The following is a 144,179-nucleotide window of genomic DNA, read 5'->3' on the forward strand; positions in this document are numbered from 1 at the left end:
AAGGGAGATTGACTTGGAGCACCGCGGGAAGAGGAAGACAGATCATGTTCGTCTAGATAGCTGGGGGTCCTATGAAGAGGCCCCATACTCAGGATCCACACAGCGCTGGTCCAAAGATATAGTGGGCCCAGAGTGAAAAGAAAAAATGGGCCCTTAAAGTCGAAAATAAACAAACCATTATAAAATTCACCATTAATATTAAAAAGCAAAAATATGGTCACAACATTAGAAAAACAACTAATTTAAACAAAAGTATTTTTCCTAGCATTTTTAGATAAGTTGATTTTTCTCTTTCTCTGTCTCTTAGAGACATGGGCCATGGGCGACCGCCCGGGTTTCCTACCGTCTGGACCGGGCCTGGGTCCGTGAGTAGGAGCCCATCAGGACCGGGGCCGTTGTTCCAAGTGTGGGAGGATATATGAGGGGAGCTATCGGGAGAAAGGAAAGGGATGTTTCATTTATGGTCAGATTGGTCATTTTAGCAGGGATAGTCCTTGAGGCTCGGTTCCGATGTGTTTTTACTTGAATCAGGTGGGCCACAAGAAGGCCGACCGACCGAGATTGATGAGTGGAGCAGTTAAAGCACTTCATCCAGTTACATTGAGGATTACTGATGGCCGCAAGGGTAGGGCAGAGGCTCCAACAGTGAGGGGCCGAGCATTGCAGTCGCAGGCGTGGGAGACTAAAGTTTCATCAGATGCTATTACGGGTATGTCTCATTTTTGTTTTCTTTACGCCATATCACATATATATATATATATATACATATATATATATATATATATATATATATATATATATATATATATATATATATATATATGCTTTTGGATCATGCATTTGTATTTGTAAGAAATTATTTCTGGTTTAGTTTCTCTATGATTGCCTGGTTATTACTATCAAGGGTCGTCATATGCCATTTTACACACCAGGAGTCGTGAGTGGAGCACATCTTGTTGTGCTAGATTTAGGTTGTCAACCATTTTTTGTATGAGCCCTTGGTAGGAGCGAGATTGGGGTCCTTCTTGGAGGATTAGCAGTCGAATCAGTGAGTTGGTTCAGCATAATGGGTTAGAGAGAGTTGCAGTACAAGTTCGTTTGGTCATTGGGATTCACCATAGTTGTGGGTTTTAAAGGGACTGGTCGAATTGCGAGTTCAAGGGAGTTGCTGCCAGTTTCATGTTTTCGGGATTGTGAGTGTGGTCCTCGTATTAAAAGCTTTTAGAAAAAGATCTCGTGGAAGCTGGTTGTCCTCTTCTGGGACAACGAAGTTAGAGTTAAGGTGCTTGTGTTTCTTAGGATGGACGTCAGTCAACTGTTGAAAGGCTCTTTGATCTGTAACATCCGGATTTCCAGGTATACTATTTTAATTATTTATTTTTGAGGATCATTGATCTACTCGACGAGTTGGCGCTATGACTCGCCGAGTAGAAGCGGGTTTGACACGTGAGTTTAATGATCTACTCGACGAGTCCGAGAGTAGACTCGCCGAGTAGGCACTGGAATGAGAAAACCCTAAATCCCCGGGTTTGGGACCTATTTAAAGGCACTTATAGCCTCCTTGGGCGGCCACACTTCACAGAGAGAAACCCTAACCTGCCCCTTTTGTTGTGTAGAGAGAGATAGTCCATTTTGAGCATTCTTGTGCATTTTTGGAGGAGAGATTGGAAGAGCTTGGTGGATCTAATCAAGAGAAAGCTGTGGATCTTGCATTCTTCTATCATTAGCTTCTCTTCTGAGGTAAAAAGCTCTTACCTTGGCCATATACTCGTTAGATCTTATTTTTGGGGGTTTCTAGGGTTTTCTCCCAAATCATCTTGTGTCCTTGAGTCATTTGAACATGGTTGAGGTTAGAACCTCAGATCTGGACTAGAGAAGGTCTTGAGAGCCCAAAGATTCGAGCTTTACTAAGCTGGAGGCAAGCTCATGTACATATAACCTTTCTTGGGGCTTGTAATGGCATTATGGAGCATATATGCCATGCATGGACGTAAAGATCGAAGCTTTACGTGACATTCAAGACTAGGGAGCCTAGATCTAGTGTTTGGAGTGTTAGATCTGCCCCAAAACGTCTGAATGGGAGTGTGGACTGAATGGACTTGCCGAGTTTGTGTACAGACTCGACGAGTCGATTAGGGTATACTCGATAAAGTCTGAATACGCTGTAACTCGACGAGTAGACGGGTCTAATCGGCAAGTAGAGTTGGTCTTCATAAGGTCTCTGAGGGAACGAGGGGACTCGACGAGTCCTCCCGGTGCACTCGACGAGTTGAGTCAACATGGACTGTTGACTCAAGTTGACTTCCGTTGACTTTTGGAGTTTAGACCAACTATGAGTAATGGAGACCATGGAGGGGTAGAATAGTCTTTTACCCTTACCAAGAGTTAGAGAGGGGTTAGTAGGAGCTTATTAGAATAATTGGTCTAATTAGAGATAATCAACATATATATTGGGCGGAGGCTGTTCCAGTGATTCGAGAACGAGGTGTATTAGTTTGCTTACTTCGAGGTGAGTCTTCTCACTATACTTTACCTTGAGTGGTATTTATGTGTGACCAGAGGGTCTTATGTGCTTACTTGAGTTGTGCTTTATTTGATATGTATTATGATATATTATGAGAGGCTGAGACCGGACCGGAGGGTCCAACGAGCCATGGGACCGGAGGGTCCCAACCAGACCGGACCGGAGGGTCCAACAAACCGTGGGACTGGAGGGTCCCACTAAGACACATAGACTGGAGGGTCTTACAGTGTTATAGCCTCGAGTGACTAATATGTTGGATGTGGTATTTTGGGGAACTCACTAAGCTTTGTGCTTACCGTGTTATGTGTTATGTGTTTCAGGTAGTTCCGAGGATCGCGTGAAGGCACCGACATGATTGTACACACTAGCGAGAGATTGTTATATGATTCTGGGATTTGATTTTTATATGTATGGAATTGATGACATTTGAGATACCTATGCTTTTGAGAATATTAAACTGATTGTTATTGTGTTTGAAAATGAAAAATTTGTTTGAAAAACCACGTCGTTACATGATCTGACGTTGCCGCTAGGAGGGTAATAGCAGTACTAAGTGGGTAATGATTTGGCCGCATGGGTTTGTTCAGATGCTGGGATTGTCAAAGAATATAAATTGTATCCGTTAGAAAATTTGTAAGTGCGTTAACCTTTCGACAAGTGGGTTGTTGGATTGGTGATTCATCCGTTCCGGTAAAGGGTTTAACATTCGTTGTCTTTAGAAAGGTTGGCAGAGCGTAGTTGAATAAAAGTGGGGGAGAACTGTTTGGATTATGGGGAGTAATTCCAATTGCAGAACAAGGAGGAGTGTCATACCTTAGACAAGTGGAGAGCCAGTTCTAGTTGGGGTATGGATTGAGGTTTGCACAATAAATGGGAATTCAGGACATTTCGACCGAATGTGTATCACATCGGTAGTGGAGCATGGAGGATATGTGATTAGATTCAGGTTGGCGGTTGTATTAGAGCCTCTCTGCCTGTTCTTGTCTGATGAAGGATTTAGGATTCAAAGCATGACCCGAACACTTGATTGGGGTAGTCGGATGTGATTTCGAATCGTTATTGATCATGGGTTCGTATAGTACATGGAGGGAAAGACCATGGGCTGAACCCATCACTGTTATGGGAGTGTTATAAGACTACGGGGTAGTCGTAGCTTTCACAAGGTTGATAGGCTATTGTAGAAGTGTTCTAAGTCTATAATGGAGTCGTAGCCATCACCAGGATGAGATAGAGCATTGCAGGAGTGGTCGTTGATTGTAGGAGGATCACAATGCATGTGTGGGACAAGTCAGGCAATAATGTTGGTTGACCACTCCTTGTTAGGAATGAGTATAGTTGGATTGGTGGCGATGTTTCAGGCTTGTATAGCCTTCACATGGGTAACAACCCATGGGCGAGGCCCGTTCTATGATGATAGTGTGAGTGAGACCCGATAGAAATTGGTCTGGTTAAGCTGTTGGATCATGTTTAGAGTGGGATGGCTTTGTGATCAACGAATGGAATCCATGTGGTAGTTAGGCTAGGGTAGCCTTCATCAGCTAAACTCTTGGATGGAGTCACGTGTTATGATCAGACGTGAAGTTGTCAGTCTTAGCGGGCAGTTGGGGATTCTGCATCCCAACTTAGTAAAAGGTCAACAGGGGATCAGAAGATCTTGGATAGAATGAATATGTGAATCTTTGGATAGTGGGATGTGAGGTATGTATTATGTTGGCACATAGGGATGGGACTCACGATGGGAGTCACCATTGTTTTCAAATGAAAGGTCTTTTCGGTAGCAATGAGTGGTCAGGGATTCTGTTTTCCAGTGGTATCAGCAAGATAATTTAGGATCGGAAGGGTTTCGTTCGGTTTGGGTTGCAAAGTGGAGTCGTATTGATTGTGTTTCATAATGGTTTTGTACATCGGTAAGTCAGACAAGGTATTGGATTATTGGATTTAGGGCAGAGTAGCAATGGTTATTCTTCATTGGTTAAAGTAAGTGGGAAAATGATTTGTTCTTCATCATGACATGTAAGTCTTGCTAAGTTTGAGTTTCGATTGTAGCATTGGAAGGTCGTCGTATGTGTGAGTCGACTCTTTGTCTGAAGCGGCGTTCGGGGAGAATTGACCGGATCGTCTGGATGCCTGGAAGGTAGTAAGGAGTGATTTCAAGCACGAAATATGGTTTAAGTGTGGGAGAGTTGTAACATCCTGTTTCGAGAAGTTTCCTATTTTGGGAATTATGGGCATTAACTATATCAAGTAAGGGCCTTGGATTTCAAAGGGCTATGGTTTTAGACTCAATTGGATGTGGATTATATAGTTTATGTGATCCAAGCTCTCAGTTTGTTTTTTAGAGTCAAAGGGTATAACAGTAAAAGTGATGCTTCAGACTTCTTTCATGAATTAAGGTTTCTGGTTCGGTAAGCTTTAAGTCAAAGGAGATTATGAAGGATTGTAGGGATTTTCAATACCTTTACGAGAATATAAAGAACACCGAAAACGGAGTTGAAATGAAGACGTTATAGCTATTAGAAGTTAAAGTGGAATTTATGGATTTTTGAATTGCGTTGGGCGTAAACAAGGATTACGATGGGCGTAATTCGTTAAGAGGATCGCGGGCATCTTCAAGTATGTTGGGCGTACGTATGAAGTACGTTGGGTGTACTCATCCAGACTCCAAACCCTAAAAATTAGGGTTGAGCCCCTATTTAAGCACCTTAAGTCCCTTGAGGCATCCCCATTTCCAGACTCCATCCTCCCCAACCTTAGTTTCGAAACACTAATCTTTGAGAGCTTTTTTTGGACCTTTAGAGTGTTCTTGGTGATTCGTGGAAGAGGGAGAAGTTCATCATTGAGGACTAGTGGGCTTGGAGTTTGTAGATCCAGACTTGGTTTTTCATCTTGCATCTTTTGGAGGTGTAAAGCTTCAAACTTTATGGCTCTTTAGTGTAGAACTAATTTTGGGTTATGTTTTGGGCATGTTTTGGTCTCATGGCTTGGATCTTGTGAGTAGAAGTTACTCCAGAACCTTTGAAAATCATATCTAACCATTTATGAGGTCACGAAGTCATAAAAATTGGATCTTGTTGGTTATATGTCACTCATGCATGAATTGTTGGCCATTTTCTGAAGTTATTACTCTAGGGCTTTGGTTTGGAATCCATTAAGCCATGCAAAGTCATAAAGTCATGAAATTTATGAATTAAGTCGCCCCTTTAAGTCAGATATGAGAGTTAGATAGGTGGTCTTAAGGTATTAAGAGCTTAATGCAAGGTTGGCATGCTGATCGAGTACGTTGGGTGTAAACTCTGGTACGCAATGCGTAACGGGACTCGACCCATTTCCTTTTCGGCGATCATTTAGTATGCGGGACATAAGTGTGGAGTACACTGGTCATACTCCGATATGTGTGATTGGGCCACTTTTGGGCCTTGGGTCATTAAGAGTTTTGGGCCATGATTTGTTGGGTCAAGTATAGGAAAGGTAGAATAGTATTTTACCCTTAGTAAGATAGAATATGAATTAGACCTTTGGCAATGGGTTATTAGCCTAATTATTGATTAGGGATGATTTTTGGATATATTCAGTGTGAGGAGCCATGTAGCACCAACGCGTGTGTGTAAAAGTTATCTTAAGATTGAGGTAAGTCTCCTCACCGTACCTGTGGGTTGAAGGCACCAATGTCGGCCCACTGAAATGTGTTATGTAGGATGCTGGCTGTCTTTGTGACTCTCGTATTGTATGTTTCGCTGGGCCTGTTGACATTCATGTAGGGTTAGGCGCATTTTCATGAGTGAGATAGGCCCTCTGTATGTTGGGCTAGGCCCATTGTATGCCGGGCTAGACCCATTGGTATGTTAGGCTGGGCCCATTGATTAGGTAGGGCTAGGACCAGTATTATGGATTGGGACCAATGTGCGGGCTAGGCCTAATGATATGTTTGATATGTGGTATTTTGGAGAAATCACTAAGCTATGTGGTTAAGGTTATGTGTTTATGGTTTATGGTATTTTCGGTTGCAAAGGGAAGAGCTCGGCGTGACTATACATCATCCGCTAGTGTTTTTCGCATTGGCTATTTATGATTTTTACTCAGATGTTAAAATGATTTAATCACTGTAACTGGTTTTGAAACAACTCAGTTGTATGATTTAAGTGTTTTTAAAATGAAAATTTTCCTCTGAATTTTTGGACGTTACACTGTTGCGCTGAAACTTCTGAAAATCATAACTTCCTCTTATGAAGTCAGATGTTGACGTTCTCTCTACGCATGCTCTCATTTTTATGATTACTACGACTTTCATCAATACTATTTATCCTAAATAGTCTTCTATCAAAGATGTCTATTTACGTGATTAGTCGTTTATACTATAAAGCAAAAATGGGGTGTTACAAATGACAACCACATGGAGTAATTTTCGAATTTTTTTCTTACAAATATTACGAGACAAGTAAAGATTATGTTAAATATTAATCTTGAATGATAATACTCGATAGATCATTTATTGAAATGCCAAAGGGCTTGTAGCCTAGTTGTATCAAGTGTTTTTGGAAATGTACCCCTTAGGTTGAGGGTTTAAGTCCCGTTGGAGACAAAAGAAGTATTTTAGGAGTAGTGTAGGGAGTGTGTTGTGTTTTGTTGGATATAGTGTTCAAGATCATTAACTATTTTAACAGGGTCCTTTTAGTTTGACCTCATTAACCAAATAGCATAAGGAAATATAGATGAAATAAGTTGTTAATTTACTAAGGAATTAATAAATTAATTAGAAATTATTTTGGTTATTCATTAAAAATGTTTTAATTAATTAAAGAGATTGAATATTAATTAGTCCAAGTGATTAATCGGAACATTCCAGAAGCTCCTAGAGAGCTTCATATGGACGGTTTTGGTTGCTCCCTAGATAAGACATGTTTGAATCAGATAAGGATTAACAATAAAGTTGGAATCCTTTTAGGATTCTATCTGCTGCATATAAATAGATTACTAGGGAACAAATCCTAGAGTTGGTGATTCACCTATAAGAAATCGTCTCTCTCTCTCTCTCTCTCTCTCTCTCTCTATATATATATATATATATATATATATATATATATATATATATATATATATATATATATATCTCCTAGTATATTAAATTCATAACCTCTTTCATAGGGTTAGTGAATTTTGCATAAACCCTAAACTATGGTTTCTTCCTTTTCCTTTTGGTGTTGTAGGTCTGACTTCATTAGAGGGAAGCTACTTTGGATCCTTCATCCACTGTGACGAACTGACAGTCACAATATTACAATCAAGGAATCAAAAGGTTAATATATTTTTATTTCTTTTGTTGATTTTTAAAGTACGTTGCTACAGCTAGTAAAACCTAGATTCTAGGATGCATATACACTTAGGTAAATCTTTTATTGTTTCCGCTACCTTAGATAGTGTATTTGATGCTAAAGAAAGAAAACATGTTTGCCGTTTAAAAAAAGATTATTTATTGAAATATTTCATGATAAATTCATAAAAGTGAGACCTTTTGTAAAAACTTATTGAACTACTTGGTAGCAAAATTGATGTATTAACCAAATGTAGTGTGTTTGAATCGAGTATTAAGAACAGAATCAAGAACTGAATGCGATAAGAACAATGATGTAAATAGAATCTGTTTGGCTCTGTGATTTCCTTTGATTTCCTCTGAATGAGTACAGGAGCACAGAAAGAGTAAAGTGCTCATGCTCTCAAAAGTATTCTCGACTCCTATACTTACCCCTATTTATAGGGAGTAACAGACACATACAAAAAATGCAGAAGGACCAGACATGAGAGCTTCGACCTCTAACAATGCCTTATGTAATACATACTTTTGAAATAAAATACAACATCTTAGAAACTAACCAGGCCTAACTGTACTTCGATACCTCAATACATACTTTGAACTCTACAATCTCCCCCTTAGTGAGAATTGTCGAATCTATATCATCATCATCTTCAATCCCCGATGAAGTACTCTGCGAATCACGGTATACCAGATGATCGTCTTTCGGGTTTCAGCTTTATCCTTTGCATAATTCTTCTTACAATTTCCAAGATGAACCATAAGACTTGTATACCGAGAGTTCGTGTAGCTCTCCACATCAGAAACTTGAAACATAAACTTTGTCATCTTGTTTTTCTTGTTCTTCCCAAGAAAGACAACTCCCAAAGGTTTGTGAGCTATCTCCCCATCATCATAGTCTTTAAGACTACCTTGACCTTTGAGCATCGACTGAGGCACCTTCGAAGTTCTGTTCACTACTATAGCAAGCTCGATATCCATCACATCCAAGCAATCATAGTAATTATCTATGAAAACTTTGATATGAGCAAAACCAATCAAGAAATCATCTTTGCTGTTAACTTGAAGCTTTGACACATTGACAATGCTTAATATATTCGCCACATTAATGAGATCATTTAGATTCATAAGAGGGAAATCAGCCACAGAGAAGTCACAAGCCACATTGTTTGCCCTGACCATATAGTATCAAAAATTCTGCAATAGACCCTCGAGCAAACTTTCTATGGAAATGTTCAACACCTTGACAATTTTAACAGGAGACCAAACTTCTTCCTTCTTCTTTCCTGGAACAACATGAAACCTTAACTTCAATCTCTTATACTCATCTTTATCTTCAAACTTATCAATCAACTGATACCGAGCAGAGATGAACATCATATGATTAATCGGAAAATCCAGATGATTAAAATCAGTATTTTCGATATCATAGTTTTTCTTCAGAAACTTTCCAAACTCGTTTCGGTTTTTGTCTTTGAAAAGTCGATGAGTTTTTGTTTAGGGTATTTTCAACGGTGCTTTGGTTTGAGAAAAACCCTTCTTTTGTTGCTGCTTTGTTGTCTTCCTCAAAAAGTTTTTTGATTTCTAGATTAACTTTGTCACCATTTCCAGTGGTAACAAACACTTGATTAGGAAACACAACTTTGTTACCATAGATTTGGTGATTCACCTATAAGAAATCATCTCTCTCTCTCTCTCTCTCTGTCTCTCTTTCTCTCTCTCTCCCCTAGTATATTAAATTCATAGCCTCTTTCACAGGGTTAGTGAATTTTTCATAAACCCTAAACTATGGTTTCTTCCTTTTCCTTTTGGTGTTGTATGTCTGACTTCATTAGAGGGAAGCTACTTTGGATCCTTCATCCACCGTGATTAACTGGCAGTCACAAGATCACAATCAACAAATCAAGAAGTTAATATATTTTTATTTATTTTGTTGATTTTTAAAGTACGTTGATACAACTAGTAAAACCTAGATTCTAGGATCCATATACACTTAGGTAAATCTTTGATTGTTTCCGCTACCTTAGATAGTGTATTTGATGATAAAGAAACCCAACATGTTTGCCGTTCAAAAAAAGATTATTTATTGAAATATTTCATGGTAACTTTATAAAATTGAGATTTTTTTTTGTAAAAACTTACTCAACTACTTGGTAGCAAAATTGATGTATTAACCAAATGTAGTGTGTTTGAATCGAGTATTAAGAACGAAATCAAGAACTGAATGCGATAAGAACAAAGATGTAAATAGAATCTTTTTGGCTATTTGATTACGTCTGAAAGAATACAGGAGTACATAAAGACTAAAGTGCTCACGCTCTCAAAAGTATTCTCGACTCCTATACTTACCCCTATTTATAGGGAGTAACAGACGCATACAAATAATACATAAGGACTAGACATGAGAGCTTCGACCTCTCACAATGCCTTATGTAATACATACTTTCGAAATACAATACAACAACTTCGAAACTGACCAGGCCTAACTGTACTTCGACACCTCACTTCTTACTTCGAACTTTACAATCTCCCCCTTACTAAGAAGTGTCGAATCTATGGCATCATCATCTTCATGGACTGATGAAGTACTCGGAGAATCTTGGTACCAGATGATCGTCTTTTGGATTTTAGCTTTAGCCTTTGCAGAATTCTTCTTACAATTTCCAAGATGAACCATAATACTTGTATACTGAGAGTTCGTGTAGATCTCCACATCACAAACTTGAAACAGAAACTTTGTCATCTTGTTTTGCTTGTTCTTCCCAAGAAAGAAAACTCCCAAAGGTTTGTGAACTATCTCCTCATCATCATAGTTTGTAAGACTACCCTGACCTTTGAGCATCGACTAAGGCACCTTCGAAGTTCTGTTCACTACCATAGCAAGCGCGATATCCATCACAACCAATAAATCATAATAGTTATCTACGAAAACTTTGATATGAGCAAAACCAATCAAGAAATCATCTTTCCTGTTAATTTGAAGCTTTGACACATTGACAGTTCTTAATATCTTCGCCACATTGATGATGAGATCATTTAGATTCATAAGAGGGAAATCAGCCACAGAGAAGTCACAAGCCACATTGTTTTCCTGACCACATAGTATCGAAAATTCTGCAATAGACCCTCGAACAGACTTTCTCTAGAAATGTTCAACACCTTGACAATTTTGACAGAAGACCAAACTTCTTCCTCCTTCTCTCCCAGAACAGCATGAAACCTTAACTTCAATCTCTTATACATATATTTATCTTCGAGCTTATCAATCAACTAATACTGAGAAGAGATGAACATCATATGATTAATTGGAAAATCCAGATGATTAAAATTAGTATTTTCGATCTCATAGCTTTTCCTTGAAGGTGGTTGGGCATTAACCAACACAACAGTGAAACCCGGTCTTTGAGTTACCATTTATCTAGTATCAACAGCTTGATACTAAAAAAAAGAAAAAGATCTTTCGCAGGCTAGAGATTTCTTGTAAAAAATATGCGGACTTTCTTACTTTTCATGGAGGATTAGACCCAGTAACTGCAGGATGCCATGGGAAGGTTACAATTTTGAAGATGCAGTACTCATTAGTGAGCTCTTAGTAAACTTTCCAAACTCGTTTCGGTTTTTGTCTTTGAAAAGTCGATGAGTTTTTGTTTAGGGTATTTTCAACTGTGCTTTGGTTTTAGAAAAACCCGTCTTTCGTTGCTGCTTTGTTGTCTTCCTCAAAAAGTTTCTTGATTTCTGGATTAACTTTGTCACCATTTCCAGTGTTAATGAACACTTGATTAGGAAGCATAACTTCATCGGTGCACTTGAAATTCGGATAGACAATAGAGTTGAATTAAAGATAATGAGGACCCTTTTATTTCATCACTTTTTCGAACTGTTTTGTTTCCTCATAAACCTGCTCAACAACAACTCGAGGAATAGTTGTTTCAATCGAAACGTCGTCATCATCACTATCAGTCTCACAATCTGCGACAACCACATGGTCATATTCATGAACCTTTGATGTAGAGGGTTGGTCAGTGTTAACCTTCTCCATTGAATCATGATAAATTTCTTTGCCCTTGGCCATCAAAGTGACATTAATGACAAACAATTGAGAACATTCAATAGTCTCCTCTTCCTCAATTTCACTGATATTGTCAGAGTCATCTTCGATATCAGAAAAAATTTGTTGAGAGTCTAATGTCGAAGTCTCACTCATGTTCAAAATTTTGATTTGTCCAGTCTTATTCAGAGTCTCATTCACAATATGCACTAATTCATTAACATTCAAACATTCATCAATTCTAACAATCCCATAAGCATAAGAATCATTAGGGACTTTATCGAATTCTGAGATTTTCTTCTCACAATCATAAGAAGTTGTATCGATTTTCTCTCTTTCATATACTGGGAAAGGCAATAACTTCCTATGTTGTTCTTTGTTTATGTCAGATGAATGATGAAGATCAGTTAGTTTTTCATAAAGTCTTTTTTCACTATTACAATAAAATTTATTTGTTTCATCAACATAATATTGTCTGATCTAACAACATCCCTATCTAGAGTAATGTTATTCAGTTGTAGCTCTAGACTATCTTTTCGACTTATCTTAGATTCCAAATGGTTCTGAGTTTCTAGCAACAAAGATTTTGACCTTTCAGCTTCGCTACTAATAGAAATTAACAAGTCATTAACATAAGAGAAAGTATCCTCAAAATCAGATAAAATATCAAGATAAGAACTTGAAGGAATGTCAAAAGATTCAAGAAGAGAACATACCTTCAATGTCGTAGGAGATTTGTCTGCTCTTGTCGACACGAAGCATTTCCCAGTAATCTTCTCCTCATCAGAATTGCCCTCTTCGAAACGTGCATACATTGCGCCATGGGTTACGTTTCACATTTCTTCATCGTCGGAACCAGACGACCAAACCTAGTAGGTTCCATCCCTTTCAGCTCCTCCCTTCGCAACTACAGACAACCCTTTTGTCTTAGCTCTCACTTCCTCCAACCTCTCCACATAATATTCCTCATCTTTCACTCTTTCTTTCTTCTCCTCTCTCTTCCTCAGCATGCAATCAACTGCCAGATCGTTCACACCATTGTTGTAATTGCAATCGAAACCAGAATCTCCCTTCAACTTCTTTTCAGCCTTCTCAGCAATAGTATTGCTCTCCTTCTTCTCTACCTTTGACTCCTCTCTCATTCCTTTCCCAGATGACGAATTTCCCTTGAATTCGTTGTTGCTTTTGTACTTAGGATTAAAAGGCTTCTTGAAGAACTTCTTCACTTTGTTGTTGGAATAATACGCCACAACCTCATCCTCCGAATTCACAAGAAAACCTTCGTCTTCAGAATCAACCTTCTTAGCTACTTCAACATCAGATTCTTTTGTAGACACCTTCGACATCAAGGGAAGAGGGCCTCCCAGATTCATCTTCCATTCTTCAACTATCTCATTGATTTCGTTCTCATGAGTTTTGAGAACATTGTAAAGATCTCCCACTGAGTATCGATCGAAGCTTTGCTGTGTTTTGATCATTAAGCTAATGTTTCTCGATTTCTTTCGAAGTCCCATCAAGAATGTTAGATTATATTCAAGTGTGGAACGTGTGACTCCATAACGGTTGCATTTGAAGATCAACTCATTGAGACGATCATAGTAGAGTTCGATAGTTTCACCTTCCTTTTGCTTGAATTCTCCAAGTTTTAACAAACACTGCTTCACTGAGCTCTTCTTCGTCTTCTCACTCCCTTGATACTTTTCCTTCAAGTTATCTCAGATCTCTTTAGCCGTCTTGCAACCCCGGACAAAATTATAAACAACAGGTGGAAGAGCACCATGAAGTTCTCGTAAACACTTTTTATCATTCGCTTTTTGTTTATCCGCTTGCATTGCAACATCACCCGAAGAACCAACTATTCCAATTTGTTCAAACCTTCCTGGACAGTAATTACCACTCGTAACACATCTCCATAAATCCTCGTCAATACCATTGAGGTAGTCCTCCATGCGATATGCCCATTGCTTTAGTACTCTGGGATAAGCATTGGAATCTTAGTGGAAGATCCAAGCAGATGAGAATAGCTAGACATTGTGTTCATGTTGAAAGTCGTCATTGTTGTACAGACTGAAATGATGAAATGATTCAGAAAAGGAAATCTAACGAATGATTCTTTCAGAAAAAGACCAGAGTACACTCGATTTGTCAAACTAAACGTAGAATCGAAACAAATAAGTTGATTAGATCATGTTTTCTTAATCAAAAGTGCGGAAATCTTTTGAATCGGAAATAAACATTCAAAACTTTTGAAAAAAACAAGAAAACCAGAAACAACTAATTGTATCCTCTTCTGATACCAATTGTAGTGATCCTGATTATGATGACATGTGCGGAATTGAAAAGATCTAGTGAATCATGGAAACATCAAGAACCCCAAGAGTAAATAATCACGTTAAACTCTATTAGAATAGTCAGAGTACAAGTGGGTTATGTTTTTCTCTCACTAAACTAACTCTCCAAAATGGGTCTCTTATATAATGGGAGTCATTCACTTCCTAATTATAGGAAAGGCTCAACTCATTTACACATACAAGAGGGTAAGCCTACACTCCACATCAAGGAGAACTTTGCACCCTAACATTCTCGAAGTTAGGATTGGATGTCCCGGCTTCAGTTTCCAAACGAGCTCGAGCGATCAAGATCAACTCCCCCTCAAATTAACACCGGTCTTCAAATCCGCAAATAAATACCCGAGAAGCTTTGAATACCATTTCTTCAAAAATAACCAAAAAACTATGATATGAAAACGAGTTTTCACTGAGATGATGTATTTTAGAGGTTGGTTAAAAAGCTTTAAAGAAAAATACTTTTATTTTAATGGACCATTGGAGTTGGTCTTAAACTAAAAATCGGGTAGAAAAATACCGTAAGATGGTTATAGATAACACATACAGACATACAGATGGCTATTTCTAAAAGAGCAAAATAGAACTGGAAAGTAGTTAAACAAACGAAAAAGAAGTTTGGTAGCCTTCCCCACAAGTAACATGCTCTATGTGCAAATTCACAAGTTAAACACTACACAACACAAGACCTTACACTTGTCCAGATTACAAACTGACCATCCACGTGTCTAGAACGACTCAAAATTATCATCCTTTAATTTGATGATTTAAATTTAAGCATTCCAGAAAAGAACCTTGAGTGGTTGGAGTATTTGGGACCTCATATTTTTTTTTCTGGTCATCGCTCCCACTTCCCACAAATTCTCTTCAAATCCTACTTCTTTTCCTCAACACTTATTCAAACCTTTCACTTTGTACCCACCCATTTATTCCTCCAAGTTCATAAAACTTCATTTTTAGTCTTCAATCTCCATTTTTATAGGACACCCAACAAATCTTTCTTTCTATTTTCATCAGGTTATCTCTTATTTTTCATTGAAGATTCCTGTTTCATTCTGATTTGGGTAAAAAAGCTGCATTTTTTTTCACATAAAGAAGCTTATTTTTGAAGGATGGTAGGGGGTATATCTGTAGTGGGTAGGTCGGTTGTGGATTCACATACTTCGCCATGTTTGTGTTTGGATTCTTTCACATCAAAAACTCATATGAATCAAACAAAAAGTGAGCATAAATTTCGTCCTGGTTCATTGGAATTAAGAAGTTCTTTTATTCACTCTAAGTATTTAGCCAAAACACCTTCGTGCATGAAGCAAAGAAAAGCTAAAGGTCTTGTGATTGTTAATGAACTTGGTGGACAATATGAAGATAGTTTTCGTGATGTTCAAGCAGTAAGAACATGCTAAATCTTTCCCTCTTTTTTATTACTATTGAATTAGTTTTAATAATTTTTGGTAGTATCTTTATGTTATAGTCACTTAAACCCATTAAGTTCAACTTGAACTAAAGTTATGCTAGACTTCCTGTTGATCGAATTCATTGATTCCAACACGGAATTCGAATCCAAGATTCTATTATGTGGCTTGTGTGGTTGCAAAATTTACCGAACTAAGTTCTGTATATTCTTTCAATTTCATTTTTATTATTAAAAGACCAAATTACCCTTATATATAGAAAATAGAAAATTTTAAAACTGAAAATTAAAAAATATTCAAGTTTTAGTATTAAATTTCAAGTGTGTCATTAAAATTCTTTCAAAATCCAATTCTTCCACGTCCGGATTCTTTGGACAGATTCCATTCTCTACCAAAAACATTCTATCAATAAAGACGTTTGCTAAGTTATTAAACAAAAAAAAAAAATGCTCAAATCTTCTAGTCTTTGGGGTTATTTGATCTTAATCGATAATCTAATACAGAGACCACCAATCGATTTAACTAATTGCATTCATGTGTCATTGGTGTTTTGCTACGAGTTATATGACAAAAAGGCTTTTGCTTTGTTGTTTCAGCAATTGTTTAATCTATTCACTTACAAAGCAGTGAGGACTGTTATGAACCAACTTTATGAGATGAACCCAACGGAATATCGTTGGTTTTACGAGTAAGATGTCTACTTCCATGTTTCTTATGTTTCTCAACTTTTTCAATGTTATGGTCCCATATCTGCAGACACGATCTTATCTGATATATAATTGTAGTCTCACTACAATATAAAGGCCTCTTTTATAGATTTCACATATCTAACAAGGTATCTGAGCATCGAGTCTAGCACTAGAAACTGATTTTCTACTTTCACTTATCATTTTAACAGTTTTGTGGTGTTGAACAAACCGAGTGATGGAAAGCGGTTTCTTCGCGTCCTCCAAAAGGTAAATGCTAGAAATGAAACCTATTTCAAAATGCGGAAAGTTACATTGAAGTTTCATGGTTTATGGAACAAAAATTCAAGATTGAAGGTATCTAATTTCGGATAAATTGGTAGAAACATGTTTTTATGGGTGTAATTTATTTTGATAGGAGAAACATGAACTTGCCGAAAGAGTAATGGTGACTCGGCTTCACCTCTACGGAAAATGGATAAAGGTATGGCATGAGTAATGTTTTTGTGTGATGTTTTTAAATTGTAAATTTGACTTGTTTTTGTTATTGTGTATTGTTAGAAAGTGGATCATGGGGAAATGTACAAAAATTTATCAGACCAGAATTTGGAGTTGATGCGTGAACGACTCATGGAGACAGTAATATGGCCGTCCGATGATGCAAATTGGGACCAATATTGATGAAGAGATTGATCTATTATCATTGTTGTTGACTAGGTAGAAGAATTATAAGAAAATCTCATGATATGTATATGACATTGTACATATAGTATGCTTTCAAGATTGATTAATAATTATATAAATGCTATTTGCTCATTTGAGAGCTTGACCGCGTCTAAGGGTTTCAGGCTTAAAATAAAGCTAGTGGAGTAATATAGACGACCCTAGTTTAATTCCTTCTGTTATGATCCCACATCGGCCGAAAGTACTATAAGTTGGTAGCTTATAAGTCTAGGTGTCCCCTCCTCCTACAAGCTGACTTTTGGGAGTGAGTTCTACACTTGGGCTTATGGTTTGATGCGGGCCTAGTATGGGATGGGTCCGTATCACCTTCATTTACCTTTTGTGCTATCCATATCCCCTCATCTTCCTTATATTGTTAATTTTGGGCTAACGTATCATATGGCACAGGTTATATATGGAAGTACAATTGCGTCGAGAGGTACAGTTGTCTACATCTTACCTCATATTACTCCATTCGTATGTGTTGAAAATGTTGTGAAGCACTTTTAATGCATGTTTATTTTCATATTTAGGTTTCGAAAATAACACATATTAAAAAAGTTATTATTTGATTAAGACACCTCCAATTTATTTAAGAATGTTTCCTATTTATTCAGATTTTGGAGTATCATTAGGAGAACTTGTAAGGCTATTATATAAAGTCATTTTGATGTCAAGTCTCTCTCTCTCTCTCTCTCTCTCTCTCTCTCTCTCTCTCTCTCTCTCTCTCTCTCTCTCTCTCCTTGGAGTTTTAAGACTCATGTAACTTTTTGATAAGAGTGTCATTTCATAGTGGTTTTTGTTTCCACTTTATATCATGGTGTTCAATTGTTTTTTATTGTTGATTCTTGCGTTCCAAAGATCGTCATATTTATTGTTGGTATTCTTTGTGATTATTTGCGTTTGTTTATTTTATAAAAAATGGTATCAGAGTTCAACATCAAAACAAAATATCCATTTTTCCTTGTTGGTTCGACATTTACAAAACTCTTCAAGAGTTTTTCCCTAGTTGATTTAATCCACTTTTACAACACCAATTTAATCTTTGGAAGTTTTCTAGATCAATAGCTATTATTATTGAATCAACATCGATTTTTCTTGAACCATTAAACTGTAACACCTGTTTTCTAAAATGGTTGAAGATTTAGTGGGATGAAAGATGGGGTTTTTGGAGAAAACCCCTATGCCACAACGTGGTGCGTGGATGACCACGTCCTGACATGGATTTTATGAATCTCGTATATCTGATGAGCACCGCGACGTGGTGGTTGCTTGTAACACCCGTTTTTCAGAATGGTTTAACTAAAGACTTAACGGGATCAAAGGTGTAGTTTTTGGAAAAACTCAATGGCACGACATGGCACAAGGATGCCCACGATGTGGCATGGATTAAATGAGTGTGTCCTCCTGATGAGCCCCACGACGTGGCAAGAGAAGGGTCATGGCGTGGCGACTGTTTCAACCCAAGCCCATAATTTTAGGGTTTCTCCCATATTTAAGCACCATCTCCCAAGGATTAGGGCATCCTCTTCAGCCTCCAACCCTCTAAACTTGAAACCCTAGCCTTCCTTGGAAGTTTTGGATCATTTTGGTGTTATTGGTGGACTTGGAGAGAAAGACAAGAAGTTTGGGTGCAAGAATCAAGCAAGCAACTCCTCCCCATCTTTGAAGTCATATTCTGGACCATTTATAAGGCTTCAAGATCCAACCTTTTTGGTTCCTTCTTTGTAGATCTAGGGTTATTTTGCTTATTTGGGTCCTTTGATGCGTTTTCAATGGTCCAATGAGATAAAGTTTGCAACTTCATGACCCATCTAGGTCCCTTGAGCCTTATATCTTGCAGATCTAGGTTTTGGTTGAGTATTTTTTTTGGATCTTTCTTGGAATTTTAGGTCATTTCTCTTCATTATGAACTAGGTGAGTGAAGGACATGCATGGGTCATGCATGTCCATAAAGTTGACATTTTTATGAACCACTAGGGTCCCTAGAAGCCTCCTGGAAAGTTTAAGTTAAGGGCTTAACAAATTAAGAGCTTACGCAAATGAGCTGTCTTCATCAAGTACCCACGACGTTGCCATTTGGGTGCCAAGACGTGGTGGATCAAGATTCCGTAACCGTTTTGTCTGGAGTTAGCCACGACATGGTGGCATGTCTGCTATGACATGGGGATTGGATTATTCATGATTGATTTGTTCGTAACTGGAGTTTTGGATCGGGACTGAGTTCGTTAGCCACGAAGTGGCCATGGACTGGCCACAACGTGGAAGTTAGCTGACGATGATTTTGACAGTTGACTTTGACCTTGAGCGTTGAATTTTTGTCCTGGAATGACTGTTGGTCAAATTTCTAGTTTTAGAATGAAGACTAAGGGTTTACCTTGTATGGTTTATTAGGAGGTTTGTAGCACCCATATTTCTTTGGTTTGTGCTGATAGTTGTGGATTACGTCTGTGAGGTGAGTGTTGTCATTATATTATGTAGGATGCTAGTTGTCTTTGTGATACTTGCATGATAGACTAGGATGTGGTCCCTAGTATATGTATGAAAGACCAGGATTTGGCCCCTGACGATTGTATGGAAGACCGAGATCTGTCCCCTAGAATTTGTATGTAGGATGCTAGTTGTTTTCATGATACTTGCATGGAAGACCATGGTGTGGTCGCTGATACTTATATGTAGGACCATGATTTGGCCCTCGACATTGTAAGGAAAGACCATGATTTTGCCAATGATAGGAATTGATTGTAAGACTATGATTTGGCATGCTATGTGATACTTTGGGGAACCCATAAGCTTTGTGCTTACGGTTTATGTTTCAAATGTTTTTAGGGACTTCTAGTTCAAAAGGGAAAGGACCAACTATGATTTAGCATGCTATTTTTGATTTTATGATGATGTTTTGAGAATACTATTAACATGAACAAATGAATGAATGGTTTTTATTTATTTAAAATGAATTTTTTACTCATTATTTTTGGGACGTTACAAGTAGTTATGAGATCCTTGGTTTGATGGATTTGGGCATACACTCGGGTGTGTCTAAACTCAAGTTGGAGAGTTAATACGATATTTTAAAAGAAATTGAATATTCCAAAAAAGTTTTTAAGAAAAGGGGTGTGATGCGTGCAATCAGCTGAGCTAAAGTAAGTGACTCCCAAACTATTGAATGAATACATTTAGTTACATGAGGCAAAGGTTAAATAGCTTTTGAATGACTGATTTGGCTCTATTACGTAACTATTTTTTTTATCCAACCATTGTAGTATAAGATCTTTTAGTAAAAAAATTAATTAAGTTTTGTTGCATGTGATTGTATTCATGAGGTAGTTAGCTGACATTTGTAGGAGTCCTTCAACAACTGATGCCAGGGTGAGGTGGAAACCCTAAGAGAGCCTAGGAAGTGCATTAGTGCGAAGGGTGTAACAACCCAAAATAGGATAAAGTTCTTGATTTTTAAAACAAGTACTACACGTATAAAAATTGTTCCAAAACCGTCACAATTTATAAATGTCACATAATCAAAGTACAGTATCAAAAATCGGAAATAATGGGAGAGAATGTTGTGCCATCAAGCCGGGCCCTTCCCCTTAGTACCAGAATTACCTGAAACCATATTGTGACAACCGTCAAATTTTGAGACAGTTCTAGATTTAAATAAACTTAGTTGCACGTATAGGCACGACACATACTAGACTTGGTAACTAGAAGTTAAGTTATAACCTACTCGAAACTCGAAAACAAGTAGAATCGAAGAATAGTGTACTTAGATTTCACATTGGTATGTGAATTTTACAACTACTTAACTTTAATGACTATCCATATTCGGGTCATTCCTTGAATTGAACATCTTTGCATGAATCATGTAGATACATCATGCACTTGACCTAGAAGTAGAAATTAGGTCAAACTCTCATAGAAACTTAAGTCAAAGTTGAAAACTAGGACTAGTATCCTTGATTCCTCAATTTCGCTTGAATCTCGGAATCACTACATAGAATGCCAATAATCTGATTTCAATCAAACTATGTAACTTTCTACCAAATATAATTATTTATTTTGAAAAATTTGATTTTTTCAAATATTAAACTCAATTCATTATGGTGTTAACAAATTTTATGTTGTTCAAAAAAATCCAAGATATTCTACATCCATTGTGATATTCCAAAATGCCCAAATTTTATAACAAGTGTCAAAATTTTATAAAATAAATGCAAGTTTTATAAATTTTAAACTTCCCCCAAAATTTTATATTATATATAACATCTTTAATTATTTACATATATCATGAGATCTAAATTATATTATGGACAATAATTTATAAACATTAGCTTATTTATGAGCATAGGAGCCAAAATGTCATAAAATTCAATACAAGATTTTATATTTTATAAACATAACCCCCAAACCTTATAAATTATATAAATAAAAAAATGAATGCTAGAAAATACTCCTTCTCTCCTCAAAATCACGTTCACATCTCTTCCCCCAAGTCACTTTTTCCTTAACCCTGATCAATTTGCTCATTCTTTCACTCCACCTATCTCTTTCTCTCTTTAAAAACTTCACTCTTCATTTCCTCTGCAAATGACGAACCTAGAAACAATATCACTAGGAGAGATTTTTACATTCAATTCTTCATGATTTCATAAGCATCTCTGTAGTTTGGTGGAGTAAAACCCCAAAGAGACGACGAGAGAGATGAGCTATCCAGAGAGATAGAATCTCTCTTTTCTCTCTTTTCTTCTCTCTAAAACCCCCACTCTTTACCTCTATGAATTAGCTCCATAATACACTAAATTTCCAGCAGATATCCCTCATTTTACACAAGAATATTCATAATTTGAACTTGATCTTCAAGGTAAAATCAATTTCCTTACATTTTGTTCACATTTCTTTCAAAAATATCAAAATTTCTTGCATTTTTCTTCTCCATAAACACTTTTCTTTGAGATTATTGACATGCATGTTCATGCATGTCGAATTTGATGATTATGGTGGTATGATTTCACCCAAAAACAACATGCATGTTGTTAGAAGGTGAAATCCAATGATCAAAACCTAAACCAAATCCATCAACTTGAGTTTTACAAGTTTTAATGATCCAAAACCACATGCATTCAAGTTTTTCATTTTGAAACATCATTTTGAACAAAATAAGTTCGTACATGGTCTTCAAATCATAATACATGTGATGAACATCAAGCTTAAAGACTTAATTATCAAAATACATTGTTAATAATGCTTATAAATTATTTATTTATAAATAAATATCTAAAACTTCTTTTTTGTTCAAATAAGATTTTTTCCAGAATCCAAAAAATAAAATAAGACGGTCTGGAAAATTTCAGAAAATAAAACGTTTTTCTCGATTTATTGTAATTTTTGTAAGAAAATAGAGCAATAATTCATATAAAATACTTTTTTGCTCAATAAATTATGGTAAATTTCTAATATGACTTATGCATTGATTAAAGACGTTTCATGAAGGTGCATGGATTTCTATGATTGTTTTCAGTTGATTTCAAATTTATTTTTGTTGAAGAGAAATAAATTGTAAAATACGGTTATCAATGTCCAAAGCCATACTTCATAATTTTCGAATCTTTTAGACATAATAAAGACTACACGTAAAATTTTCCATATTTTCCAAGACAATTTCTTATTTTTCCCGATTTAATGAATATTTAAGGGATTAAATTGTTGAAAAATAGCTACACTTATCTAAAAATTATGAAACTTAGTCAGAATATCTTATACTACAAATAAATCATAAATAAAAAGTTTAGTGAATTTTACCTACTGTTTAATATTTTTTACGAATTAATGCTTATTTAAGTGAATAAAACAAAGAAAATATCTAAACTGTTTGAAAACCAACTTTTATATTTTTCCCAGCTTTCATTTGTGTAATAACAGTAGAAAAAAAAATTATGTAATTTTTGAAACTGTTTTCTATTTATCTCTATTTTGATAGAATAAATACACTAAAATTAGAAAAATTGTGTTAAACTGTTTGAAAATATATTTTCTTCTTTTCCCAGATTGTACATGTTTCATATCAGTGGTGCACAAAGTTTGGATAAGTTTCTTAACTGACTGATATTTTTCATGAACTTATATCTATCTAGGGAATTAAATATTGGAAAAATGGTTATACATATCTAAAATCCATGAAAACTTATCTCGAAACCCTTTAATACCGTTAGAACCAAAATCCGAAGTTTGGTGATTTTTATTAATTATTTAGTATTTTTCATTATTTTATAATTATTCAAGAAATTAAAATTGTATAAAAATAGTTAGATAAATCGAAAATTCAAGAAAATTTATATTGGGATCTTTGACTTCAGTTAGAATTTAAATACAAATTTTGGAAAAATTTTGGAACTAAATTGATTTAGTTTTTGAGTAATTAATCATTGAAACACCACCTAAAATGTTAAAATTTAACATTTCAATAATGGGGATTTCCACTTGAATTTCTTAAACAACAAATTGATTCATAGAAATCTAAATTTCACAGAAAAATGTTTGTAATTTATCAATATCAAAAGTTTGATACGACTGGAACTTAGATCAAGGCATCATTTGCATCATCTCATTATTGAAAGAATCACTATTGTAAAAGTTAAGTATAGTAGTGTTAGATTTCGATTAGAGAATCACTAGTGTATATCATTATTGAAAGAATCGGTAGTGGTACAACTGGAACTGAGATCAAGGCATCATTTGCATCATCTCAATGAAAATGAAAGAATCGGTAGTGAGTATTCACGCATCCCCCTATTTTCGGTTTTTATGTTTTGGGGTGGAAAAGCATGTCGAAAAAACTATTTATTGTTCGTTGTATTTAAATTGATTTGTATCAAACTTGGTTGCTGTATTTTGCTATGTATGTTTACGCAACTTGAAACATGAGGCCTTATCATCTTAAGTCCCTTCCACTTTACTCCAACCATTACCTCTTTGAGCCAATGGTTATTATGGATAGCGCTATTAGGAATTCACAACTCCTCACTCGCCCGATGGCTTGAGTACATGATACCATATTAATCTATGGAACGATAAGCATAGATCTTGATAGGGCATCAATCATAGGCTTGGTTGTGAGCTCATTGTTTGCTCATATACATACAAACTTGTTACTTATTATAGCAATCAACTTTGTTTCTCATTATAACAACGAACTTTTATTACTAGAAACTTATTTACTTGTCTTAGCAACAAACTTGTTTGCTCCTTGTAGCAACGAACTTGTTTGCTCCTTATAGCACCGAACTTGATTGCTCATTATAGCAATGAAACTTGTTTACTTGTTTTAGTAACGAGCTTTATTTCCTATGAGAATATGAACGTTGCATGTCATTTGGGCAACATACTTTATCTCTCATGATGACAACGAACTTTGTTTATGAAAACTTATTTACTCATTTTTGGAATATATGGAAACTTTTATCAAAACTTTGATTTTGATTCATGAAACCAATATTATTTTTAATCTGTGAACTCACCAACTATTTCGGTAGTTGACTGCTCATTTTACATGCTTTTTCAGGAACTCGTCTATAAGATGGCACTTAGGGACACATCACTTTTAGGTGAATTGTCATGTGTTGTATTTCAATTACATTGTAATTTCTTTTAAAAGTTGTTCAAACCCATTGTAAATTTGTAATGCTTTTTAATACTATGGTTGGTGTTGTCTTTATCTTTTGCTATGAAACTCTTTGTACTGTCACGCCCCATATTTCAGCTTTAGCGGGGTGTGACAGAAATGGTATCAGAGCCGAAGGTTATAGAGAATACCGGTTTTCCTTTAGAGAACCACAACTATAGCCACAAATTTTCAAAACATTTTTAAGATACTGAACATACTACTGGTATAACTAATTCGAATATGCATTATTGGACTTTAATTAAGTATAGCCTAGCCAACTATGCTTAATTAAGGAAAATTAATGCGAGGCTGGAAACGGTTATAGTAGAATTATTTTCAAAACAATTTTCAACTTGAACTTTTGAAAAACAAAATTTTCCGGTGTGCGTATGGACATTGCATATTATAGGCATTCATCTAGGTACACTTAGAAAGTAAGTGCACTTTTATCACAATGCCTTATTTAAAAATGTTATTATCCCTTATCAAGTGTTAGGTTAACCAGTTAGGTTATATCACTAGCCACTCTAGGAACAATCCGCTTAGTACTAAGAATGAGTATTCCTCGGTAGCTATTGACTCTATTCGTAAGGTTAGTAGCTAGATAGACACTAGTAATAATCTTAAGTCGAAACCTATACCAATTATACCTCAATACCTCTTCATCGTCTTCGTACTAGAGTTACGAATATGGAAAGCGTTCCGATACCGACACGGGTGATAATTGGAGCATCGTGTTGGAAGGTAGATGAGTCGCCACAAGTAGTCACTTGGATGCCATTGGCGAGAATCCCTAATATGACTCACGAGGAGGCACGAAAGCTCAACCTATTGCTACTGATACGTGAAACTTCTCTTCTACGCTACGAATTTAGCTCTAGGTTGTTTCCACCTTGAGCTTAAAAGTCAACATGGATATCTCCTTGACCCAAAACCTTTTCAACAGGTAGTTCTTACCCTACCAACTTTACTTCGAATATCCTAAGTCAAGCACAAACCATTCCCCTTATGGCAAAATTTCAAGGTCAAGTCCAAGACCCCTAGATACAGTAGTGATTATCTCGAGTATACAACCATCTTACACTTTCCAATTTACTAGCATGTTTCATGCCCAACGTTTAACCTTAAATTTTCATGCCCGATCAAAAATCGCACTACTTCGTTGTACGAATCCTTCCTACAAATTTTGAATCCTACTTCGAAACTTATTATTTTCATAATTCATTTGAGCCTTAGCGACATTACTAACATTTCTATCGTTATAAAGGATTACATCCTCTTACGCCGTGAGTCAGACGCCAAACCTATAACTTAACCTTTGACCTCTATAAAAGGCCGCAAAACTGCATTGACATCATAAAACGTTTTACAAACAAATTTTCTTGTCCTTTATTTTGGGGAAAAGACATCGGTACTTGCCTTATACTCGCCTCAGTATTTAGGTACGATTAGTTACACTAATCTAACTATTCCGTACTTCTTAATCTTCTATCGAAAAGTTATTTCAATTCATCGGTTTTATTTATCATCGATAAAATACTTTATAACCACTTCATACAACTTACTAGACCTTTCCTAACAATGTAAGTTATATTTCTCGTTAAAAACAACCAACTTTACTTTTGAAAACTTACTTTAACTTAAAACTTTCCTTCAAAACTGAATTTAACCAATATTGATTTTAACCTTGCTATTTCAATTTCATTTCAAATCCACTTCAATGTATAAATGTGCTTTTAAGGGCATATAAACCATTTTAAACCTTGCATACCATTTTGGCACGTTTTCGAAAAACTTAGAAACATTTTCTTTTATAAAAGTGTTTAAACTCTATGCTATAAAACTTAAACATATGACATTGAAGTTCATATTACGTGTAAAAGCTTCACCGGATCTTTCAAACCACTTTTGTTTTGGCTCTTTTGACCACTTTCTCATCTAGGCATTGTACTTTACTTAAATGTGTTTTCTTGAAATCCAATATGATATTTCTGCAACTTTCTACTTCACACATGTTTCTAAGATATCTCTAATTCCTAAATTTCCAACACACCTCATTTGTTAATTTTATTTCAAATTAGTTTTATAATCTATGTTTCTAAAACTTACAACATTGCAAAACTTAGTGTTCACTTTTAAACTTCCAATGACGCACTTTCGACAATGCGCAGTTATTCATCTAAATATGTTGAGTCTTTACCTTATCCGTTATAACCATACTTGGACTCTAGTCTAAAAAGTCAAAGCTGTCATATTTTCAATTACTAGTGGTAATGTTTCTTCTTTTTCACAAATGGAGTTTAACATAATAGATAGCTCATGAATATTTAGCAAACGCTTTAAAACCTCCACATGTCTATTTAATCACCAACATACATCAAGGATTGAAGTTCGAAATATATCTCAACCTAAGTTTTAAATCTACTTATGGATATTGTATTTAAAATTTTAACAATAGCAATCATTGATGGTGCCACTTTCCATTTCTTTCCCCCACACTTTATTTATTGCTCTCTATCTAATTTGAGATCTTGCACACTCCTAATAATAACACAATACATGGACTAAATTTGTTTTTGTCTATTTTGCTTCCCTTAGTACCATATTCATACGGATACAGACTAGAATTCTACCTTTTTGTTATGAGTGATTAATACGTGTATAGTCATGAGGCATAATTTTGACTTGGTTAACTTTGATATATTCCATTATGTCTTTTATCATATACATTTTTTTCTTTCTTATGAAATCTATTGTAATGAGTAATCGTTATTTACATTTGTTATTTTGTTCTGAATTTAGAAATATGATTTAAAATATAATTTTCATTGTATTTTCCTTACAATTAATACACAAGATTAATACCCTTGTGCTTACCATTTTTCTAAAACTGGAAAGTATATGTAAAGGATATATTTTCTTTTGTTTCTTCTTCTTAAAAACATAAAACGTTTTAAATATTACAATTATCTATCCTTAAAATGATTGTTTTTGGTAGAATCGTTGAATTAAGAATACACTATTTTCAATGATCGATATTTTTACTCATTTCTTAAAATAGCATTGTGCTTTGCAATCTCCAGTGAATTCCTAAACTCTCAAACTTGTTTTCATAAATACCCTGACTCCTCTTAAATTTGTATTTGTCTTGACTTACACAATTAGACAATTTTTTTTCAAAAGATTAATCAAAATATTTATGTATAAATTCCATTATTAATGACTTAAACCTTTAACCTTATTTAATATCTTTATTATCTTACTACTTCGTTTGATCGACACACATGTATCTTCATTCTCTTGGAATTATCACACATTTTAATAACAGTGAGATTACTTATCATTTCTAAATGCTCGAGATGCTACCTATATAATGTGATTTAAAATATCATAAACTTTCACCGCCTTCATTAGAAACAATGACCCTCTAAATAAATATATATATATATATATATATATATATATATATATATATATATATGGTTTTATTGTAGCAAGAGTAACAGTAGTAGTAAATATAGCTTCGGAAATCCTTTGCCATTTCGTAATTTATTTTACAAAAGACACTTAAATAGTCTTTACACTTGAGATGTACCAAAACATCGTTGCCTTCCCTTAGTACGTATCCTTAAGAACTTACCCTCGATTGTTTCTCTTTCATTCGTGCTACCTCTTCCCGTTTCAGAATATATCTTTTCCAGATTTAGTAGCCAACCCGGAAGCGAGAAAATAGTCCCTAATCTCTTCTTTATTAGGTGGCTAATTTACAGTTAGTGTTGATTTAGAATGTGACTCAAGTATCAATGTGTACTTAGCACTCAATGCAGTTGAAGCTTTAGAAAAACTTATAATGCACTTTTAAGTTAGATAATATCTAACTAGATAATCTTTTCAACTAGGTTGCCAAGGTTGGATCATGATTTCCATGATCCTAATTTCTCACAATCTAGACTGTAGAACTCAAATTAGGGAAACCCTAACCAGATTATAGATAAAGCATTTGAATCTCCCTTGAGAAGTTAATCGAAGGTTCTTCAAGTCACCAACTCTCCTGCTATACAATTGTATTCGACAAAGTTCTAATAGAATACGTCACGAATTGAATTTCAGGACGAAATTCTTTCAATCGGGGGAGACTGTGACAACCGTCAAAATTTGAGACAGTTCTAGATTTGAATAAACTTAGTTGCACGTATTGGCACGACACATACTAGACTTGGTAACTAGAAGCTAAGTTATAACCTACTAGAAACTCGGAAACAAGTAGAATCGAAGAATAGTGTACTTAGATTTCACATTGGTATGTGAATTTTACAACTACTTAAATGTAATGACTATCCATATTCGGGTCATTCCTTGAATTGAACATCTTTGCATGAATCATGTAGATACATCATGCACTTGACCTAGAAGTAGAAATTAGGTCAAAGTCTCATAGAAACTTAAGTCAAAGTTGAAAACTAGGACTAGTATACTTGATTCCTCAATTTCGCTTGAATCTCAGAATCACTACATAGAATGCTAATAATCTGATTTCAATCAAACTATGTAAATTTCTACCAAATATAATTATTTATTTTGAAAATTTTGATTTTTTCAAATATTAAACTCAATTCATTATGGTGTTAACAAATTTTATTTGGTTCAAAAAAATCCAAGATATTCTATATCCATTGTGATATTCCAAAATGCCCAAACTTTATAACAAGTGTCAAAATTTTATAAAATAAATGAAAGTTTTATAAATTTTAAACATCCCCCAAAATTTTATATTATATATAACATCTTTAATTATTTACATATATCATGAGATCTAGATTGTATTATGGACAATAATTTATAAACGTTAGCTTATTTATGAGCAAAGGAGCCAAAGGGTCATAAAATTCAATACAAGATTTTATATTTTATAAACATAACCCCCAAACCATATGAATTATATAAATAAAAAAATGAATGTTGGAAAATACTCCTTCTCTCCTCAAAATAACGTTCACATCTCTTCCCACAAGCCACCTCTTCCCTAACCTTAATCATTTTACTCATTCCTTCACTCCACTTATCTCTTTCTCTCTCTAAAAACTTCCCTCTTCATTTCCTCTGCAAATGACGAACCAAGAAACAATATCACTGGGAGAGATTTTTACATTCAATTCTTCATGAGTTCATAAGCATCTCTATATTTTGGTGGACGATTTTGGTGGAGTATAACCCCAAAGAGATGACGACAGAGATGACCAATCCAGAGAGATATAATCTCTCTTTTCTCTTTTTTCTTCTCTCTAAAACCCCCACTCTTTACCTCTATGAATTAGCTCCAAAATACACGAAATTTCCCGGAAATATCCCTCATTTTACTCAAGAATACTCATCATTTTAACTTGATCTTCAAGGTAAAATCAATTTCCTTACATTTTGTTCACTTTTCTTTCAAAATATCAAGTTTTCTTGCATTTTTCTTCTCCATAAACACTTTTCTTTGAGATTATTCTGATGCATGTTCAAGCATGTCAAATTTGATGATTATGGTAGTAGGATTTCACCCAAAAACAATATGCATGTTGTTAAAAGGTGAAATCCAATGATCAAAACCTAAACCAAATCCATCAACTTGAGTTTTACAAATTTTAATGATCCAAAACCACATGCATTCAAGTTTTTCATTTAGAAACATCATTTTGAACAAAGTAAGTTCATACATGGTCTTGAAATCATAATGCATGTGATGAACATCAAGCTTAAAGGATTGATTATCAAAGTACATTGGTAATAGTGCTTATAAATTATTTATTCATAAATAAATATCTAAAACTTCTTTTCTGTTCAAATAAGATTTTTTCCAGAATCCAAACAACAAAATAAGATGATCTGGAAATTTTCAGAAAATAAAACATATTTCTCGATTTATTGTAATTTTTGTAAGAAAATAGAGCAATAATTCACATAAAATACTTTTTATTCTCCATAAATTATGGTAAATTTCTGATATGACCTATGCACTGATTAAAGACGTTTCATCAAGGTGCATGTATTTCTATGAATGTTTTCTATTGATTTCAAATCTATTTTTGTTGAAGAGAGATAAATTGTAAAATACAGTAATGAATTTCCAAAGCCATAGTTCATAATATTCGCATGTTCTAGACGTCATAGAGACCCCTCGACAAATTTTCCATATTTTTCCAATACAATTTCTTATTTCTCCTGATTTAATGAATGTTTAAGGTATTAAATTGATGAAAAATAGCTACACTTATCCAAAATTTATGAAACTTCGCTAGAATATCTTATGCTACATATAAATCATAAATAAAAGGTTTGGTGAATTTAACCTACTGTTTAATAAATTTTCACGAATTAATGCTTATTTAAGTTGTGACAACGTAAATTTTCAAAACAATTTTTCATTTTTAAAACATACTTTCAATCACACGATAATCACAAAACATAATGTATCCACTGTGTCATAACAAAACATGTCCCAGAATCTCAATAACATAAACTCCATAAGTGTGTACGGATCATGTCGGCGCCTTCCCGCGATCATCACTAGTACCTGAAACACATAACATAACAACTGTAAGCATAAATGCTTAGTGAGTTCCCCAAGATACCACATACAACACATAAGCCTTTCCAGGCCATAACTCTGTAGGATCTTCCGATCCATGTGTCTCAGGGGACTTTCGTCCCGAATCCCGGTAGACGTTCCGGTCCTACCCGCATCGACCTTCCGATCCGTAACCTCTTGACCTTCCGGTCGATGTCATCTTGACCTTCTGGTCCATATCATCTTGACCTTCCGGTCCATACCATACATAGCATACATAGCACATACATATCACATGACCGCACATAGCACATACATCTCATAGCATACAAGACCTTCCGGTCACACATAGGTACCCTTCCAGGTACAGTATAGTGAGAAGACTCACCTCAATGAAGTCGGATAAACTCTCGTGCTCAACGTCCCGACCTAGCCTCCTCCTATTATTCAAATAACATTCCCGATCAATATTCTCTCATAATCTCATCTCTACAGATTGGGTAGAAGGCCATTCTACCCCTCTCTGAACTGTCTTGAATCAGTCTTGACCAGAACCCTAAAGTCAACGAAAGTCAACGGTCAAACTTTGACCCGACTCGTCGAGTGCACAAAGGCGACTCGGCGAGTCCATGCGGGTTCTATGAATCCTTCTAGCCTCTCTTGACTCGTCGAGTCATCGTCCCACTCGACGGGTTACACCTGTCACGAATCGCGGGGCAACCCCGACTCGACTCGTCGAGTCCCATTATGGACTCGGGGAGTTGCTTCCATGTTCTTACTCAAATGACCTTCTAAGATCAGATCTGCTTCCCTAACTATCAGATCTACCCTTCAAGTGTTCAAATGTCATGTAAAGGTGCAACCTTTACGTGCATGCAACCCATAACAAGTCACAAATGGAGAAATAACTCTAAAAATGGCAACCTAGTCCCCAATCTCTCATTGGCCTGCATAAAGCTGAGGAATAGTGACTCTATGGACCTCTAATGGTCCAGATCTGATGCTATTAACACAAAGGGGACCTCATACTCACTAGATCTTACATAAAATGGAGGTAAAAACCCTAAAATCATGAAATCTATCATATCAACATGAAATAGAAAGGATTATACCTCCAGAGATGAATTCTCAAGATGATTAGCCCATATCCAAGCCCCCTTTACGCTCTAGATGGGTGTTTCCTTCTTCCTTCTAGCAGAACTACACCAAAAGTGATGTATTAGCCTCCTCTTGCTCTCAACTCTCCCACTACTCTCTCTAGGGTTTCTCTGGGATGAAGTGGCCGCAAATGGAGGCTATAAAGGCCTTTAAATAGGGCACCGACCCCGAGAGTTAGGGTTTTGAATTACAGCGCGGACTCGCCGAGTCCACGCATCGACTCGTCGAGTCCTTCATTAAATCTGACAAGAAATGCGCGCTCCTACTCGGCGAGTCTGAGCACCTACTCGCCGAGTCCCTCCATAAAACTCAAAATAAATGAACTTTATAGCATACCTAGAAATCCAGATGTTACAATTCTCCCCCACTAGAATTAGACTTCGCCCTCGAAGTCTTGCTCGTCAAACAACTCTGGATGCTGCTCCCGCATCTCCAGCTCCGACTCACAAGTCAGCACGGACCCTTTCCGATGTTGCCACTGGACCTGCACCAGGGACACTTCCTTGTTCCTCAGAACCTTGATCTTCCAATCCCAGATCGCGATTGGCCTCTCAGCATAATTCAGGCTCGCATTAATCTGAATATCCTCCAGTGGTACCGCTGTCGACTCGTCGGCTATACACTTCCTCAACTGAGACACGTGGAAGGTGTCATGAATCTGGCTCAGCTCCGCAGGTTGCTCCAACCGATATGCTACCCTGCCCACCCTCGCGGTCACCCTGAACGGACCGATGTATCGGGGCCCCAGCTTGCCCCTCTTCCTGAATCGGATCACTCCTTTCCAAGGAGACACTTTCAGGAGTACGAAGTCTCCCACCTGGAACTCAAGCTCGGATCGTCGCCTATCCGCATAACTCTTCTGACGACTCTGAGCCGTCAGTAACCTCTGTCTAACCTGCTGTATCTGCTCTGTCGTCTGAAGTACTATCTCAGTGCTACCCATCACACGCTGCCCTACCTCTCCCCAGTAAATGGGAGTCTGACACCTCCTCCCATACAACAAGTCGAAGGGAGGCATACCAATACTCGAATGGTGGTTGTTGTTATAAGAAAACTCAGCCAATGGCAGATACGTGTCCCAACTTCCCCCGAAGTCCAACACACATGCTCGGAGCATGTCCTCGAGTGTCTGAATCTTCCGCTCACTCTGCCCGTCCGTCTGTGGGTGGTATGTGGTACTGAAATGCAACCTCGTACCTAACTCCTCATGGAACTTCTTCCAGAATCTGGAAGTGAAACGTACATCTCGATCTGACAGAATCGAGATCTGTACTCCATGACGCGATACCACCTCTCTCACGTACAACTCTACCAATCTCTCTGCAGAAGAGCTCTCACTGATAGCAAGGAAGTGAGCGCTCTTCGTCAGCCGGTCGACAATCACCCAAATCGCATCGACACCCCTCGCGGTCCTTGGCAATTTGGTGATAAAATCCATGGAAATCTGTTCCCACTTCCACTGGGGAACCTCAAGTGGCTGCAATTTGCCATGCGGACGCTGGTGCTCGGCCTTAACCCTGCGACAGGTCAAGCACCTCTCAACAATCCATACAACATCCCTCTTCATACAGGGCCACCAATAGTCTTTCTTCAAATCCAAATACATCTTAGTGGCTCGGGGATGGATCGAGAACCTCGATCTATGCGCCTCCTCCATCAGAATGGTACGTGCCCCGCCTGCATACGGCACCCAAATCCGACCTCGAAAGGTCATTAGCCCTCGGCTATCGGTAACGAACTCAGATACCTGCCAAATCACCCGCTCTCTCTTGCGGTTCTCCGGTTTCACGGCCTCTGCCTGGGCCTCCCGAATGGTGTCCAACACCGGAGTCATCACTGTCAATCTCAAGCAAACATCTCGTATCGGGGCACTCTCCGCCCTACGGCTCAGGGCATCAGCTACAACATTAGCTTTTCCCGGGTGGTACAGGATCTCACAATCGTAATCCTTTACCACGTCCAACCATCTCCTCTGGCGCATATTCAGATTAGGCTGATCCATCAAATACTTCAAGCTCTTATGGTCCGTGTATATGGTACACCGAACCCCATATAAATAGTGACGCCATAACTTGAGGGCGAACACCACTGCCCCCAACTCCAGATCGTGGGTGGGATACCTCGTCTCATGAGGCTTCAGTTGCCTCGATGCATACGCTATCACATGCCCCCTCTTCATAAGTACTGCACCCAACCCTGATATCGATGCATCACAATACACCACAATATCCTCTATCCCTTCCGGGAGGGCTAACACAGGGGCTTCGCATAACTTCTGGCGAAGTGTCTCAAACGAGGTCTGCTGCTCCGGACCCCATGAAAAAGCAACACCCTTCCAGGTCAACCTGGTGAGAGGCACGACGATCTTGGAGAAATCTCTGATAAATCTCCGATAGTAGCCGGCCAATCCTAGAAAACTCCTGATCTCGGTGGGTGATCTCGGCACCTCCCACCTCATAACCGCCTCAATCTTGGCCGGATCGACCAAAATCCCATTCTGGTTGACGAGATGCCCCAAGAACTGGACCTCCCGTAACCAGAACTCGCACTTGGAGAATTTGGCATAAAGCCTCTCCGTCCTCAATACCTCGAGGATCTCTCTCAGATGCTCCTCGTGCTGCTCTCTAGATCTCGAATACACTAAAATATCATCAATGAACACGATCACCGATCGGTCCAATATCAGTCTGCACACCCTGTTCATGAGATCCATGAACGCTGCCGGTGCATTGGTGAGCCCGAAAGGCATCACCACGAACTCGTAATGCCCATAACGAGTCCTGAACGCCGTCTTCTGGATATCCTCGTCACGCACTCTCATCTAGATGATATCCAGACCTCAGATCAATCTTGGAGAACCAAGACATTCCCTGCAACTGATCGAACAAATCGTCGATCCTGGGTAATGGGTAACGGTTCTTGACCGTCAACTTGTTCAACTCCCGGTAATCAATGCACATATGGTGTGAACCATCCTTTTTCTTGACAAAATGGATCGGTGCTCCCCAAGGGGAACTACTCGGTCTAATAAACCCCTTCCCCAGCAGCTCCTGAAGCTGTGAGGATAACTCCTGCATCTATGGCGGCGCAAGGCGATAAGGAGCCTTGGCGATAGGCGCTGCCCCCGGAACCAAGTCGATACGGAACTCTACCTGCCTCTCGGGAGGCACACCCGGCAATTCCTCAGGAAAAACATCTGGGAACTCACGCACTATCGGAACGTCATCCATCGAACTCGGCCTCCCAGCGGTCTCTCGTGTGTCCATCACATAGGCTACAAACCCGCTGCAGCCCTGCTGTAAACTCTGTCTCGCTCTGGCAGCCGAACAAAACGCTGACCCACATCGGGTACCCTCGCCGTACACCGTAAGTACTCCCCTACTAGGGTCTCGTATCATCACCAACTGTCGCTCGCAGTCTATAACAGCCCCAAATCGGCTCAACCAATCCATGCCCACTATGACACATACGTCCCCCATTGCAATCAGGACTAGATCTATCGGGAACTCAACACTGAAGATCTCGAGTATACATCCTCGAATCACATCCGTAGCATACACCGCTCGCTCGTCAGCTATGGAAACTCGTAGAGGTCGACTCAACGCCTCTCGTCGGCTACTGATGTGTCGACTAAACGCTATCAACACAAATGATCGACTCGCACCTGAGTCAAATAACACTAAGGCAGGTACATAACTCACAAGAAAAGTACCTACGCATATCATAATATAAGCACAATATCTCAACTCAGCATAAATAAATAAAGAATACATACCAGCCACAACATCGGGCGCTGCGCGGACCTCCTCCGCTGTCAACTGGAAAGCTCTCCCGCGAACCTTCGGTGCCTCGGCCTTTGCTGGCAGAACCTCGGTAACCCTAGCAGCAGGTGTAGATCCTTGTGCTGATCCCTGATGTAACTGCGGGCACTCGGCCTTCCGATGGCCAGTCTGGTTGCAATGAAAGCAAACCATAAACCCCTTGGGGCAATCCTTGGCGATATGCCCCTTCTTGCCACATTTGTAGCAAGCACTTGATCGACAGACTCCATCATGTCCCTTTCTGCACTTCCCACAAGTGCAGCCCTTCTGGCCTCCAGATCTCCTACCAGCGGACTTTGCCCGCTTGGCTGCCGGCTGAGACTATGCCGGCCGCCGATCCATCCTCTGAGACTCGGCCTCCTCCCTGGCCTGAGTCTCCAACTCAATCTCCCTCTTCCGGGCATTTGCCTGAAGCTCAGAAAATGTCCGGTAAGTCGAGTTCGACACGAACTCCCGTATATCCCTCCTCAAAACGCCCAAATATCGGCTCATGCGTGCCTGCTCAGTAGACACCTGCTCAGGGAAGAACATCGCCCTCTCATGAAACTTCCTGGTAACCACAGTAACATAATCAGTACCCTGCTTGAGGGTCAAGAACTCCTGAACCAACCGTTCCCTCTCCACCGGGGGAACATACTCGTCTCTGAACATAGCGGTGAACCTCTCCCAGGTCACCTCTGAAATCTCTGCAAGAGTGAAGCTCGCCGTCATGAACTTCCACCAGTCCTTCGCTCCCAAGCGAAACTGGTTCAGCGCGAACCGTACCCTCATATGCTCCGGACATGAACACGTGTAGATGCATCCCTCGATATCAGAAATCCATCTCATCGCAGCGATCGGATCCTGCGTCCCATCAAACTCTGGTGGCTTCGTGTTGCTGAACTCCCGAAACAACAACGAGTCACCTCCCTGAGGCCTGGCAGCAGCCACAGATGCAGTAGCTGCAGCAGCCGCAGCCTCAGTCACCGCTGTGTACCGCTCATCAAAAGTCTCAATCAATGTGGTCTTGATAGACCCAAACATCTCCGGGATCTCGGCTCGAATCGCCGCTGCTACCTCATCGTGGATCATCTGACGAAGCTCCTCATCACTCACGCCGCTCGTCTCAGGTCTGTGGTGTGTCCCAACCATGATGTCTCTGAAATACAACATAATAATATCAGAAATTCGCTCGAGCATACTTGCACTCGATAACTCAACCTTACTTGTTCCCCAGTACCCTAAGGATTCTTACTTGGACTGTGCACTGATCCGGTGTCTTCAGTAGTACGGGCCCTATACTACCGTCCATACCGCATCAATGTTCACCCCAAGTCCTCCTACAAGGATCCCAGATCACAAGTACTCTATATCTCACTGGCATAGGCTACCCTTCGGTAGACCTCTCATCAGCTCCTCACTGCTACCTACTCGCTCTCAAGCATCACATAGCAGCAAAATCCTTCATAGGCTAAGGCATCACAAAATCAGGCCACTCTAGTCCTAATATGAATACTTAGCCAACTCTAGCATGCATATCATATCATAACATATCTCATAACACATAATGTAAGGGTATTTTGGGAAATCACCGTTCAGGCGCTGGCTGATCGTACACACTGCTTCCTTCTGCCTTTCTCAAAATCTTTTACTCTTTTAGAAAAATTGTTTATCTTATGAAAAACTTTCTCAAATCCTCAGTTTGAGTTCAGATTCATCCGAAGATGCACCCGAATCCCTCAAACCAAGGCTCTGATACCAACTTGTGACAACGTAAATTTTCAAAACAATTTTTCATTTTTAAAACATACTTTCAATCACACGATAATCACAAAACATAATGTATCCACTGTGTCATAACAAAACATGTCCCATACTCTCAATAACATAAACTCCATAAGTGTGTACGGATCATGTCGGCGCCTTCCCACGATCATCACTAGTACCTGAAACACATAACATAACAAGTGTAAGCATAAATGCTTAGTGAGTTCCCCAAGATACCACATACAACACATACGCCTTTCCAGGCCATAACTCTGTAGGATCTTCCGATCCATGTGTCTCAGGGGACTTCCGTCCCGAATCCCGGTACACCTTCCGGTCCTACCCGCATCGACCTTCTGGTCCGTAACCTCTTGACCTTCCGGTCCATGTCATCTTGACCTTCCGGTCCATATCATCTTGACCTTCCGGTCCATACCATACATAGCATACATAGCACATACATATCACATAACCGCACATATCACATACATCTCATAGCATACAAGACCTTCCGGTCACACATAGGTACCCTTCCAGGTACAGTATAGTGAGAAGACTCACCTCAATGAAGTCGGATAAACTCTCGTGCTCAACGTCCCGACCTAGCCTCCTCCTATTATTCAAATAAGATTCCCGATCAATATTCTCTCATAATCTCATCTCTACAGATTGGGTAGAAGGCCATTCTACCCCTCTCTAAACTCTCTTGAATCAGTCTTGACCAAAACCCTAAAGTCAACGAAAGTCAACGGTCAAACTTTGACCCGACTCGTCGAGTGCATAAAGGCGACTCGGCGAGTCCATGCGGGTTCTCTGAATCCTTCTAGCCTCTCTTGACTCGTCGAGTCATCGTCCCACTCGACGGGTTACACCTGTCACGAATAGCGGGGCAACCCCGACTCGACTCGTCGAGTTGCTTCCATGTTCTTACTTATATGACCTTCTAAGGTCAGATCTGCTTCCCTAACTATCAGATCTACCCTTCAAGTGTTCAAATGTCATGTAAAGGTGCAACCTTTACGTGCATGCAACCCACAACAAGTCACAAATGGAGAAATAACTCTAAAAATGGCAACCTAGTCCCCAATCTCTCATTGGCCTGCATAAAGCTGAGCGATAGTGACTCTATGGACCTCTAATGGTCCAGATCTGATCCTATTAACACAAAGGGGACCTCATACTCACTAGATCTTAGATAAAATGGAGGTAAAAACCCTAAAATCTATCATATCAACATGAAATAGAAAGGATTATACCTCCAGAGATGAATTCTCAAGATGATTAGCCCAGATCCAAGCCCCCTTCACGCTCTAGATGGGTGTTTCCTTCTTCCTTCTAGCAAAACTACACCAAAAGTGATGTATTAGCCTCCTCTTGCTCTCAACTCTCCCACTGCTCTCTCTAGGGTTTCTCTGGGATGAAGTGGCCGCAAATGGAGGCTATAAAGGCCTTTAAATAGGGCACAGACCCCGAGAGTTAGGGTTTCGAATTACAGCGCGGACTCGTCGAGTCCACGCATCGACTCATCGAGTCCTTCATTAAATCAGACAAGAAATGCACTCTCCTACTCGGCGAGTCTGAGCGCCTACTCGCCGAGTCCCTCCATAAAACTCAAAATAAATGAACTTTATAGCATACCTGGAAATTCGGATGTTACATAAGTAAATAAAACAAATAAATATCTAAAATATTTGGAAACCAACTTTTATATTTTCACAGCTTCCATATGTGTAATAACATTAGAACAGAAAGTTTTGAGAATTTTTGAAACTGTTTTCTATTTATCTCTATATTGATAGAATAATTACACAAAAATCAGAAAAATCACGTTAAAATGTTTGAAAATATATTTTATTATTTTTCCCAGATTATATATGTTTCATATCAATGGTGCACAAAGTTTGGGGATTTTTCTTAACTGATTGATATTTTTCATGAATTTATATCTATCTAGAGAATTAAATATTGGAAAAATGGTTATACATATCTAAAATCCATGAAAACTTATCTGGAAACCCTTTAATACAGTTAGAACCAAAATCCGAAGTTTGGTAATTTTTATTAATTGTTTAGTATTTTTCATGATTTTATGATTATTCAAGAAATTAAAATGGTGAAAAATAGTTAGACAAATCGAAAATTCAAGAAAATTTATATTGCGATCTTTCACTTCTGTTACAACTTAAAATACAAAGTTTGGAAAATTTTAGAACTAAATTGATTTAGTTTTTGAATAATTAATCATTGAAACACCACCTAAAATATTAATCTATGGAACGATAAACATAGATATTGATAGGGCATCAGTTATAGGCTTGGTTGTGAACTCATTGTTTGCTCATATACATACAAACTTGTTACTTATTATAGCAATAAACTTTGTTTCTCATTATAACAACGAACTTTTATTACTGGAAACTTATTTACTTGTCTTAGCAACGAACTTGTTTGCTCCTTGTAGCAACGAACTTGTTTGCTCCTTGTAGCAACGAACTTGATTGCTCATTATAGCAATGAAAATTGTTTACTCGTTTTAGTAACGAACTTTATTTCCCATGAGAATATGAATGTTGCTTCTCATTTGGGCAACATACTTTTTCTCTCATGATGACAACAAAATTTGTTTATGCAAACTTATTTACTCATTTTTGCAATATATGGAAAATTTTATATAAACTTTGATTTCGATTCATGAAAGCAATATTATTTTTAATATGTAAACTCACCAACTATTTCGGTAGTTGACCGCTCATTTTACATGCTTTTTCAGGAACTCGTCTATAAGATGGCACTTAGGGACACATCACTTTTACGAGCATTCACATGTGTTGTATTTTAATTAAATTCTAATTTCTTTTAAAAGTTGTTCAAATCCATTGTAAATTTTTAATGCTTTTTATACTACGGTTGGTGTTGTCTTTATGTTTTTCTATGAAACCCTTTGTACTGCCATGCCCCGTATTTCCGTTTTAGCGGGGTGTGACACATAAACACAATTTGTAAGCAAACGCTTGGTAAGTTTTCCGCAAAGTACCACATACCAACATACAAATGAATGTTATTGGAAAAATCATAGTCTTACATATAATTCTTGCCAAGGGCCAATTTCCGGTCTTCCATACAATTGCCAAGGGCCAAATCCTGGACTTTCATGGAATTGCCGAGGGCCAGATCGTGGTCTTTCATACAGGTGTCAAGAGCCAATCCCTGGTATTTCATACACATATCACATAAGTAATCTATATCCTGTAATACAAATAATGGGTCGGCCTTGGTGCCTTCGACCCATTGATACAATGTGAAAATCACCTTAGTCTGCTGGAAACACAAGACGCTCGGTTGCTGAACAGAAAAGTCCAACAGTATCACAAAAAAATTTCCTTAATCAGAATTAGGTCATAATCCAAAATCATGGGCCTAAACCCTAACACCAAACTCCGAAGATAAGGACCCAATTGCCTTTCCTATAATAGGCCTAACCATTCTTGGCTTAAACGAAATAACGGGCTCCAAGGCCCACAAAGGCCCAACTACACCACTTAAGGCCCATTAGCAGAAGTCAAAGGCCCAACTACTCTAAACATGTCAAGCTAGGGTTTAATGGATGTTAATAGTAGTGGAGGATGATAAGGGTGAAGGTACAAAGGTCATAAGTGTGTTTAAATAGGGCTCATGCCCTAAAATTAGGGTTTTAACTTTTGGCTATATACGCCGCGCGTACGCTTTGTACGCTCCGCGTATGTGGCTCATATTCCTGATTCAGCATTCCCATGTACGCTAAGCGTAGATAGACATACTCCCAACCTACGAGGGGGCCTCTTTCGCAATTATATTTTTCTTTCAAGGACTAAAACGAAAATACCTGGATTCGTGTGTTAAAAATCTCCCCAACTTGAATTAGACTTCGTCCTCGAAGTCTGTTGTCGTAAACAAATCCGGGTAGTGCTCCCTCATCTATTCCTCCAAATCCCACGTCCACTCAGAGCCCTTTCGGTGCTACCATTGCACCTTCACCAGATTATGTTAGGGGTGCAAAGTCACTATTGGATGTCATGTGTGCTTACACCTTTGTATGTGTGTAATGAGTTGTCTTTACTTTATAAGGAAGTGAGTGACACTCATTTTATGTAAGGAACATTTATGAGAGATTAGTTTAGAGAGAGAATTATTGCAAACCCATTTGTACTCTTTCTAAAAACTAATGAGATTTTAAACGAGATTTATTTACTCTTGTATTCTTCATGTTCATGATTCTTGTATGAACCACTAAATCACTTCATATTCATCATTCATCATCGTAATCAACACCACTACATTTGGTACCAGAGAGGGTGTTCTTGATTTGATCAAGAATTGATCCATGATAACAATTTTGATTTGGTGATTATTGATTGTTATTTGATCTTCGTGTTTTAGAGAGTTTTTGGATTCTAGAAATCGAATTGTTCCTTAATTCAATTCATAATTCGATTTTTTTCACTAGAATTCAAGTGATTTTTGCTTTCTCTCTCTAGAAAACCCATTCAAAATCACTTTCTGTCTCTAGAAAAACCCAAGATCTTTTCGATTGATCAAAGATGGTGGACTTTCAATATGATTCTTGAATTGTGATTATTAAAGATGTCAAATACAAAGTCAATGAAAATCAATTCTATGGATTGTTGTTGAAAGGCGGGTTGATATCATGGAATACTTTGGTTTCTTATGGTGGTTTGGAAGATGATCATGGAAGATTAATATTTCAACGACTTTGGGAGATTGAATGTTTAATCAAAATCACCTTGTATAAGTTAATTGGTACTGGAAATAAGAATAAAGGAGAAGAAAGAGATTTGTATAATAAGAAATACATTTCTCTTATTGAAGACCCAAATGATCTTCATGCTCTTAAGTTTGTTGAAGTTCAAGACTATGGAGTTCAATGTGATGTTCTTGATGTTCTTGAAGTTCATGACAAGAAGATTCAAGTTGATTCTCATGAAGATGAAAAAGTTTTTTGCTCGATTGGAGTTCAAACCGATGATATTTTGCGTTCTTGTGATTCGTTTGAAGGAATGATTCCTTATCGAAAGCCATCAATCCAAGAAATTCACAAGTATCAAACTCCAAAAGATTTGATTCAAACTTGCAAAGTTGAAGCTGTCAAGAATGAAGTTGTTCTGGAAATCAAATCTTCAAGATGCAAAAAGATGAGAATGAAAAAGAAGAAGAAGATCAAACGTAAGAACGAGTGGGTTTATTCACAAAAATCGTCAAATGTTGTTGTGAAGCCGAAATCCATGAAGCAAATTTGGGTTCCAAAACAACAATCATCAAGCGTTGCAATGAATTTGAAGTCAAAACCCAAAAGTGTTGATGGTTCTTATGAAGATGGTGTTAGATCGTTGAAGAAAACGAAGAACGAGTTGTACAACACGCATCGTTGGTGGTACAATGTTCAAATTGGAGATTTTCTTGTTTCAAGAAAAGCACCAAGATCTTCAAAATTTGATTTGTTCGTTGCAAATGGAACTTGGATCGTCAAAAAGGTAACTCAAATTATCAAATGGATTCCAAAACGTTCTTGATTACGATTCGTGCTTTGCGTTTTTCATTTTTGATCGCTTTGTCTCATTGGATCAAATCCGTTTCTACCCCATTGTTGATCCAATTATTTCTCTGTTTAGATCAATCCAAAAGATTTAATCCATTACTGTTCACTAAATCCAACTTTGAGCCCAAATAATCGAGATTCACTATTCATTGAGCCCTAAATTCGATATTTTAATATTCCTTCTATCCGATCTCAATTGATATTGCTAATTCGATTGAAAGCCCAATCCAAATCATGATCCTGCTATTGTTTAGTGACCCACACGCTTGGAGCCTAAAATTCGATCAATACACAAATTGGTTTGCTGATTATTTTAATATGATACGTATTCACTTCGTTCTTCATCATGCGCTGTATGTTCTTGATGTTTTGTACCTCGTAATTTCTTCCGAGTTGATTGGTCACGTTTTAATCCAAAATTTTTTGTTTGTTGATCTTTGACTTCAAAAAGTCAAACCCATAAAAAGTCAAATTTGATTTCTATGTGTTGATTCATTGAATTGGATGTTGAAATTGAAAGATATAAGTCATATTTGGGCTATAGATGTCGAAATCAAGGTTGATTTGAGGTCTAATTTCGAATTTTCTTGAGTTGAGGTTCATGATGTCGAAGACAGTTGATTTGGATATCGAAATTTATCCTCGAATCGATTTGGGATCAAGGTTGAGTGGTTAATTGTTGAGTCGATTTGGAAGGTTTATGTTGTATAATCAAGGTCGAGATCCTTCACATATCAATGAGGTCGAATCAAGTGTTGCCAATATGGAAGCGAAGGACTTCAATTTTGGATCGATGGTCACCTGTTGGATTTTGGGAAGGATGTCGATGATTATTAACTAATAGTGAAATCTAGAGGTCTCGGTTTTGACTAGTGTGGTTGTTGAATCGAACAAGTCAGTTTTATAAGTCGATTTGGGTTGAAAACTAAAAGCAAAGGTTGTGTGTTTGGGAATTTGATTTGGGAAGGGAAGACCTATAGAACGAAGGTTTAATATTGAGAGCGTATGAGAAGATTAAAAAGCGAAGTCTATACTTTGAGTATCGATGTCGATGTTCCAAAACTGATATCGAAGTTGAGTGATTGAAATCGGAGGCTGAGTCTTGGAGGTAGACTTGATAACGAAGGTTATGTATTCGATGGTCGAATACCTTGGTAACGAAAACAAACTGGGAATAAAACTCGTTTGGAGTCGAGCTTAGGAGTCGATAATCGAAGACGACGAGTTGGAGTTAATAGTTGAAATTGTGTGATCAAAAGCGAAGGTCATAGTTGAACTCATCAGGAAAGCGAAGTGGCAGTCACATTGACTTCGCTATGTGAAGTTCTTCCGTTCGTCTCTAGGTAGCGAAGTGGGGAAGAAAACAAACATTTTCTATTTGAGTCCCTAAGCTTTTAACGAAATGCTAGGAAAGGTCCAAATTCGAAATGATGTAAAATGTTTGTGAAGAATAAAGAAGTTTCGCATTCACTAAATCAATTCATATTCCTCATTCGTCATCATAATCAACACCGCTACAGATTTACCACCTTGTTACACATAGTTTTAGTTTTCCGGTTGTGAATTGTAATGGGTCTCTCCACATAAATCAGGCGCTCATCCACTTGTATATCATCCAACAATATCACGGCTGACTCATCGGCTACAAACTTCCGTAACTAAGACACGTAGAAGGTGTTATGGATCTGACTGAGCTCATCAGGAAGATCCAGTCGGTATGCTACCCTGCCTACCCGGGAAATAATCCTGAAGGGTCCGATAAACCGGGGGCCCAACTTGCCCCGCTTCCAAAGCCGGATGACACCCTTCCAAGGTGACACCTTCAGTAGTACCAAATCTCTCTCCTCAAACTCAAGGTCTGAACAGCGTGGGTCAGCATAAATTTTATGACGATTCTGTTCAACCCAAAACCTACTACACACCTAGTGAATCAACTCAGTAGTCTTAAGAACCACCTCGGTGCTTCCCATGACCCGATGACCAACCTCCCCCCAACAAATCGGGTCCAACTGTTGGGGTTATTTTGTGTTGTGTCCATAATTGTATTGTATTGTATTAATTGATCTTTTGTAACGAGCTGGGCCTGTCCACTCGATATTAATGTGCTAGGGTTAGAGTATAAATAGTGCATGCATGCACCGTGTTTTTTTAATGATCTTGTAACCCTACTCTGCCTTTACACTAGCAATTCTTAGTCGAGATCTTCTAAGGCAGTACTTTTCAATCATTCAGTACAACTTTGATCTCCATTCTTTATGTTTGATTCTTTTACCTATTTTGAATCTATCGATCTTATAGTTTTAATCTTATCAATTGGTATCAGAGCAGGAGATTGTGTAAATCATACGCAACTCTTCTGTTGAAGTGTTATTAGGGTTTTTCTGCTTTTACAGGATCTGTTCTAGCCGTCTTCATCGTTTTTGATCGATTGTTGATGTTGGATCTTGATCACTATTATGCCCTAAACTTGTTTCTAGTTTACACATCTGATTCTTTACAGGTTTAAGTGAATCGACAACATGCAGCCTGAAGATCCACACACGCTCTCCTTTATTCTTTCAAGTAGCATCGGATCCTCAACCAGGATCCCCATTCTCTAACCTCAAGACTATGAAGTCTGGGCTTTGCAATTTGAAGATTACGTTCAAGGACTTGAAGATCATGGTTCCTTGATATGGGAAGCCATGACGGTGCAGACGTTTGAACATTTTGGTACAAGAAGAGTTATTAAAACTCAAACCGATTACAACAATCTTCTTCTTCAAGTAAAAGACGTTCCACAGGACGAAAGAGATAAGTTAATCAGCAATATCAAAGCAATGAGGATTATTAGTTTTGCTTTGCCTCCAGACACGTTTCGTCTGGTGAGTTCCAATGATACAACGAAAGAAATATAGGACAGGCTGAAAGAACTCTACTCGAGTGATGTTGATCTTAAGCATTCTATTCAGAGTCTACTTCTGTCAGAATTTGGAGCCTTTGTCTATAAGCCTGATGAAAAACTAGATCATCTTTTAAGTAGAGGAGAGCGTGTGTGGATCTTCAGGAAGATAGAGGAAATTAAGAAAAAGAAGAATGTTGAGCATTCTATTCAGAGTCTACTTCTGTCATAATTTTGAGCCTTTGTCCATAAGCCTGAGGAAAAACTAGATCATCTTCTAGTTTTCCCTAAACTTGTTTCTACTATCTTCAGCAGATAGTGAAGATTAAGAAAAAGAAGAATGTTGATAACGCTAAGCCTTCTTTGATTGTGCAGGAAGATGATGATGAGTTTGGTAGACTTGAAGTCTGGTCGAATGACTCGGAGGATGACGAGGTTCGCAGACCTACACATGGCAAGTGCTTCATTGCTAAGGCCGGAGTTTCAAAATACGAGGGAAAATGCTTCATGGTCAGCAATGATGTTTCAGAGAAAAGGGGATATACTTCGGACAATTGCTTCGCTGCGAAACCAGTCACGGAGCAGATCAGCGAGTGTGAGAGAATGATAAGTGTCACACCCCCAAACCTGAACGACGGAAACGTTCGGGGGAGGAGGACGTCATGCTCAGTATCATAACCATAGTGAAGAAAGTAAACACAACCATCATCAATATAATTTAAAAGGTTACATCGTTGCAAAAAAAAATACATGTTTCCAAATAAATTACATATGATGTCAAAATAGTACAAAAGAAATCTGCGCCTTAGCATCTTGCCTTCAAAAATCTTGTGGTTACCTGTATTACTGAATACCTGAGAATACAAGTTGTTTTTGAAAGAGTATCAGCATTAAAGCTGGTGAGTTCATAAGCAATTTATGAATGAAAAATGGATGTTGTTCCTTTTTGTTACAAGTTTGTTTCCAGAAAATCCAATACTATCTAAAAGGTTTGTTGTAGTCTTAACTGAACCAAGACTTAGTATATGTAAGTAAATCGTCATACTTATGTGTGGTTTTATATTTAAATAAAACTACTTTTTGTGAAATCCTTAAATTCCCGTGAACTGTGTGTTTGGTTAATTCCCCATGTGAGTTGTTATAACCATGCTAAGACTCGAAGACCTCGTACTCGACGTTCTTCAAGCGTCGGAATGTTATGACACTTGTCACCCCAGACCTGCCGGTCTAGCTATTGCAAGCAGCTTAGGTGCGGGTTTGTCAGACCCAATATAGATCTATACACAACTATCATGCTCTCCCTACAAGATATTTTGGCTATAACTACATGACTTTTCTGTTGTACTTAAGAGTACCAGAAGGTGAATGTCTCACAAATTTATTCATTAACATGTTCACGTAATTTGTAATGAAATACCCGTTTTGTAAATCGACTGTATTACTGTTTCTTTGTTAAACGAGGTGTCCAAACTATACCTATTATAGTTTATCAAGAGTGTTTTATGTTTTAAATGAAACCTTGTTATGCATGGCTTTTTATTTCAATAAAATGGCATTGAAAATACTAAGTATAAAATCTTACACACCTTGCTCAGCAAGTTACAAGGTGTGAATAACTCTTAAACTTGTTTTGACAGTTTTACCCTTAACTGTCATTGTTTTAGAATATTTATAGAAAGATCATCGTATGTCGAAAACTGAATCCGTAAACTCGGAGAGTTTGGAAAAAGAGTCTAATGTGTTCATAAATTTTCTTATAATTTTTGGTGGTCTCAAACCAGTGTGAAAATGTTAAACACATAAGCTTCCCGAGACACTTGAATTCTTGACATATAAATGCACACTTTTATAGAATAACTTTTAACATACAAGTACTAGTTAAGCTTGACCGGTTTGACTTGTTGATTTTGACTTGACTTGTTGACTTTGACTTTGACTTGTTGACTTTGACTTTAATTTGACGGTTGTCACATTATCCCCCCGTTAGAAGGAATTTCGTCCCGAAATTTGCATTTTGAGTGGGACTTCAAGGGTTGGGGAATAGATATGGATACTTTTGTTTCATTTGGTCCTCACGTTCCCAAGTAAATTCGGGTCCTCGCTTGCCGTTCCCGCGGACCTTTACGATGGGAATGCGGCTTTGTTTCGTCGATTTGACCTCTCTATCCTTGATTTCAATAGGTTCCTCTATGAAGTGGAGGTTCTCATTGATCTCAGTTTCTTCCAAAGGGATGACAAGGGTCTCATCAGACAAACATTTCTTTAGGTTTGACACATGAAAGGTAGGATGAACGTGATGGAGTTCCTGTGGTAATCGTAGCTTGTATGCCACCGGGCCAATCCTGGCGAGGATTTCGAATGGTCCGATATACCTTGGATTTAGTTTCCCATATTTTGTGAAACGTATTAATCCCTTCCAAGGTGATACTTTCAGTAGTACTCGATCCCCAACTTGGAACTCCAAAGGCTTCCGTCTCTTATCCGCATAGCTCTTTTGTTGGTCTTGCGAAGCCTTCATTCGTTCTCGAATTTGGACGATCTTTTCTGTTGTTTCTCTTATGATCTCCGGGCCAGTGAGTGTGCTGTTAGGAACTTGCCCTCTTGCTAGTTGCGTATCGCCCACCTCAGCCCAGCACAGGGGTGATCTGCACTTACGGCCATAGAGGGCTTCGAACGGAGCAACTTTGATGCTAGTGTGATAACTATTATTGTATGAGAATTCGATAAGGGGTAAATGAGCATCCCAAGCTTTACCAAAGTCTATCACACAAGCTCTTAGCATGTCCTCTAACGTTTGAATGGTCCTTTCACTCTGCCCGTCGGTCTGTGGGTGGTAGGCTGTACTCATGTCCAGCCTAGTTCCCATAGCTTTCTGTAGTTACTGTCAGAACCGTGACGTGAACCGACTATCTCTATCGGAGATAATGGATATTGGTACTCCGTGAAGTCGCACGACTTCTTTAATGTAGATCCTTGTTAGTTTCTCCATTTTGTCGGTCTCCTTTATTGGTAGGAAGTGTGCGGATTTGGTTAATCTGTCGACGATTACCCAAATGGTGTCAGGTCCACCCGTTGTCTTAGGTAACTTGGTAATGAAATCCATTGTGATCCGCTCCCACTTCCACTCGGGTATCTCTGGCTGTTGAAGTAGTCCTGAGGGCTTCTGATACTCCACCTTAACCTTGGCGCAAGTCAGGCACTTGCCTACAAAGGTAGCTATTTCGGCTTTCATGTTCGGCCACCAATACAACTTCTTGAGGTCTAAGTACGTTTTGTTTGTGTTGGGTTATGAGCATTCTAACACTCCTAAGTGTACATGCAACCCTAAATACCTTGGATCTATGTTTTCTCTATTATACATGCAATTATGAACTTTCCAAGGTCTTACCCTATCTAGCATACAATACTTGATACTTGGGTAATCAAATGGATAGAATACATACCTTTGTATGATGTAGCTTGTCTCCATGAAGCTTGAGTGCCTAGTGCCCCAAGTGTGACACCTCAAATGGTTCACACAACACCAAATGCACATGGAATGACTTGAGAGAAATGGAACACTCCTTGAAATCGTCTAGCCCTCATATTCACACATTAGTGCACGATTTCTTGAGCCATGGGATTCTTTTATATGGTGGCTATTAGGGTTACACCATGTAACTCATAACTTTACCCATTCCTTATGCTCCATGGATTTTAACCTCCATGGAGTATCCATGGGTCACCCCATGGACTTAGTCCAACATAAGGAATCTTGGATCACAAGCCCACATATATAAGAATGAATGATTTACACAATCAACCCATATATTTAATTAGTCTCCTTTTGATCACTTAATTAATTCCAAATTAATTCTTGATCAATACTAATTAAATAACCTTATTAATATATTAGAACTTATAATATATTAACCAACCTTAAGTGTTATTTCTCTCATTATAGTCTATCCAAATGCATGATGCCATGCAACCCAAATGGACCATGCCGGGTCGGGTCAAGTCTTACCAATTATAGTTATGGACTTAGACATTAATCCAACAGTCTCCCACTTGGATAAGTCTAAAACTATTATTGCGTATGACTTCAGGAACCGATCAACAATCGTAGCTCTCAAAAGCTTCTGTCGAACTCTGACCTTGTCGATGAACTCTGACCTTTGTCAATGACTTGTCCATTAGATAAGGGATCATATATTCCTCCATTCTAGATATCATATGGACTGAGACATGGATTATCAATCATTCTCTCTGTCCATTTGTTGTTTCCCGATTTCCGATTCATGATGACTGACTGATTGAACAAATCAAATCAGTCTTGGCTTGGCCAAGCACTCACATGTATCATCTTTAAATCATCGAGGGGCGCACATATATCGCTTTTATCCCGAAGGTAAAAGGAATGGATAAACTTCGACTCATATGGCTTGTTCTACTACTTGTTGAATCATACACAAAGGCACATTTTATAACATCGAGTTACCAATGCGTTTTCGTGCAATCAATGTATAACCAACTCATAGTAACAACTCATATCTCTAGGTTTGAAGAATATAAGATATTATCGTCTCATGATCACTCGTGATAAAATCCATGAAGTGATTCAAATGAGCGCGGGTTGAATCCAATACTCAGAACTTATGAGCACTCATGAGTGTTGTAGCACCACTTTGTCCACCAACTTGGACCTCTACAAACCAACCCATGACAGTCTTGATTCATATCTACTTCCAACATATGACCGACTGTGGATGGTTTGAATAACTTAATCATTCAGGAAGAGTGACTTAGTTATTCTGGAAGTCAAAACATGCAAAGTGAAACACAAGAATAAATGAATCAAATATGGTATCAAACCCTATGAATATAAATAAACACTTTTATTTATCACCATACTGATTACTCATTATTCATTGTTTCGGTTTTATCAACTTTATACTTGAATTTAAAACAATAGTTGTCCCATGCTCCAAGCATGTACACTATGTTTTCTAAACACTAGTCATGCCATACACCAAGTATGCATACTATGTTTGTCTATGATCTTTACTTTGTAAAATAGATCAATTGAACATCACTCCAATGATCCTCTTTTCACAGTCCCAAATCCTTACTGCAAATGCAAGAATTCCAAATTCATGTCATTTACTGAAATCTGTTAGATTCTAAACTTATATGCATTGATCCTCTTAATGATTATGCACAAAGTCAGAAAGACTTGACAACAATCAGTACAGAGCATTCCAAAGGAGATCAGCTCCTTGGAAACATCCTTCTTTCATTAAGTTTCCTAATCTTACACAGATTGAATAATTTCTAACTTTGAAACATTTCCATATTCCATTTTGACTATCACTTCTGAACAAGAGTTGCCTCCTTACAGATTATGTCAATATGGTCCTTCCAGAATTAACATTATACTTCCAACTGTCCATGAGCAACCAATCTTTGGTAAACCTTAGATTGTCTTCGACAATTGCTTAATCATTTTAGTCATATCCAATTCTAGACCTTTTCCCTTCATAATGCCCCAGGCATTTGGAAAATTTTAGAAAGGATGAATATAGCACATGTAATCGATCCTATATCCGAAGCATATGGGACATGATTCATGATGTCTCACATAAAGACTAAACATGTCTTTTGCTATAATATTTCCATTTCAATTTGCCAAGTTCTCAAAATTCAGATTATGAAAAGGGATGCCGTAATCATAATCGAATTTTAGAACGCAAATAATGGACCCATATATAGAATTTCCTTATGTTGAGCCATTCCAACATGAAATTCATATATATTGATTAAATACGATTAAAATCTCAATCTAAGCTTTTAGAATTGAAATGAAGTATAATTTCCTCTCCCTTAATTATAGCAAAACAACTTTTTCAACCCCTGCAACCTCATGAATTGAAACTTTTGTTTTCTATAATTAACATTGCTAACTTGCAACCTTTGTCATAATTATCATGCTCCCACTAACATGATGATTATTAGCATAACACTTATGCTCCCACTAGCTTTGACATGTACTCAGAAATCAGCTGACTTTCTTACCAAAGTTCAGATTTCTGATACTAGATTGTTTTGATAAAACTTTATCAAAATCATACACCTCTCTTAGATAGCTCACATGTGTGTCTAAACAATTTTAGAACTATGAAAAGGGATGCCGTAATCATAGTCTCAATTGTTTAGACCTTTGCCACTTCTCACAAGTCCATGTTAGTGTGCCGGTAAACCACACACGCTCCACTAACGACTTTGAGAATGCAAATATCATAATTGCTATCTAGCTAAAATCTACTTAGTGAAAGTGTTTCCTCACCATCATTTTCATGAATCGGAGAGAAACCTTATGACACTTAGATTTAATAGTGTATGTGTTCTTATCCATGTGAATTTGTCAAAACCATAATCACAAGACAAAGTTAGTGACAAATCCAAACTCATATTGATTAAACTTGTGCAATCTTAAATTCTTGCCATTTGGCAGCTCAGGTGCCTGCCATTGCTTCCAAGTAGTTGTGCAACCAATTGAGAACTCTCAGAACTCCTATGCAAAGCCAACTTGAATAGGCACAAAAATTTCAACATGATAGGTTATAAACCTCAAGTCGTGTGCTAGTGAAGGACTTTAGGTTTTATTCTTGATTAAGTCTTGAAACTTTCAAGAGCTTTAAGACTCCCACTGTCCTCTTGACATATAAGACTCCCTTGTCAAATATTCAAGAGATAGTGCGGATTCTTTATCAAGACTAACACTTTACACAATTGGCCTAAGTTGGTCTCTGTTTTATCCAAAACATCACAACTTACCAATTTCAAATGTACAAGAGTAGATAACCTTTTACTCTTACATTTGACTAGTGTTAACAAACCCTCTTTAATATATGTCACTCAAGTTACAATCTTGGAGTATGACTCTAAAAATTGTTTTGGAACGAAGTATGACTCATCTTTTTGATTTAACCATTTCAACAATTCATGACTCCTCTTCTTAGTCATAAGAATGCACTAAGATGACTTTAGAGGACCAATTGTGATATGGTATCTTAATCATTAAGATGATCATAAACATTATACTAAAGTACTCTCCCATCTTTTCAGATTTGAGAAACTTTTATCTTTCTGCCATACTTTGATTCTTCTTATTCGTTCTGTCTCACATTGAAACTTCTCCAATGCTACAGACTTATACTTAAACTTATAAGTATAATCATATTTACTGAACTTAAGTAAATCATGACGAATAGTCTTCTTGATCTTTTGTGGTGTACTTGACCAGTGCACAAGAATGTGTACTCGATCCCTTAGTCCTTTCCTTATTCACATAAGGAATTAGTCTTAATTTTCCAAGCTGAAAGTTCTCATTCATCATAATATACAACTTGCATGATTCCAAGTTTCGGTCCAATTGAACCTTGGGTGATGAGAATCTTTCCTTATTTGGTAATATTAGACACTACCACAACCGAAAGAATCAAATCTATTTTTCCAATATTGCTATCAATGGAATCTTATAAGCAACAACTTTTCACAAATGCCATTGTAAGGATACTTAAAATAAATAAAATCAAAACCTTTTTCTTTTATTTTAAAACTTTGCGGAAAAACTTATCCTTACAATCCATATGAAAACCTTGTTGTTATCTATTCCTAAGCGATATAAATATCATAACTCTTAAGTAATAGCCCAAAATTCTGATCACTGAACCATGCGATTGAAATCCATCTTCGCGATCAGAATCAACATGTACTTAATAGAGTTAGACAATGGACTTTACCTGAAGTAGAGCCAAACTTATTGACTTTAACATCCTTAGGTAAATTTGGCAGCTTCGTAACCAATGCCCCTTCCTTTGGCAATAGTTACCTATGGACCCTTGATAATGGGACTATCTCAGACTTCGCCTCTCTCTTTACCATTGGGTCAACCGAGTTGACTATGGCCGATCCCTTTCCATTGGGAAGAGAGAGCTTTACTGGATATCCAATGTCATCATTGTCAATGTCCATAGCGTTTTAGGAAGTTGATCTTAGCAAATAGATAAGATCATTAAGGGTCTTGTCTTAGTCTGTTTCATAGGATTCCCAAAAGAACTCACTATGTGACTTAGAAAGTAGTTGAGCCACCAACTTTCTCAAGACTTTGACACCCAACTCTCCCGGCTTGTCAATATGTGACTACATCTCCAAGATGTGATCACACCTAGACCTTGCCTTGCCAATAGGGCTTGAGTGACCTTAAACTTTTTAGGAACTTGTGGGTTAAGGAGAATAATTGGAGGAGGTGAAAGAAGTATGATATCCATGGGACATCATCTTCATTTAGGAAAGCTTGTTTCAAGAGATTTGGGAAGATCATAAATGTCTAGACCAGACATCTTTTTGGGAGATATTCAAGATAGTTGATTTAAAGTCCTTAATATGACACCCAATATGAAATATTAAGGCTAGGACCCAACAAACTATTTTATAACTTAGAAGAGGGATGCCGTAATCCAAGCTATAAAATATTTGAAGGTAGGTGAATGACGATTCACCAATTTCCACCATGAAAAACGAAATAATTTATTAGGTTTTAATTGGATTTGAAAGTCCTAGATCTTTGAGATCCATTGAACTGTTCAAAGGCATGTTTCAATCTCGAGTGTGCCCTTTAGGTTTTGTGACTGGGATGCCGAGGATCACAAAACAAGGTGTGAATAACCATGCAAATATACTTGGTACCCTTAATATTTACCCCTTAATCAGTGTGCCGGTTAACCACACACGCTCCACCGATACTATGATAAATATTAAGTTACCCTTTGCCTACCTTGTTAAGTCCAGGTTAGTGTGCCGGTTAACCACACACGATCCACTAACGACTTAAGCAAAGTGCAAAGTGTAATTTCATGGGTTAGCACCAAATTCACATTTTCCTAAGTAACTAAGATTGGGTATTAATAAGAGTTTAGTTACTTAGTATTTATCATTAATACTTTTAATGAAAGGAGAATTATAGTCCTTGTCCTACCCGTTCGGCTAACGACCCTCCACCAGTCAAGGAAGCGGTGGGTGAGAGTGGACACCCATTAAACTGCCATTTTATAGGCAGTAACCTTATACCCCCCTTATAGACCGGCTTCGTGAATGAGGCCTACTAACGGTAAGACTGACTTGCTTGAGGACAAGTTTTGAAACTATTCAAAACTAATTAATTCCATAACTTATGAGTTTAAAGTAGTTTTAATTAAAAAAAAAAAAAAAAAAAAAAAAAAAAAAACTCTTCAAGTTCCATAACTTGAGGACAAGTTATGGAAGACTTTAAACTAATTAATAAAAAAAAAACTTTTTTTTATTGTAACTTATGGAACTAATTAAGGTTACACTTTTTTTTTAATTTAATGAAGAGACTCTTGAACCTCCATAACTTGAGGACAAGTTATGGAGTCATAAAACCATTTAATTAGAACTAGACTCTTCATTTTGTAACCTTTGCCAACTTTTATGAGTTTTATGATTCTTAAATGTGACTTTTCATATAACTTGAGGACAAGTTACAAAAACACACTTTGGAATCAACTCTTAGATTAAAATGGATTGAAAACAACTATTTCACACAACTTTTCTATTAATCTAAGAACCTCATAAGAACAAGATAATTCAAATCATCAATCTTCAAGAAATTAGCATGAACATACAAACTAATACAAATCTTGAAATTATGACAATTATCTTAGAAATTGGATTAGCATGAACATTACCACATCAAAAACAAGTTTATAAGTCCAAAAACATCTTAGGGTAATGTTCCTAGTCCAATTCCAGCCAAAACAATCGAATATATGCATCCAACTCGATTTTTTTCAGCTACTTTTGCAAGTATAACAAAAAAAAACCAGGCTCTGACACCACTGTTGGGTTATGAGCATTCTAACACTCCTAAGTGTACATGCAACCCTAAATACCTTGGATCTATGTTTTCTCTATTATACATGCAATTATGAACTTTCCAAGGTATTACCCTATCTAGCATACAATACTTGATACTTGGGTAATCAAATGGATAGAATACATACCTTTGTTTGATGTAGCTTGTCTCCATGAAGCTTGAGTGCCTAGTGCCCCAAGTGTGACACCTCAAATGGTTCACACAACACCAAATGCACATGGAATGACTTGAGAGAAATGGAACACTCCTTGAAATCGTCTAGCCCTCATATTCACACATTAGTGCACGATTTCTTGAGCCATGGGATTCTTTTATATGGTGGCTATTAGGGTTACACCATGGAACTCATAACTTTACCCATTCCTTATGCTCCATGGATTTTAACCTCCATGGAGTATCCATGGGTCACCCCATGGACTTAGTCCAACATAAGGAATCTTGGATCACAAGCCCACATATATAAGAATGAATGATTTACACAATCAACCCATATATTTAATTAGTCTCCTTTTGATCACTTAATTAATTCCAAATTAATTCTTGATCAATACTAATTAAATAACCTTATTAATATATTAGAACTTATAATATATTAACCAACCTTAAGTGTTATTTCTCTCATTATAGTCTATCCAAATGCATGATGTCATGCAACCCAAATGGACCATGTCGGGTCGGGTCAAGTCTTACCAATTATAGTTATGGACTTAGACATTAAACCAACAGTTTGAACCGGGATGCACGGAGTAACGGGTTTTATGAGCTTCGTTCATGACAACGTCCCTGAATCCACCAAATTTTGGTGTCCAGATCCGGTTCATGAGACAACGAATCCCGTCATCCCTGACTTCAAGATTCTTGTATATTCCTCTCAACGCTTCACCTGCCACGTTCTCTGGTTTTAAGGCTTCTTCCTGTGCCTCTTTGATTTGCGTGGAAAGGTGTGAATGGATGGTCATGGTTAACGCCTTAACTCGACGACCCGAGTATTCCTTTCTGCTCAATGCGTCTGCAACCACGTTCGCTTTTCCGGGGTGATAACGAATCTCGCATTCGTAATCATTTAGCAAATCCACCCATCGTCTTTGTCTCATGTTGAGTTCTTTTTGGTTGAGGATATGCTGAAGGCTTTTGTGATCGGTGAAGATAGTGCACTTAGTGTCGTAAAGGTAATGTCTCCAGATTTTTAGGGCGAAAACTACTACTCCCAGTTCGAGATCGTGCGTTGTGTAGTTTACCTCATGCGTCTTCAGATGTCTTGAGGCGTAGGCAATGACCTTTCCTCGTTGCATTAACACACATCCTAGACCTTGGTTTGATGCATCGCAATAAACTAGAAAGTCCTCTGTTCCATCCGGTAAGGACAAGATCGGAGCACTGCACAGAGTTCGTTTCAATGTTTGGAACGCAACCTCTTGCTTATCCCCCCAGACGAAAGTCACTCATTTTTGAGTCAAGGTGGTGAGTGGTTTTGTGATTTTGGAGAAGTTTTGAATGAATCTTCGGTAGTAACTGGCGAGTCCTAAAAATTGTCGGATCTCTGTGGGCGTTCTTGGTGCTGCCCAGCTTTCGATTGCCTTGATCTTTGAAGGGTCCACATGTATTCCTTCTTTGCTGACTACATGTCCGAGGAAATTCACTTCTCGAATCCAGAATTCGCACTTTGAGAATTTTGCGTACAATTTCTCCGCCCTCAGTGTCTCCAGGACTCGACGTAAATGTTGGATGTGTTCTTCCTTACTTCGGGAGTAGACTAGTATATCATCGATGAAAACAATCACGAACTTGTCTAAGTAAGGTCGACACACCCGATTCATCAGGTCCATAAATGCCGCGGGTGCATTTGTTAAGCCGAAAGGCATCACTACAAACTCGTAGTGACCATAGCGCGTTCTGAAGGTTGTCTTTGGAATATCCTCCTCTTGAACTCGTAGTTGATGGTACCCTGATCTAAGGTCAATCTTCGAGAAGAAACTTGCTCCTTGCAGCTGGTTGAAGAGGTCATCAATTCGAGGCAAAGGGTATCGGTTTTTAATGGTGAGTTTGTTTAATTCACGGTAGTCAATGCACATACGGAACGATCCATCCTTTTTCTTGACGAACATGACTGGTGCTCCCCAAGGCGAGAAGCTTGGCCTAATGAAACCTTTGCTCAACAGTTCGTTCAATTGACTGGACAGTTCCTGCATTTCGGCTGGGGCTAGACGGTATGGCGATCTGGATACCGGGGTAGCTCCAGGAATTAGGTCGATTCGGAATTCGACTTGTCTAGTAGGGGGCACTCCTGGAAGGTCTTCCGGGAATATGTTGGGGAAATTACAGACCTCCGGAATGTCTTTGATATTTTTCGCTTCTTGTTTCTTGTCTACGATGTGGGCTAGGAAGGCATGGTACTCCTTGCGGAGATACTTTTGAGCCTTGACACAAGAGATGATCTGAAACTTTAAGCTGGGTTTGTCGCCATAGACAACGAGGGTTTCGCCATTTGGTAGATTAAGGCGAACAACCTTTTCGTCACATAGGATTTCAGCATGGTGAAGGCATAACCAATCCATGACAATGATGACATCAAAACTTTTTATGGTGACCGGCATAAGGTCGATTTGGAATGAGTGATTGTTTAAGGTGAGGGTACACCCGATGTAAATATCGTTAGTGTTCTCTGTTTTTCCGTTAGCCATTTCTACGGTGAATGTGTATTTTAGTGTTTGTGGTTTTTGTTTAAGCAAGCGTTTAAATTGATGGCTCACGAAGGTTTTCTCCGCGCCACTATCGAAAAGAATGCATGCGTATGTATTGTTGAGGAGAAACGTACCGGTGACCACAGTTGGGTCTGCAACTGCTTCCTCATGACCTATCGCCAGAACTCTGCCCACTTCACCAGGGTTGGGGTTTCTTGCCTTCGGGAAGTTCCACTTGAAGTGTCCTGCCTCTCCACAACCATAGCAGGTTCGACTTGCCCCGACGTTGGCAGCTTGTGTGTTCTGTTGGACTGGAGTTTTACAAAATCGAGCGGTGTGCCCCTTTTTGTTACAGTTGGTGCAATGCATTTCACGGCATGCGCCGTTGTGGTGAAAGTTGCACTTGTTGCACTTGGGTAAGTTCCCGGTGTATTGCCTTATCGGAGTTGGGGTGGCGGTGGTTGTGGCAGCGTGTACAACAACCACTTGTTTGTTTTTTGGCAGGGTCCTGAGCAGGTTGACCCTTCTTCTTGTTCCAGAACTTCCTTTTGTTGCTTCCCCCTTTCGCTTGCTCGGGGGTGGTTGTCACAGTGCCATGGATGGCTTTATGGTCGATGATATGTTGTGCCAGTTCTTTGGCATTCTCAAAGGTAGTTGGCTTTGAGGACAATACGTTTCCTTGAAGTTGAGGAGATAGTCCCCATATGTATCTTTCCACCTTTTTGCTTTCCGAAGGAACCATTCCGGGACACAGCATGGCTAGATCGCTAAACCTTGAGGTATAAGACAGGATGTCAGAGCCTGTCATTTTGAGACCCCAAAGTTCTTCTTCCAACTTCTGTATCTCGCCCCTTGGGCAGTACTCCTTCATTAACATGGTTTTCAGGTCTTCCCATGTTATCGAATTAGCCACCGGAAGTGTCAATGCTTTGACGTGGCCATTCCACCAGGTGAGGGCCCTTTTAGAAAATGTGCATGCTGCAAATTTGACCTTGCTTGCTTCAGGGCATTCGCATATTTCGAAGATGGATTTGGTTTTCTAGAACCATTGCAGCAATGCTATGACACCTCCGCTTCCATTGAAGGTTTTGGGTTTGGCATTTGTAAAATACATGTTTCCAAATAAATTACATATGATGTCAAAATTGTAGAAAAGAAATTTGCGCCTTAGCTTCTTGCCTTCAAAAATCTTGTGGTTACCTGTATTACTGAATACCTGAGAATACAAGTTGTTTTTGAAAGAGTATCAACATTAAAGCTGGTAAGTTCATAAGCAATTTATGAATGAAAAATGGATGTTCTTCCTTTTTGTTACAAGTTTGTTTCCAGAAAATCCAATACTATCTAAAAGGTTTGTTGTAGTCTTAACTGAACCAAGACTTAGTATATGTAAGTAAATCGTCATACTTATGTGTGGTTTTATATTTAAATAAAACTACTTTTTGTGAAATCCTTAAATTCCCGTGAACTGTGTGTTTGGTTAATTCCCCATGTGAGTTGTTATAACCATGCTAAGACTCGAAGACCTCGTACTCGACGTTCTTCAAGCGTCGGAATGTTATGACACTTGTCATCCCAGACCTGCCGGTCTAGCTGTTGCAAGCAGCTTAGGTGCGGGTTTGTCAGACCCAATATAGATCTATACACAACTATCACGCTCTCCCTACAAGATATTTTGGCTATAACTACATGACTTTTCTGTTGTACTTAAGAGTACCTGAAGGTGAATGTCTCACAAATTTATTCATTAACATGTTCACGTAATTTGTAATGAAATACCCGTTTTGTAAATCGACTGTATTACTGTTTCTTTGTTAAACGAGGTGTCGAAACTATACCTATTATAGTTTATCAAGAGTGTTTTATGTTTTAAATGAAACCTTGTTATGCATGGCTTTTTATTTCAATAAAATGGCATTGAAAATACTAAGTATAAAATCTTACACACCTTGCTCAGCAAGTTACAAGGTGTGAATAACTCTTAAACTTGTTTTGACAGTTTTACCCTTAACTGTCATTGTTTTAGAATATTTATAGAAAGATCATCGTATGTCGAAAACTGAATCCGTAAACTCGGAGAGTTTGGAAAACGAGTCTACTGTGTTCATAAATTTTCGTATAATTTTTGGTGGTCTCAAACCAGTGTGAAAATGTTCATCTTCACAACCTGGTCCGATTTTGTTGCTGCAGTGATAGGCAGTTTTGTAAAAATCACCATAATTTGTAGAAACATCGTATGGAGATGTGCAAGTAGTCATTTTAAAGGTATAAACCTGAACTATTCGTATATTAAACAGTTTTGAAAAATATTAAGTTTAAGTTGGGTAAAATAGTTCGTGAACAGGTCACAAGTTTTCTGTTGTAGCTGTCAAGTTAAGTTTTAAATATGTTTTGGTGTTTTAACTTGTATTCCCCCCCCCCCCCCCCCAACCCCCTAAAAAGTAATGAAAAACTGGAAAATGTAGGGGTATGAACTCACCTTGAGTGATTTCTTGAAGAGTGGAAGGTCGAAGACGAGGAGTATCAAGTCAAGAACACTTGATGAACACGCGAAATTTTGAATGATCCTAAGAACGATTTTCGGTGTTAAATGTGTGTAGATGATTCAAGGATGTTATGAAAACATGGAATAACACTTAAGTTTAGATGAAATACTTACCAAAAGTGAAGTAATAGCTCAAGAACTCCTTCAAAAAGTGGCTGGAAGTAGAGAGAAAAAGAAGCTTTCTTGAGGGGTAAGAGGAGTGTAAGTGTTTGATGGTGAAGGAAATGATCAAGGCAACCCAAGAAATCCTCCAGGGATTTCTTTATATAGGAGGTTGCTGGAGCAACTTGCAAGATTGATAGGATGTTTGCCTTGGTTTGTGTGATGTGGATAAGATTAGGCAAATGGGGAGGTGACACATGGAGGGCAAGTGGGCACACTTGACCCACTTGATATTCTAAGCTATTTTCTTTATTGTAAAATAATGATTTATAATTAATAAATCCTTGAGAAATGAATAAAATATAAGTTTAGGGGGTTTAAAATGATAAAAATATGAATTTGGTGAAAAATCCCCGTCAAAAACGGGCTTAACAGGCGAAAGTAGTCGAAAACCGGACATAAGGAGCGAACCTGCGAGGGGTTCGGTTCTTTGGAGATGAGGACCGAAAGTGGGGAGAAGGAACCGAAGGGAAGGCTCGGGCCCGAAGGTGCGAGAGGAGCGAAATGGACCGAAGGCTCGGTTCATTTCGGTTGTATTTGAGGTTCGGTCCGAGATTGGTGACTTCGGTCCTGAAGGCTAAGTTCGGTTCTCAAAGGGGACCTTCGGTCCTAAAAGGGGTGAGTTCGGTTCCCTAGGGTTCGGTCCCCAAGGGTTCGGTTCCTAGGGGTTTCGGCCCTAATTAGCTGTTTTTCAATATAACTCCCCGATTTAAGCGGTTTTTTGCCAAATTAAGGGTCGGGATGACCCGGTTGACTATAAAATGTTGAGAGAGATTTTGAGAGAGATTTGGGAGAGATTTAATTTTAGCCATTATTATTGTATAATCTCGTAATGCAAGGTTCGTGAACCCCGTTATGCTTCGTTTATGATTGTTTTAAGTCCCCAAAAGGGTCTATAGTCGTGTTTTGATGCATTTAACTCCATTCTTAGGGTTTTACATTGTTAAACACATAAACTTCCCCAGACACTTGAATTCTTGACATACAAATGCACACTTTTATAGAATAACTTTTAACATACAAGTACTAGTTAAGCTTGACCGGTTTGAATTGTTGACTTTGACTTGATTTGTTGACTTTGACTTTGACTTGTTGACTTTGACTTTAATTTTACGGTTGTCACAATAAGCAAGGTAAATTCTATTCTCAAATCTTTAAATATTACTATCTCTAGGTATGAAACTGAGTTAGATGATTTAAAATTTATAGTTTCTAGTTTAAGTGATAGTTTAAAGAGAACCCGTTTAAGTAATACTAACATCAAAAAGTGAGGTTACATCAAATCAACAGCGTAATGCAAGGTTCGTGAACCCCGTTATGCTTCGTTTATGATTGTTTTAAGTCCCCAAAAGGGTCCATAGTCGTGTTTTGATGCATTTAACTCCCTTCTTAGGGTTTTACGTTGTTAAACACATAAACTTCCCCAGACACTTGAATTCTTGACATAGAAATGCACACTTTTATAGAATAACTTTTAACATACAAGTACTAGTTAAGCTTGACCGATTTGAATTGTTGACTTTGACTTGACTTGTTGACTTTGACTTTAATTTGACGGTTGTCACAATAAGCAAGGTAAATTCTATTCTCAAATCTTTAAATATTACTGTCTCTAGGTATGAAACTGAGTTAGATTATTTAAAATTTATAGTTTCTAGTTTAAGTGATAGTTTAAAGAGAACCCGTTTAAGTAATACTAACTTAACTGATCAAATCAGCAGGGTAACATCAAAAAGTGAGGAAACGCGGATGTGGATTGAGAAGTTAGAGTCATAGTTATCTTGGTCTAGGGATGATTTAATTTATTCTCAACGAGACAATCTAGGGCTTTTGAAACAACGGAATATTTTTTGTTTGATTACTAAATATTTTTATGCTAATATCACTGAGCTGCACATTGATTGTGAAATAGGGAAGAAAATCCATAAAATGATTTTTCCTTTTCTAGAAATGAAAGAGGATGAAATCGATGCAGACTGTTTCAAATGCGAATCCATCGTGTCATCTGACGAAGTCTCTGATGCTTACAAATTTGGACTGTACAAAATTGAATCTTATATACAGTCCAATGATCATAAGAACATGCAAAAACAGATTTTGAGCGAAAAAGATAAAGAGCAAATTAAATCTGATACTTTACAGAAATTTCACTCATTATGCACAAAATTGATTTCAGATAATACACTTGACGTTGAAAATGTATCTGAATTTAATGATGATAGTGACATGAGTGAGATCTATGTGGAGGATGAGGTTGATTGTTTAGAATTTGTTAAAAGCGAACCTAAACCTGCGAAAAAATTGATTTCTGAAGATTTAGTTGAGTATGTTCGCATTTCTGAATATGGTTCAAAAATTTTAAAAGAAAAGGCAACTATTTTCCCAAAGTTTCAGACTATTCCGAACCAAGTCTTTGCAACTTCAGGACTTAAAAAAATCACACCAAAGAACTATCGTCCCTCGTAGAAGAAGACAACGCTAATGGGTGCGATGAATATTTCTGGTTTGCTCCTATTGACAATGCAGGTGAAACCAAAGGTCTCTCAGAAATGACCTCTTGGAAGACGAAGAGAAGATATGTGGCAGAGCCTTTAAACAAATTCAACTCTAGCTACGAAACAGGAAGTCCGAGTGGAACCAAAAATGTTCCTATTGATAGGTCATCAGAAAAGTCCGAAACCCCTGTTAGAATGCCAAAAACTAGGGCTAATCTTCATAAGTCTACTGAGCAATTCGCTGCCAAGAAACGTCAAAGAAATGCTAGATATAATAAAAATCTAAAAGGAAGAAAGCATTCGTGGCAGTCCAAAAATCCTAACTTTGTTTATCAAGAGTGATCAACAAATCTGAGTGCGAAAGTCTCTTCAAATCCGCATCCCAAAATTTTTTCAAAAACTTAGTCATATTCTTCTCCGATTTTAAAAACAAAAGTTTCTCAAAAACCCCCATTTTCAAAACAAGCAAAATCTTTTTCGTTAACAAAACCTAATGTTTCACAATCTGCCAAAATATCGAAAGATACAAAGGGCAAAGGAAAGGTTGTTTCGGAGTCAAAAATTCATTTTAAAAACTCCAAATCAAACTTGAAAAAGGAAAAGATGGTTGAGAAAAGGATTGTCAAGAAACAAATCAAAGATGAAAGGATCATTGTTTTTAAAATAACTAAGAAAGATAATTCCACTCTGATTAAACGAACTTACTTGGTTGATGAAGCAATAACATTTCCCGTGTCTATGAAAACCTCACATGGACCCAAACAACTTCGGTTCCTAAATCTCTTTGATTTTTGTGGGTGATGCGTGACGAGCAGTTTGACTACGAATGGTACATTGATAGTAGCTGCTCACGTCAAATGACAGGAAGGAAGGAAGAATTGAGAGAGTTCAGATCACTGAAGGATGGAGGGAGAGTCAAATACGGAAATAACTCTCTTGGGGAAATCAAGGGCTATGGAATGATTACAAATGGATAATTCTCTATTTGAAAGGTAGCCTAGGTGGAAGGCTTGCAAAACAACCTAATCAGTGTATCTCAATTAGTTGTAGGTACAAGCTTGAAAGTGTCGTTCAACGATGAGGGATCTGAGATAATCGAGAAGAAATCCAAAACAGTGTTGTTGAAGTCCAAGCGAAAAGGCGAGAAGTATCCACTTAATCTGAATCCCATCAAAGGAAAACCAGCCATCTGCCTTCTTACGAAAGCATCTTCGGAAGATAGTTGGCTTTGGCACCGAAGGCTCTCACATCTCAACTTCAAAGACATCAACAAACTTGTACTTGGTGATCATGTGCGTTGCTGAAGTTTAAGAAGGATCATCTTTGTGCGGCCTGCAAACTAGGGTAGCAAAGTAGGAACAGTCATTCAACAATCATAAACACCAAAGTGATCGAGCCACTTGAGCTTTTACATATTAATCTCTGTGGTCCATCTGCCATCGAGAGCATTGGTGGTAACAAGTACATTTTAGTTATTGTTGACGATTTTTCCAGATTTACGTGGGTTTATTTTATGAAGCAGAAGTCTGAAGCTACTTCCAAGCTCAAGGATTTTATTAAGAAAATCGAGCTTCAACTGGGAAAGCCAGTTAGGAACGTTCGCAACGACAATGGTTCGGAGTTCAAAAACCATGCGTTTGAAGAGTTCCTGACTGAAAAGGGAGTTGCTCACAAATTTTCAGCTCCTTACAATCCTCAGCAGAACGGAGTCATTGAAAGACGAAACCGGTCTCTATGCGAAGCTGCGAGGACCATGCTTTCGTTTGCGAACCTACCACTTTGCTTCTGGGCAGAAGCTATTGGCACATCGTGTTTTACTCAGAATCGATCTCTTCTTCATAAACGATTCTCCATCACCCCTTACGAAATTCTTAATAAAAGAAAACCTAACGTTAAGTTCTTTCATGTCTTTGGTTCCAGGTGTTTTCTTTTCAATTCAAGGAAGCAACGAAACAAATTTGATGTTAAAGCAGATGAAGGAATTTTCTTGGGGTACTCTCTGACTTCGAAGGCATATAGGGTTCTTAACAAAAGACAAGACAAATAGAAGAGACCTATTATGTCACTTTTGATGACAATTATTTAAAGAAGTATCAGGAGACTGACTCTCCATCGGAGGAAATTTTTCCCACAACCAATCCATTGGCAATTCCTATTTCTGATCTTTATGAGGAATTTCTGAATCTATTTGATGAGCCAGAGAAGGCGATCTCTTTGGAATCCAAGGCAGCAGATAACAAGGAGGAAGAACTGGAAAAGATTATTGCTGACGTTGTGAAAGATATTGAACACGAGCCACCCACTCCGAAAGACTCTGACATTCTGTCTCAACAGCAAGCTACGAATGCACAACCTCAGGGGGAGGATTTCACATTAACCTCCTCAAATCACACACCTATTCAGGGAGAGAATGAAGCCCCTGAAATCAGCTTAGAACCACCATTCCAGGGGGAGGATAGAACTCCAAATGAAGACCCAAATCCATCATTCGAGGGGGAGAACGGGAATACAAATGATGATTCAGATGCTCAATCTAAATTTGAAGAAGTAAATGCTGAACTTGATCCATCTTATGATCCAAACTATCCTCCTCTAACCAAATGGACCATAGATCATCCCAAAACACAAGTAATCGGGGAAGCCTTTGGAGGAGTTCTTACGAGAGCACAACAAAAGCCGAATCGGACTGCATTATTCTCCAAAATGGAATTTTGCATGTTCAATTCGTTTATCTCCAAAATTGAGCCTAAAAACGTTAATATTGCTCTTGATCATTCTGATTGGGTGCAAGCAATGCAGGAGGAGCTCAATGAGTTTGAACGAAACAAGGTTTGGAGGCTAATTCCAACTCCGAAGGATGATTCTGCCGTTGGTCTTAAATGGGTGTTCAGAAATAAGCTTGAAAAAGAGGGCAATGTGATCCGAAACAAGGCGCGGTTAGTCGTAAAAGGGTATTGCAAAGAAGAAGGGATTGACTATGAGGAAACTTTCGCACCAGTTTTAGTTTGCATCTTTCTGGCATATGCAACACACAAGAACTTTGAAGTATATCAAATGGACGTCAAGTGTGCCTTTCTGAACGGGGAATTAGAAGAAACAGTATATGTGGAACAACCACCTGGATTCGTAAACGAAAAATATACGAACCACTGTTACATTCTTGACAAAGCAGTCTATGGTCTGAAGCAAGCTCCACGAGCCTGGTATGAAACTCTTACTAGACTTTTAAAACAATCTAAATTTAAACAAGGCTCAGTCAACCCAACCTTCTTTCGTAAGAAGGATGGTGACCATTTGATGATCGTCCACATCTATGCTGATGACATCATTTTTGGATCTACTAATTCTAAATTAACTGTTGAGTTCTGAAAGTTGATGGAAACTAAGTTTGAGATGAGCTCAATGGGCCCGATTAACTTTTTCCTTGGTTTGAATATAAGACAGAGTCAGGAAGGAATCTTTATCAACCAGGAGGCTTATACGAAGACCTTACTTACAAAGTTTGGAATGGTGGGAGATTCGAAGGTGAAGGTTCCAATGGCATTCGGAACAAAGCTAACACCGTCTTTGGACAAACCAGCTGCAAATATGACACGCTATCGTCAAATGATAGGGTCATTGATGTATTTAACTGCTAGTCATCCAGACATTATGTTCTCTATATGCTATTATGCTAGGTTTTAAGCAAATCCTCACGAACCCCACATGACCGCTGTGAAGAACATCTTCAGACATCTAAAATGAACAGCCTCGCTCGGAATTTGGTACCCATCTAGTTCGGGGTTCTTTGTGCAAGCATTCTCTGATGCTGATCTTGGAGGTTGCGGTGTTAATCGCAAAAGTAGAACTGGAGGATGTCAATTTCTTGACAAAAAACTCGTCAGTTGGCAATCAAAGAAGCAGTCTTGTCTTTTCCTATCGACTGCCGAAGCTGAATATATTGCAGCTGCCTCCTGTACCTCGCAGGTGATATGGATTCAAAGTCAGTTAATGGACTATGGCATTAACATCAAAGAATACCCTTATATAGCGTTTCCGAAAGTGCCATTCACATTTGTCACAACCCAGTACAGCACTCCAAGACCAAACACATCGCAATGAGGTATCACTTTATTAAAGATCACATGGAAGATGGAAATGTCGAGATTCACATTGTTATCCGCTGATCAGCTAGCTAACATCTTTACTAAAGCCTTACAAGAACAAACCTTTAATCACATTCTTCAAGACTTAGGAATGATTGAAGCTGAATCAGTTCCGAAACCACCTTCGCACTAGGAAAGTATTGATTGAACTGCGAATAGGTGCGAATGCTCGTAGTGATTCGTAGTCAACTGTTCAACTGTGAATGGTTGCGAACGCACATAGTGGTTCGCAGTTTACTGTTCAACTGCGAATTGGTCTGAACGCTCGGAGCGACTCTCACTCCACTGTTCATTCGGAGGTTCAGAGCTTCTTGTATATTTCGTTTGTTTCTACTTATTTAATGCTTCTGTTTTTATTTCTTTTTCAGAAAAATTCAAAATCCTATTTCTTTTTCAGAAAATTCAAAATCCAAAAATATTTTATTTGTTTCTGTTTTTATTTCTTTTTCATAAAATTCAAAATCGAAAAATATTTTATTTGTTTCTGTTTTTATTTCTTTTTCAGAAAAATTCAAAAGTCCAAAAATATTTTCTATTTTTTTATTATAACATCAAAATTGATAAATAATTGAGCGGGATTGACAAAACATATCATAATATTCTCAATTACGAATGATGGGGTAGATATTGAATTTCTAATCTTTACACTAGTTAAGTGTCCCTAGAAGCATGCTGTTGCATGTAGTCCGAAGCCTCTGAGACTCTATGTTTGATGCCTTAATGAATTGATAATACCGATCATTTCTTCCCAATCATGCTACTATTCACATAAGTCATTGAGCTACCTTTCTCTTCTCACATTGAGTTAAGAGTTAACTGTTTGGTCAGTTTCGTATAGTAGAGGTACACTTCTCTTCGGAACCATCTCCCAATATTTTTCCATCACATTCATTTTCACACTAGTAACCCTTGAGACTCTCCGACATTACTACTGAGGTTTATGGTTACACAAATTATGTGTTTATGATCTTAAATTCTTTATCACCACAAATTGAGTGAAACCCAAAATCCAACACATATTTACAAATTGACGGTGAACAATTTAAAGTTCTAGATTAATCACCATGGAATTGACGAAACTCCACTTTTGTGGTTCGTACCTTGAAATCTCTTTTTATTTTTGCAAGATCTTAATGAAATGTTCTAGACCTAAGACTTTTCTTCCTATAAGACCAAGTTTTATTTTTCTTGAGATTTATAAATTATCCAACCACTCAAAATTTTTCCAAAGCATACTTGTTCTTATGGCTACACTAGTCAGACAAGTACTTCATACGAACGTTCAGACTTATATTGAGTTTCGAACTTAGTTGAAGATGAAGCCACCCCTTTTGCCTTATTAAAAAGAAGCCTTTCGCTGTTTCTCCACAAACAGATGATCGTAATTCAACGGGACACCACATAGGCACTTCAAAGTCTCTCTTGACTGTGAAGGAAGAGATCGTTGCCCGGGATCCATCTTCTTTATGTCTTTAGTGACATCACTAGAATCCCTTAGAGAACCTGTTTTATTTCTGTATATTTGGCACACTCTTGCACGAAGACCCTTGTGATTTTCAAAAATCTGGTTCATTGTCCTAATGGTTACTTTCAGATTCGGAGTACAGGAAATGGTGATCAATTGTGAAAGTGAGCAACTACGAAAGTGAGCAACTGAAACGGCAATATTTAATGGATAATGATGCGATCACGGCGCGTGGAAATTTCAAACTGACATTGACATCACGCCTGTCACACGCCAGCCTATCACACTTTTCAAGGCTACTTTATCAGGATTTTGGAGCGCCAAATGTCGATTTTCTCTCACCAATCGTACCGTATATAAGGAAATTCGACGCTTCACTTTTACTCACCGCTTTCAAAGTTATTATCCTTCCAGTGCAAGAAAACCCTTTTCTATATCAAGCACTGTTCATCGTCTTCTCCACTGCATCCATGGATGCTTCTTCTTCTGTCGATGAACGAATGGCTCAATCAACATTGCTGGATATCAAGGCTAACCAAAATCTCATCCTGGACCTTGACCAATCCCAGTATGATGCCTTTCTTTAACCGTTGATTGAGTGCCTCAGATTCTCTCCCTTTGCAACTTCCATTTCTAAAACAGAGAACGTGCCTTTGGCTCTTCTTTCTAGGGCTTACTCTTCTGCTCGTTATGAAGAAAGTGATTTGACCATCTATTTTGAGCATGGTAATCAGCATACCTCCATCACCAAGTCAAGATTTTGTCTCCTGCTAGGGTTTCTGATAATTCTCTATGGTGTTTATTCGGGAGTTAACTTGGATTACGGATCAGTGCTTTGGGCTCAACTAGTCCAAAGTACTCTTTCTGTTACAAGGCACAACGAAATTTCCTGCGCTCATTTTTGGTCGATTGTTGTTCAAAGAGCCATTGATCGCCTCAACATGCCAGTTATCAAGGGATCCATTATTGCTGCAATTCTGGTTTTTCACACTTCAAACATTATTCTGTCTGATAGTTCAAGACTCACATTTTTTTGGCTCAATTCCTGAATCAATGCTTCATAATGTACCGGCTGAGAGTGCAGTAATCCAAGCCTATCGCAGCCAACCGGCTTCAGGTCCTCGTCCAATGACAGCTGCAGTGCGTGAAGTTCTTGCGGAGGCTGATAAGCCAAATAAAGAAGGAAAAAGAAAGGCAAAGGTTGGACCTTCTGAACCTGCACATACTCCAAAGAAAAAGAAGCGAGCCACTCGCAGGGAAAGAAATCCAACTCCAAGTGTTGAGAATGATTCGGAGTCCAACACCAACTCGTATGTTCGTAGTCCAGAGCGAGTCCAACACGAACATGACAATACAGCTGCAACTTCTCATCCTATGGTTTCGGAGCCTATAACTACGAATCCTAAGGTAACCTTGTCTATGCTAACCTCTATTCCAATTTCAGATGATTTCTTTCAAGATTTTACTCCACCATCACCCAATACTAAAACAACACCGATCTTAATTGCCCCCTGCCCAAACGTTTCTGTGAGTGTTTTTCAACCTCAAGCTTCGATTCCATTGTCTATTCCTCTCTTCACAGACTCAACAACAACCACTACAATAACCACCAGTTCGACACCAGTCACTACCAACGTATCTGATACGGGGGTAAGGGCTTCTGGTTTTTATGTTGGTACAGAGTCAACTCCCATCTCACCACTTCGTCAAGATGATCCAGATACTGTATTTGGTGATGATCGGGACGCTTTTGATGATTTTCATTTTAGCCCTTTTAACATCCAACCAGAGAGTTACGAGGATGATGCTCCCATGACCACAAAGTAGTTCAAGGCACCTAATTCCAAGTTGGATTCTTTACTTCAGTCCACCAAAGCCTCAACAAGCAACGAATACTCTCAGGCCTCTGTCAAAACCTTCCTTTAAACACTCACTAAGGAGCATGCTTCCAATCTCGCTCTCACCAACAAAGCAGTTGCGGATTTTACACAGACTTGCAAGGAAAACGACCGAAAAAGTCGCAAAACTAATTTCTGATGCTCAATCCTTTATGGGTAATTTCCAGAGATCCATTGAATCAAATACTGCCAAAGAGTATCAGGTGATTTCCAGTGTTGGAACTTCTCTTCACACTAAGAAGGATGCTCTTGAGAAGGTTCGTTCAGGCATTCAATAGGATAATGCAGAGTTTCACACTTCCATCTCTTCCAAAATCGACTAACTTCAGGTTGATTTCGCTCATGAAAACAAGATAATGGATGAGCTTGCTATTAAAACTGATCGGTTGAAAGTTCTATCAGTCAAGTTAACGCAGGTGAATTCCCAGATTGCTGATCTAAAGTCTGAGAATGCTGTCATCTGAAGTTGTGTTGCTGACGTAAATGTTGATTTGCATAGTCTGATCGAGACTCGCAATTCCCTCCTCACTGTTCCTGTTCGTCAACATCTTGTAGAGAAATTACAGCCTACCTTCTCTATGTTAGACAAAATACAAGGTGTTTCAGAATCTTCTATTCCAAAACAAGCGGGGAGAAGCAACGAAAGAAGCAAAGAAAGTGACAACTGAAGATGTCAAGAAACCAGCTGGTGGTGGTGATCAAGAAGAAAAGCCCAAGATAAACGAACCGAAGGTTAATGCAACTTTGAGTATGAGAGGCAAAGAGAAACTTATTGATGACAGTGATGTGGAAGAAGAAGATGAGAACGAAAAGTTGTGAAGGAAGATTCGTCAAGCTGAAATAGATGAAAATCATCGTATTGCCAAGGAAGCTGAAGAGAAAGAAAGCCTTGCTCGTGAAGAAGAGGAAACCTTGAAAGCTCATAAAACTATCTTTCCTCTGTGGACAGTGGAATGAATTCTGAAAGAAGCCGTCGAAAATCCGAATGTTTACTGCCTGGAGCTCGTTGGATCATTCGATTTGGAGAACTCTTCGGATTCGCAGCTTGATTGCCTATTACACCGAAGGCTTTTCGGTTTTGCAGTTTTGAGAAGATTGCGAAATTTTCTCCTGCTGAAAAAGGTGCTGATCAGGTGCTATTTTCGTCTTATCTAAAGCACATGAGGCCACAATACGAAACATGGAGTTCAAGGAAGATCACTGCTATTAAGGTGTTCGGACCAATTTAAATTGAGAGCTTCAATAATGCTCGTTTCAAGGGTGCTCGTGGGGCTGTGAGTTCAACACATGAATTTAATCTCGCAGATATGCCCTGCCTCAACCCATTCAATTGGATTTCTCTGTTACTTCTAGTGCTGAATGATCAACAAAAATTCGAGCCTATCATTGCACATCTGAAACGAATGTTGGTCTGTTACATCCAAGAGGTTGGAAAGATGGACATGGAGATGGCCACTATTCTGCATAAGAAACCTACAGTTCTCCCCAAGGAGCCTCCGAAGGATTTTGATATGATGAAGTTGGGTAGTATACGAAAGAAGGATTGGAGTGATGTTTTTCAGATAAGAGAGAAACCAGATGTGAACTTTCACAGAGTCTTCTTCTATTTGCCAGAAAACATCTATACTCCTATTCTTGTCTAGAATATATCATGGATTTTGTGATTCAGAATAAAGCGAACAGTGTTGCGGACAAGAAGTGTTTTTCTGACATGATCAACTGGTACGTCCTGGTTCACAAGACTCTTCTGGGAATTATGCCGAAGCTGTTTAAAGTTCAAAAGCGCCAACAACAATGAAGATCTACCTTCCTTATTGACACAAAGGGGGAAATTGTTGGGGTTATTTTGTGTTATGTCAATAATTGTAATGTATTGTATCACTTGATCTTTTGTAACGGGCTGGGCATGTCCACCTGATATTAATGTGCTAGGGTTAGAGTATAAATAGTGCATGCATGCGCCGTGTTTTGTTAATGATCTTGTAACCCTACTTTGCCTTACAGTAGCAGTTCTTAGTCGAGCTCTTCTAATGTAGTGTTTTTCAATCATTCAGTACAACTTTGATCTCTATTATTTGTGTTTGATTCTTCTACATGTTTTAAATCTATCGATCTTATAGTTTTAATTTTATCACCTACACCTCCTTCCATACAACATCTCAAAAGGAGGTCGATCAATACTAGCATGATAATTGTTGTTGTAGGAGAAATCTGCCATCGGAAGGTACGTATCCCAACTCCCTCCAAAATCCAATACGCAAGCCCGAAGCATATCGTCGAGTGTCTGGATCGTCTACTCACTTTAGCCATTGGTTTGAGGGTGATATGTTGTAGTAAAATGAAATTGAGTACCCAACTCCTCTTGGAACGTCCTCCAAAACCTGGAGGTGAAACGAACATCGCGGTCCAAGACCACAGATACAGGCACCCCGTGCTTGAATAATACCTCCTGAACATATATATCATCTAACTTTTCCACGGATATGATCTCGACAGTTAGGATAAAATGTGCACTCTTGGTTAACCTGTCCACATACACAAATAGAATCAACACCCCGCACGATCCTGTGCAATTTTGTGATGAAATCCATAGTGATCCCCTCCCACTTCGACATAGGGATGGGTAACGGCTGCACCTTGTCGTGAGGTCTCTGATGTTTGGCTTTGACCTCTCTACAAGTCAAATACCACTTAATGAACCACGTAATTTCCCTCTTCATACAGGGCCACCAGTAACTCAACATCAAATCTCGGTACATCTTTGTGGCCCCCGGGTGGATATAAAATTTTGATTTATGCGCCTCCTCCAAAATCGTCTGTCTTGCGCCACCTGATGCCGGAACCCAAACCCTACCACATTGTTTCAATAACCCCCGAATGTCTCTAGCAAACAAAGGAATCTACCTTCTAATCTGCTTAGTCTTGCAATTTTCCTTTTTCAATCCTTCCACCTGAGCCTCCTTGATCAAATACATCAAAGGTGAAGTGACAGTCATCCTCAAACACGTAACTCGAATAGGCAAGCTTGCCACAACATTGGCCTTACCAAGGTGGTACAAGATCTCACAATTGTAATCCTTTACTTCATCCAACCATCTTCGACGCCACATATTCAGATTCGGTTGGTCCATCAAATATCTCAAACTCTTGTGGTCGGTGTAGATAGTACATCAGACCCCATACAAATAATGCCTCCAAATCTTGAGGTAAAACACCCCAGCCCCCAATTCGAAATCGTGTGTGGGGTAATTTCCCACATGAGGCTTCAGCTGCCTAGAGGCGTACGCAATCACGTGACCTCTTTGCATTAGAACAACTCCCAAACCTGAAATAGAGGTGTCGTAGTACACCGAAAAATCATCCAAACCCTCTGGGAGTTCCAGGATCGGGGTGTCACATAACGTCTGCCTCAGAGTCTCAAAAGCTAGCTACTGATCAGGCCCCCACTAGAAGGTCACATTCTTCATCGTCAAACAAGTCAAGGGCACAACAATCTTGGAGAAATCCTGGATGAATCTCTGATAATACCTCACGAGCCTCAAAAAGCTTCGAATATCTGATGTTGTCCTTAGGACCTCCCAAACCATCACCGCCTCAATCTTGATCGGGTTAACCAGGATCCCATTCTAGTTGACGATATGCCCCAAAAACTACACCTCCCTCAACCATAACTCACATTTGAAGAACTTGGCAAAAGGCCTCTCCTCCCTTTGGGTCTCTAATACCTCACACAAATGTTGTTCGTGCTGCTTCTTGGTCTTGGAATTGACCAGAATATCATCAATAAAAACAATCATAGACCGATCCAGCATCAGCCTGCAAACCCAAAGGGCATCACCACAAACTCGTAATGACCATAATGAGTCTTGAAGGTTGTCTTCTGAATATCCTTATCACCGACTCTCATCTGGTGATACCAAGACCACGAATCAATCTTGGTGAACCAAGATGTGCCCAGAAGGTGATCAAAGAAATCGTCAATCTGAGGTAGTGGGTATTAGTTCTTCACCGTCAGCTTATTCAGTTCCCTATAGTCAATACACATCCTGTGCGAACCATCCTTCTTCTTCACAAAAAGAATCAGTGCTCCTCACGGAGAACTGTTGGGAAGAATAAAACCCCTGTCTAACAGCTCCTACAACTGCGTAGACAAGTCCTATATCTCAGGCGGTGCCACGTGATACGGTGCCTAGGCTATCGGGGCAGCACCAGGCACTAAATCAATCTGAAACTCAACCTGCCTCTCAGAAGGCACTCCAGGAAAATCCTCAAGGACAACTTTAGGGAAATCCCTCGCAATAGGTACTCTGCTCAACTCGGTCGAGGCCTCAACCCGTGTGTTAGAAACATAAGCTAGAAACCTAAAACATCTCTACTGTAGATACCTCCTGGCCCTAGAGACTGAACAAAGAGCTGGCCTATGAAAAAATCTCTCTCCTGAAATGACCAGTTCTCCCCTACATGGGGCTCGAACTCTCACAATTAATCACGGCCCCGTTTGGGCCCAACCAATCCATCGCAAGAATAACCTTCGATCATCGGAAGGGAATCGGCACCAAATCAATAGAGAATCTCTCGCTAAACATGTTCAAAACACACCCCCAGAAAACCCTCCAAGCACACACAATACGGTCATCCGCGATCTCCACCTCCAGAGGGGAATTCAAAGCCCCCGGAGCATCTTGAAACTTCTTGTTGAGCGCAATAGATACAAAGAATCGGGTAGTCCCCGAATGAAACAGAACATGAACAAAAGACCCATTGACCAAAAAGGTCCCTATATAAGATCATAATAAACATAAGCATAACAAGAAAGCAATAAAATATAGAGTTAAGTCACATACTAGTAACTACATGCGGCGCTGCACGGGCCTCGTCAGTGGTCAGCTAAAAAGCCCTACTCTTCACCGCAAGGGCCTCCGCCTTGCCCTGGCGGCCATTGGTAATCCTCAAGGTGGCGGGTTCAGGTGTCACCACCGCTCCCCCAATAAATCTCGGACAATCGGCCTTTTTATGGTCGGTCTAGTTGTAGTGGAAACAAATCAGAGCCCTCTTGGGGAAATCCCTGCTCACGTGACCCGCTTGGCCACAACTGAAACATCCAGAGCCCACAGATCGATAAGTTCCACTGTGTGGCTTGCCGCACTTGGCACATCGGCCCCGACTCTGTTGGCCTCTACTGTGAGTATCAGAGGTCTTGGGCTTCTTGGCCTGACCCACTACTATCTATAACTACTCCGAACTTCGCTTCATTCAGAGCTCCAACTCAATTTCCCTCTCATGGGCCTTCTCAATCATATCATTCAGGGTCTTCCACCCCAAAAAGCTTACGAACTTCATGATACCATCCCTCAACATAACATGATATCTCGTCTTCCTCATCTCCTCATCTGCAGCGTACTGCGGAACCAATAATACCCTCTCCCTGAATTTGGCGGTGATCTCCGCCACAGCCTCTGTAGTCTGGTGAAGGTCTGAAACTCTCTCACAAGTAGTTGCACCTTAATAGCCGGTGGAAACTCCCGATAAAGCCTCTGAACAAAATCATCCCAAGTCATCACTGTAACAGCCGTCGTCCCAGCCACTATAGTGACCTCCTCCCACCAGTCATGGGCTCTGACCCTCATCAAATAGGATGTGAATCCCACCTTTGCTACCTAGGGGCAAAAGCTCATGCGTTTAGCGTTCTCCATGTCAGCGATCAGCGGTGTCTAGCGATGGGGTCCTTAACCCGAAAAAACTCAGGCGCTTTGCATGCCTTGAACTCATGGAACGAGGGAGATCGAGCCCCTATCTGACCCGTGGCAATCTCGATTCGAAAGGACTGGAGCCGCTCCTCCAAGATCTCTAGGATCCTTTCTATGACGGTACCAAATATAACAGGGGTAGCGTCAACAATGCCATGAGTAACCACCTGCAAGCAACTCGCGTAGCCTCTCATCGACTGGTTCAACACTTGAACCTCAGCGTGAACCAGATCTCGATCCCGAACCTAAACCTCCTCGTGTAGTTATCACGATCCTCAAACTAAAAATACAACATAGAAAATAATCGAGAAAGAAGTTCGAGGGGACCCCTCCTCACCAGTCTCCTTAGATTTTCCATGTCTGCACTCATCTCGGGTACAGGTCATGTGCTTCTAGTAGTACGGGCCCAATACTACCTTCCACACTTACATGTACCTTCCTCAAGGTAAGACCTAATTCCTCCAATTCACCATGCTATACTTACGAACAAAAACTCATGCAACACAACAAACATATCCTAGACCCTTCTAGGATTTCTCAACCATTACAGAACCAGAAACCTCAATCTACATCGTTGGTTGCCTTATGCATGCAAGTTATACACAATTAGAATCACATAGACTGTCAAATAAAGTTTCTACCCTAAGTCTACAACCAAACAAGGAACAGGAAATGAGGCAAAATCCATCATTCTAGGGCTATGCAATCCTAATCATATATAACTTTGAAATCATACACTTATCAAATAACAGAGTCAACATCGATTCCAAGTAATACATGGCATCCAATTTTCCTAGGCTATAAGCCATCACACAATTCAAGAAATTTTATCACATAATTCCTGAAGTCATCCCTAGCCCTACTTTATCATGCAATTCACATATTAATCATACTAATCGTAATACATAAGTATGGGCAATTTGGGAAACACTTACTTGAGCTCGGCCGATCGCACACATTGCACTCTCCCTTTTTTACATAAGAAATCCTTTTTCAAAAAAAATCAATTCTTTTTCTTTTGGAAAGATTATTATTTCCTCAGTTTGAGTTCTGACACACCCGAGAGTGTGCCCTAATCCCTCAAACCAAGGCTCCCATACCAATTTGTAACAGCCCAAAACAGGATAAAATTTTTCATTTTTAAAACAAGTACTTCAAGTATAAAAATTATTCCAAAACCATCACAGTGTATAAATGTCACATCATCAGAGTACAATATCAAAAATGCGGAAACAACGTGACAAAATGATGTGCCATCACGCCGGGCCCTTCCCCTTAGTATCAGAAGTACCTGAAACCATAAACAGTATCTGTAAGCAACTGCTTAGTATGTTTTCCCCAAAGTACCACATACCAATATACAAATTCATGCTACGGGCCAAATCATAGTCTTATATATAAGTCTTCCCAAGGGCCAAATCCTGCTCTTCAATATAATTGTCAGGGGCCAAATCATGGTCTTTCATGCAACTGTCAGGGATCAGATCCTTGTCTTTCATGCAAATGCCAGAGGCCACATCCTGGTCTTTCATACAGGTGCCAGGGGCCAAACCCTGGTCTTTCATACACATATCTTATAAGTAATCCGTATCCTATAATACAAATAATGGTCCGGCCTTAGTGCCTTTGACCCATTGATATAGTGAGAAAACTCACCTGAGTCTGCTGGAAACACAAGATGCTCAACTGCCCAAAAGAAAAGTCCCACACTATCACACTCAAATAGCCCCAATCAGAATTAGGTCATAATCCAAAATCATGGGCCTAAACCCAAAGTCCAAACTCCTAAGATAATGGCCCAATTTCATTTCCTATAATGGGCCTAACCATTCTTGGCCCGAACGAAATAACGGGCTCCAAGGGCTACAAAGGCCCAACTACACCACTTAAGGCCCATTATCAGAAGTCAAAGGCCTACCTACTCTAAACAGGTCAAGGCCCAAAACCAACTTCGGTGTAGTTGATTGCCATACAGTACGTGTTGTGTACACCTTTGTACGCTCAACGTACTGAGCTGCTCAGCACCTTTAGCCATTTGGTGCTTAATCCATACAGCCACTTAATCTAACTTCCAGATCTCCATTATTAAGTGGGTCCTAAGGCATAAATATGGCAACTTTATGCCTTAACATGTCTTATGGGGGTCCAACATCCATTTTTGTTCATCAAAACTCACATAAAGGACCTAGATTCATGCATGGTATCATATCAACCACCAAGATAACATTTTTATGCTTCTAACACTCCAAAGGGACTAAGATCTAACATTTCTAACTTTTGGAGTTTCCCAAACTCCCAAAAGAAAACCCATGGACCCAAAATAAGCTTATAAACAAACCCTAACTCTAACTATTAAGAGGATCAACAAGGTATGATATTTTTACCTTCAAAATCTTCGTACGATGATGTAGATTCAGGATCTTGAAGCTCAACCATGTCCAAAGCTTGAATACCAAGTTCTTCATCTTGCAAACACACCAGAAAGGAAACCAAAGTTACTTCTAAGCTCAAAAATCACTCTCAATGGCAAACTAGGGTTTAAGGAACGTTAATAGAAGTGGAGGCTGATAAGGGTCATGGTCAAAAGGTTATAAGTCTGTTTAAATAGGGCTCATGCCCTAAAATTAGGGTTTTAACGTTTGGCTATATACGCCCCGCATACGTGGCTCAGATTCCTGATTCAACATGCCCATGTACACTAAGCGTACATAGATGTACTCCTAGCATACGAGGGGACCTCTTTCACAATTATATTTTTATTTCAAGGACTAAAAGGAAAATACCTAGAGGATTCAGGATAATTATTGAGGAAAGTACGGATAGGTGTGGAAGGTAGTATTGGGCCAGTAGTATTGGAAGCACAAGATTAGTATTCGAATCAAGGAGAGTCACAGAGACCCAAAGGAGCTTGTATAATTAAAGTTCTCTTGGGTTTGCTTTGATTGTTTGTATGGTTTCCTTTCAGTATGGTGGTGAGCACTTGAGGAAGAGTTTCTGGTTCAGGTTTAGGTTTAGGCTCCGGTGTTGAGCTAACTGATGAGAGGTTACACAAGTTCATTACGTTAGAGATCACCCGCGGTACTTTGGATGTGAAACCTATGATATTTTCTACCATTAAGGAGGGGATCATAGAACTGTTGGATGCTCGTTTAGGGGCCTTTCATGTAGAGATTATAGCTCGTCAGTTTGGGGCACATACTCTCTCCTTTCGGGAGTTCAAGGCTTACAGAGCCCCAAAGTTCTTCAGGAAGAAGGATCCTATTGTCAACACACATTGAATTGTAGACATGGATAATGCTCAATGGACGAGTTTCTTCCCAGAGGGATCGAATGTGGGGTTTGTATCTTGCCTTATGAGGGATTGTGCTCGCGAATGATGGGAAGAGGCTGGTCATGCATTGGGAGCTGAAGTTGTGGGGCCATGAATTGGACGGCTTTTGTGACGAGACTCAGGGTGGAGTTTGCACATGTTATCGAGGTGAAAAAGTTGGCAAGGGAGTTTTAGGACCTTCGCCAAACGAAGGATATTGTAGCGGAGATCACTGCCATGTTCAGGGACAGGGCTTAATTGGTTCCACAATATGTTGCAGATAAGGAGATGAAGAAGACGAGGTAACATGACATGCTCATGGACGACATTCAAGATTTTGTGATCATGTCGAATTTTAGGACCTTGGAGGATATGATTTCCAGAGCTCGGGTGTAACACCCTCTTTCGATTCATTTCATAATTCGGGGTCGTGACCCGAAGATCAAGTATCATAAGGCTTTGGGCATTGAGAAAGAGAGGTTTAGACCCATTTGGATGTGGGTAATGTAGATTATGTGATCCAATTTTTTGGTTTGTGCTTTGGAGTCAAAGGGTAGAATGGGAAAAGTAGTGTTTCAGACTTATTTTATGAATTATGGATTTTAGTTCAATGTGTTTTAAGTCAAAATTAATTAGATAGGGTTGTAGATCTCCTCAATACCTTTCCGTGGATATAACACCTCATGAAATGTGGAGTAGAAAATATTTTCTTACTCTAGCACATTTGGAATTGGTAGTTGTGTTGTTTTGATTGAAACAATTGATAAACTAATACCAATTAAATGAAGTGTTGTCTTGATATGACCCATACTAACTTTTGAATATTTGGTTTTGCTTGTCAAGGAATGTTCCTTAACATAAAAACTTATATGTCAAGAAGTCAGTGGGAGTCTTAATTCTCTTGAATAGTTTCAAGAGTAAATCAAGAATAAACCTTTTAGTTATCATTAACACACGACCTGAGGTTGATTACCTATCGTGCTAAGTTGACACATTCTTGTTTCTGTGCACCTTCCAGTTACGTTGACTATGCATGTGAGTTCTATGGTACTCATTTGACTGCAAAAGGCAGAGCGCGTTGGCCAATGATAGTACATTGGTCAATGGGAGTGAACTGCTTAAACAACATGGAAGCACTGGTAGGCCCTTGTGCTGCCAGAGGGCAAGAAATTAAGAATAAAGCAAATTTCAGTCCATGAAATGGAAACTAAGTATTATTTTGGTTTTGTCATCAACCTTATCTTATGATTGTAGGTTAGAAATGAAAATTTTGCATGGATATGAACACATACACCATAAAATCTAGGTAGTAAAAGTTTTCACTCTAATTCATGAAAATTATTACGAGGAAACACTTTCGCTAGTAGATTTCAAATCTGAATTGATATCATTATGGTTAGAAGTTGTGATAATTGCGTTCTCAAATTCGTATATGATTACAGCATCCCTTTTCATAGTTCAAATTGTGAGAAATGGCAAAGGACTGTTTGAACGTTCAAGACTTATTGATGTAAGTTCTGAAAGGGTTTAAACACATACATATGCTATCTAATGAAGGTGTATGAAATTGAGAAATCTAGATGAAGACTTATCAAAGAATCACATATCAGAAATCTGAACTTTAGTGAGAAGTCAAGAGCATTGATTTCTAGAAGTCCAGTTGATTTCTGGGTACATGTCAAAGCTAGTGGTAGCATAATTTTCATGCTAGCAAGAGTATGATTGTTATGCTAGTGGGAGCATAATAGTTATGGTAAGTATTGCATGTTAGCAATGTTGTCTATAGGAAACAAAGTTTTCATGTTTCAAATTGCTATATTTGAGAATTGTTTCGCTGTAGAAAGTTTTAGGGGAGAAAGGCACTTATACTTCTTTCTAGATCTAAAAGTTTAGATTTAATGAAACTTAGTCATGAACATATATGAATATCATGTTGAAATTATTCAACATAAGAAATTCTATATATGGAAATATTATAGTAGAAGACTGATCAAGTATCAAGTCTTTATGTATCGGATCCCATATGCTTCGTATATAGGATTCATTACATATACTATAATATTTAGTTGTTCTGATTTTCCAAATGCCTAGGGAATTTAGAGGGAAAAGGACCAGAGCTGGATACCACTAGAGTTAAACAATTGTCAAGGACAATCTGAGGTTCACTAAAGATTGGTTGCTTGTGGACAGTTAGAAGTATAAATTTGGAAGGACCATACTGACATGTTTCAGATTGGGATAATTCTTAATCAGAATTGATTTTCATATGGAAATATGGAAATGTTTCCATAATGGGAGTTGGTGATTAGAATCTGAATGTGATTTAAAAAACCATAATGCAAAGAAGTGTTCAAGGAGTTACCTTGAATCTGATACTTCATTACCATGAAATTGTTTTAAGTAACAAAGTTTCATTGGAGCATTTTGTGACATCGTTGGCAAAGTATTTGTGACTTCCATGCACGTCATCACAAAAGGATCATTGCATGAAAGGTTAGATTCTAACACATTTAGTAGTGACAAGAATTTTGGAAATTCTTACGCTTTTAATATGGATTTGGAATTGTGATATGAGTATCATTGGAATTATATCCAATTGATCTATTCACAAAGGAAGGACAATAGAGAGACATAGTATGCATGTCTAGAACATGGCATGACTAATGTTTAATTCAAGTGTTTAGTTGATTAATCGAAACATTATACAATTAATAAAGTCTAATTAATATGGTGATTAAATAATAAGTGTTTTATTTATACTCAATAGTTTGAGACCATAGTTAATTAGGTTATTATTGTGTTTCACTTTGCATGTTTTACTTCCCGAATAATTGGATTATTCAAAACATCCACAATCGATCATACTTTGGAAGGAAGTAGTGAATTAAGACTGTCATTAATTGAATTGTAGATTGTCTATGGTAATTATACATGACAATTGTATTCTGCAATGTTCATGAGTACTTTTGAAATGCGGATTTTTAGTATTGGGTTAACCCATGCTCAGAGAATTTCTTCATGGATTTTATCATGAGTAATTTTAAGACGATACTATCTTATATTCTTGAGACAGAGACATATGAGTTGTTGTTTACAAGTCAGTTATGCATTGATAATATGTAAATGCATCAATAACTTGATGTTATAAAACGTATTATTGTGCGTGATTTGATGAGTAGATAGTACAAGCATATGAGTAGAAGTTTATCCGTTCCTTTTGACCTAACGGAGAAAATCGATATTTGTGGGCCCCTCGATGATTTAATGATGACATCTAAAGCGCTTGGCCAAGCCTGGACTGAATTGATGTGTTCAATTAGTAGTCTGATAGCAGTCGTCATAAATCGGAAAACGGGAAACAAATCTTGGACAGAAAGAATGATTATAATCCATGTCACATGTCCATAAGATATATTGTACAATGGAGGAATATTTGATCATTTATCTTAAGGACACGTAACTGACTAGATCAGAGTTGGACAACGGCTTTTGAAAGCTACGATTGCTGGTCAAATTTTGAGGTCATACTTGCAATCATATTTATTAGACTTATCCAAGTGGGAGACTGTTGGATTAAGTGTCTAAACCCATAACTATAATTGGTATGTACTTGATTTGATATTAGCATGGTCCTTTTGGGTTGCCTTCACACTAGCAACTTGACAGGATGACTTTTGGAGAGAGAGGTTGAATTTATTATTTGGAATAATAAATTGATTTATTAATGTATTATGAAAATAAAATATTAATTAGAAATCATGTTATTTAATTAGTATTTAATCAGAAATTAATTTGGAATTAATTTTGGGATTAAAGGAACTGATTAAAGAAACAAGGGTAATTTTGCAAATCATTGATAGTTGTGAAACTGGGCTATTGGACTCCTTATATGGGAGTGGACGAAAACTATAGGGAGGCCCTATAGATTTCGTCCAAGGCTCCTTTATGAGGGTCCATGGGCTGCTTAAGCCTTTAACAGGAAATTAGGGTTTCCTCCAGAAAACCCTAGCAGCCCACAACTATATAAACACCCCACTACTTATGATTTTCGGCAATGCTTACATTGGTAAACCCTAGCCGAATTTCTAAGAGCATCCCTCCTCTCTCCTCTCATCCTTTTGCTAGTGGTGTTTGTGAACCATTAGAGGTGCAACATTTGAGGCACTAAGCTTTCAAGAGTCAAGGATCTATAAGGTGTTCTTATTATTACTACATAACAAGTAAGGTAAACTTCTAAACCCTAATTATATGTAGTTTTCGAAAATTATATGCTAGATCTAGGGTTTTTGCTTTGATATTCAATTTGCATGTTCAACTAGCGAAAAAATTAGATTCAAAGCAATTAGGGTTGCATGAACACATTGGTTCTTGTTATGCTCATAACCTATCAGGATTAAGGGTAAAAATCGAGTTTTAGCTGAATGGGTGTATACGCTAGGCGTACAAGCTGGTACGCTTAGCGTACAACCCCTCAAGCGAGTATGATGCGCGTACGTGCTAAGTACACCCCGCGTACTCAGTTAGTGGGCTTCAGACCTTTTGGGCTTCGGTTTGGGCCATTCTTTTGGGCTTATATGCTTAGGGATTTGTTGGGTCATCTGAATGCAAGTGTTTTCATCTAAGAATATTTTTGGGCCTTGGGGTAAGGCCCATGTAAGGGTTTGGGCCCAATTTGGAAAATTAGGCCATGAATGGGCCTTGGATCATTATTTTGGTAAATGAGCCTTTGGATTATAGGTTTGGGCCTTAGTATTTGACCAAACTAGGTAAGCGGTAAAATGGTCTTTTTACCTTATTTATGGACTGTCGGTTATGGATTTTAAAACCAAATATTTATGGGATGTTATTTGGTATTGATAGCCTAGGGATTTTTCGGAACAACAGCCAGAGATCTTTCAGTGTGATTTAGCAGTTCTAGGTGAGTCTCTCACTATACCAATGGGTCGAAGGCACCAATGCCGACCCATTACTTAGCAAGTGGAAATAATAGTTGTCTGTGTGCTCACTTGTCTAAAGACTTCGGGGGTAGCCCGTGACACTTGTATGAAAGACCATAGGTGTATCCCATGGCATGGAAGACCATAGGGGTAGCCCACGACACTTAGATATTAGACCACGGGGGTAGCCCATGGCATTCTAGGTGAAGACCATGGGGGTAGCCCATGGCAATCTTATGAATGTTGCATGGTATTTTGTGATTGAATGATATGCGGTATTTTTAGGAACTCACTAAGTGTCTGCTTACCGTTTGAATTGTGATTTGAGGTACTTCCAGTACTAAGGGGAATGGCCCGACTTTATGGCGCAACATTTACTACTCTATACTATTTTTCGTACTTACTAAAATTGTTACTCTGATAATTGATCATGTTTAAAGTGTAATGGATTTTGGAAACCTTTTATGGATGTAATTTCTTTTAAAAAACATAAAAAATTTTACTTGGATTTTGGGCTGTTACATTCTTGCTTATTGTGTGCAGGGGAAGGTGTACTCGGATCACACTGTAAGGTACATGAAACCCATTAACCCATTTCACAACGAAGGGCACTCCTTCAGCTGCCCTTTATAGCTTATGCAACATAGGTTTTTAATTAAAGTTAGAGAAGGTCATTGTTGTCATTTACTTTTTCTTTTATTTATTTTGGAGAGAGGCTAATGTAGTTTATGAATATGACTGATGGTTGACAAACTCAAGTTTTATGTCGAAGATGGTGACACGGTAAGTTACCTTATAAGAATTGCATTTGCATTTGGTTCTGTACTTATCTGTTGTGGCATATAACCGATTTCCAAGGCTATTCTATCTTTATGCAGGTGGTTGATTTTTTCGGTGGGGAAATGACTTTAGTTCCTTTATGAAGAAACACCTTGATGAGATAGGAAAAAATAAGTGCTCTTACAAAAATTACAATATTACCAAATTAAATGTATGCTATACACTTCCCTTCCTTTCCATCTGCTAATATATTTTTGGATTTGTTGATTCATCAATTTTGCTGTTTTATTTGCAGTATGATTTCTACTTTGAGAAGATGGATTGGATGTCTCTTCGTCGAAAAGAATTGCAAAAAAGCTCGAAATTCTTAAGGATGATAGTCGATTTAGTGTTGATTCCGTTTCTGTTTAGTTTATGTTTTTTGTAGTATATTCCATTCTTCGAGCATATCATGGGACTAGACCCTCCGTTTAGGAAAAATGATGCTCTTGCAAACCTGTTTATACAACAGGCAGTTAAATTTAAGCCTAAGCTTAATTATCATTCTTATCGTTCCCCCACAAACTAAAGGTATAGTTTTGCCCTTAAACTATATCATGGGCAACATGTCTATTTGTTTTTGTATCTATTTACATTATATATATATATATATATATATATATATATATATATACTAGGTTACAACCCGTGGGAACCACGGGTAAAAGATTTATAAAACTTTATTAAAGTAATAAGATTTAAGTTTTTTTTTTTTACTTTTGTATTGATTATTTAAAAAGTAATATATATTAATTTGAATATCTGATATACGTTATTGATATACGTTACGAATATAAAGATATTTAATATAATTATAATTTATAAAACATGGTATAAATCTGAATCAAGTGTACAAAAAGAACACAATCCATCATGGGAATAACATTGATATATGAAAAATTAAATATAACAGAAATGTAATAAAAATAAATAAACACAACATAATAAATTACAAATTAATTCACCTAACACATAAGTAAAACTGAATCTATATAGATACAATGTTAAGATACAATGTTATTAATAACAAAGTGAAGGAAAGACTGGAAAACTGAATCTATATAGATAATTGGGCATGAAAAAAATGGTGCATGCCTTCTAGGACAACATCGGGTGGTACTCCTTTGGTGGTGTGGTTCCATCTTGATTGATCCAATTCAATTGATATCATCTAGTTCTAGTATAGAACTCAAATCCTTTAAAACCTGAAGAAAAAATGACATGTCAATACAAATTCACCTTTTAACAAAGATGAAAGTTACTAAATATATGAATTAGATAATATAAACAGATCTCATTTTACATGATCTAATTGACAATTTTTTTTCAAAGCATGCACAGACCAAGGAAATGATGGTGAAAACACCTCTTCTTTAAAAATTGAGCTTGTCCGCAGCTCATCCCCAAGCCCATCGAGAAATATGTTACTAAATGAAGTATTTACATACAGTGAAATTTATATCATGTAGAAATGGAATCACTGGTGGATAAGAGAACCCACTTGATTTTCTTCATAGGAAGCATTCAATTCATGAAACGTATCCCTTAAAAGAAAGAGAATGATTAATGACAGATGTTATAAGTGGGGGAATTTTTAATATACAATGCTTCAATCACCCTATATTGGTTTAGTTACTTAAAATAATCCTAAATTATGTCAAAAAAAATGAGTCACCAAATCATGTCACGGTTGTTTGTACTAAATCGTTGATCTACTTTGATACCAAGCTGATTTCACAAAATCATGTCATGCTTCTATTAGATAAACTGTTGTAATCTCTTGATAAAGAAAATGCAAAAAAACCACCAAAAAAAATCCATTTTGATATCAAATAACCAAGGAGAATTTGGAAAATCATGATGGAATTAAATAAATTACCTCACAGTTGGTTTTCGAGACAATTGAGCTCAAAACGAATGGGATCAGAACCATGTAAATGATTAATGATATCATCAATCTTCGTGGATGTATGTGATATGTACTTTTGCCAATAAGCTCAATTTTGGGAATTTATTGATTGTAGAGCACGAAGATGACAAAAATCAAATAAAATGTAAGTCATTTCCCATTAAAATAAACCAAGAACTTAATCAAACAGTTGGTGTGTAATATGTTATCCCAATAACTGGTTCCATAAAACTCCAATACATTGGTGCAATCGAAAGCCAAGTCAAAAGAGAAAGAGAGGTAACCACCTTTGTTCATCTTTGTGTTCCTTAGTGAATTCTCCTCGTGACATCAAAAAAAACAAATTGACATTTTATCAAACACACTGCAACACCATATGCAAGGTTCAGAAGGCATAAGTAAATCGTTTCAAAAACTAATACTAACATTTACAATCATAATTAGTTAGGAATACAATGATCATAGTCAAATACAACACACAATCATTTCGTTGTTGATCGTTACGATCGGCATTATCAAAAGTCTATATACATATCAGATGATATACCAACACCTGAAATAGAAAAAAAATTCCAGAACCCTACAACACGAGAAGGGAAAGGGAAGGAAAAGAGCATATTCTTTCACAAAGATTGAAGGCTAACCTAGATTTGATCAACTTAATTTCTGCAGATGTGGTGACTATAAGATGCTTAAAAAAACGTAGCAAAGAAGAGAAAGAATGAGAGGCGGCCTGTAATTTATTGCTGATTTCAAATGGTATAAACTGAGATTTGATGATGGAAATGATTACCTTCGTCAATTGATAGAATTTTGCTAATCAACCAAAAAACTTGATATTTACAAACTGATTTCTCGCTTTTTAAGTTGTTAGAAGAATCGATATTCGATATGCATAGAATAAAGAAGGGGCACAAACGGAATTTTACATCGAAGGGGAAATCGATTTTGTAAGTGACACGTGGCACTTAGGACTCTTTTATTAGAGAGGTAGATATATATATATATATATATATATATATATATATATATATATATATATATATATGTCTGTGTGTATGTGTGTAGAGCTAGGTTCAAATGTGGATTGACATTTATTGTGCGGACGTGTGGACAGTGCTATTCTGTGAGAATGACAAAGAAAATATGTTGTTTGATAGTATGAATGCGTTCGACCTTATATAATTATTGTCATTATGACATTCTTACTAATTAAATTGTATATAAGGTTATTATAGACTTTTTATTATTATTCTCATTCTATCATAATGTTTATTGAGTCATATTCTGTTAGAATGAAAATGAGTGAAAAACAATGTGTGAGAACAAAAATGAATAAGAATTAAGATAATTGGGCATGAAAAAAATGGTGCATGCCTTCTAGGACAACATCGGGTGGTACTCCTTTGGTGGTGTGGTTCCATCTTGATTGATCCAATTCAATTGATATCATCTAGTTCTAGTATAGAACTCAAATCCTTTAAAACCTGTAGAAAAAATGACATGTCAATACAAATTCACCTTTTAACAAAGATGAAAGTTACTAAATATATGAATTAGATAATATAAACAGATCTCATTTTACATGATCTAATTGACAATTTTTTTTCCAAGCATGCACAGACCAAGGAAATGATGGTGAAAACACCTCTTCTTTAAAAATTGAGCTTGTCCGCAGCTCATCCCCAAGCCCATCGAGAAATATGTTACTAAATGAAGTGTTTACATACAGTGAAATTTATATCATGTAGAAATGGAATCACCGGTGGATAAGAGAACCCACTTGATTTTCTTCATAGGAAGCATTCAATTCATGAAACGTATCCCTTAAAAGAAAGAGAATGATTAATGACAGATGTTATAAGTGGGGGAATTTTTAATATACAATGCTTCAATCACCCTATATTGGTTTAGTTACTTAAAATAATCCTAAATTATGTCAAAAAAAAATGAGTCACCAAATCATGTCATGGTTGTTTGTACTAAATCGTTGATCTACTTTGATACCAAGCTGTTTTCACAAAATCATGTCATGCTTCTATTAGATAAACTGTTGTAATCTCTTGATAAAGAAAATGCAAAAAAACCACCAAAAAAAAATCCATTTTGATATCAAATAACCAAGGAGAATTTGGAGAATCATGATGGAATTAAATAAATTACCTCACAGTTGGTTTTCGAGACAATTGAGCTCAAAACAAATGGGATCAGAACCATGTAAATGATTAATGATATCATCAATCTTCGTGGATGTATGTGATATGTACTTTTGCCAATAAGCTCAATTTTGGGAATTTATTGATTGTAGAGCACGAAGATGACAAAAATCAAATAAAATGTAAGTCATTTCCCATTAAAATAAACCAAGAACTTAATCAAACAGTTGGTGTGCAATATGTTATCCCAATAACTGGTTCCATAAAACTCCAATACATTGGTGCAATCGAAAGCCAAGTCAAAAGAGAAAGAGAGGTAACCACCTTTGTTCATCTTTGTGTTCCTTAGTGAATTCTCCTCGTGACATCAAAAAAAACAAATTGACATTTTATCAAACACACTGCAACACCATATGCAAGGTTCAGAAGGCATAAGTAAATCGTTTCAAAAACTAATACTAACATTTACAATCATAATTAGTTAGGAATACAATGATCATAGTCAAATACAACACACAATCATTTCGTTGTTGATCGTTACGATCGGCATTATCAAAAGTCTATATACATATCAGATGATATACCAACACCTGAAATAGAAAAAAAATTCCAGAACCCTACAACACGAGAAGGGAAAGGGAAGGAAAAGAGCATATTCTTTCACAAAGATTGAAGGCTAACCTAGATTTGATCAACTTAATTTCTGCTGATGTGGTGACTATAAGATGCTTAAAAAAAACGTAGCAAAGAAGAGAAAGAATGAGAGGCGGCCTGTAATTTATTGCTGATTTCAAATGGTATAAACTGAGATTTGATAATGGAAATGATTACCTTCGTCAATTGATAGAATTTTGCTAATCAACCAAAAATCTTGATATTTACAAACTGATTTCTCGCTTTTTAAGTTGTTAGAAGAATCGATATTCGATATGCATAGAATAAAGAAGGGGCACAAACGGAATTTTACATCGAAGGGGAAATCGATTTTGTAAGTGACACGTGGCACTTAGGACTCTTTTATTAGAGAGGTATATATATATATATATATATATATATATATATATATATATATATATGTCTGTGTGTGTGTGTGTAGAGCTAGGTTCAAATGTGGATTGACATTTATTGTGCGGACGTGTGGACAGTGCTATTCTGTGAGAATGACAAAGAAAATATGTTGTTTGATAATATGAATGCGTTCGACCTTATATAATTATTGTCATTATGACATTCTTACTAATTAAATTGTCTATAAGGTTATTATAGACTTTTTATTATTATTCTCATTCTATCAGAATGTTTATTGAGTCGTATTCTGTTAGAATGAAAATGAGTGAAAAACAATGTGTGAGAACAAAAATGAATAAGAATTAAGATAATTGGGCATGAAAAAAATGGTGCATGCCTTCTAGGACAACATCGGGTGGTACTCCTTTGGTGGTGTGGTTCCATCTTGATTGATCCAATTCAATTGATATCATCTAGTTCTAGTATAGAACTCAAATCCTTTAAAACCTGTAGAAAAAATGACATGTCAATACAAATTCACCTTTTAACAAAGATGAAAGTTACTAAATATATGAATTAGATAATATAAACAGATCTCATTTTACATGATCTAATTGACAATTTTTTTTCCAAGCATGCACAGACCAAGGAAATGATGGTGAAAACACCTCTTCTTTAAAAATTGAGCTTGTCCGCAGCTCATCCCCAAGCCCATCGAGAAATATGTTACTAAATGAAGTATTTACATACAGTGAAATTTATATCATGTAGAAATGGAATCACCGGTGGATAAGAGAACCCACTTGATTTTCTTCATCGGAAGCATTCAATTCATGAAACGTATCCCTTAAAAGAAAGAGAATGATTAATGACAGATGTTATAAGTGGGGGAATTTTTAATATACAATGCTTCAATCACCCTATATTGGTTTAGTTACTTAAAATAATCCTAAATTATGTCAAAAAAAAATGAGTCACCAAATCATGTCATGGTTGTTTGTACTAAATCGTTGATCTACTTTGATACCAAGCTGTTTTCACAAAATCATGTCATGCTTCTATTAGATAAACTGTTGTAATCTCTTGATAAAGAAAATGCAAAAAAACCACCAAAAAAAATCCATTTTGATATCAAATAACCAAGGAGAATTTGGAGAATCATGATGGAATTAAATAAATTACCTCACAGTTGGTTTTCGAGACAATTGAGCTCAAAACAAATGGGATCAGAACCATGTAAATGATTAATGATATCATCAATCTTCGTGGATGTATGTGATATGTACTTTTGCCAATAAGCTCAATTTTGGGAATTTATTGATTGTAGAGCACGAAGATGACAAAAATCAAATAAAATGTAAGTCATTTCCCATTAAAATAAACCAAGAACTTAATCAAACAGTTGGTGTGTAATATGTTATCCCAATAACTGGTTCCATAAAACTCCAATACATTGGTGCAATCGAAAGCCAAGTCAAAAGAGAAAGAGAGGTAACCACCTTTGTTCATCTTTGTGTTCCTTAGTGAATTCTCCTCGTGACATCAAAAAAAACAAATTGACATTTTATCAAACACACTGCAACACCATATGCAAGGTTCAGAAGGCATAAGTAAATCGTTTCAAAAACTAATACTAACATTTACAATCATAATTAGTTAGGAATACAATGATCATAGTCAAATACAACACACAATCATTTCGTTGTTGATCGTTACGATCGGCATTATCAAAAGTCTATATGCATATCAGATGATATACCAACACCTGAAATAGAAAAAAAATTCCAGAACCCTACAACACGAGAAGGGAAAGGGAAGGAAAAGAGCATATTCTTTCACAAAGATTGAAGGCTAACCTAGATTTGATCAACTTAATTTCTGTAGATGTGGTGACTATAAGATGCTTAAAAAAAACATAGCAAAGAAGAGAAAGAATGAGAGGCGGCCTGTAATTTATTGCTGATTTCAAATGGTATAAACTGAGATTTGATAATGGAAATGATTACCTTCGTCAATTGATAGAATTTTGCTAATCAACCAAAAATCTTGATATTTACAAACTGATTTCTCGCTTTTTAAGTTGTTAGAAGAATCGATATTCGATATGCATAGAATAAAGAAGGGGCACAAACGGAATTTTACATCGAAGGGGAAATCGATTTTGTAAGTGACACGTGGCACTTAGGACTCTTTTATTAGAGAGGTATATATATATATATATATATATATATATATATATATATATATATATATATATATATATATATGTCTGTGTGTGTGTGTGTAGAGCTAGGTTCAAATGTGGATTGACATTTATTGTGCGGACGTGTGGACAGTGCTATTCTGTGAGAATGACAAAGAAAATATGTTGTTTGATAATATGAATGCGTTCGACCTTATATAATTATTGTCATTATGACATTCTTACTAATTAAATTGTCTATAAGGTTATTATAGACTTTTTATTATTATTCTCATTCTATCAGAATGTTTATTGAGTCGTATTCTGTTAGAATGAAAATGAGTGAAAAACAATGTGTGAGAACAAAAATGAATAAGAATTAAGATAATTGGGCATGAAAAAAATGGTGCATGCCTTCTAGGACAACATCGGGTGGTACTCCTTTGGTGGTGTGGTTCCATCTTGATTGATCCAATTCAATTGATATCATCTAGTTCTAGTATAGAACTCAAATCCTTTAAAACCTGTAGAAAAAATGACATGTCAATACAAATTCACCTTTTAACAAAGATGAAAGTTACTAAATATATGAATTAGATAATATAAACAGATCTCATTTTACATGATCTAATTGACAATTTTTTTTCCAAGCATGCACAGACCAAGGAAATGATGGTGAAAACACCTCTTCTTTAAAAATTGAGCTTGTCCGCAGCTCATCCCCAAGCCCATCGAGAAATATGTTACTAAATGAAGTATTTACATACAGTGAAATTTATATCATGTAGAAATGGAATCACCGGTGGATAAGAGAACCCACTTGATTTTCTTCATCGGAAGCATTCAATTCATGAAACGTATCCCTTAAAAGAAAGAGAATGATTAATGACAGATGTTATAAGTGGGGGAATTTTTAATATACAATGCTTCAATCACCCTATATTGGTTTAGTTACTTAAAATAATCCTAAATTATGTCAAAAAAAAATGAGTCACCAAATCATGTCATGGTTGTTTGTACTAAATCGTTGATCTACTTTGATACCAAGCTGTTTTCACAAAATCATGTCATGCTTCTATTAGATAAACTGTTGTAATCTCTTGATAAAGAAAATGCAAAAAAACCACCAAAAAAAATCCATTTTGATATCAAATAACCAAGGAGAATTTGGAGAATCATGATGGAATTAAATAAATTACCTCACAGTTGGTTTTCGAGACAATTGAGCTCAAAACAAATGGGATCAGAACCATGTAAATGATTAATGATATCATCAATCTTCGTGGATGTATGTGATATGTACTTTTGCCAATAAGCTCAATTTTGGGAATTTATTGATTGTAGAGCACGAAGATGACAAAAATCAAATAAAATGTAAGTCATTTCCCATTAAAATAAACCAAGAACTTAATCAAACAGTTGGTGTGCAATATGTTATCCCAATAGCTGGTTCCATAAAACTCCAATACATTGGTGCAATCGAAAGCCAAGTCAAAAGAGAAAGAGAGGTAACCACCTTTGTTCATCTTTGTGTTCCTTAGTGAATTCTCCTCGTGACATAAAAAAAAAACAAATTGACATTTTATCAAACACACTGCAACACCATATGCAAGGTGCAGAAGGCATAAGTGAATCGTTTCAAAAACTAATACTAACATTTACAATCATAATTAGTTAGGAATACAATGATCATAGTCAAATACAACACACAATCATTTCGTTGTTGATCGTTACGATCGGCATTATCAAAAGTCTATATACATATCAGATGATATACCAACACCTGAAATAGAAAAAAAATTCCAGAACCCTACAACACGAGAAGGGAAAGGGAAGGAAAAGAGCATATTCTTTCACAAAGATTGAAGGCTAACCTAGATTTGATCAACTTAATTTCTGCAGATGTGGTGACTATAAGATGCTTAAAAAAAACGTAGCAAAGAAGAGAACGAATGAGAGGCGGCCTGTAATTTATTGTTGATTTCAAATGGTATAAACTGAGATTTGATAATGGAAATGATTACCTTCGTCAATTGATAGAATTTTGCTAATCAACCAAAAATTTTGATATTTACAAACTGATTTCTCTCTTTTTAAGTTGTTAGAAGAATCGATATTCGATATGCATAGAATAAAGAAGGGGCACAAACGGAATTTTACATCGAAGGGGAAATCGATTTTGTAAGTGACACGTGGCACTTAGGACTCTTTTATTAGAGAGGTCGATATATATATATATATATATATATATATATATATATATATATATATATATATATATATGTGTGTGTGTGTGTGTGTGTGTGTGTAGAGCTAGGTTCAAATGTGGATTGACATTTATTGTGCGGACGTGTGGACAGTGCTATTCTGTGAGAATGACAAAGAAAATATGTTGTTTGATAATATGAATGCGTTCGACCTTATATAATTATTGTCATTATGACATTCTTACTAATTAAATTGTCTATAAGGTTATTATAGACTTTTTATTATTATTCTCATTCTATCAGAATGTTTATTGAGTCGTATTCTGTTAGAATGAAAATGAGTGAAAAACAATGTGTGAGAACAAAAATAAATAAGAATTAAGATAATTAGGCATGAAAAAAATGGTGCATGTCTTCTAGGACAACATCGGGTGGTACTCCTTTGGTGGTGTGGTTCCATCTTGATTGATCCAATTCAATTGATATCATCTAGTTCTAGTATAGAACTCAAATCCTTTAAAACCTGTAGAAAAAATGACATGTCAATACAAATTCACCTTTTAACAAAGATGTAAGTTACTAAATATATGAATTAGATAATATAAACAGATCTCATTTTACATGATCTAATTGACAATTTTTTTTCCAAGCATGCACAGACCAAGGAAATGATGGTGAAAACACCTCTTCTTTAAAAATTGAGCTTGTCCGCAGCTTATCCCCAAGCCCATCGAGAAATATGTTACTAAATGAAGTATTTACATACAGTGAAATTTATATCATGTAGAAATGGAATCACCGGTGGATAAGAGAACCCACTTGATTTTCTTCATAGGAAGCATTCAATTCATGAAACGTATCCCTTAAAAGAAAGAGAATGATTAATGACAGATGTTATAAGTGGGGGAATTTTTAATATACAATGCTTCAATCACCCTATTTGGTTTAGTTACTTAAAATAATCCTAAATTATGGCAAAAAAAAATGAGTCACCAAATCATCTCATGGTTGTTTGTACTAAATCGTTGATCTACTTTGATACCAAGCTGTTTTCACAAAATCATGTCATGCTTCTATTAGATAAACTGTTGTAATCTCTTGATAAAGAAAATGCAAAAAAACCACCAAAAAAATCCATTTTGATATCAAATAACCAAGGAGAATTTGGAGAATCGTGATGGAATTAAATAAATTTCCTCACAGTTGGTTTTCGAGACAATTGAGCTCAAAACGAATGGGATCAGAACCATGTAAATGATTAATGATATCATCAATCTTCGTGGATGTATGTGATATGTACTTTTGCCAATAAGCTCAATTTTGGGAATTTATTGATTGTAGAGCACGAAGATGACAAAAATCAAATAAAATGTAAGTCATTTCCCATTAAAATAAACCAAGAACTTAATCAAACAGTTGGTGTGTAATATGTTATCCCAATAACTGGTTCCATAAAACTCCAATACATTGGTGCAATCGAAAGCCAAGTCAAAAGAGAAAGAGAGGTAACCACCTTTGTTCATCTTTGTGTTCCTTAGTGAATTCTCCTCGTGACATCAAAAAAAACAAATTGACATTTTATCAAACACACTGCAACACCATATGCAAGGTTCAGAAGGCATAAGTAAATCGTTTCAAAAACTAATACTAACATTTACAATCATAATTAGTTAGGAATACAATGATCATAGTCAAATACAACACACAATCATTTCGTTGTTGATCGTTACGATCGGCATTATCAAAAGTCTATATACATATCAGATGATATACCAACACCTGAAATAGAAAAAAAATTCCAGAACCCTACAACACGAGAAGGGAAAGGGAAGGAAAAGAGCATATTCTTTCACAAAGATTGAAGGCTAACCTAGATTTGATCAACTTAATTTCTGCAGATGTGGTGACTATAAGATGCTTAAAAAAACGTAGCAAAGAAGAGAAAGAATGAGAGGCGGCCTGTAATTTATTGCTGATTTCAAATGGTATAAACTGAGATTTGATAATGGAAATGATTACCTTCGTCAATTGATAGAATTTTGCTAATCAACCAAAAATCTTGATATTTACAAACTGATTTCTCGCTTTTTAAGTTGTTAGAAGAATCGACATTCGATATGCATAGAATAAAGAAGGGGCACAAACGGAATTTTACATCGAAGGGGAAATCGATTTTGTAAGTGACACGTGGCACTTAGGACTCTTTTATTAGAGAGGTAGATATATATATATATATATATATATATATATATATATATATATATATATATATATATGTGTGTGTGTGTGTGTGTGTAGAGCTAGGTTCAAATGTGGACTGACATTTATTGTGCGGACGTGTGGACAGTGCTATTCTATGAGAATGACAAAGAAAATATGTTGTTTGATAATATGAATGCGTTCGACCGTATATAATTATTGTCATTATGACATTCTTACTAATTAAATTGTCTATAAGGTTATTATAGACTTTTTATTATTATTCTCATTCTATCAGAATGTTTATTGAGTCGTATTCTGTTAGAATGAAAATGAGTGAAAAACAATGTGTGAGAACAAAAATGAATAAGAATTAAGATAATTGGGCATGAAAAAAATGGTGCATGCCTTCTAGGACAACATCGGGTGGTACTCCTTTGGTGGTGTGGTTCCATCTTGATTGATCCAATTCAATTGACATCATCTAGTTCTAGTATATAACTCAAATCCTTTAAAACCTGTAGAAAAAATGACATGTCAATACAAATTCATCTTTTAACAAAGATGAAAGTTACTAAATATATGAATTAGATAATATAAACAGATCTCATTTTACATGATCTAATTGACAATTTTTTTTCCAAGCATGCACAGACCAAGGAAATGATGGTGAAAACACCTCTTCTTTAAAAATTGAGCTTGTCCGCAGCTCATCCCCAAGCCCATCGAGAAATATGTTACTAAATGAAGTGTTTACATACAGTGAAATTTATATCATGTAGAAATGGAATCACCGGTGGATAAGAGAACCCACTTGATTTTCTTCATAGGAAGCATTCAATTCATCAAACGTATCCCTTAAAAGAAAGAGAATGATTAATGACAGATGTTATAAGTGGGGGAATTTTTAATATACAATGCTTCAATCACCCTATATTGGTTTAGTTACTTAAAATAATCCTAAATTATGTCAAAAAAAAATGAGTCACCAAATCATGTCATGGTTGTTTGTACTAAATTGTTGATCTACTTTGATACCAAGCTGTTTTCACAAAATCATGTCATGCTTCTATTAGATAAACTGTTGTAATCTCTTGATAAAGAAAACGCAAAAAAACCACCAAAAAAATCCATTTTGATATCAAATAACCAAGGAGAATTTGGAGAATCATGATGGAATTAAATAAATTACCTCACAGTTGGTTTTCGAGACAATTGAGCTCAAAACGAATGGGATCAGAACCATGTAAATGATTAATGATATCATCAATATTCGTGGATGTATGTGATATGTACTTTTGTCAATAAGCTCAATTTTGGGAATTTATTGATTGTAGAGCACGAAGATGACAAAAATCAAATAAAATGTAAGTCATTTCCCATTAAAATAAACCAAGAACTTAATCAAACAGTTGGTGTGCAATATGTTATCCCAATAACTGGTTCCATAAAACTCCAATACATTGGTGCAATCGAAAGCCAAGTCAAAAGAGAAAGAGAGGTAACCACCTTTGTTCATCTTTGTGTTCCTTAGTGAATTCTCCTCGTGACATCAAAAAAAACAAATTGACATTTTATCAAACACACTGCAACACCATATGCAAGGTTCAGAAGGCATAAGTAAATCGTTTCAAAAACTAATACTAACATTTACAATCATAATTAGTTAGGAATACAATGATCATAGTCAAATACAACACACAATCATTTCGTTGTTGATCGTTACGATCGGCATTATCAAAAGTCTATATACATATCAGATGATATACCAACACCTGAAATAGAAAAAAAATTCCAGAACCCTACAACACGAGAAGGGAAAGGGAAGGAAAAGAGCATATTCTTTCACAAAGATTGAAGGCTAACCTAGATTTGATCAACTTAATTTCTGCTGATGTGGTGACTATAAGATGCTTAAAAAAAACGTAGCAAAGAAGAGAAAGAATGAGAGGCGGCCTGTAATTTATTGCTGATTTCAAATGGTATAAACTGAGATTTGATAATGGAAATGATTACCTTCGTCAATTGATAGAATTTTGCTAATCAACCAAAAATCTTGATTTTTACAAACTGATTTCTCGCTTTTTAAGTTGTTAGAAGAATCGATATTCGATATGCATAGAATAAAGAAGGGGCACAAACGGAATTTTACATCGAAGGGGAAATCGATTTTGTAAGTGACACGTGGCACTTAGGACTCTTTTATTAGAGAGGTAGATATATATATATATATATATATATATATGTCTGTGTGTGTGTAGAGCTAGGTTCAAATGTGGATTGACATTTATTGTGCGGACGTGTGGACAGTGCTATTCTGTGAGAATGACAAAGAAAATATGTTGTTTGATAATATGAATGCGTTCGAACTTATATAATTATTGTCATTATGACATTCTTACTAATTAAATTGTCTATAAGGTTATTATAGACTTTTTATTATTATTCTCATTCTATCAGAATGTTTATTGAGTCGTATTCTGTTAGAATGAAAATGAGTGAAAAACAATGTGTGAGAACAAAAATGAATAAGAATTAAGATAATTAGGCATGAAAAAAATGGTGCATGCCTTCTAGGACAACATCGGGTGGTACTCCTTTGGTGGTGTGGTTCCATCTTGATTGATCCAATTCAATTGATATCATCTAGTTCTAGTATAGAACTCAAATCCTTTAAAACCTGTAGAAAAAATGACATGTCAATACAAATTCACCTTTTAACAAAGATGAAAGTTACTAAATATATGAATTAGATAATATAAACAGATCTCATTTTACATGATCTTATTGACAATTTGTTTTTCCAAGCATGCACAGACCAAGGAAATGATGGTGAAAACACCTCTTCTTTAAAAATTGAGCTTGTCCGCAGCTCATCCCCAAGCCCATCGAGAAATATGTTACTAAATGAAGTATTTACATACAGTGAAATTTATATCATGTAGAAATGGAATCACTGGTGGATAAGAGAACCCACTTGATTTTCTTCATAGGAAGCATTCAATTCATGAAACGTATCCCTTAAAAGAAAGAGAATGATTAATGACAGATGTTATAAGTGGGGGAATTTTTAATATACAATGCTTCAATCACCCTATATTGGTTTAGTTACTTAAAATAATCCTAAATTATGTCAAAAAAAATGAGTCACCAAATCATGTCATGGTTGTTTGTACTAAATCGTTGATCTACTTTGATACCAAGCTGTTTTCACAAAATCATGTCATGCTTCTATTAGATAAACTGTTGTAATCTCTTGATAAAGAAAATGCAAAAAAACCACCAAACAAAAATCCATTTTGATATCAAATAACCAAGGAGAATTTGGAGAATCATGATGGAATTAAATAAATTACCTCACAGTTGGTTTTCGAGACAATTGAGCTCAAAACGAATGGGATCAGAACCATGTAAATGATTAATGATATCATCAATCTTCGTGGATGTATGTGATATGTACTTTTGCCAATAAGCTCAATTTTGGGAATTTATTGATTGTAGAGCACGAAGATGACAAAAATCAAATAAAATGTAAGTCATTTCCTATTAAAATAAACCAAGAACTTAATCAAACAGTTGGTGTGCAATATGTTATCCCAATAACTGGTTCCATAAAACTCCAATACATTGGTGCAATCGAAAGCCAAGTCAAAAGAGAAAGAGAGGTAACCACCTTTGTTCATCTTTGTGTTCCTTAGTGAATTCTCCTCGTGACATAAAAAAATAACAAATTGACATTTTATCAAACACACTGCAACACCATATGCAAGGTTTAGAAGGCATAAGTAAATCGTTTCAAAAACTAATACTAATATTTACAATCATAATTAGTTAGGAATACAATGATCATAGTCAAATACAACACACAATCATTTCGTTGTTGATCGTTACGATCGGCATTATCAAAAGTCTATATACATATCAGATGATATACCAACACCTGAAATAGAAAAAAAATTCCAGAACCCTACAACATGAGAAGGGAAAGGGAAGGAAAAGAGCATATTCTTTCACAAAGATTGAAGGCTAACCTAGATTTGATCAACTTAATTTCTGCAGATGTGGTGACTATAAGATGCTTAAAAAAAACGTAGCAAAGAAGAGAAAGAATGAGAGGCGGCCTGTAATTTATTGCTGATTTCAAATGGTATAAACTGAGATTTGATAATGGAAATGATTACCTTCGTCAATTGATAGAATTTTGCTAATCAACCAAAAATCTTGATATTTACAAACTGATTTCTCTCTTTTTAAGTTGTTAGAAGAATCGATATTCGATATGCATAGAATAAAGAAGGGGCACAAACGGAATTTTACATCGAAGGGGAAATCGATTTTGTAAGTGACACGTGGCACTTAGGACTCTTTTATTAGAGAGGTAGATATATATATATATATATATATATATATATATATATATATATATATATATATATGAGTGTGTGTGTGTGTGTGTGTGTGTGTAGAGCTAGGTTCAAATGTGGATTGACATTTATTGTGCGGACGTGTGGACAGTGCTATTCTGTGAGAATGACAAAGAAAATATGTTGTTTGATAATATGAATGCGTTCGACCTTATATAATTATTGTCATTATGACATTGTTACTAATTAAATTGTCTATAAGGTTATTATAGACTTTTTATTATTATTCTCATTCTATCAGAATGTTTATTGAGTCGTATTCTGTTAGAATGAAAAGGAGTGAAAAACAATGTGTGAGAACAAAAATGAATAAGAATTAATGAGGATGCATGAAAATGACGATATTTTTGTAAGGTTGAACATATTTGCATTACTACACAACTTATTCTCTTAGTAATTCTCATAAAATAGCACTGTCCACACGTACGCACAATAATTGTCCATCCACATTATAACCTAGCCCCATATATATATATATATATATATATATATATATATATATATATATATATATATATATATATATATATATATATATATATAGAGAGAGAGAGAGAGAGAGAGAGAGAGATACAAAGACAAATAGACATGTTGCCCATAATATTGTATCAGGGCAAAACAATAACATGAGCAACATTGTGTATTAATGATGTATATAATAAATAAATATTTACACATGTGATGTATGAGCAGGTTAAATAGTGAAAAGCATAAATGTCCATATGATCCGCTCTGAGAGGATGGCGAATTGGTAGCTGGGAAGGTATGAGTAAATTCCAATGTATCCTTCTCTTTTCCAGTCGTTTTAGCTTTTTGATATGTTGGTTGTTGATTTTGATATACTATATTATTTTTATTCAATCATTTTATCTTAACAAAAGCTGTTTTTGTGTTTTTGGTATTTCCTTAAATTTTCTGTGCATGTGTTTATGAAATTTCATATGTGAGTCTTATCAAACCTTGCACCAAATGCCATTTATTTTCAAAGCAATCTACATTGTAAACTTTTCCATTGGTCTATTTTTTATAGGCCTAACCTTTTTGCCAATATGTTATAGGTGCGGGAAAGATTGTAGTAGAGAATAATCCTTTGGTCATTCATGATTACAAGGCAAAAACAGAACAGTTGGATGAGCATATAAGTGATAAAGATATCTACAATAGGTTAATTTTGGTCTTCTCTTTCCAGTAAGACTGCATCAAAAATAACTTTATTTCCTTTACATGTTCTCTTTATTGAAAGTGATTTATGTTATACCTTTATTGTTTGTTTATCTCAGAAAATTTCTATTACATGAACTAATGGCAATCATGGAAATTTATATAAACCATAAATATTTCCATTTCTTGATAAAATAGTCCCAAAACTAATTAAAAATACCATAAAAATGAGTTTGCAACTAGCAAGGAGAGCAAATGGAGTATATTTCAAAGCATGTTGCTCTAACAAATTATCATGTGTCCAGTCTCACAAAAATAATTGAAGTTGTGTAATATCCTATCCTTGTATCTTCAACAATATGCACTTTGTTTAAAAAATATTTTTTTGCAATTTCTATATAAGGTGCATAAAGTGAAGTACAAGAACAAACCCAAATCACTTGACAGAAACAATTTCGTGAAAGCATGAAGAATTGTACAAACGAGATGTTAGTTGAATTTTTTAGGTTTAAATACAACAAAACAACAATGTGCTTTGGAAAAATGTACCAATTCACAGTAATATCATTAGCAAATGTTAGTTGACTTTTTTTGGTTTAAATACAACAAAATAGCAATGTACTCCGAAAAATATACCAATTTATAGCAATATCATTAGTAAACACATACAAATTAACCTGCAACAACCTGCAGGCTTTTTTACTAGTTATTATTATTATTATTATTATTATTATTATTGTTAAACGAATATATTATTATTGAATACATAAAAATATTTATACGTCTTACATTTATACGTTTTTTATGTATAAATATGTTTTTATGCATATAATTACATATTTAAAATGTATTTTTATATGCATTTATATAATAATATTCAAAAAAACAAATTTGAAAAAGTTTTTTTTGTGTGTTTTTAATAATAATAATAACTAGAGGGTAACCCTCGCTTCGCAGCGGGTCGGAAGTTGATTTAGGTTAGGCAAACGTTTTTGTGCCTATGTTCTCGGTGGTTATTATATGTAATACATTCAAATACATTTTTAAAGAAAATATATAGCAAAGTATGCAGACATATTTTAACAAAAGCAAAGATAATTGTTTTTAAGCTTCGTTCATGGCTTTTGGTGGCTTTTTCAATCCCTTCCATCCTGATTAAACGATGCAAATCACTTTGGAAACTGAATAAGTTTATAGAAAAGGGGCATACATATCCGCCAATTATGCATGTGCCGAAAATACCCCTGCAGAATAATTACCATAAATGAAGATAGCAATTAAAAGCCTTTTTGTTTTATTTCCTTGTTAAATCATTAGATTCTTTTATAGCCTTATAAAGACTAAAATGCCCTTTAATAAAAGGGTCATAAACAAATTTATTTTGAGGGTTTCTGCACCTTGACAGTTATGTCATTATATATTATTTCAATAGTAATTCATGTAATCATGCAAAATGAAACATACGCTTTCCATTCTTCCATTTGTCTGTCCTTCAACTTTACCCACAACAAACCATCTAAGTGCACAAAATTTAATATAAAATATTAGAAAATAACTTCAACATTTAATCTAAAACATTTGCAAATTGATTTCTTTACGAACTCATGCTCCCAACCTTGCTCCCAAAAAATTGTATTGACTGGAGTATTAGAAAATAAATGGATTCAAAAGGTAGCATAAAAAAAGTAATGTCTGTGTTAATTTTAGTTTAAAAAAAAATTTGATTAAACCTGGTATAACAAATCTAAGAAGTCCAATTATTTGATAATTTGAGTAGATGAAAGTCCAATACATAAAGCAAAAGAATATTAAAAAGCAGTTATATCCCTTAATGTTAAAATCAAAGTTTAAGATATAACAAAAACAAAAGCAAATATGTGGAAAGCAGATAATGGTACGTTAGTTATGTGAAATTAAGTTTTTTAGTATTGTTATGATAAGTTCTTTAAAAAAAGTGTCGCCAAAGTAACTACGATTGCTTGTGCAGGGGTATGTATCAAACCTCCAGCATATAACAGAGCTATCCAGACATATATTCTCCTTTTTTCTCCATTGAGTGAATGATCTTTATAAGGTTTTGCTCGCTGAAGTTAATTACCCCTTTGTGCTTGAAAAAAACTAATAGCCCTCTAATAGTTTAACAAAATCAACCATGAACACAGTTGCTAAAATAAGTTCATATATAAAGAAACAATCAAGAAATCATATTGTATTATGAATTTCATCGAATAATCATACCTGAATAAGGATGATATTAGCACCCTTCTCATGAGCAAATCTCGCCAGCCTGCAATACAAAATATTCTGTGAGAATTTAAACAAATGGATTTTATAGTAATTAGAATACTTACATCCACAACTAATAAGAAAGGAAAGTATATATATTTCATTTCAATCTGAAATATTACTTGTATAGTATTCCATCATCCAAACACTATGTTGTGAATTCGCATATGGAATCAAGTAAAACATAAAAGAATAACCTAAAAATTGAGACATTTAGTTATTATAGAATATCAATCTAGATAAAGAATGAAAACAAATAAGGTTATGGAAAAAGTATATATGTTTAGAAAAACTACCAGCCACATGTTATTGGAAAATTCATATCCAAGCTGCTGCCAATCAAGCACAACTGTTAGGTGAAAAAAAATTGTTTATCAATGAGGAAACAGAATCTCATATATCTCCAAACACGATTTGTTGAAGATTTGAACTGTTGGAGGTGTGTTGACTAACCTCAAGAGAATCAGAAGGATATTGATTCAGAAGAGCTTTGGTCATGACCGATATGTCGTGAACCCAGCCAATAGTGTCACCGGTTAGGGCAAGATCAGCGGCCTTGGCAGCTTGTTTGACAGATAAATGACCACCAGCTTCTGGGAAAGTCGGAGATGATCCTGACGACGTGGATGTTTTCGAAGGAAAGGTTGCAAGTTTCTGTGCAGTTCGCCAAAAACGTCAAATCGAGGGTGTCGATGTTGCCTGCTATTGGCCTAGAAATTGAAATTAACAGGGCTCAATACAAATACGCCGATTGACGCAGAAGACCCAAAAAAAACAATGCGACAACCCCAAATCGAAGTAAAGAACGGAAAAAAAATAAACAGAAATCAAAAAAATAAACACCTGAAGAATATGCGTCCGACAGAGTAGAGAAGCGGAAGAACGGGATTACAATATCAAGGCTCCAAGAAGAAAGGGTGAAAGATCGCGTGGGAGAAAAAACACATACAGATAAGAACGTAAGCCAGAAACCGGTGGTAAAAACTTTAAGTCGGTAAGGGGGGTGAAGAAGAAGAATTCTGATCGGAAGAAGCAATGGAAGAGTGGATTTAATATGGAATCGGTGTTTCTAGAAACCATGACAGAAGCATTGGATAGAAAAGAGGAGTGAGAAACGCAGGTGGGGAAGAGGAAGAGATAAAGACGTATCAAAGGACAGTGTGTATAGGCGGTGGGTTCACTAAGGAAATAACACGTATAAATCAAGCCGATGACAGTGCCATTGAGCAGCCAAAGAAACATATCAGCCACCATCAACCAGCCGCTGACCCATCGGCTCCAAACCAGCCAGCCAAAAAAGAGCTGGTTTGCCTAGGCTCTGAGACTGACCAGGAAGGACGAAATTGTAATATTAATAAAGAGCTGGACCAATTGTGATATAGAGGAAATATCTGGACCAAGTATGTCAAAAAACGAACAGGTTTACTGTTCCTAAGCTTCACTTCTTTAATATATATATATATATATATATATATATATATATATATATATATATATATATATATTAATAATAATAATAATAATATAAATGATTTCCATCAACCTTTCATAATATATAAAAGAAATCGAATTTTAATACATAAGACAACCTGATGGTTAAATACTTAAATCTCATTATTTAGTTCTAGGAGGTCATGTTTTCGATTCTTCCAAGTAATTTTTTCCTCAATAAGTTTCGATTTAATGAGTATATATTGGGTCTTAGACGGAACGGATAGTTGTATATCTGTATTTGCCCCGTACCCGTTTCAAGTATGATATTTTATCCCCATCTCCGCCCGGTTACCTGTTAAAATGGATAATATGTGCCCCGTTAGGGTCGGATTCCGAAGGAGAACTGAATCCGCATGTCAAGTTATACATCCCTAAATCCAAGTCCATTAACAAAATCAAAAAAAAAAATTGTAATAAGAAATAAAAATTAAAAGATAAATTTTAATTTTTGACAATAATATCGAAAAGATAAAAAGTGGGGTACCAAAAATTTATAGTTTTTTTTAGCAACATGATTAAAACATAACTCCCGACCATTGGAAAACTAAAACTTTACTGTTAATTTGAAAACTAAAACTTTATGTTGTTTTTCTTGAAAACATAATGATTCTTTTTAAGCTATTTAACGTAAATACCTTTCTTCTTTCAACGAATGTAATGTAATTTAACAACTCATTTTTAGTGCGACAAATTTTAAAGTACTAATTTTTTTGTAGAACAGTGGAAAATTTTATTCAATAAAATGGCAGCGGAAGCACCAGTACATTAAGTAAAGACCAAAACTTATATATATTTTTTGAACAACTCAGTTTTTTAATCTTTATGATTTAATATAATCCGTTAATAGATATTACGGTACAACAAGTGAGATTGAAAACAGACAATAAGCTATGCCGTTAAGTCTTTTTGTATGATAAAACCAATTTTTTTTAAGACTGCGTCCATAGGTCTAAGGGGTATAACATTACTATGCATGATCTTTTGTAGTCTATTAAAAAGCTTCAACGCATCCGGTGCGTAAAAACCAAACGTATCAAAGACAAATGGTATAAAGACTTGTTGATTTTCCTTGCACGATTTTTCATATTTGGTGACATTGAATGTAGCAGCTTTTAAAACAGTCTGTCCTGTCTTAAAACCCACAACCCTCAAGCCCACGAGAGAGATACCACTGTAAGGTCCACACATGTGTGTTTCCTCCAACCCATCCAAAAATCAAAACGTCAGCCGGTCTAAAGGTTGACATTTTTTCTGTCGAAAAGCCCGATACACTTAAATATGTCAAACAAAACATCTATAACCATATCGTGTCTGCATGCTCTCCAAAAGAGTTTAAACATATTTTGCGGTACACTGGACATATCTCGTCATCTGGATCATGAGCCGATATTTAAGAATAGTACAATACTCCACATGAGACATATGTTGGCCAAACCTATCTATAAAGATAGCTAGAAGAAAGTCTTGAATGTGGTGCACGTAAACACTAGAAAACTACTTTTTATCCAGTTTTATTAACCAAAAACTCCAATTACTTTCGGCTTAAAAATAATGATATGTAGGAGTTAATATTAAGAATCAGAAACAAATCTATCAAACATTATGTTTTTTTTGGATATTTCTGATTCCAGAAAACCAAACAATTTCTGTAGTTTCAAATAACCCTCAAGGAAATCCAAGACAACTACATCAAAAAAGGCTTTATTCATCCAGTCAATCCAAGAAATAAGAAAATATATATAAATCGTTCCTTTATACATTTTCAAAATTTTATTTTTTTCATGTACATGATATAACAAAGGTATTTTATTGAGCACACATATGAAGTATAAACATCTTTTCTTAAAATCACCGTATATCTTAAAAATAATAATACTCAAAAGGAAAACTCCTTTGGATGTAAAAAGAAGTTGGGTCAAGCGTCAAAGTAATAATTGTAAAAATCAGTTTTGGTAACTTAAAACAAAATATGTACGGAAGTGCAAAAATAAAGGGGGGTAAATGAAACCTAAAAATCTCAGAAACATATACCCAAAATTTACGTAAATAATCGGTCACCATATCACTATCGAAACAACTACCTTCAAAAATTTCTATAACATAAAAAACTTTTGGTTATGGGGATTATAATTTCTTATGCCCAAATGATTCATTTCACACTCCACTTTTATGTCATTCAACTAAAGGTCATTGATTTATGCCCTTTTTCGTAACTAATCAACTTCTTTTGATAAAAATAATAATATGATATTTGATTATATATAGACTTGAAAAACGAATAATCGGCTGTTAGTTAAGATGTATGATGCAAGCAAATGAACAAATCTAATTTAATATATCAAAATCAATGGTTACGGAAGTGCAAGGCAAGTGGAGGTTAATAGATCACAATCAATGGTTAGAGAAGTACAAAGCAAAATGGTTATGGAAACCGTCTAAGTGGCCCATGTAATCCCGCTCTAAAATTATATGCGAAGTTAATCACAAGTCACTAATAATATTTTGGTTAAGCTGATTAGTAAAATATCTTTTACGGATTTTTGGAAAGTTTTGTAGATGATTTGTATGTGAAAAGACTATAAAAATAAAGTAAATTACAATTTTGGTCGTTATCGTTGATACAAATCTATAGTTTTCGTTATAGCTTTTAAATTTGACACCAGTGGTCATTATTGTTGGCAAATCCATATAATTTGTTAGAAAGGTCACGTCTCCTCAGACAAGGGCATTTTGGTCTTTTCCTCCCCATCTGTCCCATTTTAACGTCCAAGTAAATTACAAATTAATGTCTTCATTTTCTTTAAAACTCTTCCCTTTTTCTCTACAAATCAAAATTCAAAAGAAGATTATAATGATTCACACGATTGTATTTGGTGAGTGTGAAGTCATGTCTTCATGGTCACTTTGTGGTCTACCATAACCCATGAAGACGTTTATGGAGTTGCTCAAGGAATAGATCGAAGGTCATCGGATGGGTTGATCCGTCTATGTACCCGAAGGTTGTTACCATTATGATTTCTTAGGATATTTTTGGTCTAAGTACATGATTGCTAAAGATCTTAACGTTGTTACGAAATACAAATAGATGTTCCATCTTAGCTTGATTTTCTATATCCTTTTTTCATAAGTTGGATTTAAGAAAAAAAAAATTGGTTGTCTGATGAGGCTTTTGGTTATAGGTATTATAGTAATTTAATGGAAGTTTGTGGTTTTTTTTTATTAATGAAAGATATTTGGGTATGATATGTTGTTAGATCTTTTTGGTTTTTATACTATCAACTTTGGTAGAAATTGGATGTTGAAATGTTGAATATTCCAGGAACATAAAAGCATTTGAATAATAGTGCAATTGAACACAGAAACAGTGTATAATCCAACATGAAATGTTTTGACTAAGTATCATTAGCATTCAAACAATACTGCAAGAACTTAATAGAAAATGAGATTAAACATTAGTTTTGAAATTGAAAATGGTAGTAGTCCATACATGTTTAAACCCACAAAATTAGACTCATTTTCAACCTGAACTCATAACAATCAACCAAAGTACCCAATAATTAACCCTAATACCATTGTCCCAAACAAACAACTACAAAGAAAATACCACATATACTTAAGCACAACAAAACGCATCCTAAAAACCATTGTATTATAAAACAACTTCAAATAAAAACCATCAACTTATAATATAGGTCAACTAGTAAAATCTATTTTCGAACCTCTACCTTGATCATTTGACCCTTATTGACCTTTACATTCCTAGAATTATGGCCCATGTTACGAAACTTACTATATATGACACTAATGTACTTCCCTAAAAATATTTTCTTTTGAATTGATTGTTTACTACCTTGTTTGATAATCTCATCATCTCCTCACTTTCTCTTCTTCTTGGGCCTCCCAACATACACTTAATGAAGTTGATTATAACTATAACCAAATGCCAACCTACAAGTAAAAAAAAGGGCATACAAGTTTATGATGATTTGGAGCAGTCAATGTTATTGGACAATGAGTTTAGACCACATGTCTGTACCATTAATTGGTTCAATTTTGAAGCTATACATCCTCTTCCATGTTTCCATCTTGCAACATATACTAATCAAATCCTCTAGTTGTCCCACTTCTTCAACATTACATTAATACCACATAATACAATTAAAGCATGATTGCAAGGAATGCCTATGATATCCTATTTCATATTAACGACACACTAGTCCATATGTTCAATAGCAACTTGAAATTTCCCATTAGCATTATATATATATATATATATATATATATATATATATATATATATATATATATAAAGCGACCAATGACTTCCAGCCTAGCTGGGAAGAGGTACCGGGTTTAATACACACGTGGGGTCAGAGGTCGGGAGTTCAATCCCTGCAAAACCCAATTTGGGTGCCTCTTAAACTTGTGCCACATGTGGGGAAATTTTCCCTGGAAACCCCTATGGGGGCTGGGTTTGCCCTGTAAAGGAGCTCGAAACCGGGGTGCTCGTTGAAATATGCGAGTAGGCTTCCGTTTAATCATTTGTCATTTCCGAATATATATATATATATATATATATATATATATATATATATATATATATATATATATATATATATATATATATATATATATATATAGAGATACATGTTTGATAACTTAATGTACAAATCTTTTATGCACAAGCCAGTCATTTTTTGATGAACAAAAACTAATTATGATAAGTATAATCAATGAAAATATTTAAGGAAAAACATCAGTTAAATTTTGTTTCTTTTTTCATGTAAGCATGATGTTTGTCCAAAGGATAAATATGAAAATTTTCTAACATATCAGCTAGAAAATTTGTAGTCACTGAAACAGTCAAATAACATTTTCGGAAAAAAAAAAACATTCGTCGAAAACGTAATAATTGTCTGCGCCACTTTGGGCGGGTGTACACGTAGTGTATATATATATATATATATATATATATATATATATATATATATATATATATATATATATATATATATATATATATATATATATATATATATATATATATATATATATATATATATATATATATAAGAGCAGCGAGTAGCTTAATCCTTGAGTGATACCATAAAGTGTTGGGTTGTTGGTGTTACGGTTATCTTACATGTTTGTATTACTTATGCATTCTTGTAATGATTTTTGGTAAATAATCCCTTATGAACTCCAAATTTAAGATAATTGGCCTATCCTTACCATCCTTAATTTTGGATTTGAAAACTCCACCCAAAATGTTTAATAAAATGTCTTAGTCTGCATATTAAGGATAACATTAAATAAAAATAAGCTTTATACCGGAAGGACATAAAAAAGTTGTGTTAAATGTTTTAGTCTATAAGTAAGAAATGGCTCCTAGCCTAGTGGCTACTGTTGGATTAGGTGTCTAGACCCATAACTATAAATTGTATGTACTTGATCTGATAGTACCATGGTCCTTTTGGGTTACCTTAACCATAACAACTTGACAGTATGACCTTGGAGAGAGAGGTTATTTAATGATTTATTAATATATTAATTAGAAATCATGTTATTTAATTAGTATTTAATCATAAATTAATTTGGTATTAATTTTGAGATTAAAGAAACTGATTAAAAGTAAGGGGACTAGTTTGCAAATCATTGATAGTTGCAAACCGGGCTGCTGGACTTCCTTGTAATGGTTGGACGAAATCTATAGGAGGCCCTATAGAAATCGTCCAAGGCCTTCCAGAAGGGAAGTCCATGGGATGCTTGGAGCCTAAGTAAGGAATTAGGGTTTTCCCTGGAAACCCTAGCAGCCACAAGTATTTAAAGACCCCTAGACCTCTCAATTTCAGCCACTGCTTCACAAGGTGTAACCCTAGCCAAAATTATGTTCTCTCTTACTCATCATTTGCTTTTGGTGTTTGTGATTCCATTAGAGTTGCAACATGTGAGGCACTCAAGCTTCCAAGAGTCGAGATCATCATTGGATTACTTGTTATTAGGGCCGTTCACTATTTGGATAAAACTGAATTGTCCAATTGGACAATTTGGATTGGACTATTTGGTTCGGATATTCGGATTTTTGGATTGGTTTTCAACAAAACCGAATTATTATTTTGGATTTCGGATTGGTTTTGGTTTATAAAATAAGAACTGAATAGTCCAAAAAAACCGAATAACAATTTGTTATGTATTTATTTTCAATATATCTATAATTATTTATTAATTTTATAATTTTTTTTAAATAAGTTCAAAAAGTTTTACCTAATAAAAGACATTAATATGTATTTTCCCTCAAAAGTTTTTTATCTATTAAATAATAAAGTATAATATGCCTTCTTAATGGTTTATAAATTTTAAATCCCAAGTAAATAATTTGTTTTTGCTTCTTCTGTAAAATTAGATCATATTATAATTCTATGTCCTTTTAAAATGTTATGGTTTTTGAAAACCGGATTATAAAAACCGATCCAACAGAATTGTAATTGGATCGGATCGGATTTGAATTTAGTTTGGACTATTTGGATCCATATTTTGAAACCGAAATTAATTTGGATTTACTTAATTGGATCGGATCGAACCGATCCATCCAAACAAACACCTCTACTTGTTATTACGAGATAACAAGAAAGGTATTCATCAAACCCTAGTTTCATATTGAATTTCTGAAATTGTATGCTAGTATTAGGGTTATTTCTTTGGAACTTCTATTTGCATGTATAACCACTACTAGAAAAACAGCCTTTTACGACGCGCAATGCATATCGTAAAACGCTCAGACGACGCGCAAATGCGTGTCAAGGAAGGCCCTGTCATAACGAGAGACGACACGCTTTTGCGCGTCGTCTATAGACGACGCGCATTTACGACGCACATTTATGACACACATTTACGACACGCATTTACGACGCTCAATGCGTATCAAAGAAGCCCCTGTCATAAAGGAAGACGACACATATTTGTGTGTCGTAACCTTACGACGCACGTTTAGGACACGCATTGCGTATCATTAAAGCCCCTGTCATAAATGAAGATGACACACATTTGCGTGTCATAAACTTCAGCAACCATTTACGATATACATTTACGACGCGTCTTTACGATACTCATTTATGCATAATACAAAAATATGGAAACAAATATATACCAAAACAATGAATTTCATCCATAACATCATGTCAAAAAATTGTAATACATTAGTATTAAGGGGATCCGATTGTACATTGTTATTAAAAGGTTTTCCCTAACTATATAACCTAATACTACATTGCTATTAAGGAACACCTTCTTGTTTCTACTTCTTATTGTTATGCTTCTGTTTCCACATGATACCTGTTTTCATCATCAACAGATTAGTAATTAGAAAGGCTTCAAGCATCATCAATCTATGTTATAAAATATTAAAATTTAATACACATGTAGTAACATACATTTTTCCAAGAATCCAAGCTTCAATACAGCTCATACTTGTATAAAAATTGATTAACAATTTAAGGAATATATAATTAACAATCACTAGGCTTCAAGCATCCCATGTTGGCTTTTTTCTTACTATGAAGTTTCAAGAATGATTCTTTCTTTCCAGAATAATGAGGTTCAAGAAATCTAATTATTCATTTCATTTCATATCCTTCATCATTCAAACACACTGTTAAAACTTGACAAGTATCTGTACTTAACTACATATTAAGTTCATTATTGGTGATATAACTTAGTAATTTCCTCCTATATTCGATAATTTTAATCTTTCAAATTATAATTTTTATCAAATTATGCAAAACAGGTTCCTCAACTTTGAGGGAGCTAACATTTGACCAATAGCTTTGAGGGATCTAATTATAGGATTTATAATTTTAATAAATTGGAAAAATATTCAAATCTATAGATGATACCACATGTTCACTTGTTTCTTGAAATCTAATTGTGCATTAAAATAAGAGAAAACTTTGATTTATAAAGAATGTCAACTTACCTTCAGTGAGTCTGCCTAATGTGAGATGCTTTTTAAAAAGATTGGCATCAAGCGACTTTAGTAAGTGAAAAAGATGACCATAATATGAACGGTAGAGCAGCATACCACGTGAAGATGAAACTATATGGCTCTGGAAGATGACTACATAAGTATTAACAATCATGTAATTGTTAGAAACAATCAATAACGTGGGTACAAATAACCAAAATCAGAAAAACAAATAACTGCATTTAGTCTAGCAAATTATGATAAAAAAATCCATACAAGCTTGCCTTGTATGGATTCGAGTGCCAGGTGTGATCAGGTACCGTATCACTTGGTCTTGTGTACATGAGGTGATGCTATAAGGTATAAATTAGGTGAGTAAAATGAAACAAAAAATAGAAATAGAAATCTACAAATGTAGACAGATTAATTAAAAGCTTACCTGTATGAACCCAGATGAGATAAGATTGAGCGTGATAATGTACATGATTGAATGTCACAAACTTGAGTTCAGCAAGAATAAGATTCATGACTGCAAAGTGCAAATCAATGCATAAATACAACAAGCAATAGATAAGCATAACATTAGATTTATTTAAACCATTGAACAACATACATCAACTAGTATTATTAACTAATGTGATTCCTGACTTCTACACAGCCCCTGGATATTTAAGCATAACAATGATCCACTCCAGACCTCCTGCAGAAAGAAGCATTCCAACACATGATTTTGATCCTCTTGCCACTGCCACATGTAAAGGAATGGTGTTTTGCACGTTCCTTATGTTCACATCAACTCCAGCATAAGGATTAATTTGTTCAAACATAACAGCAGTTAATGACCCAACCAATTCAACTCAATCATGCTTTTCTGTACATAAAATGTCAACACGCTTGAGGAAATTGATGGAGGAATAAATAAATAAACAAATAAACTTACTTCAACTAGCTCAATCTGCCTCTGTTTTTCTTTGTTTCTAACTTGCAGGAACAATGCTACCAACAATCATCTGCAAAAATTGACCATGAAAACAATAAGTTTCTTAGGGTTTGGAATCAGGAATCAGGAATCAGGAATCAGGAATGGAATGGTTGATTCCATTCCATTCCATCCAAGGGTATTTATGGAAATATTAAAAAAAAAAAAAAAAAAAAAACCTGAACGGGTGATGCAGCAGTTAGAAGGCCAGCCACATTACCACCTAAAACACGACCATCTGGACCTGAAAGTGACACGCTTAAACCACCAGTCCTGCTTCTTTGCCCATCACTCTCACAAACCATAAATGAACCACAAAGATATAAGATCTCAAATCTTCCCTGTATTTTTATTAACAAACTATAAATAAATAATTTTTATAATTTATACATCAAAAAAATAATAATAATATTGAATGTTTAGAAAAAAAAAAAAAAACCCTCATATGTGATAGTTCCACCAGATGTTGCAGACTGCTGAATTGTAACATTAGATATGGCTCCATTAGCTTATAGAATGCACACAGCTCGAGTGCTATTCTGAGAAAACCACATTAATTTTCCCAACACATCCTGCATTTATATAAAAAATTATGAATTTTGGTAAATAAAAAATTATGGATAAACCTTTTCAGAAACATAAAAGGATCATGATTGCACCTCTCCAGCTTTAACATCAAGGATATGCGGCATGAACCCCACTCCTGGTAAACCTAAAAATGGTTTTTACCATGTAAGCTAATCTTAAGAGATGAAATGACCAAATTATCCTCAACATGAAAACGGTTACATACTTGCATATTAATCTAAAAGATAACCCAGTAAAAGCTTATGCTTGAATGAAATGTGGAAAAAAAAAATTAAAAAATTTCTTGTTGTATGTTTTTAAATGATGCATACGGATTATGATATAACAAACTGAATAAAGATAAACTTACTAGCTTCATGGTCTTTCTTTAAAGCAACTGCCATACTCAATGCGGTCCCCACGAGACTAGGTACATCTCTGGCTTCTGCAATTTCTTTAGAGGATGCCATTTCAATCCATCGTTTAACAACAGCTACTTTTAGGACTTACAGATTCATCTTTCCAGCCACTACTGAATGCAAAATCCAAAGGTGGCGGTGTTATGGTCTTCCATGAACCTGTAGGGGTATTTAGGTCAGAGAAGTTTGATAAAAAAAAGGTAAAAAAAAATTTGGATTTACAAGAATTGCATAAATAATCAGTGCAAAAAAACTTACTGTTTGAACATTTGCTTCTCTTCCCAGGTGGCCAGACTTTCAAGATTCGACTGCAATTGCAAATATGAAAATGAAAAAGGGTATTATAGTCAAAAACTGTATTTGCTAAATGCTAAATCATCTAGATCTAGCAACGAGTCAAAGACATTGAATTGTTAATAAGAAAGTGTGTATTGAATTGTTTATTGTAGCAACCTACTTTCAATTCTTCCTGTTACAGCATTAATTTTACCTAACTATAGGCCTATAGCAAGCAATGTCTTCCAAATACAAATCAAATGTCACTGCTATAATATGAAAAATAAGATTGAAACTACAATGCTATTATTTGGTAGATTTTTCAAAGTACAATGTTATGAAAAAAAGAAATGGAAGTAGGGTGTTATAACACAAAAATAGCAATAATCGTTCGAATAGCTTAAAAACATACTCGAATGTTTACAACCTCCTAAACCGATTCATTAAGAAAAGTTAAATAGTTACTTTAGTAATATTTTGTTAAAAATGTGTCATTCTAACCTGCTTTGATATCTCCAGAGCTATAAGTTCAGCAATTCCTGTGCCAGCCTGCATTAACATAAACAAAAGCTTATAATTCAGAAAAATAATAATAATAATAATAATAAAACGATACAAATTAAATAGGTGGAATATAAATTGTGAACCTCTCCAACTCCAAGGAATAGAAATCTATGGTCTGCCAATGTTCCACCAACTAATTTTAGAGCAGAAATAAGCCCTGCAAGTACCACTGATGTTGTCCCCTGAAAAAACAAATAAAAAAATATTTAAAATAAAAATCTTTAAAAAAGGTTCAAATATTTAATCTCTATTTTTTGTACCTGTATATCGTCATTGAAAACAAGATGGGTGAATTGCAAGAAGATCAAATGCATTGTGGTTAGCAAAATCTTCAAACTGAATGAGAAATTTTTCCCTATAATTTTGCTTCAAAGCTGTCATGAACTCATTCATAAGTTCACTATACTCCTGTTAATAAATAAAAAATTGAAGTTGATCTTTTTTATTTTTTTTCTAGGTATTTCTCTCTTTTTTGGGAGTTGGACGATTTTACCCCTATGGTCCTAGTCCTAGTTTGATGTTTGAAGTATTAGCATATCTGATATATGGCTCTAGGCTTTCATGGTTTTTACTCCTTCACTTTGAGAACTACCCTTGATGTCATTGAAGGGCCCTGCCCTCTAAATGAATAGAAGCTAAAGGCACCTTTGCTGCTTCTGATATGTTATTGGAGGTGATCCAATAACAGAAGAGGGCCTGCATGAAAGTGAAAATGGTATTTGAATTTGAGAGAGGGGTAGTTTAGTAATTAAGAAAGAGAAATAGTAGTGAACTAGCCTTTGGGAAACTTGCAGTGAGGGGGACTGTGAGAGCAGCAAAACCCCTTGAAACATTTTTCATTGTGGCAGCAGCAGGGTTACCTTCCAAACCTTCTTGCATGTTAAACTGAGTGAGGAAGGAACACACCAAACAAAACATGTATCGTGTTCCATTTTAAAAACAGGATATCCAAACATCAGTAGGTATTCCATTCTATGTGAGTATCACGTAGAAGGGAAACAATGTAAACATGATTCAGTCATTGAGCATGCCCACAATCGATATCAAGCAAAACAGAAGTTATTAAGTTTTGTAATTTGTAGTTTAGAAAAAGGGATTAAATGTAAAATGCTATGATAAACAAACGAATGATCCAACACCTTGTCATAAAATCAAAAGTATAGATTACATGAGTGGCATTTGGTTATCAATCATGATTCCAGTTTCTTTTCTTTTTTTTACTAGAAACTGTACATAAATTCACACCCACGTAATGGGAAAAAATTAAACCAACATTTTCATTCTCATACATCACTGCATCACAAAGCAGAAACTGCCTCGGATGCTTCTAATGTTTCTCTCCTGTGTTCTGGAATGAGAAACAGTGAAGATGCTTCCATAGTTGCTCTGGTTCTTCACCTTCTCTCACTATGTGTTCATCATAATCATTCATATACAAAATATTATAAGCAATAGGGACTTGAAGATACAAGCAAACTAGTTTCTAGAAGTTTTTTCAAATTAACACATTACCTGAACAATAGAGCTTGTTGCCAGACCTTTTCTAACAATGAAGTCATCACCAACAATCTGCCACTGGTTATCATCATCTTCCCCACTTGTTCGCCCCACCCAAATATACACTACATCTGCAATATAAGTTATATACACACCTTTGGAATCAGGAATTCCCATATAACTACCCATTTCAACTTTTTCCATACTAGGGCACCGATAAAGAACAAAATCAGTTTCAAACATTGATATTGATACTTGGAGCTTTTCTCTCTTGATATATATCACATGGAGCTGGTTATTTGGACTCCTTTCTCTGTTCTCTGATATAATCTACAACAATTACCAAATAATATCAATGGGATATATAACTTCTTATATAAACATGAAGCTTGTGACATACATATAGATTAATATTTTCAACTAAGAGTTTAGTCTTGAAACCAAGCTAATTCTCTAATTTTACATCTTATGTGCGGTAAGATTAAAAAAACTCATTACAACCTCAAGACAATCTGCACAAAATCAATTCACAACACAGAGCTTACAGACTTACAGACTTGTTCCTTTTTTACTTAATAAAGAAAGTCAGGCAACTGAAGCTTTCCCTCATATACTTCAGTTTTCCTTCCATACAACTTCTACCTTGAACTCAAGACTTGTCACCATGTGAGGTTAAAATGTTTACTAGACATGTGAAGCAGAAAATAACGGAAGATGAAGTTTTACCTTTGAAGATGACTATTGGTTAGGGCTATCAGCAGCACCATCGCCTCTACTACCACTCTGTAATAAACAAAGCGCCTTTGAAGGCCCTTCATCATCTTGCACTGCCCTCTCTAATTTATAATTGTTTTAAAACAAGGTCTCCGAAACAATTGGAAGAGGAACTGATCGTCATCAATTATCAACCATACGTCATTCTTATGTAACCTAAGAAGATGGAGTGTATATAAACTGGGAAAATTATACAATCGGAAGATTCAGCAACAAAAAGCGTACCTCATCAACCTTCATGATGACCTGATCAACATTTTGCCCTAATTCCTCCGCTACAGCAGGTTCGCCTTCGGTTCGAACTTCCGGAACGGGTGCATCCATTGTATCCATTTATTCTTCAGACTAAGATCCACGATTGAAAGACTTTTGTAATAGTAGATATATTTTCCGATGCAAACAAAGCTCCGGTGGTGACTGGCCGTAGGTGTGTCGCCGGTGATGTCCGTCGTTGGAGAGAGAAGAAGGGTTTGGAACCAGGTGGGGGGTTTTATCATGTGAGATAATTACAGAAAAAGTAAAAGAAAACGATAAAGGAAAATATAAGTTACAAAATTTCCAGGCGTAAAAGAAACCTGGTGGAGAAGGAGAGACGAGAAGGTGGAGGTGTCGATTAGGGTTCTTCAACTGGTAGCTTCGATTGACGGTTGATGAGTCGTAGTTGTCGATCGGCTACAATTGAAAGTAGTTGCAGTCGTCGAATCATTTAGTGTGAGGATCGATTTGGAAGGCGGGAGTTTAAAAAATTTGGGGATTTCATTTTCTCTAAGGAGACGCGCGTTACTTAAAAGAAAATATAAAACGACATTCACAAGAGGACGCACATTTCAGATAAAGTGCCCTCCGTGTTTTTAATTTTTTTACACAAGACACTAATTTAAGGGCACGCAATAATGCGTGACCTAATTCCTTAAATTTTTTGAAGAGATGACACTTTTTTAATGTCACTCTCTTTTGCGTAACATAAATCAATGAGTGTCGTGGTTTGCGCGTCGTAAAAGGGTCTTTTTCTTATAACTAGAAAAAACTTTGATCCAAAGCAATTAGGGTTGCATGAACACCTAGGAATGTTGTTATGCTCAAAACCCATCAGTCGTATCAGAGCCTAGGATGTTTTTCTATTAGATTTGATGCAATAGTGAACTGTCCAAATCGAAAACCAAAGGAGAATCGCCTTCTGCCTAATGAACTCGACAAGTTGGATGAACTCGACGAGTTAGTGCCATGACTCGACGAGTGAACTTGTCTGTTAGTAGATTTTTCGAATTTTTGATCTATTTTGGATTACGATAATTACCATAAACCGTTTTTATCACTACAAATTGATTTTGTTAAACGGTAATCTGATTTTCTTATCCAAATAGATTGATTTGGTCAAATTTTAAGATAATGGCTAATTATATGATTAATCAATTATTTAAAATTTGATTTGAATAATTTTGAGAAAGTTTCAAATTGCACCTTCAAGTTTTGGAATTTAAATTTAATTTAAAGGTTTAATTTTGAAATATTAAAATTCTAAAACCCTAGTATTTTAAAAGTTTAAATACAACCCTTATACTATTATAATAATAAAACATTAATACTTATATATACGTATAAGATGAGTCAGTCTTACCGTTAGTAGGCCTCATTCATAAAGTCAATCTATAAGGGGGGTATAAGGAAACTGCCTATATAATGGCGGTTGAATGAGTGTCCACTCTTACCCACCGCTTCCTTGATTGGTGGAGGGTCGTTAGCCAAGCGGGTAGTATAGGACATTAATTCTTTCATTAATAAGTATATTAAAAAATATAAAGTAACTAAATATATTTATAAATTCCCAATCTTAGTTACTTCAGGAAAATGTGAATTTGATGCTAATCCATGATATTGCACATTACACCTTGTCAAGTCGTTAGTGGAGCGTGTGTGGTTAACCGACACACTAACTTGGACTAACAAGGATGGAAATGGGTAGCTCGTAAATTATCATTGATCAATGGAGCGTGTGTGGTTAACCGGCACATTGATTAGGTGGTAAATGACAACGAGAGTACCAAGCTAATTTGCATGGTTATTCACACTTTGTTTGTGATCCTCGATATCCCAATCACAAACTTGAAGGGCATAATCAAGATTAAACATGCCATTGAAAAGTTCAATGAATCTCAAAAGAATCTAGGAATTTCATTTCATTTAGAACCTAATTCTTTATTTCATTTTTCGTGGTGGAATTGGTAAATCGCCATTTACCTACCTTTAAATAATTTACAATTGGATTACGACATCCCTCTTCCGAATTGTGAATTATTGTGTTGGGTCCTAACCTTAATATTTCATTTGGGCGTTATATTAAGGATTCCTTATCTTATCAAAACTTTGTCTTTCTTCTTTTTCAGATGCCTGGACCAAACAACGTTTTTAGCTCAACCTCCAACAACAACTCAAACAACTCCTTCTCTCTTCTAAACATTTGTGCGAGGATTATGTTTGATGGTTCCAACTTCAATGATTGGATCCGGAACATTCGTATGGCCTTGCGCTACGAGGACAAAGAATGTGTCCTCTATAAACTATTGAACGAGATCGATGAATCAAAAGCTACTCCCGAAGAAATAGTTGAGTATGGGGTTCACTACAAGGATGCTACTAAGGTGTCCTGTATTATGGTAGCCATCATGACTCCTGAGCTGCAGTTGTTCTATGAGGACTACTGGCCCTACGAGATGTGCAAGGACTTGATGGAAAAGTACCATCAAAGAGCACGTCAAGAAAGGTACGAGATAGTCACCTCGTTCATCACCACCAAAATGAGGAATGGAGAGTCCATCACGAGCCACTTGCAAAGAATGCAAAGATATGTGGATCGTCTTTTGAAGTTGAATGTGAACTTCGACGAAGAGTTGGCTATTGACATAGTCCTACACTCTCTACCTCCTTGATATGATCAGTTTAAGATGACTTTCATATGAGCAATGAGGAAGTCACATTGAGCAAGCTTCAGGGCCTGCTAAGAACTGCTGAAAGTGGATTAAAGGGGAAAAGTGTTGAATCCACTCCCACTCTTGCTGCTGCTTCTGTCCTGGCAATTGGACAAGGTAAAGGGAAGAAGAGGAAAGCTCCCTCGAAGAACTGGAAGGGAAAGTCCCATGATGGATCTTCTTCTAGTGGATCCAAAGCAAAAACCGGTTCTGCCACTCCCACCTCCGATCCTAAAGAAGCAACGTGTTTCTACTGCCATGATAAGGGGCATTGGAAGAGAAGCTGCCCGAAATACTTGCTGACATCAAGGATGGGAAGACAAAGTCCTCCTTCGCAGGTATTTATACTATTATATCTAATAACTCATCACATGCTAGATCTTGGGTCCTTGATACAGGATGTGGTTTTCACATTTGTTCTGATTTACAGGGGCTAAAAAGAAGTAGGGATGTGGAGCATGGGAAGGCAAACTTGATTATGGGCAATAGGAAGTCGTCTCCTGTTACCAAGATCGGAGTTTACTCTTTAGTGCTTAATAGTGGGTTAGGGTTAGATTTGAATGAATGTTGCTACTTGTCAGAGATAACGATGAATATTATTTCCTCTCATGGTTTGTACAGACAAGGCTTTAAATTTTCATTTAATAATGAAATTGGTTCTATAAATGCTTATTATAATGGTTTATTTTATTTTGAAACAATGCCTTGTAATGGTGTATATGAAAACGTGATGGTTCTTGATAACTTAGGAAATAATGTGTTGCATATCGATTCGTCTAATGGTATAGACAAGGCATGCTTGTGGCATTGTCTTCTTGGAACTATCAACAAGAAGCGCATAGCCTAACTTCAAAATGATGGAGTGTTGGAGTCGTTTGACCTAAAGTCAGATGACACGTGCGAATCTTGTTTACTTGGAAAGATGACTAATTCACCTTTCACTGGAACTTGTGAAAAAGGTGAGGGATTTTTGGATCTCATACATACAGATGTGTGTGGGCCCTTCAGATCCACCACAAGGGATGCAACCGCTTCTATATGACTTTTACTGATGATTATAGCAGATATGGATATATCTAACTGATCAAGCACAAGTCAGAAACCTTTAAGCAAGAAGTGGAGAATCAATTGGACAGGAAGATAAAGATGCTCAGATCTGATAGAGGTGGTGAGTATCTTAGTATCGAGTTCCACGACTATCATAAGGAATGTGGAATTGTTTCACAATTGACGCAACCTAGGACACCACAACTTAATGGTGTGGCTGAGAGGCACAATTGAACCTTGCTGGACATGGTTAGTTCCATTATGAGTCGAGCTTCGCTACCAATCTCATTCTAGGGGTACGACTTAGAGACCGCTGCCCATATCCATAATCTAGTCCCAACTAAGAAGGTTGCCAAAACACCTCACGAGATGTGGACAGGGAAAGTTCCCTCGTTGGCACATATCAAGGTTTGGGGTTGTGAAGCTTTCGTAATACGAGAGACTCATGACAAGCTTGAACCTCGTAGTGAATGGTGTATTTTCATCGGTTACCCATAGAAATCCTTTGGATATCTCTTCTACAGACCTAGTGATAATGTGGTCTTCGTTGCAAGAAGATGAGTTTTCCGTGAGAGGGAAATCATATGCCCATAGGACTGTGGGAGGACAATTGTGTTGGATTAGGTGTCTAAGCCCATAAATATTATTGGTATGTACTTGACCCGAGAGTAGCATGGTCCATTTGGGTTGCATGACATCGGAACAATTCGGATAGACTTTTGTGAGAAGAGGATATTTATGATTTATTAATATATTATATGTTCTAATATATTAATATGAAATCATATTATTTAATTAGTATTGATCAATAATTAGTTCGGAATTAATTTTTTGATCAAAAGAGACTAATTAAATAAATGGGGATTGATTTGGTAAATCATTCATTCTTATAAAGTGGGCTTATGATCCATAGTTCTTCATGTTGGGCTAAACCCATGTGGTGACCCATGGATACTCCATGTAGGTTAAAACCCATGGATCATGAAGAATGTGGAAAGTCATGAGTTACATGGTGTAACCCTAATGTGCACACTATATAAGACACCCCAAGGCTCATGAAATTGGCACGTGTGGAAACACAAGAGGGCTAGCCGATTTTGGTGCAATATATTCTTCTCTCAAGTTATTCCAATTGTTGGTGGTGTTGTCTGATTCCATTTGAGGTGGAACACTTGGGGCACTAAGTTCTTAAAGGTCCAAGGCTTCCAACTACAACAAAACGTATGTCCTCTAACTTGTTTTATTACCCAAGTATCAAAGTTTTGTATTCTAGTTAGGGTAATACCTTGGAATGTTCAAGTTTGCATGTATAATAGAGAAAATATAGATCCAAGGTATTTAGGTTTGCATGCACACCTTAGGAGTGTTAGAATGCTCAAAACCCAACAGTGGTATCAGAGCCTAGGCTTGTTTTCAATTATACTTGATGCTACTTGCTTGGAAATGCTTTAAAATCGATATTCTGCTGTTCTGGATAGTGGACTCACCGAGTCCAAGCACAAAACTGACCAACTCGCCGAGTTTGTTCTTGCAGTCGACGAGTTGGAGCTCCTGAATGCAGTTTTTCGAGTTTTTTTGGCTGGAATTGGACTAGGATCATTACCCTAAACTATTTTTTATCTTATTAACCTGTTTTTGATGTGGTAATGATAATGCTTATCCAATTTCATAGATAATTGTCAAAGTTTCAAGTTTTATATTAAGTTAATATGATTCTTGAAAATTGTTGATATGAATTATGCATGCTTATGAGTTTTATTTGATCATAGAAATTATTTGACATGTTTGTTAGTTTAATTGGTGATCTAAATGCCTTTTAATGGACTCTATAACTTGTCCTCAAGTTATGGAATTCCAAGAGTCTTTTTCATTAAAATCATTAAAACTCATAAGTTATAGAAACGAAAGGTTTTGAATAGTTTCAAAACTTGCCCTCAAGTTTTGGAATTTGTAAATGTAGAGTCTTCTTTTGACACATTTAGTTTCAAACCCTAGAATTTTAAAAGTTTAAAATTCAACCCTTATAGTATTATAATATTATAGGTTTAATATATATATATATATATATATATATATATATATATATATATATATATATATATATATATATATATATATATATATATGTATGTATAAAAGTAAAGTCAGTCTTACCGTTAGTAGGCCTCATTCACGAAGCCGGTCTATAAAGGGGGTATAAGGTTACTGCCTATAAAATGGAAGTTTAATGGGTGTCCACTCTCACCCACCACTTCCTTGACTGGTAGAGGGTCGTTAGCCGATCAGGTAGGACACGTCCCTAATTCTCCGTTCATTAAAAGTATAATGATAAATATAAAGTAACTAAACACTTAGAAATTCCCAATTTTAGTTACTTTAGGAAAATGTGAATATGGTGCTAACCCATGAAATTGCACTTCGCACCTTGTTAAGCCGTTAGTGGAGCGTGTGTGGTTAACCGACACACTAATCTGGACTGACAGTGCGTGGCAAAGGGTAGCTTGATGTTAATCATAGATCAATGGAGCGTGTGTGGTTAACCGACACATTGATTAGGTGGTTGTAACATTGGGTGTACCAAGCTAATTTGCATGGTTATTCACACCTTGTTTGTGATCCTCGGCATCCCAGTCACAAACTTGAAGGGCACAATCGAGATTTAAACATGCCATTGAATTGTTCAATGAATCTCAAAGGATCTAGGAGTTTCAATTTACTTAAAACCTAAAACTCTTTTTCGTTTTTCGTGGTGGAAATTGGTAAATCGTCATTTACCTACCTTCAAATATTTTGCGGTTTGGATTACGACATCCATCTTCGAAATTGTAAAATATTGTGTTGGGTCCTAGCCTTAATATTTCATTTGGGTGTTATATTAATGACTTAAATCAACTAACTTGAATTTCTCCCATTGTAGATGTCTAGTTCAGACAACTATGGTCTTCCCAAATCTTATGGAACAAGATTTCCTCTTGAAGATGATGTCCCGCGGTTGGATCGTGGAAGTCATACTTCACTTCCTCCACCTCCTCCATTAATTCTCCCTAACCCACAAGTTCAAAGACTTGAAAAATTCAATGTCACTCAATCCCTACTTGCAATGAAACATCAAGATGGAAAGTCTGTGTGTACTCACGTCTTGGAGATGAAGTCACATATTGACAGGCTGAGAGTATTGGGTGTCGGAGTCTCGAGGAAGTTGGCTATTGATTGGGTTCTTCAGCCACTTCCAGAGTCTTATAGTGAGTTCATTAAGGACTACTATGTGACAGACCACGACATGACCCTTATTGATCTTATCTATTTGCTTGTTGCTACTGAATCAGCAATGATTTGGAGCACTGGAAAAGCAAATTTGATGGGAAGATCTACTCCTCGAACTTCCATGAACATTGGCAATGGAAACATTGGAAGTCCAGAAAAGATTTCTTTTTCCAAGGGAAGGACAAAGGCTAAGTCTGAGATTGTCCCATGTACCGTTCCCAAAGAGTCCATATGTTTCTGTTGCCAAGAGAAGGGGCATTGATTGCGAAGCTGCCCTGACTACCTGAAAGATCTGAGAAAAGATAGAATCGAAAAGTTTGACTCTGCTTCAGGTAAGTCCACTGTATAACTCTATTAGGTTCCTAATTGTTGATTCTTAATACATGATGTGACAAGGTTGCATTTTAATGTTTTGTAGGATCATGCAAAGGGTAGGAAGCTTAAAGGAAGAGTATGCTGAATCTGATCGCGAAGATGGATTTCAATCGCATGGTTCGAAGATCGGATTTTTGAGCTACTGCTTAGAGTTATGATAGATTGCTAGGAAATATGTAATAACATAGTTTTCATTCGTAATTCCATTGTAAGGAAAAGTTTTTTCTGCATTTTATAAATAAATAAAATTTTGTTTTTATTTTTATTATATCCCCTTACAATGGCATTTGTGAAAATTGATGTTTGTATGTTTCTATGTTAGCAGTATGAATTTGAATCTTTCGTTTGTGGTAGTGTCGAATATTTGCCAAATAAGGAAAGATTCTCATCACCCAAGTTTCAATTGGACAGCAACTTGGAATCATGCAAGTTGTATTGTATGATGAATGAGAATTTTCATCTTTGGTAAATTAAGACTAATTCTTTGTTCACATGTATATGTGAGTCAAGTGAAGGACTAGGGGATCGGGTACACTGGGTGTGCGATGGTCAAGATCCACCACAAAGATCGATAAGACCATTCGTCATGATTTACTAATGTTTAGTAAACATGGTTATGCTTACAAGTTTAAGTATGATTCTAAAACCTTGGAAAAGGTTCAATGTATGGCAGAACGAATGAGAAGAATCAAATTAGGCAGAAAGATAAAAGTTTATCCAATCTGAAAAGATGGGAGAGTACTTTAGTATCATGTTTTATGATCATCTTAATGTTTATGGAAAAACCATATCACAATTGATCATCTAAAGACATCTTAGTGCATTTTTATGGCTAAGAATAGGCATCGTGAATTGTTGAAATAGTTTAAATCAAGATGATGAGTCATACTTTGTTCCCAAAACAAGTCTTAGAGTCATACTCCAAGACTGTAACCTTGAGTGACATAATCTTAAGAAAGGTTTAAAACACTTATCAAATGTAGAGTAAAAGTTTTCTACTTTTGTACATTTGAAATTGGTAAGTTGTGATGTTTTGGATAAAACAAAGACCAACTAAGGCCAATTGTGTGAAGTGTTTGTCTTGATTAGAATCCGCACTAACTCTTGAATATTGGTTTGTCAAGTAATGTTCCTTGACACAGTGAATCATATATGTCAAGAGGTCAGTGGGAGTCTTAAAGATCTTGATAAGTTTCAAGAACTAATCAAGAATAAACCTGTTGTTAGACACTAGCACACGACTTGAGGTTTGTTACCTATCGTGTTGACATATTCTTGTTTCTATGCCCATCCAGTTAAAGTTGACTATGCATGTGAGTTCTATGAGTTCTCAATTGTTTTCATAACAACTTGGAAGCAATGGCAGACCCTTGTGCTGCCAAGTGGCAAGAAATTAAGATTGAACAAGTTCAGTCCATATGAGCTTGGATTTGTCACTAACCATGTCTTGTGATTATGGTCATGAAAAATTCACATGGATAGGAACACATACTGTTGGATTAGTGTCTAAGTCCATAACTATAATTGGTATGTACTTGACCCGACTCGGCATGGTCCATTTGGGTTGCATGGCATCGGAACATTTGGATAGACCGTTTGTGAGTAGAAGACATTTGTGATATATTAATATATTATAAGTTCTAATATATTAATATGAAATCATGTTATTTAATTAGTATTGATCAAGAATTAGTTTGGACTTAATTTAGTGATCAAAAAGAGACTAATTAAATATATGGGGATTGATTGTGTAAATCATTCATTCTTATATATATGGGCTTATGATCCATGATTCCTTATGTTGGGTTTAACCCATGTGGTGATCCATGGATACTCCATGGAGGTTAAAACCCATGGAGCATAAGGAATGGGTAAAGTCATGGGTTACATGGTGTAACCCTAATGTGCACACTATATAAGGACCCCTTTAGCTCAAGAAATTGGCACTAGATATACATATATGAGGGCTAGCCGATTTGAGCATGAGTGTCTTCTTCTCATAGGTTATTCCATGTGTTGGTGATGTTGTGTGAACCATTTGAGGTGTCACACTTGGGGCACTAGGCTCTCGAGCTTCATGGAGTCAAGCTACATCAACAAGGTATGTATTTCTATCTAGTTTATTACCCAAGTATCAATGTTTTGTATCCTAGTTAGGGTAATACCTTGGAATATTCATATTTGCATGTATAATTGAGAAAACATAGATCCAAGGTATTTAGGGTTGCATGTACACTTAGGAGTGTTAGAATGCTCAAAACCCAACAGTGGTATCAGAGCCTAGGCTTGTTTTCAATTATACTTGATGCAAAGTGCTGAAAAATGCTGAAAAAATCGATTTTCGGGCTGTCTGGGCACTGGACTCGCCGAGTCCACTGATGGACTCGCCGAGTCCATGAGGAAACTCATCCTACTCGTCGAGTAGGTTCATACACTCGACGAGTAGGACCCCCTGACAACATATTTTCGACTTTTAAGGCTGGAATTGGACTAGAATCATTACCCTAAGCTGTTTTTGAACCTATAAAACCTGTTTTTGATGTGGTAATGTTCATTCTAATCCAATTTCAAAGATAATTGTCAATAGATTCATGTTTTGTATTAGTTTAATGATTAGGCTAATTACATGAAAAAGTTTGATTTATATTATCTTGTTCTTATGAGTTGCTTAGATTAATAGAAAAATTATGTGAAAGTGTGTTTTCAATCCAAATTAATCTAAGAGTTGATTCTAAAAAGTGTTTTTGTAACTTGTCCTCGAGTTATATGAAAAGTCACATTTAAGATTCATAAAACTCATAAATATTTCCATAGGTTATGAATAAAGAAAAGTCATATTCTTTTAATAGTTTAAAGTCTTCCATAACTTGTCCTCAAGTTATGGAACTTGAAGAGTTTGTTGAATTAAAACTACTTTAAACACATAAGTTATGGAATTGAAAAGTTTTTGAATAGTTCAAAACTTGCCCTCAAGTTTTGGAATTTGAAAAGTTTTCTTTCCTGAATACTTTAATTCCAAATTAAGCCCTTAGGATTTTAAAAGTTAAAATTCAACCCTTATACTTTATAATATTATAAGTTAATAATATATATATATATATATATATATATATATATATATATATATGTATAAGAGCAAGTCAGACTTACCGTTAGTAGGCCTCATTCACGAAGCCGGTCTATAAGGGGGTATAAGGTTATTGCCTATAAAATGACAGTTTAATGGGTGTCCACTCTCACCCACCGCTTCCTTGACTGGTGGAGGGTCGTTAGCTGAACGGGTAGGACAAGGACTATAATTCTCTCTTCATTAAAAGTATTAATGATAAATACTAAGTAACTAAACTCTTATTAATACCCAATCTTAATTACTTAGGAAAATGCGAATAAGGTGCTAACCCATAAAATTACACTTTGCACTTTGCTTAAGTCAGTTAGTGGAGCGCGTGTGGTTAACCGGCACACTAGCTTGATTTAACAAGGTAGGAAAAGGGTTTCTTAAAGTTTATCATAGGCCGGTGGAGCGTGTGTGGTTAATCGGCACATCGGTTGGGTGATTAACATTTAAGAGTACCAAGTAATTTGCATGGTTACTTCACGCCTTGTTTTGTGATCCTCGGCCTCCCAGTCACAAAACCTGAGAGGGCACACTCGAGATTGAAACATGCCATTGAAAAGTTCAATGAATCTCAAAAGAATCTAGGAGTCTCAAATCCAATTAAAACCTAATAAATTATTTCGTTTTCATGGTGGAAATTGGTGAATCGTCATTCCCCTACCTTCAAATATTCTATAGCTTGGATTACAGCATCCCTCTTCCAAGTTATAAAATATTGTGTTGGGTCCTAGCCTTAATATTTCATATTGGGTGTTATATTAAGGACTTTAAATCAACTATCTTGAATATCTCCCAAAAGATGTCTAGTTCAGACATCTATGATCTTCCCAAATCTCTTGGAACTTTACTTCCTCCACCTCCTCCAATTATTCTCCCTAACCCACAAGTTCAAGGTCACTCAAGCCCTATTGGCAAGCAAGGTCTATGTGTGCTCACATCTTGGAGATGAAGTCACATAATGACAAGTCGGGAGAGTTGGGTGTCAAAGTCTTAAGAAAGTTGGATGTTCAATCACTTTCTAAGTCACATGGTAAGTTTTTTGGACTACTATGTAAAGGACTATGACATGACCCTTAATGATCTTATCTATTTGCTTTGTGCTTAATCAGCAATGATTTGGAGCACTGGCAGATTAAATCTGATTAGAAGATCAACTTCCCAAACTTCCGTGGACTTTGAAAAATGGTAACATTGGATATCTAGAAAAAAAACTCTCTTTCCAATGGAAAAGGATTGGCCATAGTCGACTTGGTTGACCAAATGGTAAAGAGAAAGGCAAGTCTGAGATAGTCCAGTGCACCATTCCCAAAAAGTCCATATGTTTCTCTTGCCAAAGGAAGGGGCATTGATTGCGAAGCTGCCTATTTACCTGAAAGATCATAAGGTTGATCAAGTCAAGAAGTTTGACTCTACCTCAGGTAAAAGTCCACTATCTAACTCTGTTAAGTTTCTATTCTGAGATTCTCAGTACATGATGTGACTGGGTCACATGTTGATGTTTTAAGAATCAAAGAAAAGTGAAGAAACTTAAAAGAAGTATATGCTGATTCTGATCGCGAAGATGGATTTCGATCGCATGGTTCGGTGATCAGAATGTTTGAGCTGTTGCTTAGGAGTTATGATATATTGCTTAGGAATAAATAACAACAAGTTTTTCATATGCTTTTGCACTGTAAGGATAAGTTTTTCCGCAAAGTTTTAAAATTAAAGGAATTTTTTGATTTTATTTATTCTAAGTATCCTTATAATGGCATTTGTGAAAAAATTGGTGCTTATATGATTCCATTGATAGCAATAATGGAAAATGGATTTGTTTCATTTGTGGTAATGTCTAATTTACCAAATAAGGAAAGATTCTCATCACCCAATGTTTCAGTTGGATAGAAACTTGGAAATCATGCAAGTTGTATAGTATGATGAATGAGAATTTTCATCTTTGGAAAATTAAGATTAATTCCGTGTTCACATGTATATGTGAGTCAAGTGAAGGACTAAGGGATCGAGTACACATTTTGGTGCACCGGTCAAGTCCACCACAAAAGATCGATAAGACTATTCGTCATGATTTACTAAAGTTTAGTAAATATGGTTATACTTACAAGTTTAAGTATAATTCTGTAGCATTGGAAAAGTTTCGATGTATGACAGAACGGATGAGAAGAATCAAATTAGGCAGAAAGATAAAAGTTTCTCAAATCTGAAAAGATGGGAGAGTACTTTAGTATCAGGTTTTGTGATCATCATAATGATTTAGAAATCATATCACAATTAGTCCTCTAAGGAAATCTTAGTGCATTCCTATGGCTAAGAAGAGGAATCAAGAATTGCTGAAATAGTTAATCAAGAAGATGAGTCATACTTTGTTCCAAAACAAGTCTTTGAGTCATACTCCAAGACTGTAAGTTGAGTGACATATCTTAAAGAGAGGTTTAAAACACTTGTCAAATGTAAGAGTAAAAGTGTCATACTCTTGTACATTTGAAATTGGTAAGTTGTGATGTTTTGGATAAAACAAAGACCAACTAAGGCCAATTGTGTGAAGTGTTTGTCTTGATTAGAATCCACACTATCTCTTGAATATTTGACAAGAAAGTCTTATATGTCAAGAGGACAGTGGGAGTCTATAAGATCCTGAAAGTATTTCAAGATCTAATCAAGAGTAAAAACCTGTAGTTTATCACTAGCACAGGACGCGAGGTTTATAACCTATCGTGCTGACATATTTCTATTTCTATGCCCATTCCAGTGAAAGTTGGCTTTGCATATGAGTTCTGAGAGTTCTCAATTGGTTGCATAACAACTTGGAAGCAATGGCAGGCCCTTGTGCTGCCAGGTGGCAAGCAGTTAAGACTGCACAAGTTCAATCCATATGAGTTTGGATTTGTCACTAACCTTGTCTTGTGATTATGGTTTTGACAAATTCACTTGGATAGGAACACATACACCATAAAATCTAAGTGTCATAAGGTTTCTCTCCGATTCATGAAAATGATGGTGAGGAAACGCTTTCACTAAGTAGATTTTAGGTAGATAGCAAGTGTGATATTTGCATTCTCAAAGTCGTTAGTGGAGCGTGTGTGGTTAACCGGCACACTAACATGGACTTGTGAGGAATGGCAAAGGTCTAAACAATTGAGACTATGATTACGGCATCCCTTTTCATAGTTCTGAAATTGTTTAGACACACCTGTGAGCTATCTAAGATAAGGTGTATGATTTTGATAAAGTCTTATCAAAGCAATCTCGTATCAGAAATCTGAACTTTGGTAAGAAAGTCAATAAAGTATTGATTTCTTGAAGTTCAGCTGATTTCTGAGTACATGTCAAAGCTAGTGGGAGCATAAGTGTTATGCTAATAATTTTCATGTTAGTGGGAGCATGATAATTATGATAAGTGTTGCAACTTAGCAATGTTAATTATAGAAAACAAAAGTTTCAATTGGGAAAAAGTTGTTTTGCTATAATTAAGGGAGAGGAAATTGTACTTCATTTCAATTCTAAAAGCTTAGATTGAGGTTTTAATCGTCTTTAGTCAAGGATATATATATATATATATATATATATATATATATATATATATATATATATATGGATTTTGTGTTGGAATGGCTCAACATAAGGAAATTCTATATATGGGTCCATTATTTGCGTTCCAAAATTCGATTATGATTACGACATCCCTTTTCATAATCTAAATTATGAGAATTTGGAAAATAGACATAGAAATATTATAGCTAAAAGACTGTTCTAGTATCATGTCTTTATGTGAGACATCATGAATCGTGTCCCATATGCTTCGGATATAGGATCAATGGAATGTGCTATAATATTCATCCTTTCTAAATTTTCCAAATGCTCTGGGCATTAAGGGGGAAAAATCTAGAATTGGATATGACTAAAATGATTAAGCAATTGTCGAGAACAATCTAAGGTTTACCAAAGATTGGTTGCTCAGGGACAGTTGGAAGTATAGTGTTTCTGGAAGGACCATATTGACATGTTCTGAAAAGAGGCAACTCTTGTTCAGAAATGATAGTCAAAATGGGAATATGGAGTTGTCTCCATAGGTGGATTCAATATGTGTAAGATTGCAAAAAAAACTTAATGCAAGAAGGATATTTCCATGGAGTTGATCTCCATTGGAATACTCTGTAATGTCTGTTGACAAGTCTTTGTGACTTTGTGCATAATCATTACAAGAGGATCAATGCATATAAGTTTAGAATCTAACAAGATTTAGGTAAATGGCAGGAATTTGGAATTCTTGTGTTTGCGGTAAGGATTTGGGATTGTGAAATGAGAATCATTGGAATTATGTTCAATCGATCTATTTCATAAAGTAAAGATCATAGACAAACTTAGTATGCATACTTGGTGTATAGCATGACTAGTGTTTAGAAAAACATAGTGTACATGCTTGGAGCATGGGACAACTATTGTTTTAATTCAAGTATAGAGTTGATAGTTTGAAACAGTATGCAATGAATGATGGGTAATCAATATGGTGATAAATAAAAGGTGTGTTTATTTATATTCATAAGTTCTAAGACCATATTGGATTCGATTATTCTTGTGTTTCACTTTGCATGTTTTGACTTCCAGAATAACTAGGTTGTTTTTCCTGAATGACTAAGTTATTCAAACCATCCACAGTCGGTCATATGTTGGAAGTAGATATGAATCAAGACTGTCATGGGTTGGCTTGTAGAGGTCTAAAATGTTGGACAAAGCGGTGCTACAACACTCATGAGTGCTCATAAGTTTTGAGTATTGGATTCAACCCGCGCTCATTTGAATCACTTCATGGATTTTATCACGAGTGATCATGAGACGATAATATCTTATATTCTTCAAACCTAGAGATATGAGTTGTTACTATGAGTTGGTTGTACATTGATTGCGCGAAAACGCATTGGTAACTCGATGTTATAAAACGTGCCTTTGTGTATAATTCAACAAGTAGTAGAACAAGCCATATGAGTCGAAGTTTATCCATTCCTTTTGCCTTCGGGATAAAAGCGATATCTGTGGGCCCCTCGATTATTTAGTGATGATAAATGTAATGGCTCGGCCGGGCCTGGACTGATTTGATTTGTTCAATTAGTCAGTCGTCATAAATCGGAAATCGGGAAACAACAAATGGACAGAGAGAATGATTTATAATCCATGTCTCAGTCCATATGATATCTAGAATGGAGGAATATATGATCCCTTATCTAATGGACAAGTCATTGACAAAGGTCAGAGTTCATCGACAAGGTCAGAGTTCGACAGCGGATTTTGAGAGCTACGATTGTCAGTTGGTTCTTGAAGTCATACGCAATAATAGTTTTAGATTTATCAAAGTGGGAGACTGTTGGATTAGTGTCTAAGTCCATAACTATAATTTGTACGTACTTGACCCGTCTCAGCATGGTCCATTTGGGTTGCATGGTATCGGAACATTTGGATAGACCGTTTGTGAGGAGAAGACATTTGTGACATATTAATATATTATAAGTTCTAATATATTAATATGAAATCATGTTATTTAATTAGTATTGATCAAGAATTAATTTGGACTTATTTTAGTGATCAAAAAGAGACTAATTAAATATATGGGGATTGATTGTGTAAATCATTCATTCTTATATATGTGGGCTTATGATCCATGATTCCTTATGTTGGGTTTAACCCATGTGGTGATCCATGGATACTCCATGGAGGTTAAAACCCATGAAGCATAAGGAATGGGTAAAGTCATGGGTTACATGGTGTAACCCTAATGTGCACACTATATAAGGACCCCTTTAGCTCAAGAAATTGGCACTAGATATACATATATGAGGGCTAGCCGATTTGAGCATGAGTGTCTTCTTCTCATAGGTTATTCCATGTGTTGGTGATGTTGTGTGAACCATTTGAGGTGTCACACTTGGGGCACTAGGCTCTCGAGCTTCATGGAGTCAAGCTACATCAACAAGGTATGTATTTCTATCTAGTTTATTACCCAAGTATCAATGTTTTGTATGCTAGTTAGGGTAATACCTTGGAATATTCATATTTGCATGTATAATAGAGAAAACATAGATCCAAGGTATTTAGGGTTGCATGTACACTTAGGAGTGTTAGAATGCTCAAAACCCAACACATACACCATAAAATCTAAGTGTCATAAGGTTTCTCTCCGATTCATGAAAATGATTGTGAGGAAACGCTTTCACTAAGTAGATTTTAAGGAGATAGAAATTGTGATATTTGCATTCTCAAATTCAATTATGCTTACGGCATCCCTCTTCATAATTCGAATTGTGAGGAATGGCAAAGGTCTAAACATTTCAGACTTATGGCTGTAAGTTCTAAAATTGTTAAGACACACATGTGAGCTATCTAAGGAAAAGTGTATGAGTTTGAGAAGCCTAGATAAAGTCTTATCGAAGCATCTCGTATCAGAAATCTGAACTTTGGTAATGAAAGTTAATAAGTATTGATTTCTAGAAGTCCAGTTGATTTATGAATACATGTCAAAGCTAGTGGGAGCATAAGTGTTATGTTAATAATAATTTTTATGCTAGTGGGAGCATAATTATTATGGTAAGTGTTGCAAGTTAGCAATGTTAATTATAGAAAACAAAGGTTTCAATTTGCAAAGTTGGAGGGTTTGAAATGTTGTTTTGCTATAACTAAGGGAGAGAAATTTATACTTCATTTCAATTCTAAAAGCTTAGATTGAGATTTTAATCAAATTTAGTCAAATATATATGAATGTTATGTTGGAATGGTTCAATATAAGGAAATTTTATATATTGAAATGTTAATTGCATTCTTAAATTTGATTATGATTACGACATCCCTCTTCATAATCAAAATTATGTGAACATGGAAAATAGAAACATTATAGCAAAAGACTGATCAAGTATCATGTATTTATGTTAGACATTATGAATCGTGTCCTATATGCTTCGGGTATAGGATCGATTCATATGCTATAATATTATCGTGTTCTAATTTTCCGAATGCCTAGGGCATCTAGAGGGAAAAAGGAATAGAACCGGATATGACTAAAGTGGTTAAACAACTGTTAAGGACAATCTAAGGTTCGCCAAAGATTGGTCGCTTAAGGACAGTTGGAAGTATAGTAATGGATGAACCATATTGACATTATTAGTAATAGACAAGAGTCTATTAATAATGAGTTGTCGTATGGCAAATATGGAATGTTTCCATATTAGGAGTTGAAGAATAGACGAAAAAGTTAGAAACTTTTATGCAAGAAGGATGTTCAAAGGAATGTACTTTGAATTTGAGACTTCATTTCCATGGAATTGTCTTGTAACAATCTCCAAATGAATATTTTGTAATATCTATGGTCAAGTCTTTGTGACTTTTGACACCTAGAGATTACAAAAGAATCATTGCATGATAGTTTATAATCTAACACTTCTAGCAGTGACAAGAATTTGGAATTCTTACACTTGCAATAAGGATTTGGAATTTTGAAATGAGCATCAATGAAATGTTTTTCAATTGATCTATTTCACAAAGTAAGGACCATAGACAAACATAGTGTGCATGCTTGGTGCATGGCATAACTATTGTTTAGACAAACATAGTGTGCATGCTTGGAGCATGGCATAACTATTGTTTTAATTCAAGTATTAAGTTGATTATTCGAAACATCATACAATGAATAATGAGTAATCAATATGACTCAAAAGTTTTTGGGCCATACAGGATTAGTATTATTCTTGTGTTTCACTTTGCATGTTTTGACTTTCCGAATAACTAGGTTATTCAAACCATCCACAGTCGATCATACTTTGTAAGTAGGTATTGAGGTAAGACTGTCATGAATGGGTCTGTAGTTTGTCTAGGACAAGGTGGCTACAGTGTTCATGAGTGCTCCTGGAATGAGATTCGAGTATTGGATTCAACCCACACTCATTTGAATCACTTCATGGATTTTATCACGAGTGATCATGAGACGATAACATCTTATATTCTTGAAACCAAGATGTGTGAGTTGTAGTTGCAAGTCGGTTGCACATTGACATATGTAAACGCACAAGTAACTTGGATGTTATAAAACATATCGTTGTGTGTAATTTGATGAGTAAGTACAAGCGAGCATTTAGGTCGAAGTTTATCCATTCCTTTTTACCCCATGTGGATAAAAGCGATATATGTGGGCCCTTCGATGATTTAGTGATGACATCAGGCTTGGACTGATTTGATTTGTTCAATTAGTCAGTCGTCATAAATCAGAAATCGGGAAACAACAGATGGACAGATAGAATGATTATAATCCATGTCTCAGTCCATATGATATCTAGAAGGGAGGAATATATGATCCCTTATCTAATGGGCACGTCATTGACTAAGTCGAGTTCGACAGCGGCTTTTAAGAGGTACGATTGCTAGTCGGGTTGGAGTCATGCTTGCAATAATAGTTATTAGACTTATCCAAGTGGGAGACTGTTGGATTAGGTGTCTAAGCCCATAACTATTATTGGTATGTACTTGACCCGAGAGTAGGACGGTCCATTTGGGTTGCATGGCATCAAAACAATTTGGATAGACTTTTGTGAGAAGAGGATATTTATGATTTATTAATATATTATAAGTTTTAATATATTAATATGAAATCATATTATTTCATTAGTATTGATCAAGAATTAGTTTGGAATTAATTTTGTGATCAAAAGAGACTAATTAAATAAATGGGGATTGATTTGGTAAATCATTCATTCTTATAAAGTGGGCTTATGATCCATAGTTCTTCATGTTGGGCTAAACCCATGTGGTGACCCATGGATACTCCATGGAGGTTAAAACCCATGGATCATGAGGAATGTGGAAATTCATGAGTTACATGGTGTAACCCTAATGTGCACACTATATAAGAAACCCCAAGGCTCATGAAATTGGCTCGTGTGGAAACACAAGAGGGCTAGCCGATTTTGGTGCAATATATTCTTCTCTCAAGTTATTCCAATTGTTAGTGGTGTTGTGTTATTCCATTTGAGGTGCAACACTTGGGGCACTAAGTTCTTAAAGGTCCAAGGCTTCTAACTACAACAAAACATATGTCCTCTAACTTGTTTTATTACCCAAGTATCAAAGTTTTTTATGCTAGTTAGGGTAATACCTTGGAATGTTCAAGTTTGCATATATAATAGAGAAAACATAGATCCAATGTATTTAGGGTTGCATGCACACCTTAAGAGGGTTAGAATGCTCAAAACCCAACGAATTGATCTTGAAAAGATTCAAGAATCAAGCGGTGAAGGAACCTCTAACACTAGCGCTCAACATGACGAAGATATTCTTGTTGAACTAATTAACGAGTCATTACCTCTTAGACGTTCCTCTCGAGTTAGAATGGCACCGGAGTTTTATGGTATTCATATTACTACGGACGGTGATACGTTTATCAGTGATAGTACACTGGTAAATTTGGATGAGCCATCTAGCTACACGGAAGCCATGACAAGCTCGGAGTCTGCAAAATGGAAAGAGGCAATGGACAGCGAGATCCAGTCCATGTATGACAATCAAGTTTGGAACTTGGTTGACAATGTACAGGGTCGAAAGCCAGTTAGGTGCAAATGGATCTTCAAGAAGAAGACTGGCATGGATGGAAAGGTGCATACGTTCAAAGCACGGCTGGTTCCGAAGGGCTTTACTCAAACGTCGGGGGTTGACTATGACGAGACCTTCTCACCAGTGGCTAAGATTAAGTCTATTAGGGTTATGTTAGTCATCGCTGTGTTTCATGATTATGAAATCTGGCAGATGGATGTCAAGACCGCTTTCCTTAATGGGAAGTTGGCTGAAGATGTTTACATGTGTCAGCTAGAAGGTTTTGTCGACGCTAAATATCCCAATAGAGTGTGCAAACTTGAGAAATCCATTTATGGATTGACGCAAGCGTCTCGCAGATGGAATCTTTGCTTCGACGAGAAAGTCAAAGAGTTTGGTTTCTTTAGAAGTGAGTATGAGTACTGTGTGTATGTCAAGGCTAGTGGGAGTATAGTTAGCTTTTTAGTATTGTATTTTGATGACATACTACTCATAGGAAACGACGTTCCAACCTTGCAGGAGTTTAAGTCCTAGCTTGGGAAGTGTTTCACTATGAAGGATCTAGGGGAAACTGCTTACATTTTGGGGATAAGGATTTTGAGAAATAGGAGTAAGAGACTAATTTGACTTAGTCAAAGTACTTACTTGAACAAGGTGCTTAAACGTTTTAGCAGGGAAATTCCAAGAAAGGGGAGTTGCCTATCCAAAGCAATACCAAACTAAGTAAGAGTCAGAGTCCGAGTACCGATGCCGAGATAGCGGAAATGAGTCGAGTGCCATATGCTTCCGTCGTTGGCTCGATCATGTACGCTATGACATCTGATCGCCCTGATGTGGCTTTTGAGTTGAGCATAGTTAGCCGATATCAAGGGAACCCGGGTAGAGCTCATTAGACAGCAGTTAAGAACTTTCTTAGGTATATGTGAAGGCTAAGGACTGGGTCCTTATACTTGGAGGCAGTGATAACTTGAGAGTGACAGGGTATAGCGACACCAGCTTTCAGACCGACAGAGATAACTTCCGCTCTCAGTCGGGCTGGGTATTACCCTTAATGGAGGAGCATTGTCTTGGTAAAGTTCCAACCAGGAGACCATAGCTGATTCAATGTGCGAATCAGAGTACATAGATGCGAACAAAGCGTCGAAGGAGGCTATATGGTTGAAGAACTTGATTGTAGACCTTGGAGTTGTACCAGCTATAAAGGAGCCCATAGAGATTTTCTGTGATAATGTAGGAGCGGTTGCCTTAACCTAGGAACCAAGGGATCATGGCAGATCCAGACATATCGACAGAAAATACCACTTCATCAGACATCGGGTAGAAGAAGGACTCCTCGTGGTCATGACGGTATCGTCAGAAGAAAATCCTACGGATCCCCTCACAAAGGGTCTAAGTAGGATCAAGCATGTTCAACATGTGAGGATCATTGGTCTGGAGAACGATATTTGTTTTAATGATTAGATAGATATTTAGAAACTTGTAATAGATAAATGTAATTGACATTTGATGATTATATAATGGAGATTTATATATGAGTAATGTTTACTGTCTTGTGTCAATTGTTTACTATTGTTTCACTTTTGCATGTTTTTACTTCCAGAATAATAGGATTATTCAAATTATCCACAATCGATCATACCTTGGAAGTAAGTTATGAGGCAAGATTGTCAAGAATCGGTTTATAGATTTTCTAAGTGCTTAGACATAGCAAAGGTTTGTTGCAACGTTCATGAGTACTCCTGAAATAAGATTTGAGTATTGGATTAAACCCACGCTCATTTGAATTAAGTCATGGAATTTATCATGAGTAATTGTGAGACGATAATATCGTAGAATCTTTAAACCGGGATATATGAGTTGTTGTTTACGAGTTGGTTGTGCATTGATAATGCGTAAACGCATTAGTAACTTGATGTTATAGAACGTGTTTTTGTGCATGATTTGATGAGTAAATATTTGTAACACCCCGTTTATTTATTAGATAAATAAATTAATTAATGAACGAATAGTAGCCCTAAAATAAATAAATATATATAAAAGGATGGTCTCGAAGAGCTAATTGTCACAGTTTTAGAAGTCGGGGGTTAAAAGTGTAAGTTCCGGATTCAGTTTATAAATATTTATGAAGGTAGGGGCTGCGTGGTATATATTTGGATTTAATTTAAAAGGAAATGAGGTGGAAGGGCTGATTATGTCATAATTGAAAGTTGGGGGTTTAAAAGGTAAATTTTGGAGTAGTTTTGTAAAGATTGTAGAAGTTGGGGGCTATTTAGTAAAATCCGGACTTATTTTGCAAAGGATTTCAAGGGGCAAGGTTTAAATGGTAAATTGTAGACTTCTTTTGAAAACAATTATGGATGGGAGGGGCTAGAGGTGTCAAAACTGTATGTAAGTTGTATGGGATACGGGTTAGAACCCGTCACCCTACTTCGCAGCCTCCATATATATACATGAAGTGTTCCTAACCCTAACCCTAATAACAACTCAGCCGCCACCATATCATCTCCACCCTCCCAGCCGTCACCTCCCTCCCCATCTAGCCACTCCGATCAACCGAGGCCATCGACAGACCATGCTGCCGGTGAAGACATCTCTCCCGCCACTGTTTCATTGCCGACGACAAGCGTGGCTGTAGCCGCTGTTTCCATTCTAAACCACCACCTTCCCCTCCTGTTACTTCTCCGCAGCTAGTGACCGGCGTCCGCCGCTGCCGTCTGGAGACTGCTCAACACCGCTGACGTTTCCGTCCGCGGCATGCCGCCGTGAAATGGTGGTTGGGTTGTGGTTTATGATGTAGTTGCGTGGGTGTGTCTGGCTTTCTACCGATCAGAGATCATGAAGAACCACCATGGCCGCCGACCATGGTGGCTGCCGCAGACGACGATGGTGTTGCCGCGAATGGCCGCTGCTGCCACCCGTTTTATGTGCTACTGCCATCGTCACCCACCATAGGTGGGTGTTGGGTTTATTTCCTAGCAAAAAGGATGTGTGTTCATGTTATTTTCCGCTGGAGTGTATCATGAAATGAGTGTGCGTGAGTTTTTTGTGGCTGGAAAACCTTGGAGGCCACCACCACTACCGTGAGGTGGTGGCTGCCGCCATGCGCCACCGCCGGCCACCACATGGTGGATGTGTGTGTCTATGTGTATTTAACATTGGTGTGTGTGTTATTTTGGAGATTGACATTGTACAT

General features: G+C 36.5%; 1 protein-coding gene across 1 annotated transcript; it reads left to right on the forward strand.

Moving 5' to 3' along the window:
* The first annotated feature begins 15,022 nt into the window (after positions 1-15,022).
* On the forward strand, positions 15,023-17,139 carry LOC145121189 (chaperonin-like RbcX protein 2, chloroplastic). Its single transcript, XM_079056978.1, has 5 exons — positions 15,023-15,613; positions 16,234-16,325; positions 16,536-16,593; positions 16,742-16,807; positions 16,885-17,139. The coding sequence occupies exons 1-5, from the start codon at positions 15,338-15,340 to the stop codon at positions 17,002-17,004; spliced, it is 612 nt and encodes a 203-aa protein (XP_078913104.1). The 5' UTR covers positions 15,023-15,337; the 3' UTR covers positions 17,005-17,139.
* The last annotated feature ends 127,040 nt before the right edge of the window (positions 17,140-144,179 follow it).

The sequence above is a fragment of the Lactuca virosa genome, chromosome 6 (genome assembly GCF_052849685.1).
Source record: "Lactuca virosa cultivar CGN04683 chromosome 6, Lactuca_virosa_CGN04683_v6, whole genome shotgun sequence".
NCBI lineage: Eukaryota > Viridiplantae > Streptophyta > Magnoliopsida > Asterales > Asteraceae > Lactuca > Lactuca virosa.

Excerpts from the sequence above, each read along its gene's own strand:
- LOC145121189 (XM_079056978.1), top strand. The coding sequence starts at position 15,338 with ATGGTAGGGGGTATATCTGTAGTGGGTAGGTCGGTTGTGGATTCACAT. Across the intron at positions 16,594-16,741 it reads TTCTTCGCGTCCTCCAAAAG|GAGAAACATGAACTTGCCGA; the intron begins GTAAATGCTAGA and ends TTATTTTGATAG. Across the intron at positions 16,808-16,884 it reads TCTACGGAAAATGGATAAAG|AAAGTGGATCATGGGGAAAT; the intron begins GTATGGCATGAG and ends GTGTATTGTTAG.